This window comes from Aquila chrysaetos, chromosome 14, assembly GCF_900496995.4.
Source record: "Aquila chrysaetos chrysaetos chromosome 14, bAquChr1.4, whole genome shotgun sequence".
NCBI classification, from domain to species: domain Eukaryota; kingdom Metazoa; phylum Chordata; class Aves; order Accipitriformes; family Accipitridae; genus Aquila; species Aquila chrysaetos.
Window position 1 is genome coordinate 26120492 of NC_044017.1, and position 144179 is coordinate 26264670.

The 144179-nt window shown below is 38.0% G+C and overlaps 1 protein-coding gene across 7 annotated transcripts; it reads right to left on the reverse strand.

Moving 5' to 3' along the window:
* Positions 1–21730: 21730 nt before the first annotated feature.
* PCDH17 (protocadherin 17) lies at positions 21731–110122 on the reverse strand. 7 transcript variants are annotated; one of them, XM_030036568.1, is made up of 6 exons: positions 109573–110122; positions 104807–107894; positions 83891–83949; positions 83559–83728; positions 33967–34041; positions 21731–26286 (listed from the first exon to the last, which is right to left on the reverse strand). In XM_030036568.1, exons 2-6 carry the CDS (start codon positions 107432–107434, stop codon positions 25604–25606), a joined length of 3615 nt encoding a protein of 1204 aa, XP_029892428.1. In that variant the 5' UTR covers positions 107435–107894; positions 109573–110122; the 3' UTR covers positions 21731–25603. The 7 variants fall into 7 exon arrangements, with proteins under 7 accessions (XP_029892428.1, XP_029892424.1, XP_029892426.1 ...); XM_030036564.1 differs by having other exon boundaries at positions 83559–83731; XM_030036566.1 differs by having other exon boundaries at positions 83559–83731; positions 104807–107970.
* Positions 110123–144179: the final 34057 nt, after the last annotated feature.

Here is a 144179-nt window from a genome sequence, read left to right on the forward strand (position 1 = left end):
ACATCTTCCTCACAAAAAGTGATGTGTTAAGCTTATATTTTAATTCATAGAGAAAGACTGTTTTCTTTCTCATTCCTGCAAAGATCTCTCATTTATTTTCAAGACTTTCTGAGTGGGTGAGTTAGTTTACCTTAGCTAAAATCTCAAATGTAGTTTGGGCAAAGACCACTCTCAAAATGCAGTGTAGATTATACTGAACGAGTCTGAGTTCCTGTCCCAGTCCTCCAAAATCACAACAATCCTAACATCTCAAAATAAACCTACCCACCAGAGGCATATCCTCAGATTCAGACTATGGGAACACCAGTCTAGCAGGCTGAAATACAGCCTTCACATTATTTCACTTACTTTCAACTTAAAAAAAAAAAAAAAATTATATATATATATATATATATATACACAAAAGTGAACCAGTGCTTATATCTTGACATGAAGCTCAGAGGAGACACTGAGCCAAATGATATGCTGTAAGAATATGGCAAATTGTGTGTGGAAGGCACTAACTCTGAACAGTTTGGACACAAGACACTGTACTTGGCCCTGGAGACCAGGGATTACTCCCTTGCAATGTGTAGCTACTGCTGTCTTTTAAAACCATCTGCATTAGGCTAAGGAAATAACCCAAAGTCCAATTTAGTTCATTATGCTAAGTTAAAAAAAAGACACAAACATTTGTTGTGTTTGACTTATGACAGAACATGCTTGCGTTTTATATAGACAGATTTATGCATCGTAAAAGTACATATATATATTTACTTAAATAAAGCCATTATCTCACACAAAATATCACAAAAGTCAAAGTAGTTTTCATTCAAGTAATTTACATGGACACTGTGTGAGTGTACATGGTTTATTAGATTATATTTCTTTAAAGAAATTCAATCTAGCTCAAGTGGGAGATGATTAAGTTCAGTACTGAATTCAGTCTATATGGTGGCATTTGTGAAAATCCTACAGGTCTCCCAAGAACATTAGAGTGTTCATAGCAGAAAAAACCAGAGGACTCATTTAGCCCAGCATCCTGGAGGTTGCAACAAATGATTAGGGGAAGATGACTAGTAGGGCAAGGATGAAGTGATACTTTCTCTGGTCTTGCTTTCCTGTTCCAGGCATCAACTGCCTGAGGCTTCCTGGACTGGAAGTTTCTTCCAGGCCATTGTCTTCAGTAACTACAGAAGGACTTTCACTTTCTGAACATTTTTTTTTGTACTTTCTGAGATTTATCAACTTCCTATGAAAACAAAATTCACTTTTTAGTTGCATACTGTGTGAAAAAGGTACTTTTTTTGATCATTATAAAGCTACGTCCTGTTCATCTCCTGAAGTGCTCTTTAGATCCTGAGTGATGAAAAATAGTGAATAAAAGTTCCCTATTCATTTACTCTCTATTTTTTATTATTTTAGTGTATTCTTCCATTTTTTCTTTTTTTTTGGGGGGGTGGGGGATGGGTGTGTGTGGTTTTTTTTACTGGTTGTCTTCATTTCCTAAATCAGCTTTTCTGGATACCCATCAGTGTACAATTACTGTGGATGACAATTTTCCCATGTTCTTTTAGAGAAGCATTTATAAAACCTAACCTTCACATTGTGAATGAGATGTCCTACAACAGGTATGTCCAGAGGCTGGACTTTGATCTGAACTACCTTTCTGAAGACAGCTGCTTGCTACCTTGAGACAGCATAACGTAACAATCCATAACAATCAGAGAAACTCAGAGGATCGGTTTCCCTTCACTTTTCTGATGCTGAAGAGTTTGGGCACCAGGTCTCTTTCCAGATTCCCATACACACTCTCAGGGTTGCAATTCTCTTTTTAAGACTTTATTCTAAGACTAAGTTATGCTGTTATGCTGGAGCTTGCAGCTTCTACAGATTTTGCAGTTTCGGAGGTTTTCCCAGAGTTTTGTGGGTATCATGGAATATAGTTTACCTCTTCTAGGACTTGTGGCTTTTAAAGAAAAAGATAAATATTTCACAGAAATGAACTTTTTAAAATAAAAATAGTCATCTATTCTTCCTATATCATCAAAGGAAAGCAATGATCGTCAGGTTTCTTCTGAACCCATGACCACCATCACTAATGAGCGCTTTTAGCAGACAGATCAAAGACTTCCATGGGGTAGGGATGAAGAATGCATTCCCTCAAATCTCCAGAATAGAACCCCTTTGATAAGTTTTGTCATAGCTGGTCAAGGCAAGGAGAAACACATGCTGTCAATATTGCTTAAGAAGACTAACGTGACTGACAGCGTGACTACTGCAGGTGGCACTAGACATAAGACTAATTATTCACAAGGTGAAATAGAGCACAGTAGCTTGAAAGAACATAATACAACCCTTAACAAATATGCCTTTTAAACTCTAAAGCTGTTCTGCAAATCACCTGCCTTCTGGTTTCCATGAAGCATCTTGTCCTCATGATCCTCTTACTTCTTCTCAACCTGGATTCAAAAATATTATGTTCTTGAACTTCCTGTGTAGGGTATCCCCTAACATATTACTTCAAGTATTTTGAATTAATAACCCCCCATTCATAGACACACAGTAATTAATTATGTTGCGGGATCCAAAGGCCATCATACAGGTTCTAGAGGAGACTTGGGCTGAGTGGTTGGTCTCCCATGAGACCAATCTACTCTGGAAGGATATAGCTAGGTCTGAAAAATGTGAATGTGAGCCTATCTGTGCCTTAGGGTGCAGGACTGGCTTCAGCCTTATTTTATTTAGCCATATAGACATAGTCTGCATGATCTGGGTTAGGGACTGTTGTGGTTTAACCCCAGCCAGCAACTAAGCACCACACAGATGCTCGCTCACTTCCCCCCCCCCCAGTGGGATGGGGGAGAGAATCAGGAAAAAACAAGTAAAACTTGTGGGTTGAGATAAAGACAGTTTAACAGGACAGAAAAGAAGAAAATAATAATTATAATAATAATGATAATACTGATAATAATAATGGTAAATGACAATAATAATAGTAAAATATTTGGAATTGGAATATACAAAACAAGTGATGCACAATGCAATTGCTCACCACTCGCCAAACAATGCCCAGTTAGTCCCTGAGCAGCGATCCACCTGCCCCTGCCAAGTCCCCCCAGTTTATATACTGGGCATGACGTCACATGGTATGGAATACCCCTTTGGCCAGTTGGGGTCAGCTGCCCTGGCTCTGTCCCCTCCCAGCTTCTTGTGCCCCTCCAGCCTTCTTGCTGGCTGGGCATGAGAAGCTGAAAAATCCTTGACTTAGTCTAAACACTACTTAGCAACAACTGAAAACATCAGTGTGTTATCAACATTCTTCTCATACTAAATCCAAACCATAACACTATACAAGCTACTAGAAATAAAATTATCCCACCCAAAACCAGGACAGGACACACAAGTGCATTTGAAGAGGATCAAATTTTCTGTAGTATTAGGTGGCAATAGCCTCAAATGGCATCCTTTAGCCACCATATGATGCTATGCCCTAGCACATAATGAAAGAATATTGCATCTAAAGGTGAATTTTTAAAAGAATCAGAAGGGAACAAAAAACCCCTCACATAACCCACAAAATGCCTAAACATTGTCTTTGACATCCATGTGTTTATATACTTTTTGTACAGCCTTAAACTGTTGGTGATAACAGACATTTAAAAACAAAATTATACGAAGAGCATGGTACTATAAAAAGCATAGCAACTGCAAAAATGATCCCTAAGGATTAGTTTAAATAATGATGCATTTGTGTTGCATAAGCAAATATAGTTGTCAAATATTTATGAACAGAGTAAATGAGCCCATCCAGAATCTTTGTTAAAACAAAACAGCGTCAAGAAGCCTTCCGTGTAGCACTCTGATTATATGAATCTGTGAACCTACTGACATTCTGGATCAGAGCAGGAGTCTGTTCAACATGACGTTCTGTTCTGACATGTCCAGTGCCAAGTATGTCAGTGGAAGCTGTAATAGTTCCCTAGAGTGAAAAGTTATGGAATAAGCTGCTCATTAAAAAGGTTTCCTCTTGATTGTCATCATTTGGAAATTGTAGCATGTTCTGAAGTATGAGGATTTCATAGGTTCATCAATGCTGAAGCTGGAAAGCATTATTGTAAATCATCTAGTTCGACCTTCTGCATATGGTGGAGAATTTTTCTCTCTAATTTCTTTATCAGGTCAACAAATAGCATAACCAAATTACAAGGTTTTTGTATTTTTGATCCTATTTAGTAGAAAGGGAAAATTTTCTTTATTTTCTGTATCTCTATATTTTCTACATTTCCTATATTTCTTTATCTACATAAATGAGTTAAATTGTATAGTTGACTATAGGGTGTTTTTTTTTTTTTATTTTTAAAGAACAGTGATTGGTATGGTTGAATTATCCTGTCATCATTATTATTTTAAATTATAATTTTAATACTGTCTGCGTAATGTTCACTGAATGCTCCAACTGAATGCACATTATGAACACAAATTTTCAAAAGTGACTGAATGTTTTGCAAGCCTAGAAGGTATTTATTTAGGGAAATCTGTGCCATTTACATTTCTACACGGAAAATTTCCAGAAGCTAATCCATCTCCTCAAAATTATTTTTAAAATGCCATATTCCTGCACTCTGCAATACCATCTGTCAGAATGGAAGATTCCTTCCTGAAAGAGGGTGAAAACATCCCATATGGATCTAAGACTTGGGTCAGAAGTCTGAAAGGAAGGGCCGAAAGGCAGACTCTGTTCCTGATAAAGCCTATGCTGAAAAATTATTCTTCATTTGCTGACAGGATATACTCTGAAAGCATTAGACAAAATGAAAATGGACGTTGTGTTGTTGGATATTAAATTTATTTTGTTCACTGCCCATTTCTATCTGTAGTAAAATGCTAAAGGACATAAGGATTCAGTTCATCCCACGTGGCATATTAGGCCCCATATAGTGCCATACAAAGGAGTTAATATGATTTTTTTCTGCGGATTTGCATCAGGACCAAATATTAACCTGTAGGAACCTATGAAGTGCATATCTAGCCACATTCTAGAACTAGTACTAGCCTGGAAGTGCTTTAATACAGAAGAAAGTGACTACAGAAAGAAAGAAGTGAACAGGTTATTTCATAGTAGCTGCTTCCCTTCCTCATGGCCAAAGAGCAAAACACAGAAGGAGGATGGAGGAAAAAGGAAAAAATAGCTAAAACATCTGAAAGGTTGATAAAAAGTTGCTAAAGTTTTTTCATAGCTTTTTCCTACAGAAGAAAGAAATTTGATGCTAATGAGTAAGGCAGACAGCAGTTGTCAAATTCCTAAGCACTTGAACCCCTTCCTTGGGTGCTAGATGGGAATGTAATTGCACAACTAAAGAGGACCTTCTACATAATTAATACAAATAACACATTTGCAAAATATGCCACTTTCTCCTTCTCTTTTTTTTTGAAAGAAATAACTTATTCCCTGGAAAAAATCTGTCATTCTTGAGCATCTTTTTCACCATAATGTTAGCACATCTTCTTGACAGTTTATTAAAGTTTCAAGAAGTAGTCACGCAGATTAGCCTAAATATCTTATTTTGCCTTACCACCAGATTTCTGTTAAAACAGAGCAAATCATTACATTCATTCATCATCATTTGGCTGTGAGGTTCCAGGATGCCAAAAATAGTAAACACTTGTGGAATCTACAATAATTGAGAGCAACAGTAAATTACATTTTAAGTGCTCATCAAGGTGAGAACAAGGCACTTCATGACTCTTCGTACATCCTTGTTAGGAATTTTGCCAAGCTAGAAGAATGCACAGGTTCATATAGAAGTTGCTAGCTCTAACCTTCCTATGAGTGCATTGGTGCTGTAGAAACCCAGTGATTTTTTTAGAGATACCTAACCCAGTTTAAAAAAAAGAAAGAAAAAGTAGATTTCCTTGGATGGAGAACTGAGCTAAAACCTCTAATATATGCTGCTCTTGTACTCCAATCTGATAATTTAAAATGCAGTGTGGATACCTGCTTCGTTTCCTTTAGGGTTCAGACAGGATGAGATGTTGCATTTAGCTATAGTTTGCTATGAGAAAAGTTCCCTCTGTAAGGCACAGCATCAATGTCTTAACATTGAATATTGCCAATAAAGCAGCTGTTGCTTAGTTTGTCAACATATGCATATCCTATATAGCTAGTAGAAGCAGCATCATAGAACAACTGTCTGCTTTAGAAGTTTCACTTTCTTCCCAGTTCTGCCCTTCTGCAATGCAATTCAAGGAGCTGAAAAAGTTTGCAATTGGCACTAACAAGACACATTAGCAAGGTACAATGTTTAGATTATCCTTTAGCTGGAACACCATCTACCTGATCTCCTCTTGCTATAATAAAGAAAGATACCAACTTATCTACACAGTAAATGAATTGTGTGTTACTCCTTTGTGAATTCCACTGTAAGTTTTGCAAGTATTCCACTATGCCTGGAACCAGATAATTTTGGCCAGTGAAGTCCCAAGGGGTCAAAGGTGCATCTTACCTGTCCATTTGTATCATAACCAAGATGGGAAGGGCTCGATGACTGCTGCCCACTCTCCAGTTCCTTCTTTAGTGTCCATGGAACATAAAGAATGAAAAAGAGTTAACCTGTTTCTAAAAACTCTTGTTCTTATAGAAAGGAGTACCTTTTTTTTTTTTTTTTTTTTTTTTTTTTGTCTTCTGATTGCTCCTCTCTATGTATTCTGCTGCAGGTGGCTCCAAAGCAGTACAGCTGAGTGGGGCTAAGAAGCAGATGGTAATAATTACTGAATGACTTTATATAGGAGGCATCCAGGGAAAGCACATGCATTAGAATACAATGATTTGTAAAAATGTGTGTGGAACTCTGTGTTACACTGAATGCAAATTGCATTTCTAAGCTGCACAGGACCTTGTTGAGTGTGGTCATATATTATCAGGTGACTTAGATAAATCTTGGGAAAGCATAATAGACACAGAGATCCACTTTGAGATACTCTGAGTGGAAATTGCTTCCCCTTTCATTCTCTCAGCAAAGGAGACAAACAGCTTTAGAAAAAATTATGAAAGGTTTTGTCCTATACAGATAAAAATCCAAGGCCTCCCACATATCTTGTTTCTTCTCTTTGCAGTTGGCATGGTTTGGTAAATTATTAAGTTGGCTGAGTTCTGAAGCTATTGAAACTAGAAATATCAGGCAGAAATGTTACCACAATATATTTCTGGGAAAGAAATTCTGGTACTCTCTCTCCCTGAAACCTACCATCATTCTTCCTATTGTCTTAAAAAACTGATGGACATCGTGTTGGGAGAAAAAACTGTCAAAGGTAACCATGAGGCAATGCTACAGGACATCTGGAGATAGTGCTGGATACTCATGTGTATTTAATTAAATCCACAGGTTTTGAAATGTCAACTGCATTCAGAGAGACCTATTAGTAGAAACCAAAGTGTATGCTTAGAGCTCTGACTTAGCAAAGGCACCTTTTCTATCCTGGAAAACACAGCTAAGTGACAAAAAAATTAAATTCAAACATTCTAACCATCTACTTGATCTAATAAATAAATCGTTGAGAGTGATGACTGAATGTAAAACAGAAATAGGTGTTTAGTCATTTCAAGTTTAAAATAAATCTTTATGTCTAATTTTTGTTTGAGTTTTGTTTGGAAAGGAATTGGAAGGATCAGAAAATTTCTGCTATCAGTTATTCTACTTCTTTGTTGACAATGAGATTTTAATGCTGTTGTGCCCAGTTTACATGTATTGGTTTTTGAAAATGAAATCTGTGACAAAGAAAAAAGGTTGTTATAAAGATGCAGAACAGCAGAAATAAACCCAGTAGCTGTTTATTTGTTATGATGGGAGACAAACTGTTATGAATTTGTACAAACATTTCCCACAGAGGTGTAGGAGAGGGAAGACAGATCCAAAGGCTGTCAACAGTCCTGTCAAACAGGATGTTACCAGATAGTGATTTTCATGACAAGTAAGTAGAAAGTATATTACCCCTTTGAGATTTTTGATGCATCTGAGATGGATCCTAAGAGCACTGTGTCCCACCGGGGCATCAGGATCCATGGGGGCTGACAGGACAGCACATCACCAAACCTGGCCCATTGCACTGCTTCCACCAAATGCAAAACCTAGGGTGATCCCCAGGACATATTACCTGCCCATATAATGCATCTCTAGTCTCAAGTCCCAGCTTTAGCTCAGAAGTTTTGCTGGACTCACTTTACCAACACGCACATTTCAGCCAGCTCCTCTTTGTAATTCACAGGGAATTTCATAAAACCACAGAAATGTTGGTTGAAGGGGACCTCAGGAGGCCATTTAGTCCAACCCACTCCTTGGTGCAGGACTATCATCAATATTAGTTCAATCAGCCTTCATTTTTTCTAGCTAAGTCTTGAACACCTCCATGGACACAAATTCCACAACCTTCTTGGACAATCTGGCCAAGTGTGGCACTACCCTCCTCCAGCATTTTTTCTTCATGTATAATTTTCTTTTCCCAAGCTACAACTTGTGGCCATTGTCCCTTCTTATATCATCTGGCACTACCAAGGAGACTTTGGCTGCATCACCTTTTTATCACCCTTCAAATAAATATAAGCAGAAGCCCCTAGTTTCTTCTTCATTGAGCTATATAACCTCAGTTTCCTCAGGTGCCACTCATGGCAAATATTCTGTGGCCTTGACCATCTTTGTAGCCTTCCATTTGATCTTTTCAAGTTTCTCCTTATCTCTCATAAACTGTGAAGTCCTAAACTGGATGCAGTATTTTGCATACAACCTCACCGGTGCTAAGTAGAAGGGAAGAATAGCTTCCCTTGATCTTGCGGTCAGAGCCTCTTAACATAGCTCAATATATAGTTTGCCTTATTCAGGAAAAGAGAACACTGTTGGCTTAAATCCAACCTGGTGTACACCATTACTCTCAAGCTCTTTTCAGCAGGGCTTTAACTCAGCTAGTCCCTTTCTAACCTGTGTTGATGCATGGAACCATTTCTCCCTAGGTCCGGAACTTTTCACTTTTCCTTATGGAACTTCATGAGCTTTCCTTTGGTCTAGTGCTAAAGTTTATTGCAGTCTCTGGGTAGAGTTGTGACATTTCTCATGGCCAAAGTTACTCCTTCCAGTTTGTTTCATCTGCAAATGTTCTAAGTGCAAGTGCAGTTTGTGCTATTATCCAGGTCATTGAAGATTGATTGAACACTATGGGTCCCAGCATGAAATTCTACAGTACTGAATTTCTCGCAGCTCTCCAGAGGGACATTTAACCATTGATCATTGTTGTGGCTGAATCCAGTTAATTTTCAACCCACATAACTAACCCACCTAACTGTTTTCCCAGCACATACTTCCTCAGCTGTGGAAGAATGCCAAAAAATCTCACTAAAGTCAAGGTAAATTCCATACACCACTTTCTCTTGTCATATACCCAGTCATTAAATTGCACAAACATTTTTTATGCACACTTTACTATTGGAAAGTCCATGTTGAGTATTTCTGATTACTTTTCTTGTCTTTCACTTGCTTGGAAATGGATTCTGAGAGCATGTACTTCTTGATCTTCCCAGGGACCAAGGAGAGACTAACCAGCCAACAGTTTCTTTGATTCTCCTTTTTGCTTCTCTTATAGATTAATGTTTCATTTTGTTTTGCTTTGTTTTGTTTCTTCCAGACAACATGATAAGCAGCAGCCTCACAAACACACCAATCAACATGTTCAGCATCTGTTAATAAAACTTATCAGCTCCATGATATAGAGTACACTTAACTTCTACAACCTTTTGTTCTAAAAATCCCTTCTCCTTCCCAAACTTTGCTGGAACACACAGAGGTCAGTTGAGTCCTCCAGCATTTTCAGTATTGTCCAAGACTAGGCTCTCTTCCCCCTCCATCAGCGTGCTTTCATTTTCCCTGACATTTTCTTTGCAACTGGCATAACTATACAATCCCTACCTGTCTACCTCTATGCCTTTCACTAGTCTTAGCTCCAACTGGACTTTGCTTTCCTGATCTTGTCCATAGGTGCCTAAGCACTTCCTCCGTGCTGCTTCTTTGTTTCCTTGTTGTCTTGTTGCCTATTTTGTTTTTTTTCCAGATCTTGTGGACTCCCTTTGTTTAAGTTTATTGGAGAGTTGCATGCTTAGCCAAGCAAGTAATTTGCCAAAATTACCACTGTTCCTGCACAGCAGTCTGGGGACAGACTTTTTAGTAGGGCCTGTAGCGATAGGACAAGGGGTAATGGTTTTAAACTAAAAGAGGGTAGATTCAGACTAGATATAAGGAAGAAATTTTTTACATTGGAGGTGGTGAAACACTGGAACAGGTTGCCCAGAGATGCAGTAGATGCCCCATCCCTGGAAACATTCAAGGTCAGGTTGAACAGGGCTTTGAGCAACCTGATCTAGTTGAAGATATCCCTGCCCTCAGCAGGGGGGGTGGACTAGATGACCTTTAAAGGTCCCTTCCAACCCAAACCATTCTATGATTCTATGATTAATTCCTGAGCTGTCTTTAAGCTCTCTTAAAAAATCATCTAGCTCTCCTTGACTTCCTTCTCCTTCATGGCAGCTTCCCAAAGAGTTCCCAAGCAACATCCTGAATAAGATGAAATATGCAGTTGTAAAGTCCCGAATCCAAAATTTGCTGCTTACCTTCCCATTTGACCTCCGGGTACCTAACTTAATCATCTCAGAGACACTGCAACCCAAGCTGCCCTCTGAGACTCCACCTGGTCTTCCCTATTTATGAGTAGAGCACTACCCCAGTCGTCCCTGCCAGCACTTGCATGAGGAAATTGTTATCAGACTTCTTGCTTGTTTGTTTTTTAAACAATTGTAGAAGTACAATTACACCATTCCTGGAGACCTTCAACTTTTCCCTGAGGATATCAAATCTTTCCTTGGCTAATAAAATAATCCAGACTGAAGTCTGGTCCAAAAATCCCCATGAGTAAGTATAGTTTATCTGCAAGAACTCCCATTGAGCCACTAATAATCAATGCCATGTTTTTTACCTCCAATCCAAAAAGAAGCAGCCCAAGGCAAGACTTCACTGTCACATTCATGTTCTACTGTGAGTGTCAGGTGCTAGTTTTGGTATGCAGCATGAAATAGAAATCAAGCATAATCAAATGGCTTTTATACAGCTTTTTCGGTGCAACATAATTATAAATGATCTTGAATATTATACATGGAGAGGTCAATTCATTACCTTAAATCAAGACTAGTAGTTACACTGTTACACTACCTATTTATCTAAAATCCTATTAAAACAATATTCTTTCTGCCAGAAAATTTGACTTTGAAAAATCCATAGTTTAAGCAACTATCTGAATCATATAACAAGACTCAATTACACCAGGTGGTATTGACTGATATATTTGGTAATGTAATAAAGATGCCAACCCTGACAAAATTTGTTAGTTTGAAAATAGGGCAAAATGCCATTTTATTGCAAAGCTAATGAAAAATATTGCTTACAGAATGATGAGACCCATCAAGTAGATTTATAGCATACGACGTTTGTAAGATCTCAAATATTTCAAAAAGATTGGAAGGCTTATGCAATGGGCGATAAGACTATTGTCTCTGCAGCATAATGAACACAAGAAAAAGAGAGGTGAGCTCTGACATTCAGACTTGCATAGTAGAGGGCTAGAATCTTTCTGCGTAGTAAAACTCTTGACAGAGTATGCTGCTTCTTGAACTTATGCAGGCGCTGTCATGGCTGGACCACCACCTGGATGTTTTGCAAGCTCCACAATTCAAAGAGATGCTGCTTTGGGGGATTAAAGACTGTGAGTCGGATTCAGTGAATCCAAATCCCAGCAGAAGTTTGGCAGAGGACTGAGTCGGTTCCTGGGATGCCAGCATTAATGGCTGAGGGCCAGACACTAATCTCAGATGCACGACACGTGTCGCCTCCTATCTCGATTAAGCCACTTCTGTGGCTTGCACACACAATGCATAACAGCAGATTTTCTAAGGCATATGCTGCTTCCAGCGCCATACGTCTTAGTTTAAAATCTGGTCGTAAGGTATGACTATTTTTTTTTTTCTTCAGTTGTTTGATGAAGAAATAAAAACAAAAGAAAAGGAAAGTAAGAATTTGTTAACAGCACTCACCCTGTTTTACCCCTCTGGCTTCTTCTTCATCTCCTATTCCCCTTCTTCCAAAGGATTCAATCTGTACCACACCAAAGATGCAAAGAAATTAAAGTAATAATAGAAGCAGCACAGGAAGATTATTTTCCTTCATTCGTTCTTCAATATATGTGAGACATGACAGGATTCTATAAACTCACAAGTATTTACTCTTTAAGCTAATTCTGCAGTGTTGTAAAACAACATGCAAACTGCAGGCTAGAGAGAAATAAGAGAGTCAGCATAGCAAAACTTGATTAGAAAGTTTGATTTGATTATCTGTTCCTTATTTGCATCACACTGCTGTTTCACTCAGAGCTACCTGACTGGAATATTTTCACTGCAATCTGAGAGTGGAAACCGAAACTATCGGCAGAATACCAGACTGCAGGAAGCACAGCGTTTTATGCTGGAACATTCCAGCACGCTAATTGCTGCTTTGAAAATCATACTCCAAACATTTTCTTGCTTCATTTTGTCTCTTGATTTCAATGGAAAATGTCCAGAAACGATGTGGTTGAGCTAGAAGATGAGAAATGGTATATTGAGGGGCTGAAAGGTACCGTATGAGTGGATTGATGCAGCATCTTAATGTACTGGCCTTGAACTATACGAACTTGATGGTGAATTCAGCCAGATTAAGGACAGTGAGAATCAATCAGTTTCTGATGGCTCTAAAAGTCACAATAAAAAGGAAGATGGTTGTGTATTTACTAAGAGCTACACAGAAGACCCTCTTGTGCTGTAATAATTAAAAAGGCTCAACTAGAGAGGTTAGCTTGAAAAAAAAGGAACAAAACCACCTGACCCTTCTGTTCCTAGAAGAAAGCCCATTAGCTGAATGATTGATTTTGTGCTTAGCTTTTTTCTTTTTTTCTTTTTTCCTCAGCATGTATTTTTCCTCTTGGTCTCATTCTCTACATTACATGAAACACCCCAAAGTATTTCTATCCATTGGATGCTTAACCCAAATTGGGGAGGGGTAAGTGGGAGGCTAATTAAAAAGTCCTGCCGTATTGGATTTCACTTTCAATAAGCTACTTTTAGCCTTTCACATTCTAGCAGGACAGGTACCAGAAAATATACTGCTTTTGATTATTTTTTAAATAAAAGGAAGAATGTTTATAGATTATGTATCAATTTTTAAAACCATATCCCTATTTCACTGCTGTAAAGCCACCAAAAAGAAATAAAAAATTGCAAGAAAATAACACCCTTCTGCTTCTGAAGCACTGTAACAAAGAATGCTCTTTACTGTCACTGGCCCTGACTTCCCATAAGCCTCTCTCTTGCACACTGGAATCATATATAATGTAGATGAGATTGGTAGGGCCAGAAATCTTAATTTATTTATTGTATAAGTGTAATGCCAGCCACCTCCTGTTTTCATTATACCAATCTAATGCCAGCCATTTCCTGTTTTCATTAGACCATTGTAATGTTAGACTCCTACTGTTCTCATTAGTGCAGGACTGTGTAATGGCAACCACCTCATGTTTTCATTATAACAAAACTGTATGGTGCCAGCTGCCACTTATTTTACTTTACAGAATAGCATTTGAATGTAGTCCATACTCTTTCCAAGTGAATATATACAGAGATGTCAAGGACCTTAGAAGTCTAAGGCCCCTAAGAAAATGTTGGGAAACACTCTTCCTGACCATTTTGTCCCTGGAAGAATGGCAAAGAAATTATACAGAATATACAGAGAAGAGGTTAAAGGCTGGGGTTAAACTGTTGTGGAACATGGTTAAATTCTAGCAACAGCCTTTCTGATCCATAACATATCTGGGCTTCCAGAAGATAAAAAGGCGGTTGTAGCAGTTCAAGGTCTGGATTAGACTTCTAGGGAAATCCAAGTTAAATTCCTGGCTCCAGAACATATTGCCTGTGCAGACTGTAACCTGTAAATTCTCAGTCTTATTACTCCAGCTGTGACTGGTCTGGAGATAATAAGATTTTCTCTGTCCAAAACATTGGATTGTTTTGTTTTGTTTTGCTTTGCTTTGCTTTGCTTCTGTAATAGTTTTGCAATATGAAATATTTCTCTACTTATCAGTAGTGCTTAAAAAGAAGCTGTGACTCCTTCTCTAGGGTCTTCAAATTCTATTGTAATGATGTTAAATAGTACTAAGAACTGCCTGATGACACAAAAATCTTCCATTGAGAGGTCTTAAAAATGTAGATTCTTTGAAAGCTGGAAGGGTTCTGTTACTAAGGTGCAGTTAAGTTGTGGTTACATTGCAAAGGGTTATGGCTATTTTAGTTTTCGTAGTAGGTACCAGAATAAAAAAAACCAAACTCTAATTCAAAAAGAAATAAAAGTATAAGATGTGATGAAAATATTTTTACTAAAAAGTTTTCATTTAGATGCTCAGGTTTCTGCGGATATTGAACATATAGATAAAAAAAAAAAAAAAACAACACCCCAAAAACCCCAACGTCATTGCTCTGTAAAGACTATGTAAGTGCTATATGGATGTCCTGTAATATCATTGCAAAGAAATATCTGGTTTATGTAAGGGAACTGTGGCCTCACGTCTATAATGAATGAATGAGTTGTGTTTTAGTCATGAGGCAGAGCCACCACATCTACTGGTACACATACATCTGCTGTCTCTATTCTGAAGCCTTGGGAGCTTGAAGTGCTTGCTATCAGGACCAGAAAAAGCACCACAGTGAAGGCCTTTATTCTGTACCTGACCAAAATTATCAGTTCTGCACAGTGACTTTGGTTTTAATTATTCATGTGATTCCAGCTTGTCATGTTTTATCTGTTGTATGTTTTAATGATTTATACCTTCACTGTAGCTTGGGAGGAGAGGAAAAAAGCTTTGTGAACAGGTACCATGAAAATAAAATTTCACTGTTATTATAAATACTGGTTGTGGTGGGTTGACCTCGGCTGGATGCCAGGTGCCCACCAAGTTGCTCTATCACTCCCCTCCTCAGCAGGACAGGGAGGGGAGAAAGTAAGATGGAAAAAAAACCCCTCATGGGTCAAGATATAGGCAGCTTAATAAAGCAGAAGAAAAGGCCATGCGCAGAAGCAAAGGAAAACAAAATATTTATTCTCTACTTTCTATCAGCAGGTGATGTCCACCCACTCCCCGGGAAATAGGGCTTCAGTATGTGTAGCGGTTGCTCTGGAAGACAAATGTTGTAATAACAAATGCACCCCCTTGGCCCTTTCTCTTAGCTTTTATTACAGACGTCATATGGTCTGGAATATCCCTTTGGCCAGTTTGGGTCAGCTGTCCTGGCTGTGTCCCCTCCCAAGATCTTGCCCACCCCCAGCCTGCTGGTGAGGGGGGAATGTGGGAGAGCCAACCTTGATGCTGTGCCAGCACTGCTCAGCAGTGGCCAAAACACGAGTGGGTTAACAACACCTTTCTAGCTACCAATACAGAGCACAGCACTGTAAGGGCTGCTACAGGGAAAATTAACTCCATCCCAGCCAGACCCAATACACTGGTATTTATATACATTTCTCTGGAAGAAAACAGCTCTTCAAAAGTATTTTTGTTCCACTCTTCCAGTCTTGATGGAAAAGTTGTGGTTTCAAGAAAAGGAAAGTGTTCTTTGTCATTCTCAGATTGCTGTATTATTAACACCACTGAATAGAGTAATTGACAGATGTGTATAAGTTTTGTTAAAATGATTAAAAGCTCTGCAAATCATAACCTGTCAGTGTTCCCTGGGAAACAAAGACCTTTCCATCTGTTAGGAGACTCTGTAAATGAATGTAATGAGTCACCTTTAAAATGACAGCTGTCACCCGTAGGATTTGAGCCTTGAAGGAAGTGCAAAAATATGATGAAATACATACAAACCGTCGATCAAAGAATATCTTTAATTTGTTTTTATTTTGATCACCTCACTGTGGGCAGGGTGTAATAGCTTGTAATTTGTCTGTGATCTCTAGTGTCTGGATTAGGTCCAAGTCAATAGGAGGATAGTTATGTTTAGTGATGCTATGGTTTGATAAGGCACTATATGCCCGCATATATCTTTGCACATTCTCTGTCACAGTCTTCACTATGAATAAAATTTTACGAGGTTAGTGGCATGTGATAGCAGCACATTTGAAAATTACTTCTTCTGAGCTGTGGAAACCCAATAAAATGGAAACTGAGGGTTGGAACTTGCGGGGCATGGTGTGTGCACTTTTGATTCACCCGCAAGGATGTTACACCTGCACTCCCTTCCCCTTCAATATTTAAGTTGTTTCAGTAAAGGAAAGTGATTTGTCACTCCTTTGCATGTACCATTGTTTCCCCTTTCTGATACATTATCTGAACTAAGGCAGGTGGAGTCATAACATTTTCTGTGAAATAAAATGCAAATTCTGTTATGCAAATGGACCATTAAGAACTGAATTAGATTAAGCAGTGGTGGTAAATCAGCAATTATACTGCTTTTTTTTTTCTTTTTTCTTTTTAAATAGCAGGATTCCAGCACAAATAAAATCCAACAAGTCTGCAACACATGCTGTAGATGGTAATGCTAGTCACCGCTAGAAAAGAAATCCTAGGGCTGCTGATGTGCTTTACTGAATCTAGTATACATTTTACCACCACTCTGATGCAGTCTTTAAAGCTAAAGATGCTTAGCAAAGTGCTTTGAGTCGGCTGGTAACACAGTATATTAATTACAGCTCATAATAATTTCTGCTTTTACATAATTTTTGCATAGTTGTGCATGTTATGCCAAATAAAATCCTCAGTCTGGACTGGTGATTGTGATTAATATTTATGCTGCTGTTAAAAATAAGCATGCTTTTAGCTTCATTGATGTTGAAGATTTTCTGGTTTATTTATAAAATGAAACAAAAAATAATAATTAAAGAAATTCCCAAACTGAACAAACGGGTGGTTCTTCAACTACAGTTCTAACTGTATTTTATCTGGCTGCAAAAATGCATTCTGTGCTAACCAACACATGCATTGAACGAGGATTGGTCTTTCTCCAGACCACCCTTCAAGGCTTGGAAATGTGGACTAGCATTTGCTAGTATGCCTTACAAACACTCAGGATGAAAGAAAGAAAGAAAGTGAATGAGGAGAGCTGGCATCCACTTACAAGAAGCTATGGGATTCAAGATTTGGCAGCAGTACCTGGTGGCTCCTTGCAGTTGAGTGTTGTCATTGCCCATAGAAGCTTGAATTTCTTCCAGGCAGGAGGTGATGTGAACAGCACCTTAGACTACAGGAATTACTGGTTATCAGCAGAGCTGTCTCAGGTTTACATTCTTGATCCCACAGTAAGCTTGGCAAATCTCCACGAAAGCTTTTTCAACAAGAGTGCTTGATTCAGACGTCCTCAAATTGTTCCTACTTCTCCTACTGTTGCAGTAATATGGTGGGTCCCTGACATTTCACCTCCACTAAACGGATAAGAAGTAATAGGAACCGAAAGTCTGCCCAATGCATCATATTCTTTTTCCTCCTCTGTCTTGATTTCTGCCTTCAGCCACAATAACTTTTGCAGCTGCAGTGGTTTTAAGATTTAGCAGTCCAGAGAAAATTATTAAGTGCTAGAGAATGAATATTTTTAAGAAGGTGATTTCTTTGGAAATTAAAGCACTGAATGTACTTACTAGCATTATACAGGCTTTACCTGGGTTTCTAGATCTTCCATTCCTCTCTCTTATTTCAGTCTACTGGAACAGGCGTATTTAAAAAAGAATGGTGGTGGATTTATAGTCAGTTGCCATTTATAGTTATTTGCCATTTTTCCTGTTGTGGATTTTTTTTTTTCTTTTCTTTTTTTCTTTTGGGTTCTGGAGACTGTTTTTCAAAGACTTCTACTTTTTCAAAAGGTAAGCATTCTTTTCCTTTTAAATGATTTCTATGTCTTACTTTGACAGGTACAAAAAGATTAAGTCAACTAAACAAATCCACTTTCTATCCATATTGCATCCCTAAACGAGTCAACTAACCAGACTCTGCTAAGGTAGCATTGGAATGCTGAGTAGCCATGAGCTGGTACATACCAGGGAGCTTGGTTTACATACTTACACTGGTGCATGGAGATGCAAAAGTTATTATGGATGCATAATTACCAACCTCTGGAGTCACTTCCAGAAGAAGATAGCACAAAAGAAGCCCAGAGTCTGGACAGCCCCCTTATTCTGGAGCTTTCCACTACTATAGACTTTGAATTGAGGCAGAGCCTCAATGTTTTTAAGAAGCTTATCTTGTGGTCAGAGGTAAAGGCTTATTAACATTTGCTAATCTCTATTCTAAATCTTATATAACACAATGGTACTGTAATGTTATTAAACTAGTTTCACATGTATTCTTTTCTGCTGTATTTACTATATTCACTTGGTGTTGTACAAATCCTTATTAAATGATATAGCAGTGGCTTATATTAAATTTGTTCTCAATTTAGAATAGGACACAAGGGAATAGAAAATCATTCCTATAGCCAATATGGCTTTAAGCATAGAACGTTAACGGGTATTCAGAGAAATACAATTTCTCATCTGGTCTAAGACAGTCCCTAAACATGTACTCATAATGAAATACATTGTTATGAACCCTATTATAGTTAGAAGATATTAAATGCTATGTTAGATATTAGAAGATATTAATGTTAGTTATCCAGAATATACATATCAGATGATTTTTGTCTCACAATTTCAGTAAAAATATCTAAAAAGAAATAATTTTCACTAAAGATGAAATAGCTCTATCTGTAGTTATCAAGGAAACATCCTGACTGAGAGCTGACTAGTTTACTAAGTGTGATACTCTTAACAGGATCTCCCACTGAACTCACAATAGTGAATGACAATTTGTTCATAAAAAGATAAGTGTTTTAACTGGAAAATAAAAATATTGTTTTAATATATTTTAGCAACTTTAATATGATCAAATTTTAAAACAGAGATTTTAAGAAATAAATGGAGGTCTTATCTACAAATATGATTAACATTTTTTAATTATATGGTATGAAGTATGAAACAACTTTGAAGACAGATGAGGAATCTGCTCTAAATTCTCTACATGAGATAAATTTGCAATGTAAAGTATTTAAAATGAACATATGAAAAGGAGGGAGTGGTGACTAATAAAAGAGGCACTTGCAGAAATCCTTATAGAATGTAGCATCATAAAAGATGGCTGTTGTAAAAGAGTTAAAAAAATAGATGCATGGAACATTTTCCTAAAGACAGTGATAACAGAAATAGATATATGTCATTTTCTGATGGTCAGACAGATATGATGTTTCCATTTTAATGTTGATGCCAGCACAGTGATCCATTTTTTATCACTCTCAAATCAAACCACTGAAAAGAGCTCTGTGTGTGATTGCCCTTAAAATGACAGAAAATTTGCAGGTATTACAAAATGTAATTGCAAATTCGTTAAAGGAGTATTTCTTCTTCCAAACATATTACAAATATGTTGTCTGTACTGCACTAGCGATCAACTGACTTCCAGATGCAACTTCAGTGGTGGTTTTAACTTGGAAAAAGTTGAGGATAACTGACTGACTGATCCCCTAGTTCACTGGCAGCAGTTCAGTAGGTGTGCTTTAATAAGATTTCCAGAGTTAGTGTTCAAGGTACTAAATACAGTATGTTTTCAGAAATGGAATTTTAATTATTCCATTTCTCAGTAGGTCAAAATATAAATCTGTTGTCCAGTAATCTATGTTTCAAGCCATAGCTCTACTCCTGCTTCTTACCAAGATAAATCACAGAATGTTTATGGACATTTTGGAGTCTTGTCCAAATAAAGGGTGTTATCTCTAGCCCAAAGAACCTAAAGGAGGGAACCATGTCAGAACACCATTTTCATTTTTAAAACTAAAAAAGGGCCCACAATTTGACCAGCTTATATTTAGGGAAAAAATAAAAACTTAAAAAAAATATATTAAAAAAGAAATGCTCTCCCAATCAGAGAAAAATATTTCCCCAAAACTTGAACTAAATGTTTTTTGTGAGCCAGGCATTATCAGGAACCATCAGCAATAAATAAACCAAGATACTGTGCTCTCTTCCCTGAATCATAACATATGCATTATGGAATATACATCTCAGAAAATTCTTAGATGGCTCATTAATTCCCTGATCCATTTCTGCATGCACTACTGATACTAAGGTGACCTTTCACAAATCAAGCTATACATAGAGCAGAGAGCCACCCCTTCTCTCTACCGAAAAAATTTCATTTTTAGGGAAACATTACTAACTGAAGAAATAAGCTTTCAGCTGCTTTCATGTCTTAGACTCAATAAAGGATAAGGATAGGGTATTTATCCCATGAGTGAACACCCTGAAGCAGTTATACGTGGTTGGCTTAAAGGAGATCTGAGAATCGCTGTTTGACAGACTGGCCACTTTCCAAATGAGAAATCAATGACTCTGTATTCTGGGTAAAGAAAAGCCAGGATGGTTTATGATTTGTTCTACATATACTGCAGATCCAGCCAAGCTCTGAATTGCACACAGTTGAAGACAGTAAGAGCAACATCCCATGTCCAGTGAGGCCTTCAGCAGCATAAGGTATATTCTGGCAGGACTCTGCACAGACAGTGGCTTGCTAGATTTTGGAATTCAGCCTGTAGAAAGACAAATATATGTAGCAAGGAAAAGGGAAGAAAACAATGGGAGTTTTCTGTGCCTAGGAGAGCCAGCTAACTAGATGCAGGCTGGTTTTGTTTCTGGCAAAAAGACTTGCAGAAAACATGAAATGGGTGAAAAAGGTAATTCTGCCTGCAGGACTAGCACATATCTTCATAATACCTCTAGTATTCTAAACAAACTATTTCCTTAATTATTGGTAAAAACCCCAAACAAACAAACAAACCCCCAAATCAAACCCCCCAAACCCCCCCAAAAATCTGGCATGGAGGCTTTACACTGTTTGGTATGTCATTGCTACGGTCACACACGAACAGACAGAAAGGGCCACATATTCCTAGGGATTGATCACGATGCTCAAACAGAACAAAAAACAAACAAAAAAAAAGAGGTTAACAAAAGTGTTAAATTATAACAGCAAACTCAAACAAGCAGACATAGAACTTAGTCATATTCTTCCCAGCATTTTGTCATGTTATTTAAAGCAACATGAATAAAATTATTTACCTCTATTACTCAGGCTCTTAAGAAAGACACGTTTAAAAAACGAAAAAACCCAACCCTTTACATTCTTCAGATTTTTTTTCCACTCGTATACTCAAGCAGTGTTTTGATCTTTCATGTTGGGCTGACAGTCTTTGAGAACTTATACGCTTATTTATAATGCTTTTGGTGAACTCACACCAGTGTACTAAACCAAACTATCCTTTATTCAGCTCCATGTTTCTATGAGCAAATAACAGCCTGTAGGGATTCAGCACATCAGCTGCTTAAAAGATAAACCTACCCAGCTTGACGAAAACTCTTCACCACCTTCCTGTTGAGAGAAAACGGTTACACATTTCTAATAAATGAAGCAGGAACTGTCATTTTTTTGGCAAACTGATAACTAGCTGTAACAGCCGCATTGCCACAAGTTGCTTTTCCAAAGTAATTACCATCAGGCTCCCTGTGGTATGCAGTGTTTAACACATTTCTTCTGTGTTAATGAATGCAAAAGCAGGCAACACCACTATTAGTAATTGCTTTTTATTCGTAGTCCTCATTTTCCAGATAGGTCACATTAAACACAGCCATTAAACAATAGCGGTTGAGATAATCCATACAATGTATGCTGCTTTTGTTTGGTTTTTGTGTCATTCACCAGTCATTGGTGCAACTTTGAGCCATATGGGGAGACAGGGGCTGATAAATGCGAATGCCAACCTGTATCACAATCGGGCCAGAGAAGTCAAAACCTTAATCAGGTTTCATTCAATTACACTTCAAATCAACAAATCTTGATAGCCAAAACTCCCATTTGAATTAATGCAATAATAATCACTGCCTGATGTCAAAAGAAAGTAATTAAACAATAATGAGTGAGCGTATATTATGCTAGGCTTCAGACTCCTTCTTGACCTCAGCAATTTCCCTTCCATTGAACAACAAGCAGCTTAAAAGTTTGCTTGAATGATGTATCTTGCTCTACTATGAGCAATGTTTGACTTCTAGGGGTAACTTGGACTGGGAAACCTATATTCTCAAGTGGCAAATCACGGTTCAGGAGAATCTTTTTCCTGATAAATATGCCAAGAAGAAAACCAGAAAAAAAGGTCTGATATTGAGTCCTGATTTGATTGGCCAATTGTTTAAGGAACTCCCAGTTGCTGGCTTTCATTAATAAAAAAAGATATAGAATGCCTTATTTGCTATTCACAGTGTACAGTACAATTTATTAGTTACTTAACTTGCCTCCCTTAACTCTGCCATTCTTCTTATAATCATGTGGCAGATATTTTCTTTCAGTCTTGTAAAACATGTGTGTAAGGAATGAGAGAAATAAATCATAAACTTTATCTTTCATTGCTGCCTCTTTCTCCAGTGGTGATAGCAGAGATACCATGGAGAAAAAATACTTTTTAAATTCTTTTGTGTGAAGTACTTCCTTCACACACAATCATGTTAATTTTGACTGAACCAGCCAAACGCACATTGCATAAGCTCTGCTGGTTTATTGGTTCATTATGTATCCATTCTAAATTGTGAAACAGATTTTTTAATCTGGGATATCCTTACTGGAAGCAGTATGCCAGAGATCTACAACACAAGGCAGTTGTCAGCCAAATTAAATAAAAGCAAGATTTCCTAAACTCTTCTATAAAGCTGTGAGTCATGAATTCTGAATTACCTCAGAGTGGTAAATAAATAATCACTACTAAATACAGATAATGTGTTAAACAGCTAAAGCTAGTAAATCACTAGTGACAGAGAGCCTTAAGGTAAATTCCTCTTACATTGGCACAGCCCTTTCTCAGAATGTTGTGGTTTTATGTCTTCAGAAACATACAATGAATTGTACAATTGGTTACTCAGTGTTAAAATCATTTATAAAATACACAAATCTCCATCACTTGACTGCATTTACATACTGGCTTAGATTTTGCTGAATAATGGATCTCACTGGCAGAGCTAAAGACTTGGTGCACAGACACTGAAGTGATGGGCACCACGGAAATACGTATAAGAGACTGATCAAACAATAAGAAATCCTCTCCACTATGGAATTTCAAGCTATCAAGCTATCAAGCAAAACCAATCTCGGGTCTCCTGGCCAAAAAATAATAAAATTATATAACACAGACAACACCACATTTTAGTTACATAAATTGTCCAAAACATGGAGAGTAGCTTGATAAAACATGTACAAGATCCTTTCTTTTACATGTAGTTGTAGACTTTTTTAACAGGAGGAGCTAAAAGCAAACTGTCAGAATGGTTGTCTCCCAAAGACAATTCATTGTAGGACTGACTAGCTAAAATCACCATTTAATAGCAATCCCAACATCAAAACAGGCTGTTGGGTCAACTTCCTTTCTTGAACTGTTGAAAACTGTGACTTTGTGGGATTTGAGATTGCCAACCTCTTTTATATATGTTTGTATAATACAGATTAAATTTAATAAACCCAATACACCATTTTTAAACAATGCGCCGTAGTGGTATTTCCAACAGAGTATCTGAAGTATATAAGGGACAAATCCCGAGCTAAACATTTTATTCTTCTGCTTCTTCTTGTTCTGTGCAAGTTCATTTTGAATGTGGGTTTGTTTTTATCTTTCATCTGAAGGCAATTTTGGATTTTTCAAATGCAATAAAAACACCCTTAGAAAAAAATAATAAAAAGTAGAAAGTATATCCCAAGTTATTCTGCAAAGACTTTTCAGAACAAATGAAAACCAAACTAAAACCACCCCCCAAAATAAGCAGTGTATAACTAGAACTGCAGTAAGCAATTGCACATAAAGAATCAGATAAAATAGTGCCAATGCACATTGGCACTGACATGTTTTTCAGCTCTATGAACTTAATAGCAAAACTTTGAAAACGGTGGCAATTCTTAAGAAGTCAATCAAATATCCTACATTAAACAGGCTGGCTGCATGTGTTTGGAAAAAAAACCCAAGGAGGTTCCAGATGTTGGTTCGAGTGTAATTTTTGTTATTAAACATGGGTTTGCAATAGAAGCTTCTACAAGGACTTGCACATAACCATGACTGATGGATGTATTTGTAGGCCGTTCAGTTAGCTCCATCAGCTCACTCAAACACATTTTGAACAGATTATGTACTGCAGTACTTCGTAGACCATACATTAAACAAGAGACTTTGCTCTGAGGCGCTGCTTCCCACAATCCATGGGGAAAAGGAAGCAGGAAAAAACAAAACTCATAGAGTTCGACAGCTACCGAGGCAACACTTGCCATTTACAATATAAGCCCAAATATTTTTGCAACACAACTATATATTAATTTAATAAAATACACAATATAGCTCTTATACACTCAACAATTTGGCTCATATGCACTGAATCTGCAATAAATCAATAAAAATATGTCATTTGATGTAAACACACTGAATCTTCTTACATTTGCACATTTAAATGATCATGTGATTTTTGTGGATGTCTAAGACATTTTCACTTTCCTGAGCTATTTTAGTGTCCACAAATGAATAAAAAAGTGTTAATAATGTTAATTTCTTTTGTGTATTACCCTTAAAGGTAACTATTTTTTTTTTCAAACTTTATTTTATTTCAGTTTTTTTAAAACTTACCACTAGCTATTTATAGTTTTGTTGGACACTAAAACGCTAAATAGATATTAAAATCTTTTTTTTTCTTTTTCATCAAGTGAATTAGCTTATGTGTGTGCAGGACAAGATGGACTCTATCATTTTACATTTAACCTTAATATGACATGAAGTGTTTTACTAATGATCAGGATATGTTTTGCTGAATAATGATCTGGAATGGGTTTTTTTGTTTTCTTGTTCTTTTTTTTTTCTTTTTTTTTTTCATATTTGTGGCAGATAACTTTGTACATAAATGTTTACCACAAATGAATGTTAATGTTTGGTGTCGCTTGGACTACTACAAGAACTCTTTTTAGGACTTTCAGTAGAAGCCTGCGGTGATTGCTGGAAATCCACCACAGATCAGAATTATTCAACCCTGTTTTTCTTGGGGTTTATACGTAAACAGTAAAGTCAGCATCAGCTATTCAGGACAGTCTTAAAGTATCAGACGTATTTCCATTCCACCTTTCTCACACCTTCCTATCAGATTGTCAAAATGGCACCGTCTTTCCTTCTTTCGTTTTGTTCTTAGTGTACTTGACTCTGTCCTAATGAAAGTTTGGTCAAAATGAAACCAGTGTTATCTGTCAAAAAGAAAGAGCAGTGAAAAGAACATACTTGTGGGCACTTCAGATGTTCACTAAAAGCCTTAAAGCAGCATTGGTCTTCCTTCATTCCTGTAAATCTGTTACAACCAGGGGATTTACTTATGTATTTACTTTTAATCAGCAGAAGAGGAACGTAACTGCCAGCCTGTCCTTATTTGCCCCCTCACTTTCTGACGGCCACAGGGTCGCTTCCCCGACAGTCCTGTAAGAGCTTGTCTATTTCTCTCACAACTTCCTCGGCATCCACCGACTCCCTGCCTAGATCCCGGGCTGAACGGTCTAACTGCTCCAGCACAGAGTCCATCTCACTCGAGTCTCGGCTCACTCGGGAATGCACATCTGCAAAGGCCCTAGCCATCTGATCTGATGCAATGAAGGGAGCGTCTTTCGACTGTTTACTAGGCGATAGGTACTGACTGTCAGTTGACAAGTACTGGCTGCTCGGTTCAGCCAAGGCTCCTGATTTCACTTCACAACCATCCAGTGGTCCTTTTGTTGAGGTGCAAGGCTCAATGCATGTCTTGGTTGGGCTGCTCGATGCTGAGGGAACCTCCTGAAGCAGAGGACTCAGGGCACGTTTGGCTTTTAAGTAAGGTTTAACATTGGCAATGAGAATAGTGTGCTCTCTCTTGTCTTTCCCAAATGTACAAAAAGTCTTTTTCCCAGTGGGATTCACAGTTTCGTATGTCTCAGTCTCAACATTAGCTTCAACTGTGGGTACAAAGAGATTTGTGCGATAATCTGCATTCTCAGCCTGACTGGCTGCAGGGAACTGTGGCATCCAACACCTGTCAGAATGACCAAGCACTCTGCATTCATCTGTGCAGTTAACACATTCTTCTTGCTCTGTAAAACAAAGGAGAAAGAGAAAAAACTCTAATTATAAGTGGATTGCTTTAAACTAATGGATAGGCTATGATCAACACGTGATGGGCTTACTTGACATCTGGTTTCTTAATTATGGAGAAAAAGAAGAGGCTATAATTAAAATATTTCAGAAGGATTGCATAAACCTGTTAGTTGAGACAATAGATTTATTTAACTGTTCTCTACGTATTAAAGCATTCACACAGCCCAATGGAAGTATAAAGGGGTCATTAGAGAATCATTCTCAGTGGAATTGAGCTTCATCTGTAAACTAATCTGCTGTAGAAATCTGTTAGGCTTTGTTCTGTAAAACTCATCCTAGAAAAGAGTGAACAGTACTTAAGGAACTCAAAAGGCATTATCAGGATTAATTTTTCAAATCAAATAACTGAGCAATGACTGTCTTTCTGGAAATACAAACACTTCATAAAAATCAGCAAGCTGGCTTTTCATTTTTGTCACCTCCATTTCGTTTATAATTATGTTGTGTGACAGTCACAAAATAAAAAGGTTTTCTTAAAAAGCCTACTTTTCCTGCTGAGAACAGAGAACTAGAATTTTCCATCAGTATGCATTAAATACAAGCTTGTCAAAAAGTGCATATTGCAATTTTATTAGACATGAGTATGGATCATGTAATCAGTTTTCCCCTTTTTTGTTTTGGTGCAAGTAAGTGAAAATGGATTTGCTCAATACATACAATTTGGAGGAATGACAAACTGTGACACACTATTTGAACTGATAATGTTTTCAGATAGGATTTCTATATTCTTATTTCTTTCAAAGACTATAGCTAAATAAGATCTTTTATTCACTACATTTTTAGAACATAAATTTTGATACTTCCTGTTCTACAATTCAAAGAAAACTTTCTGCTTTAAAAACCTTAGCTCGTCTGTCATTTTACACTAATAAAATATGTTTGGGCCACCACTGGGTACAATTTTATAATTGTACACAACTCTAAACCAATGTCAGGGATAGGGAAAATTCCAGAAATACCCCTTAAATGTGTTTTTAGAAAAACACAACTCTGATCCAAGTTGCTTTCTTTTTCTTCTTCTTCTCAGTACTCTCTAGTCAATACTGATAGAATAAATCCTTTTATCATCTCTAGGTTTCTATCAGCTGTACACTGGTCTTTAGCTATTAAGCATTTTCTTCCACAAAATGGGCAGATGGGTTCAACTTTTTATTTTATTTGAGGAATTTGTTATTTACAAAATGCCTGGAATTCCAGGTAGACAAAAAACTATGCGTATACCTTGAAATGTAAGGATGAAACACACACACACACAGACATGCACAACTGGTCTTCAGAAAAGCAGAACAAACTTGTTGACCCAAAGACAGGGAAAATTTAAGTGATCCTCATCTTTCTAAATTAGAAAATAAATTCCTGGTAATCTTAGAAAATCACCACCAGATTTATGGACAGTTGGGCTGCAGAAACCTGACGCAGAAGAAACAGCAAAGGTGATCTATGAGAATCCAATAGTGTAAACAGCTTTGACTGTTCACATTTCTAAAAAGACATGAATAAATGTGACTTAAATTTAAATAAAATTGTGTTGTGTCACAATGATCAGTTAAATCAGGGTGAGATAATTTACTTGAAAATTACTTGAAAATTTTACTGGTTGAGTGGAAACCAGTAATGGGTGGTGTGCCTCAAGGGTCCACACTGGGACCAACATTGTTTAATATCAGCATCAATGACACAGACAGTGGGATTGAGTGCAAGTTTGCAGATCACACCAAGCTGAGTGGTGCAGTTGATTCGCTAGAGGGAAGGGATGCCATCCAGAGGGACCTTGACAGGCTTGAGGAATGAGTCCACGTGAACCTCATGAAGTTCAACGAGGCCAAGTACAGGGACCTACACCTGGGTCACGGAAATCACCAGTATCAATACAGGCTGGGGGATGGATGGATTGAGAGCAGCCCTGTGGAGAAGGACTTGGGGATACTGGTGGATGAAAAATTGGATATGAGCCAGCAATGTGCACTTGCAGCCCAGGAAGCCAATTGTATCCTGGACTGCATGAACTGAAGGAGGGTAGATTTAGATTGTACATGAGGAAGAAATTCTTTACTGTGAGGGTGGTGAGGCACTGGAACAAGTTGCCCAGAGAAGTTTGGATGCCCCATCATTGGAATCGTTCAAGGCCAGGCTGGATGGGGCTTTGAGCAACCTGGTCTAGTGGAAGGTGTCCCTGCCCATGGCAGGGGGGTTGGAACTAGGTGATCTTTCAAAGTCCCTTCCAACCCAAACCATTCTATGATTCTATGACCTGCAAGGAAAAGTAAGCTGCATGCTGGTTTTCGTGTACAATAAAAATTAGAATTATCATAATGAAAAGCAAGAGCAAAAGACAACCCCAACCCTGGGACTCTAACATCGTGACAGAACTGAGAAGAGTTTACGGAAGAGATTTAATTTTGTGGTGTTTGATTTTTCTTCACTTGAATGAGATGGCATTGGTATGCATAACCAGAGAGACAACATATGTGGTGATAATTGCTTAATGAAAAGGGAGTCATACAAATAAAGGACATTGCTATACACCTCATTCCACCCCCCCCAAAAAAGTTCAAAATTATATAAAATTGTACAAAAATTATAAGTTCATCTCCACTAAAGTTCTCTATATCTAGTTTTCCAGAGCTTCTACAGCATCAAACAGCTGCTGCTTAAAACAGCCAAATGAAACTGCTATGCTCTCTCTCTCAGAAAAAGAACATAAAATTCCACAAAACAAACCAAATCAATATATTTTAAAAGGCACATGGGGCAAGAGCATTGGAGCGGAAGGTTCCAGGCTTCAGCATGGGATGGGCAATAGTTAATACTAGCCAGGTTTGATTGCATTTTATCACAGAAATCCAACAGAAATAAACAAACAAACAAATGCCCCAAGCCAACCTTTTCAATGTTAATTCTAGAACTTCAGATTTTCCAAATGCTTGCTCTTAATTAATTTTGTTCTTTTTCTCTTCCTCCTAATCCTACAAAGTAGATTTGTGGCAAGCTCAGCCTCTAGCTTTGAAAGTGGACCTATACAGTAAGGAGAAATAATAGGTGTTTTGTTTAGGATTTTCTCCAACCATATCTAAAACTATTTTTCGTTTATATGGAATTCATGATAATGCTGAGTAGAAGTTTTTTGGCACTTTTGAAGGTTTCCCTAAGCAATTAATCAGCTTTCCAATTAACTGCTTCATTTTGTAAATTTAACTATCCTTTGTATGAATTTTTGTAAATAATTTTGGCCTCTTTTTAACAAAAGATGAAAATAAAACCACGCTGCATGTTAGCTACCATAAAATGCTCAGAACTGCACAATCAATGGACCGACACTTCTCTCTGCTGTTCTCTCTCTTTTCAATCATTCCATCAAAACAGGACTCCTCTTTGCTTCTTTCTTTCTCACAGAAAAAAAGTAGCACTAAAACTTTCTAACCATATTTAATGTATCAAGGGCTCGGAGTGTACTGGGAGACCATCAGTGAACACAGTTGGGAAGATTTCAGTACAGTACAGCCTATTTCATTAAACCACAAAAAGAGCACCTGTAGAAGGGAAATTCTTCCTGCCTTTCAGGTAGTAGTTCTGTGTCGTATTATCTTAACATACATTAAATAAATGTTCATATATTTATATACAATTCTCTGCTATCTACATTGATAACTTATACATATGTATATGAAATATACAACTGGGAAACTCTATTTTGACACTGTCTCTTATTCTAAAACTTGACTGAACTGTATTCGTTTAAAAAAAAAGATCAAAATTATTCCCTGAACTGAGATTGAAATGAACAAAATTTAGATGAAAGGTAAAGGTCAGAGAAGTTCTCAGCCACTGGAAATAAATTAACTACAATAGGTATTCAGTACTGTGCCAAAAACTATGTTTGAGATTTTCAAGACTGATTAGGTTAATTTTGTTATAACCAAGTTATGTTCTAAGATTTTGAATTTTTAGCTCTTACACATGTGCGTACACATACACTGAGTATGAGGATAACTCTTACACGGTATTTACATTATTCATTACTGCCAATAAAAATACAAAGTTTGCTGGCAATCTCTAAGTAAAAGAGATATATATCATATAGCATATATACATTATATATATTGCACGCCATATCTTCCTTCCCCTTCTCATTTCCTGCATTTGCTAAAGCAGTTTTTATACTTGCATTCATACTCACAGTATTGACTAACTTTCCATTTCTGCTCCCTGGGCATCCTAGTAGTGACTGAATTAAATATGAAGCCAAAAAAGAAGAAGAAACAAATACTGAATGACCTTGAAGTGAAAACCACCCGCATTGCATGAGCTTTGGTGCTCTAGTCTTGAAAATCTGTGTCTTTTCACTTCACTCTTTTATGTCACATCATAGGAAATGGATTTTGAGTATTGATTATCATACATTATAAGCTGCTCGTCTCGCCATTAGTCCGTAATTTTGACTGCTACAGCTAGCAGACAGTGAAGAAAATCGAACAGGCACTTTTGTACTAGCAGGAGTAACTATAAACATGAAGTGAACTATCACCACCAAGCACCAAATTAGTACATATGAGAAAATAGAACCAATTTAAAGGTAAATATATAAATATATATATGTAAAATAGGTCATACAGTGTGCTGTACAGCAAGATGTGCTGGTAGAGTGATATGCACCATCGGTCTTTATCTCTGTACTTGTCTCCCTCCTGTTGAAAATAAACCCTTAACAGTGCAAGCGTGTACAATAAACAGAAGGAGCCTAGAGGTTTTCCTAACTCTCTGGAGCTTTAAGGGTAAATAGTCAGAAGTGCTTTGTGCACTTAGGGGAGAAAATACGCTAAAATAGAACTGCTAAATTATTAGCCGTAGAAAGAAAAGGAAACAAGCTATCTTGAAACAAGTCACCTAGATGATAGGAAAGGTATACCGGATAGAAATTTAAGATGGTGTAGGATGAAAGTTATGTTGCCAACATATAAAATGCAATGCAAGGTATGTACTTTGGTGCAACCTAAGACATATCTTACATATTTTATTCTATATACCAGAGGAGCTATATTTAACATCTGTCTTCTGCAGCAAACTTAAAGCAAAAGATAGTTTTATTGTGTTATCTTTAATTTCCTATGCTTTCCTCATAAATACTCTGAACAGAATTAAATATGGGTACTGATTTCACCCTAAATATATTGCACTATAAAGTTAATTAATTAATGCTTTAGATAGCTGGCTCCTTTCAATGGCTATAACTGAGATATCTTAGTTTGACTCACTAATTATATGAAATTTGCATAATGATAACAAAGAATAAACTCAAGATTTTTTTTTTAACAGTGACTCAATGTAGCCAAACTGAGTTAATAAATACTTTTTCTCATTTAATTGAACCCTAATTATTTCAATTACACATACACACACAGAGCAGAAAAGCAAATGAAAAGTAAAAAATCCATGTACATAAGACATCAGCATACAAACATTTTCAAGAAATATTTCATGTACTATGTTTATAAGATGAAGAACACTGTACTCTGTATCAAAGTACTCCACATAATGTAATAGTAAATGTCCAGTCTTGTGTATAGGGGAAATCAGACTTTAAATGTATGTATATGCACATATACATATATGCTTTTATATATATGTTTGTATGTATGTAAATATATGTATACACTCATATATTTAAAATCTGATTTCCTCTATACACAAGCCTGAACCTAGACCTAGACCTACACAATCCTATTCCTCTCAAAACCTGTACATGATGTTATCAAATCATATCTGAAGTTAAACAAGGCAGACAGAGTTCAGATCATTATAAGTTATAAGATTTGACCTCGTAAATGGTCATTCAAGTGCATTCTTTTCTAAGACCTTTTTACTCACAAAATATAAAAAAATGTAGCTTTGCATTACTACATGTTCATTAATGCAGGCTAAATAAGAATATGACTAGATAAGTACACTAATAACACTGAATATTTTAAAATGTCAGTAGCTTTTGTTATTTTTCATTGTCCTAGGAAATGTTAGTCTATCTTTCAGATATCTTTCTTATTTATTCTTTTTTTTCTTTTTCAACAGGTGATGTGTAGGTTTTACTATCGCATAAACATCTCCTTCTAATTGACTTTTTTTTATATTCTTTTCCATAAATATGGAAGCTAAAAAACCCCTTTAATTGTCAAGGATGGCTCACTGGCTGACTCAGTTGACTGGAATGGCTATCAGCTAACAGCTCTAAATGAAAAATACATTGGAGGACCCGTTCCAAAATGTATGTCTTCTTTTTGAAGCATGGAGTTTCACACTGCTGTAAGTACTACCTTCACTCTTGAAATGCTCTGTTCTTCATGGCATTATGGAGCAAACAGTAATGCACATGTTTTCTGACCCTTGTTTCACATTACAAAGGAAAAGATCTGCCTTCGATGCATGCATGGAGTTGCACTGATTTCCCTAGGAGATAGATTCATTTCACCCTTGGTGTTGTGAATTTGTGTTCATTTTTGAAAATAATTTCCATTTAGAATTCACTCAATAATGAAACAAGGTGTAAAATCCTCTGTAGGATTTACATTTCTCTGGTCTAACCACACACTATGTAAAATAACACACCAGTACTTGCTTTAGACTAATAAAATAAGGTATGTTTTATATATTTTAATACCTTGAATAGGTATGGAAGATCTCTATTTTCTGCACGTATGTGTAAACAGATGGACAATAAATGGTATCTAATGTCTAATAGAGAATATAAATAACTCTGCCTTTCAGAACTTCAGTAATTTCTGTAATATGACCAGAAAAACTCCCAGAATTTATATGAAATGGTGTCTTACTTTTTTATTTGACCCAGGCAATTGCCTTTACTAAAGAACTGAAAAGATGAAAAGACTATAAGTAGGTATTTATTACAGGAGAAAAGTAATGGGCTGCTTTGACATGTCCTAAACACTGGGGCTATATGACACTTCTGATGAGAACAATCAGCTAAAGTACTACTTCTGTGGCTGGATTCCTGTTTAATTACAATTGATTTTGACATAAATGAGCAGAGGTAAACAAATACTTCTATACACATGCTTGCTGTTATTAAACAGAGCTGTCTCCAATCTGAGTATTTATATTGGCTTGTCTGTTTAAAGGCTCCTTTCAGTTAGGCAAAGCAATTATGGAGCTCAGATTAGCGAGATGACTGGCAGTAAAATGAGAATGGACTGCCACTTTTTTAAACCTCTTGGATCTCATGGTCTTTTCCTGATATAACTACAAGCTTCTGAGGTCTATAATCCTTACACAGTTTCCCCGTTGTTGGCTGTTGAGTTTTTGTTTGGGGTTTTTTGTTTGTTTTCTTGTTGTCTGGACACAGGATAAAGAGAATATATATTTTTATATTGCCATGGCATAAGGCACTTCAAAAGCAATAACAAGATGGTGGGCCGATGGATTTAATTCTAGTTCACATTTGTCCCAAACCATAAATATTGGAGGAATATTTCAGGATTACATGGTGTACTACAGAACTTTTAACATTTTTCTCATGGAAGTATGCTTTAAATCCATGCTTATGATTTAATGGCAATCACATATTTTTATTTAAAGACAGCGTAAGAGCAAGAAAACATTTCTGTTACCTGAAAATTTTCCATCCTCACAGCGGGCTGGTCCACAGATCCCAACAATGGGTCTTTGGCCTCTGCCTTGCTGTTCTGGAGGCAAATCAGACCTGTGAGTCACAGACAGGGATAGGCTCTGCTTCCAAAATTCACAACACTGTCAAAACTTCCACAGCAGAAAAACAATTTCTATCTGTGGCCCAGGCATAGCTCACGGCCCTTGAAATTTTTCACTATGCTTCTCAAAGGTACAAGCACAGGAGTTTATAGTTGGCAGTGAACCGAAAATGTCTGACTAGTAAAAAGGGTGTCTCATTTCTTCCTGTCAGAGGAGAAAGAGGAGAGGCTGAGAACAGACACCCAGTTTTGGTTTCCAATGTTTGCCTCTAAGTCAAACTGGCACCTACTCTAATTTGCAGTAAAAAGACCATATGACAGTCATGAAAAGATATTTTGGACTCTTCGCCATCCCACCGTAAAAACCTCTTCCTAGCCCAGGGCTGCAGGGAGGAAACGTACAAGGGCTAGCTATGCCAGCCCTGTACTTAGCTGCGAAGCTACAGGGAAACTTTAGTAATCTGACAAATTCATAGTTTTAAACAGTAAATCTTTGTTGCAGAGCCCAAAAGCTGTTTCCTGGAAAAGAAGAGAAACAAAATTGCAGCAATTAACAGAAGAGAACAGGCTTGTGGATCTGGTAGAAAGAACGTTTTTAATATCACATATTTTCCCTGCTCTTGATCAAGGCAGTTCCACAGATTTTACAGTGGGATTGTTTCGGTACTGGCACCTAAAAATGCAATGACTCTTAAATCTGAAACCTAACTGAATTTGTATAATCATTTGCAGAATTTGCATGATATTCACATTCTTTTTTACTAACTTTATTGCAAACTAGTTGTAAGATCAATAATTTCCATATCTAATCTGAAATATTCAGTAAATACTAACACTGTATATTGTACTGTGGCAATGTCTAGGAATCCAGTCATTAGCCAGGCCCATTGTGAGGCATCCTATACAAATATTGATAGATTGTGCAGTTAGAGACAAGAGGTAACAAGTGGTTATGACTGACGAAAGCAATGAATGGGAAGGAAAGACAACATTAATGAAGATATAATCACGCTGTTGACATTTCCTGAAAATACCAATATAAAAGCTCCATAATTTAAAGAAGCTATCCCCATCTGTCACACCGTCAAGCCACCAATGATTAGCTGTATATTACACCACTGAGCCTTCCTCACTGGTTGCCAATTATCTCAGTATACAAATCTTTAATTAGAAGGCACCAAGCTTTTTGCTTTGTAAGCTTGTCTCAAATTTGGATTTGACAACTTGTTTACAGACATTGACTGATGAGGGTGTTACTGAGGAGAGAGACATGACAGGCTTCTGAAGAAATCTGTTTCTATGTCCTTTTGATGGTTCTGTTTACATCCTGACTATAGGTAGACTCTCTTGAATGGAAGTCTGTCAGGTTCTGTGCAGAAGCATGATTTTGTCCCAAACAGAATCAATGCAGTAAAGCTTTTCAAATGCTATCTGTTTTCCTTTACAAAGTCTCACAAAAAAATGACTAAGGGCTATATGGATGCCGAACCATTCAAAATCTGACCACTTTGGTGAAAGAGAGTAGTTTGCTCCACATTCCTGCCAGCATGCCTGGATTTACATCCAAAATCTCCTTTACCAGATATAATGAGACCGTGTCTGTTTTACACTGATAGATGGAAAAGCCCACTGGGTATCATTCTCTGCTTCAAAATGTTGATGCTGTATACGGGTCATATACTTTGGACTTCATGGGCAGTACCATGCATCTGACAGAACAGGAGGAAGAAAGCTCTTCATGACACTGCTCTCAGAAAAAGCCTGAAGTTGTCCAGGCATCTTAAGGAACTCTCACTTGGACATACAGACACAGAAATATCTTCTTTGAAAAAAAGAAATTATTTGAGAGCTTCATATAGAGTCTCCCCTATGCTATGATAAGTAACATATTCATTAGTGTTTGAGTAGATGGTGCCCTAGACTATTGTTTAGCAGATTGCTGGTGTTGTGTTTTATTACCACCTTCAAAAGAGATTTGAAGAATGGGATTACCCTTATGCCAATTTATGAAGCACCCACATTCTCTTAGGAATTTAAGTTCCATAATGCTATCCTACTTTGCCTTCTGCCTGAATCATGCTCCAGTTAGATCAATCAGAAAGAATAATTAAGGATGCACTTTTCAAATCTGACTCTCTAAATATAACTAGTTTGGCAAAAAGAATTGTACATGTAAACAGATTCAATACCATATTTTCAGGTTCTCCATGAACTGTAAATGAATTTCTGAAAGACACTTACTGAAGATGACTTCAGAATATTGACATCTTCCTTTCCCCAGATCCTTCATCAAAACCTCAAGTTCCAGATCACTTTCTTATATTTCAAGGATCGAGGAGATTATAGGTATTAACAACACTAATACAGAAAATCTCTCCTGCTAGTTACATTTATTTGCAGCAGCTGAGCTGCTCAACTGAGAGTCACCTTTTTACTTGTCACCTTTGCATTTGTTATAGCTTCAACTTTTGTATTGATGTCAGAGCACTGTGAAGTGACAAAACATATCTTTAAGAAAAAGCTGGTAATTTGGGAACTATTTCCAAAGCTGTTGTCATTATGTGTTCATTGTTTTCACTAATATCTTCACTTTTAAAGGCTGTTAACTGTTAGAAGCTATTTTTCTGGTCCCTAGCAACCCCTCATCTGAGACATGTTCTTATAAAAAGTGTATTTTAGTCTTGGAGATAGATTTAAAGGCTGGTTACAAACATCACCACCAAGTAAGATGCACTCAGGGTAATTTCTCTTAGCTGTGCCCTCCGCTTAATTATCTGAACGCCCTACAAAGGAAATCCAACAGTGAAGCATAAGAGAAGTTAAACACTGTTCTGGCAAAGCAAGTAAAAGATGCAGCTGCTACCTTTAAAGCTGCTGAAGGATTCAGAATATGTCAGTCAGTGTCAATCTATTGACTTCCTTTAGGAAAATCTTTACTCTGTAGAAGTGATGAAGATACTACACTCCTAGAAATGGGGCAGGCATACTATAAAATGCAGTAAAACCTGTTCTAGACATGGATCATGATCAACTTTCTCAGCGTATTTAAAGAGACCTTTTCATTTACTGGAACTTATCACTATAATATTTACTTGATTTAGAGTTTCATGGATGCTTTCCACCATGACTTGATTTTAATGGGTCCCCCTCCTCTCAGCCTTTTTGTTCTATTGGAAAGAAAAGTCAAGAGACCTGTACAGTTATTATTGGCTTGAATTCTTAGTATCACGGATAATGGAAAGCAGAGAAAACTGAGCCCCAATATCTACTGCATGTTTTTTTCACAAACAGCCTCTGGGTTTCCCAATAAAAGTGTAGCTTTGCTTTGTTTTTCTTTAAGAAAAAGAATTGCTTTAATTCCCAAGGAGACAAAAATTGTGTGTGAAGCACCATATCTGAAAGCAAGGCTCAGTCTGACCTTGAACAAAATCCAGAAGGAATTAAGGTAAGAAAAAATTGTCTTATGGGGAAAAAAGAACAAACTTTTTTTTTTTTTTGAGTCCACCTGTTACAACACACCCATGGTATGTATCCCACTTCTCAGGTATCTAAGAAACAGTTTAGCAGATCTCTAAACTTATTTGTAAACTCTCAAGTGACTCTCTGCAGTTCCAGCTGAAGATGGATACAAGGCAGCTAATTTGCTACCACCAAGGGAAAATGTTGTAACATAAAAACATTCCCTCCCTTAGCTTCAAAACTGTCGAGTGCCTAGGGAGCCCAACTATTTGTAGAGTTGATACTATGCATATGCTTCCTCTGTAACTGTTACATGCATACATCTGGCATCTGTCTCTGTGCTAAACAGACTTAATTGTCCCTAGTATTACTATGTAAAAATCCTCTAACCTAAATGGTTAATGCAAAAAAAAAAAAACCACACACCCCCCCCCCCCCCATAAAAAGGAAAAAGAAAAAAAAAATAAAGGCTGTATGTGATTTTTGTAGGATTCTTTTGCATTACTGGCAAGATATGCAAAGAGCTCTGCACTATGGCTATGAGCAAAATATTTTAGGTCTGCCTTCTGACTAACTTTAAATAGAGATTACGCTCTTTTCTTAGCATGACATTTGGTATTTTGTACAGCCTCTTAATCAAATGGGGTTGCTTTAGCTGGAATTCCTTTTTCCATTTATTGTCGTTCCCCCCCCCCCCCCTTTTTTTTTTCTTTCTTGATTGTTGATCTTCCCTTTTTTATCCACATCAGATTTCAGAACATTTAATCATTTGCCAAACATAGCTGGATCGATTCTGAAGATATGTTCTTCCTTTTTTTTAGGTGATATTAGGGGGACTCTATATGTTAGTACACTATTCAGCTCACTGTTGCCAGAAAAGTCAAGATGCAGACAAAGCACTTGATTTCAGATTTCAGTATATTTTTAAAAGATCAAAGAGCACAGTAAATCTTGTTCTTTGGTTAGGCAGACCATGCAGAACAGTAATACTCTAAAAAATGGAGGTAACTGCATAGAACTAATACTAAATTGAAGGCTTTTTGAAGTTATTTTAACCTTTGTGTCAATGTTCATCTCACACCTCCCCCCTCCCATCAAAGTAAAAAAAAATAAAAAAGCTTCTAATTGGGAAAACACACAGGAATGTGTTCTTCCTATAAAGTATGGTTAAAAAATGCTGATGATTTGACATCTGACATCATTCATGGTAGCAAAAATGAAATATGCTCAAGCTGCTTCTTTTACTAAGATTTATTTCTCTGAGCAAGACCATAAAGCATAGTCTTTCCTAAGGCAACTGTACCTGCCTAAGTCTGTTTAGGATTTAGGGAAAAGGTATTCCTACAGCTGAGGTCTTCTGAAGAGCCTGATTTCCTCCTACCGTGTGCACTAAATCCTAGCGAGCAGGAAGACAGGCCATAGTTTTTTCACCTCTCCTGTTTAAGCTTTATTATCATGCAACAGGGAAGCAACCCAGAGAGAGCTTCCATCTAATCTGCTCTTTAAGGAAGAGTTCTTGTCAATCAAGGGACTGAAAAAAAACCCCCACAGGAAGTAGACTCAGATGCTGAATATTAGTTTCATCAGATGCCTAACAGCAGTTATAACAGACAGAATAATTTCATTCAAGAAACAGAGATAGCCACATAATCTAATTTCTGGCAATTAAAATTAGGCTAGAATTCTTATGCTGTCTCTAGAGGCAATGGAGAAAGATGGATTCAGAGAACCACTCAGAATGTCGGAGATAGGCTCCAGATCTAAAACACTTCCCAGAGAGGTCTACCTATCTTCATTGAATGTGCATGGAGTTGATGTCCTGAAGTTATCTACCTTTGTGTTAGAGATACATACCCATTGGTCTGGCTTCTCCTATTAGCAGTCTTAAGCTTTTCAGCGCTCAGAAGACTGTTTTGAGTCTACGGGCCCGATATTGCCTAATTTAATGTAGATGAGATTTAGGTGTGTAACTCAGCATCATGAGTCCCCTTTTCCAAGATGTTCTCCCTATGCACATTGTTCTCCCAATGGCAGGAAAATTGTCCCCTTGCAAACAAATAGCTTAGTGATTACATGCACATATAACTTCCAGGATTTCCACAGAATATTCATTCAGTATCTGGACAGATCAAGATTCCTGGTATTTTTCCACTGAGCTATTTTCTTGCAAAAGTAAAGCAACTTTCCTTCTCCCCTAATGCTGTGCTACCATGCTTATGCCAAGCTACTACTTTTTTTTACACAATTAAAATTTGTGTCAAAATGCATTTTGAATGCCTGAAGGAACACATTGGGATCTGCTGCTCTTCATTGAGGCAAGTTGTAGCTGATCTACTTCCTTCTTGCAGCTGCAGCTCTGGTGCCAACTAAGTTCTTGTCAGAACTGTAACAGTGAGTGGCTTTGCTGATGTATAGGTGCTGCCACCTTTACACAAGTAAGATGTTTGACATGGTGCAAAGTGGCCTCTTTTTTAAAAAAAAAAAAAAAAAAATTATTTTATTTTATTTTATCTTATTTTATTTTATTTCCAGAAATCTAGGAAGAGAAATCCAGATCAGCTGATCAATTATACTTTGTCTACAGAGCAAGTTGGCACCTTAATTATGACCAGTTCCTGCTAGATTAGAACATCATCCTAGTTCCTGCTAGAATTTAGATCCAGAGGCAGATGAGAGCCAATGTCCTTCCTTCAATTCTTCTGTCCAGCCATACCTTGCTTTTGCAGCCTGGGCTCTATTGGGTCACAGATCTAGCTGAATGCTAAACACAGCAGAGTACTGGATATCTTGCAAAGATGGTAAATTCCAATTTTCCCTTTCATCTACAGTTCAAACCTACAGATCTTCTGCAAATATTACCAAAGGATACAGTTAGCTGTTGCTTAACTAAGAAAATAAAAGGAAGGGAGCTTCATGAACCATAGCCCGTATTGATGTACCAGATTTTTCATGCCTACCTACCTGTCCTGAGAGTACAGAATTGCTAGCCTTGGATTTTGGAGTTAGACTTTAAGTTATCTGAGATGCCCCAAAGTAAATCATAGTATGTCATTTCTCTCCTTTCCAAGGACAAAATAACATTTATTGATGTAGAGCGGCATACCTGGAATTCCCACCAGTCACTGATTCCATTCTCAGAAACAATTCTGATCTCAAAATTCTTATTTTAAAGGTTGAGTAGGCCTGAGCTCTTCCATTCATTAAGTCTGTGGCTTCCAACATCAGCCCAAATATTCCTTCTTTAAATAAATTCTCAGTTTAAATTTGGCATATGCTTTTTGATTCAACAACGTTGAACTGGTGTTTCTCAGAGACTCAGACTGGGATGACAACTGTCAACAACTTTGTTCACAAAACATCAGTCACAGTCCTCTGAAAAGCTGACACACTTATTTAGCAGTTAATTTTTCTTTAAACATAATCAAGTGGAAAACAGTAATCCTGTAGAATGCATCTGCATTATCAGATGTTCCCGTGATATATTACCACAGCTACATTTAGCCACTACAGCCTACTGGTCTGCGTGATAAACAAATAAATTCAATTGCAGCTTGATATTACAAACTGCCTTCAACATTTTCATCCACAGTTCGTTGCACCTGCGTAACTTCAAGAAGTATTTCAGAGCCGTACTGGACAGAGTAGTAAGGCTACTATTCACAACATCATATATTGGGATACAACATATATTGGGGTAGATATTTTCAGTTTTAGAGCATTATCTTTTTTGGTAGAAAAAAGCTAAGGGCTATTAAAAAGAAAATAATCATAATTAAAAAATGATATGAAAAAATATAAAACTAGCATGGGAAAATAAAGGGCAGTTCTTTAATAGGTTAACCACTCTGAATAAAAAGAAGTTATTATGTAAGTCTGATTTTCAAGTCAAAAAACAAAAGAGAAGAAATCATATATTAAATCTAAATGTTTATGCAAAATGTCTTCCCTAAAGTTTCCTAGGATTAACTCATTAGAAATTAATTTGTTTGCCATCTTTCTTTGAAAAAGTTGTATCTAAAGTAATATATTTATTTTGCTTACTGTGAGAATCTGTTTTATGAAACAATCAGCAAATGTTATCCTTGAATATAACTGCCTATTTGATTTTGAGCAGGAGTGGAGTAAAAATATAGAATAAAGCATTTCACACAGAGAGGGATACGTACACTTCTGTCACTTTTTATTTTCTACCTTTGGAGAGGAAAATACAGCATTTTCTATAAGCTTTCAGTGTCACAGTTAGCCTGCTCTAACTATGATGACAACATGCGTCTTTGATGACATGGATGAATACCTCTAAAATTCAAGCCTTCCTTCTAGCAAAACTGTAATCCTGTACAGAAGGTCAATGACAATCTCCCTATTAAGGCCAACTGTTTGTAAGTAGTAAGCAGCGTTTTCTTGTTAGGATTTTTCTCTCTGCTTTGCTATTTGATTTCTGCAGGGACACGCATCTATTTACCACACTAAATCCTGCTGTTCATCTTTTGCGCCTAACATATTCTTTGTTCATTTCCTAGAGGTAGACAAACAGAACTGGCGTTATTGTTAGCATTCTCCAAAGACACAGTCAATGCAGATCTAGCTAATCCCCTCCTACTTATTATTCAGCAATCAGTGTCTGCCAATAGGATTTGGGAATCCCAAAAGACAGTGTTTAAAGGGAAGGGTTAAATTCAGCTTGTTTAATGACATTCTCTGTTCCTGGGATCATTCATCATATTCATGGAATCTGTTCCATGGAGGGACCTAAGGCTGCCAATTAAAATAAATTAAACTAGATGGACAGCCATCTGAGTGAATGAGATCGCTGTCATGATCTGAAGTAACTTTATTAATGGTGAGAAGCTACGTTGGTACAGACAGTTCTTTTAATCTGCTCCAAAGGCCCACATATTCCTTGCAGAAAGTTGTGTTTGGGAGGTATCACCTCTAGAGCTAAGCTCCCTGAGAAGCGATCATATTAAGAGAAACCTGCTGGGATACTTGATTTAACATTAAAGTGAATTTATCAGCTACTCCCAACTTTTTGAAAGACTAATTGAATTATCAAAGGCTGCAATGGGGAATGTAAAGCCTTCTGAGAACAGATCTGTAATATAGATAAAATCCTTAACTTGTGCCGTGTGATTATCTTAAAATGTAGTAATAGCCTGGGTGCTAAAACACACCGGAATTTAAGATTTCTTTTGCCTGTCTAAAGCCTCTCTCTACCCACCAAAATTATGGGAAATGTCAAGTGTTTGGGACAGGAAAAAGACAAAATTATTTTAAAACCTCTTATTTATTCTGTCTCCTCTTTCAATGCCTTCAGGTGTGCTGGGTGCTCACTAAGGTAAGTTTATCAAGTTTGTTCAACTGTTTACAGTATATATTTTAATCTTTCACTTTTTATAGGCTTTTAGAAAGAATATACAATTTCCCTCATTTTCAGTGGGATCACACATGATTAAAATCAAACATGAATGCGTCATCTTCCTGAACTAGGGCATATAATAGTGACACTTGCTTACACAGAAAAGCTGCTATTAGTGCAGACACTAATTTAATATGTGAAAATTCAACCTTGCCCAAAATATTGCAAGATAATTATCTGACAATTTACTTCCTTTTTTTAATTGTGTCTCTTTGATGTACATATAGGTTTGGAATTGTAGAACAGATCCTGGCAAAAGAGACTAGTGAGTTGGGGGCGGGTGAGTCTGGCAAAGTTACAGGACAAAGGCAATTTATTGTATCCCACTGACACTTTGTCAGAGATCACCTTCATATACATACATAAACATAAATGTTCACAAGGATATGGTTGAATATATACTATAGAGACAAAGCTGTGTCTACAATATGTACAGTTTCACACATTTGTCGCACAAATGTATGAAAAATACTTACTTACCCTAGTAATAATTATAAAAGTAATTACAAAAGTACAAAAAAGCCATGTTAAAATCGAAAATATGAGAGTAAAGCTCTCTAGCCTTGCATGACAGAACAAAAGATACAAGACTAGCTTTGACCCTGTAAACCTCCTATGCTGCAATCAAGTGCAGTGACAACAAGCTGGAGGTGTTCACTGCGTGAAGAGGTGAAAAGAGGTGATTGTAAGAAGTGTGAAGACAATTCTATATCCATAATGCATTCATCCCAGAGTGCAAGGACATCTGTTAAAATGCTTTCTCTTAACAAGCAGCCTTAGAGATACTTGAGTAGAAGCAGGTAAAGAATCGCAAATAGAGGATAATTTAACAAGATGCTATAAGGCATTAGAAAGGACATATATTATAACCTTATTCTATCGTAGAAGTGTATCCTGTCCCATGAATACAACTGGTGATAATTGTGAGTAATTAATAATTATACCAAGAACTACCTGCTTATCTCGCATGCACAGAGCAAAATCTGTAGCATTCTCAAAACATGCTGGTGGTGTTTGCATTTTCCCTCTCTCTTACGGAGACCTCCCAGAGGCATGCAGAATCTATCACTCAGTGAAGTGAACCTGGGAGCGGATCAAGAGAAGCTGAGGAGCTATTAGTTGTCTCTAATTTATTCTGCTTAAAGAATATGAGAAGGGAAAGAAAAAGACAACTCCCCCCTGCATTAAATGCGTGTATATTCTTTCAGTATTTGCAAATCAAATGTCTTGCCAGCCTCTCAGGAGCCTCAGAAGTCAGATTGCTTGTCCCTGATTTTTGGAGTGTCATTTCACTGACAATTCTGTCTTCTGCCTTTCCATCTGCCACCAAAGGAATTTTAAACTTTTTCAAAACTCTAAATAGTTTTGCACATCCACTGGCCTTCTCATCTTTGTTCCACTAATATTCCTGGTCATAAGAGTTTTGTCCTCCTTGAGCTTCTCCACAGGGCTGGTAGTCTTCCTGTGCTTAATTCTGTTCACTAGACCTGTTTCTGTTGCACTGTCTACAAAGATAACATACTAACAATAACACATAGATCCATGAGCAGTGGAACTAATTAAAGCTTATTTTCCGCAAATTTTTGTATTATTATTGACTAATGTATCTTGGAAGGCACAGTCTGCTTGAAGCTTTCTCAGTAGCTGAGGCATTATTAATGACTTCAGTCAAGAGTGTTCAGTGTCTAATAATCTGTGACATCAGTTTTTCACTTATATTGGGCACTTATATAGTTTATTACAGCTGTCTATATCCACAAAATTTGTGGAAACTTATTTTTGAGGCCTGTGTCCTTGGATAGATACCGGTTCAGAAGTTACGGGTAATCAGGGAAACAGGCAGACACAGATTGCAATTTCATAGAGTTATTTCTAAGAAAAACTGAAATGTGTCTAGAAATCAAATTCTTTTTTCCATAACTGTTGTTGAAAGACTGATCTCTCTACATAGGATTTTTTTTTTCTTGAATATCTGGAAGGCACCTAGGAGATCATGAATGCTACCACCATAAACTACTTATTGTCTAGGTTTTTCAAATGTCACTTTCTGGCCAAATCAATGTAAAAATATCTATAAATGACTTCTCATTGAGAAGCAGATTAGCCTGACTAAAAAGATTCACTAATGTGTCCAGACTGATTCTGACACAGAACTAACTCTGACACTTCCACTCGGCATGCGGTACTACTTTGTGCTGTTCACACAGACAGGTACATACCTTTACACCTAACTACGGAATGTATGTGGGACATAGCCCCAGGTTCTGACACCTGCGTACCTCCAAGAAAGGAGTTCATATGCCAGGTAGGTGTCTAACTTCTCATTATAGTACATGGAGACCTACTTAAAAGAGTCAACACAATGTGCACCCTAATGTAGATATTTACAGTTGATCTGAAACCCATTGCTAATTAACTGTATGACTGTGGGCCAAAAGTGCTCTCCAGATGTCTAAATATAGATGTAGGTTACCATCTTTAGGCAGAAATATTTGAAAATACTTGGTTCCCTACCCTAAATATAGCATTATTAGTCTTCTATAACAAGACACTTTGCACAGAATCTTGGCAGTGATTATGAGCAGAGCTGCAGAACTGACATCTAATTGGATTCTTTTTGTTTCTGTGTTAGGAAAGGCCTATTTTGATTAATCAGTCTTGCTACAAAAATGTGCTATTTCTTTCACAGCAGTTTTCAAGAAAGCTGTTTTAAAATTTCTTGGAAGACACGCTCCAGCTTGTTGTGCCCAGCTGTGTTACATCACACAACAACACACTCACACATGATTAATGAAAACTGTATCATCCTACACCAGTCACGGAAGAACTAATCCAAGTTAACTTGCTTACATTCCTATCCCTTCCATAAGTATAAAGATCTCCTCATGCTACTTTAAAAAGTTGAGCAGATTAGCTTCTTACGCTTTGACCAAAGGGCAAGAAAGAAGTTTCAAGAGATTACAGGACAAAATTAACCAGAGGAGGCCAACAAATGTCTATCATATCAAAATATAAAGATTACGGGGAAAAAACAAGCAAAAAGCTGGGGCAATACTTCTGATGAGAACTGTTTCTCTAAATCAGAATTGCAGTTTAGACTTACCATTCTCCAGCATGCACTATATTATAAACTTTCAGCCCACAGTAAATATCACTTATTTGGATACAGTTTTAAGTAGCATCCAAGATCAGTTCACACAAGGAAGGGAAATTTATGAGTATAAACTTTCAGGTCAACAAACTTCTTAAACCTAGCAAGCTTAGGCATGTCATTTTCTACACAAGTAGAAAAAAAAATCTTTTAAAATGGAACATTTATCAGTAGGTCATTCTGAAGAATTTAAAGCACAAACAAAAATGTACAGGTATGCACCTAATAGATGTTGGCAAACATGCAGGGAATGTCTGGTATATACCTGCTTTGTTTAAAGGCAAAATCCTATTAAAAACAAAATAAAATAAAAATAAAAGCAGTGATTATAAAAAACTCCCAGTCCACCTTTTAAAACAGTTTATTTCCTCACTAAGTCACAAATCCCTTCAAGCTTGACTTTTAGTTTATTTCAATGGTTGTGGTTAAGCTCATCTGTATTAGGTGTGGCTTTGTTTATTTGCCTTTTTTTTTTTTTTTCTTTAAAATGGTATTAAGCAAAACTGGAAAAAAATGTTATGTATCACAAAAAAAGTTTTATCTCCAGTAAGCTCTAAACCAGAATGCATTTCAGCACATTTTTACTTCAAGATTGTTTTAACAGTATTGGTTCTGTTATAAATGCATAGTAAAAATATCTAACTGTAACTAGATCCATAATCTAAAGTTAAGAATTAATTTTGCTTTGTGGGGAAAAAGAAATGTGATGAATTATAAAAGATGCTCAAAACTGGACTCTAACTAAGCCCTAACTTAAGTTCTTCACACCTCCAGGGTTTTACCCAAAAGGATGTGAGCTGCAATGAAGGCAGTGGGACTTTTTATCCCATGCACATCTAGAGGAATTCCTTTTAGAAATATGTATGTATATCTGTAGTGATGAACAGGAGAAATACCTTCTGAAAAGTACGTTTGCTTTTATGAAATATAAACTATTGCCAAATATGTAAAAAGCAACATATTATTTAACAATTCTTTTTATTTTCTTTTTTTTCATTCTTCAGCCTTTTGTTTCTCATCTTGTTTTCCTCTTTGTCTGTTCATGTTTCTCTTCCTCTGGTCCTCCTTCAAAGCATGTAATACAATGCTCTTTCGATACTGACATTCGGTTTTCTGAAGTGTCCGCAATTTTACTTTTTCATTGAATAAAAATATCCAGAACTAAAAATAAGCCACAGAATTAATCTCCAAAGCTGAACAAAACCTGAACGGTTATCACCTTTGGTTATTTTACTTTACATATTTATAATCAGTTATTTTTTTTCCCTCATGAAGTACAGAGTTGATAAACTCATAATTGTATATTGACTGCAGTTACATGACACCAAGTGAGACATGGAGTCAGTCACATGCACTCACACAGGCAAAAAGCAAAAATAATGTTTCAAGCTTTATGGTTTTGGTCAGGTATAGAAATTCTCACAATATGGACGGGCAGGTTGTAAATGAAAAACTTTTTCATTCTCAGCTGAAATCTGTGTCTTGCAGTAAAGCAGGTAGTAATAAGACAAAGTATTTCATGCTTTAGCAAAAACTGCCTTTTCAATAAATTTATACTAGGCACTAATGAGCTATATTGTGCGGTGTTTAATCTGCTCTAAAAAAAGCGGGAAGAAATTCTTCTGCCCAGCTCTCAGGTATTAAGTCCGTACATCTTTTATGTTGACAGTTCAGCTTCAGGCTATAAAACAGAAGAACCTGTTCTACATCTACTGTTTAAAACAAGAGCAGAAAAACTAAACCTCCATCAATCTGCTGTCTTCATTTTATGGCTTATCTGTGGAAAAAATGAATCATAAGAAAGATTTGTTCTGATTCCACAGACAGATCCATCAACCTGCTGGTACCCATGAACCATGCTTTCCTGTAGAGATGGGCGGTAATGGCACAGTTGCAGCATTAAACATACTATAACATTGAGCTACTGCTATTCACTTGCAATTACAGTAAGGATTTGTAATAAGAATGTATCTAGAAAATGTGCATGCACACGCCACAGACCCGAAGTAATACACGTTCACATGGTTGTTTTTTTCACATCTATACCTCTTCCAAATGGTATACTGTCTTTTAGAAGCTCTATCAGGACAAAAGCAAATCGAATAAGAGATATAATTTTGAATATTTTTTTCAGAGGAAATTTCAGTCCAAATACTTTGAATATAAAATGCATACAAATATGCAGTTTCTTCATCAAATTACTTGTAAGCTCTTCAAGAAATAACACAGTCTATCCAGTTCTGAGCTGTGACTTTTTAAGCTGCAACTTTTCAAAAAACAAACCCTACAGAGCTTTATAATCTCACATGTAAATTTTGAATCACAAGAGAAGACAGCTAGCAGATGAAGTATTTGCTCACCTGAAAGAAGCAGTTCAACAGACTGAAGTCTACTTGTGATGGTATGTAGGGTGAGGATAGCAAAGGAAAGCAAAGTCGGGAATGCTTGAAAAATAAAATATTTTTAGTTAACAAGAAGAAAATTAAAACGTTGGGGAAAGGATTCATTTCACATCTGAATCCCTCTCCCAAAATGGTCTCTGATTTTGTCTTAAGTTTGTGAATAGCCATCTCTGAAAAAGTGTGATAGCAGTTGCATTAAAACGCACGATTCTTTCAGTTAAGGGCCACTGTAGAGTGTATTCAGGAATAACTCCTATTGAGGTAAATATTCTGCTCAGGGTAAAAGGGAGTGTACAGCGGAGTGGTGATGCCCATGGTTTAGTATAGTAACTCTGCAAGTAGTTTCAGCCCCCCTTTTTAGATAGTTCTATCATGACAGCAATTTCATAATGCTTTCAAACCCAGTGCCAGAAAATATCAACTAAGTGGAGAAAAAAATTGTGACATTCTTAAAAAATGATAGTTCAGTTTGCTTTAAAGCATGATGCAAGTGCCAGAAAAGGGGACAGAAAAACACAGAAGTATAGCTTAGTGGCATTTATTCCATAAAGATTGTGAAAAATGTATCTTCTACGGATTATTTGGATATTTGCAAAGCATGAAAAAAACCAGCTAATTACATAAGCTATCAACAACTTCCCATGGAAGGAGCTTATAGGGTTTCTGACCTGATATCATATTCATTTAATCTAATTTATGAAACTGCTTGAGGAAACATTCAGCTGCTTTCTGAAAGACTGACTTGGGGATTATTGGAGCTGTATAATTGTTCAACTGATCAGACTTAAAAAGAAACATTTTGTTTTACATTAATCTTGCAGAAATGGGCAATGAATTTGAGAAATAGATTGCTGTCTAAAAGTCTTGCCAAAAAATGTCTAGCTGAGAGCAACCACGACTCCTTTTTTTTTAACAGTCTCATTTTCTTATTTTCAATCTTTATTCAACATCTGTTCTTTCCCCCCTCCTCTGTAACATAATTATGCAGAAATCCAGCATAAAACAGGTTGAGCAGTTAATAACAGGCAGCTTAAACATTTTTTCACACTGATGCCCTGCAGATGTTTCTTTCTTTTTCTTTTTTTCCTTTGGCTTCTCATTTAATTTGTATACATTTCTTTCCTGGTCTTGTATGCTCTCATAACGTATGGAAGCACCTGAAAATAAGTCAGGGAAATGCACAGGTTTATAAGGCTCTTACTGTGATGGGTAATGCATTTAAAGGGAGAGAGTGAAGTTCACAGTTTGTCCAGTTAAAGCAGAAGGAATTCAAATGAGATGATAGGTAGTCTCTCACCACACTCACTTCAGAAAGACTTCCAGAGCTTTTAAAGACATTCTATATAAAGGTTGACAGTCTTTCAGTATACATCTACATATATGTTTTCTTTTCTCCAAAATAAGTTCACTATGCTTTTCTATATTTGACATAAACTCACTACACAGCTCAAAAGTAATCATGGCTCCATGATAAATACTCCTCATTTTGCAATACTTCATTTCAGAAATTATCACTTAACATTTAGCCTAAAAGAGATGCAAAAATGTGCTGACACATGTTCAAAAGGTCCACTAAAATGTAAGAGTTCCTCCATGCAGAAATGGGTACAAGGTGCTGTTTTCCCCTGAATTCCCAAAGAGTTCACTGATCAAGATAAGTAAAGGATCCTAATTCATCTGGAAAAAAATGTTTAAAGCAGTTGGAGTTAACTGAGAAAAAAGTATTAAAAGTCTAGTAAATCTTTAGTTCACACCAGAAAAAAAAGGAAGGTAAAAATTACAAAAGACAATACTATGCAGAAATAGAATGGATTTCATTTTATATGATACATGTAAACAAAGCACAGTAAGTGTAACCGAATGTACAACCTATTGCAATTAGAGGATTCTATCTTCAGGTTTGCATAAATACCTTAACTGGAATTATTCCATGAATGTTGAATTGGTTTATAAAAGATGAATCCAAACAAGCATGATAAGGGTGAATGTTTTCCCCATGGGTTTAGTAATGTATAACTCCTCACGCTTGCATTCTGAGGACTGAATAACCTGAGGTTTTTTTCATATTGTCACTAGTTTATTTTTATATTCTTGGTATTTAAGGCAACTATTGTATATTTTCCATACTTTCTGGCAGACTTGTCTAAAAAATGTTGATTTTAATATGTTTCCAGCCTGCCTGCTGCATGAAATTTTTACATTTATGTGGAGTTTCACTCACATATTTATTATATTATAGGTAGATGAGATACTACCGTTTATTAATGAGACACCACATAATCTGATGGCTCCTGCTGGAGGAAGAATATTATCTGCTTTCATTTGTCTCATAAGAGGTGATGAATAGTTAAAAATTAGCAGAGAAGACGCATGTAAATTCTGAGTTTATCTACGAAACATTTGCGCTTTAAAAGGGTCACAAAACTGCAGCTTCTAACCTGCAGGGTTAAAAGTAAAAGAGAGATTTACTACATTGTAGTAGTAAAGTAGGTTTGACACAGATGAATAAAAGAATGTTTCTTAACTAAATATGAATTTAAAAAAATATGAAAGATTAATATCTTTTCTTACATGTAGGATAGTTACAGATTATGAGATTATTTCATTTTCCTTTGTTCTTCTGAAAGATGTCTGGTTTCCCTCCCAGGCAAAAGGTTAAAAAAAACCTTTCAAGTGCAAAAAAAACCAAAACCCAAACCCCAACCAAAACCAAACTCCAATTTCAAATCCCACTTTGTGATAAGGTAAGAAAAAGCATTTGATTTTTTTATACGGTATCTAACGTTAGAAGCTGCTTTAATAATGAAAGATTACATGGATAGCTTTTGTAATGTGCCCAGTCAAGTTAGCCATAAATATGTGCATACGTAACAGAAAAATCCTTTTGTAATGCAAAATTTTACTTTGTGGAAAAATAGTATTTCCATGAAGGAGCTCTTCAGCATATGCTTGAAGGGACTATCTTTATAGTTTCACTTTTGAATTATTGAAGTTCCAGAAAACTCTTTTTGTTCTGCATCATCCTCACCTGCTCCCAGCAAAGGAATCAAAGCAGAAGAGGCAGTTTGGAAGCAGGTAGGAAATGCTAAAGAATGTGAGAAGGAACTGAAAGATGCCCTGCATCTGGTATTTCCTGAAATTACCTTGGAAGTCTGCTTAGAACTACCTGCCGGGTAGTGTGTTGCTACTTACTGTGCACTCATGTGTGCCTAGAAAACGGGGATTCTTGGAATTGATGCAGCCAGACTGCAATTTAAAGTGAAGTTTATTAGATTATCAATATTGGGGCGGGGGGTGGGGGGTGGTGGTGTTAGAAAAAGAAAAAAAAATACAAGAGAACACAACAGCATCTTCAATACAAATACAAAAAGCTCTTCTATATGAGATTGCTATAACTCTGCTATGGTTTATGGTAGAGTTTTTCTGCACACCATCGTAGTTTGTATGAACAAAAAAGCAATGCAGTACTGTATTGCTGCACTGCAAATTACGTCCTCCTCAGTTAGCTTCACATAACCTCATCCAAGCATCATCCGACTTTCTCCAGTTTCAGCATTTACTGGTAGGAATTCTACTAAATAGAGTACTATAGTGGGTTACTACAATGATTTAATTTGCAGTTTTATAATATTGGGCCCACTGCTTACTATGCTGATCTGAAAAAGATGCACAAATATATCTTCTTCAAATGACTAATATCACCAGAATCATGACTTCAAGAAATCATGAGGACATGACTTCATGACATCAGGAGGTAGCAATGCACAATACTGCTACTGACAGTGGATGTCCACTTGTAAAACCTTACATACCCTTTGCATGTATGTTAGTGTAATTCTAGGGAACTAATTTTATGTAAAACAAATTCTTCTTAGATTTAAAGTACAAGAGCGGAGAACAGTTATTTCTTGTTAGAAGAAAAAAATCTTTTCTATACATGAAATTCAAGATTTTTTCATACTGTTCACCAACTGAGGTTTTATAATTGCTGTTAAGTAATGTTTCATGTGCAGAGTAAAGATATGATTGCTATGTATACAAAACATCACTTCAAGGTTCTACCAAGATATGGTAGCAGTCAGAAGAAAGTGATGTCCTCATATCTCTGCAGAGGGAAATTTTCCTGGCTTTAAAATATGTTATTTATAAACTTGACAAGCCTCAATTAGACACACCAATATTTTTTGGTTTCTTCTTCCATCTGCCAGTCTGCTCTATAGTGAGCTTGCAGTTCACTAGAGGCCTCTAAAAAGAAGATTTATGTCTTGTTTTCTTGGATACCCACATGATGTGCACTGGCAGACTGGTATTTCATGTGGTGAAATTCCTCCTGAATTATCTTCAAGTCTCCCCCCCCCCCCTTTATTTTCTGATACTTCATTTAAGTTCTTCTCTGTTTTCAATATTTGTGCTGTTCTACGTATTGTGATAATTGTCTTCCTCATCATGAGAACGGATTTGTTTTCTTAGCTCCAAATTTCATCACCTTAGAGTTTTCTGACATTGCTGTCAAAGTTCTCAGGAAATAGGTTCTATCTGATATCTGCTGCTAGAATCTGTAGTCTTCTAAATATACAATTCTATGCAACACTGCATCGATGATGCTGATGTTATAAAATATATATTTATACACAGAACAAGCTTTTCAGGTATGATAATTTAAAATAATAATGCCTATTTATGGATCTTGTATTAAAGAATTGAAAAAGGAGTTCACTGGTACCTTGTTTATAATCAAATGGAAAAATAAAGGGTTTGGTACATTTTGACATAAATATGGTCAGAGTCCAACATTACCCTTGCCTTCATGCATGAGCCATTTCATGACAGATTATCTTGCCCTGACCTTTGGCCTCCTGTGTCAAGATAGAGGATACTAACTTGCAAATGCCTCAGATTGACCATATGTATTATGGTAGTGATCAATACTTCTCAATTCCCAGAAAGAAAAAAGCCAATTATCTTGATTTAAAAATAAAAGAATAAATTAAAAATTAGGGAAAATAATCTATGGCTGTCTAAGAAATTCTGTAGTCCACTTCAGAAAAAAAAGGTGGTTGGTCACCAGATGAAGACATAGCAAATCTTTATACCTGAGCCTCAGCCACTGACAGTCTATTCTTCATATAACCTCTTACTTTTCATCAGCTCTAGAGATTTCCTTGGGGTTTTTTGGCTGACTGAGAAATCCTTTTGACTTATTTCCATCAGCATTTACCAAGCCTGTCATATCTCACCTCAAGTCACCAAAGTGATGAACTCCATAATCAATCCAATGCCTACCATGCGTAGCCGAATTGTAGTCAGTGATCTAAATAACCATAATGAACTTTTGTTAAAATTCATAATGTTCACATTCAGAAGGCTTCCTAGACTGTTGGATATACTTCAGCAATAAGCGCAAGCTATGAGTCTAGCAAAAGTCCTAAAATTCAATATAGCTATTCACCAAAAAAGAGGATCATACCCTAAGAAAATGGTGATCCAAAAAATCCGAATTATGCCCTTTGCAGCTTAGGAAGAGAATGACAACTGGAAGGTGGCTGGTACTGATCCTAACTAGAACAGGCAGTCAAATAAGCCATCTTTTCCTTCATCGCAAAAACAGTGTTCTAATAAATGCTAAGAGATTCACCAACTATAAGAGACTGACATTCACTATCGAATCATCTAAATCCTGAGCAAGCTCAAGAAGATGTTAATTAACAAAAAAATCTAAGCAAGTTTAATATTCTTCAAAATTCAGTCTGCACCTGGGTCATGGCATAGACTTGACAGTACACTGGTGGTTGATCTGAAGAGAAAGATAAGACATTCATTATTCTTATACTTCTGTATCTCTGCATTATTTAATACTGTCAACCATGAGATCTCTCTAGCTTGCTTGATCTAGGGAGAATGTGCTATACCTTTTTGTCAGAAACGAGCAATAATAGAACCTATCCTCCACAACTAAGACCTGAACTTGTGGTGAACAGCATAATTATCAGTGTACTTTCAGGTCCTATCTATATATCATGATTAGATATATCATATATATTAGGTGATATAATTTACATGATATAGACTGAAAAGCTGACAGCTTGCATGTAGCAGACAGCTTTACCTCTCTTTATCTCAGGAAAATGATGCTAACTTCACTAAGGAGATACTTGGACAAGATCAGCTCATGAAGGAGTATTTGCTAGTTCAGTAGAGTAAACGGTTCTAAAAGACTCATAGAAGTATTGTGAAGCTCTCACAACTATATTGTAGTCTCCTGGGGCTGAAATTGTACCACTATAAAGAATAAAATAATCTGTGCTCTAGGAAGGCTACATTGCTTAGATATGTAAATTAAAAAGTTAGCCTTTTGTACTCCCTACCTACTCAATGCAAAAAGGGAGGCTCTTTCAGAGGGAAATTCAGGTTAAATTCTTAATATAGAGACTAAAATAATTTTGGAGTAAGCTCTCTTGTTTGGTTACCAAAAATGAGGAAAAAGAGTCATTAACCTCAGGAAGTTCAACAAGACCAAATGCAAGGTCCTGCACCTGGGTTGGGCAACCCCCATATCAATATAGACTGGGGGATGAAGGGATTGAGAGCAGCCCTGCAGAGAAGGACTTGGGGATACTGGTGGATGAAAGATTGGTCGTGAGCTGGCAATGTGTGCTCACAGCCCAGAAAGGCAACCGTATCCTGGGCTGCATCAAGAGAAGTGTGACCAGCAGGTCGAGGGAGGTGATTCTCCCCCTCTACTCCTCTCTGGTGAGACCCCACCTGCAGTACTGCGTCCAGCTCTGGGGTCCTCAGCACAGGAAAGACAGGGACCTGCGGCAGCGGGTCCGGAGGAGGGCCATGAAGATGATCAGAGGGCTGGAGCACATCTCCTATGAAGACAGGTTGGGAGAGTTGGGGTTGTTCAGCCTGGAGAAGAGAAGGCTCTGGGGAAACCTTATGGCAGCCTATCAATATATATAGGGGGGTTATAAGGAAGATGGAGAGAGACTTCTACCAAGGCCTGTAGTAACAGAACGAGGGGCAACAGTTTTAAACTGAAAGAGGGTAGGTTTAGATTAGATATAAGGAAGACATTTTTTTACTATAAGGGCGGTGAGTCCTTGCCCATGGTATTGGGGTTGGACTAGATGATCTTTAAAGGTCCCTTACAACCCAAACCACTCTATTATTCTATGATTATATAAATCAGGCATCTTAACTTTTGTGTTCTTTGTTAGTATAAAGTTGTCACAAAAGACAACCTATAAATAATATTTTCCCTTTTTGCTGGTTGGCTACAAAACTGTCTCAACCAAGCAGAAAGTGATCTGCCTCTGCTCAGGTCTTCACTTCTCAGATGAAATGTCTTATATTTTGATATGACATTTCATAGTTCAACCAGAATTACACATTTTAACTAGAATTAGAGTCCTTTGGGACATAGGCTACCAAAAATGCTTTAATTAAAGTTGAGGCACTCAGCTGTTTTCTCGTTCTGGAGATAAAATGAAAGATCTTAAGTCAAGAGCTTAATACACCACTGGGAAGTACTCAGTACTGCTGTGATGAGTATCAACAGAATGAATAGGAATATCTAATACATAATAAAAGCAATGTGGGAAAGGGTTGATTTTCAGAGAACTACCTGCTCTTTTCATGATAACTTGGCAGCATATGTGCAAGGCGTGCATATATATTTATAATCCTTTTTTTTCCTACTACACAGTGATGATAGCAATCTCCTTTTTTGCACTATGTCCATTTGCCAAGCCTGATTTCTTCAGAAAGAGATACTTGCCTTTCACTTCCAAATTGAAAATATGGCTGAAAGGCCTGGATGCTTTTAAGTTACTACATTGTGCCTGAACAAACAAGAATACTAATCATAAGCATGAAATAACTAACAGGAACAAAACTAGCAACAAAACATCCTGCTGGATGGTAGCATCACTGGAATGAGTGCAGCATAAAGATTAATATATAAACAGTGAGGTGGATCACAGAGTGCAGTTACTATTACACTTTTTTTCCTGTTGGACTCTTGTTTTGAAGAACAATTTTAAAAATAACCTGAAAAAAAAACCCAAAACCCAAAACATTAAAAGATGTTTAGGGCAGGGAGGATTTGGGGCCATTAACCTTGACAGAGCACTCTTTGCCCTAAGCAATCTTTGTGCTTTCATAACATGAGCCACCAATGTTCATTTGGAGACTGAGATGAAAATTCAACTGTATTTCACTCATGGACTAGTACTCATGTTTTGTTAAATGTACCCACTTAGTCACTGACATAGACTCGCTTTCCCGATGCACCTTAAGAGAAAGTGCAATTATTCAAATGTGAAAACTCCATATATTTTTTTTTCTTGTTCATGTATTTCAGTAATTTAGGCTGGATGTCCAGGATGATCACGTAATCACCTTCAAATGTATTGCCCTAATCTATAGAGAACCGCCAAGAAGTTGCAAACTTAGACTTCTAAAAAAAGAAAATTACATAGCTGTAAACAAGGACAAAACTGTATATAAAATTCTTACTAGAAATAAAAAATAAGATTAGAAGCAATGTTTCTGATCAGAGGGAATCAAACTAACAGAATTATGTTAGCCAGCAAAAAAGAATAAGAAAGGGAAAACTGTGTAGGCAAAAGTGGTGAAAAGGTTAAAAAGACGTGCCTTACACAAAATAGGAAAAAAGGTGATCAAAAGGTAAGAAGCTAATTATAAGATCAGAGATAGAAGCAACATACCATAATTAAGAGGTAATAAGAGGAAAAATCAAATAGCAAAGTGAAAACCAGTATGTGACTAGCAGGAATGATCTAAAATACTAAATAAGAAAGATAGAAAAGGTGATAGTGCAAGAAAAAATATCCAAGAGCACAAAACACATGAAACAGAGGGAATATTAAAATAAAATGCTGGGGGAGAAATGTAATGTAATGATTGGATCAAAGGAGTATGGTAGAAGTCACACAAGTGTTACTAAGAATGATTAAGAGTAATAATAATGATGATGAAGATGATTGAACTGATTTGTTTTAAAAAGAAAAGTCAGGAACTAAGAACTGTTATGATGGAAATGAAATAAAATTCACAAAATGAACAATTTGAGCCACTTGAAGATACCACTAATATCTGTGCAATCTGACTAAATGTATACTTCCTAATGCATATTTTAGTGCCTATCAACAGTACATAAAGTATTACACAGAAATGCATGCATAATAATAATACAAGCCTAAACCATTCAGCTGTATCACAAATAATAATTATCTGGGACACTAAAAGATCATGGCAAAAGCTAATCTAATAAGTCTTCCATTATCCTTTAATACTTTAAAACTGTGCCGTGAGCTAAACAGTTGTCAAAATTGAGTTCTGTTTACACCGAGCCGAGTATCAGTGAAATAAACAGAGATCACTGCTGAGCTCTAATTACAAAAACAAATTGTTCTCTCTGTAATCGAGCTGAAAAGGTTAGTCTCCGTCTCCTCCTGCCCCCCCAACAGACTTTATGCTTATTGGAGGCACAAAGGCAGATGAAAGATCATATGTCATTTGTTGAGCAGATAGGAATTGTAAGAGAGGGGACATAATAGAAAGACCCCACCAGATAACGCTGATTAGCCGCTGCCTTGCAGGGATGAGGTCACCGAGAGCACAGTGACTACTTTCTACCAGATATTGTATTTCATTTTAACTCAGCTAATGGCATACTCCCGTCTCACCAAAGTGCAGTGGCTAAAGTGTGGTCTACCAGATAAGTGCAATCCATAGCTATCCTCCTTCTGAAGGGAGGTACAGACTGCAGAGGTTATGCAGACAGGCACGGGGGATCTGTTCTCTGCTCAAGACTGAAGATCATATGGATGACCATTCCCCATACCGTATATGTAAAATTTGCAGTTGTATACGCCCCACCTTCCGCCAGTATGATCTAGCAGAAATATTTGTGGAAAGTCGATTGCATATGGATTCAGGGACTATAATATTAATAAGCCTGCATCAGAAGACTGAGTTCAGATTTCATATTGTGAAGTACTGCCCACACGAACGTCCACGGAAGTAGAATAGCTCACTACTTACCATGTCTTCTAAGTTTTTATTCATTCCTACTGGGGAAGGATCGCGTGCTATTTATTTTGCAGCAATAAAGTCTTACATTGATAGGCACTTTAATGTCCAGCTCCCCACTTCCCAGCCCTCTTGCCAATTTTTTCTTCTATCACTATCACAGATTAGCTAGCGTCTGCCACCAATATAGATGTTCATGCCTGAATATAAAACGCCAACTGCATACTAACAGTCATGGTTGCCTGTACCATCACTTCTCTACAGATATGTAATTCATTTCTCGAAAGAAATCCTATTACAATGCAACTAAATATAACACAGGTCCTCAGCAGGTATCACTGTGGTGAGAATAGCCCATCACAGTCAGACTGTAAAAATTTGTTTTACACAAGCCAGTCTCTACTTGTTCACTGTCAGAGACAGTACATTTTGCATCATCACTTACGTTGTTTTCCTTATCTGGCATGATAGTTACAATCTTTATTTCTCAGCTCTGTGCCCCAGGGAGTAAAACTATCAAGGTACGAGGAAAGCAAATATGCTGCTAAAAATGCAGTACCAACCCATCTCATGAACAGAACCAGAGTCACCTTTGATTTCCAGCATGCTCACAGCCCTACCCAAGACAGCTGCTAAATTACTATTTCAAAACACTGAAAGCCAGCATGAGAAAACCTCTTATTTTATGAATAACTGGTACCTAACACACAGCCTAGCTCGGGTAAGAATGCTGATTCATTATAACTAGTACATAGTTTTGCATCTAGAACTCAAATCAAAGAAAAGATTACTGAGAAACTTTATTACAATGGCAAAGCATACTGTTCCTTTGAATGATGAATTACAAAAACAAAAACAAAAACTGAAAAAAGGCAATTAAATCTACTTAATTTCAACTTCCTACAAAACTACACCAGATCTAAAAATTTAAGGCTCATTTAAAGCAAATGGAGTGGGTCATTAACAGCTTATTGAAGATGTCAATCAACTGGAGATGTGGGAAGAATTTAAACAGATGTAAGTACTGGCAGTCCTCATGCCTGATTTTCTTCTTCTTGTTCTACTAAGGGGAAAATTTCAGTCTTGCACCCCTCTTGGAACTAGAAATTCCTCCCAATGTAGATTTCCATTTATAATTCTTTCATAAAATATCTCCTCTAATACTAGAGACGTTAAGAAACTCCCTGCTTTAGAAGTGGAATGTCTACCTTCTTTATCTAGACTAATTAAATAAAAATAATTTTAAAGTTTGCTATTAGCACTTTGGGATTTTTAACACATTTGACTGGGTGCACTTGTACTTCATTTGCAAAATCTGACTGTTATAGATGTTGGAATCTTTAAAATTCTTTTCAATTCACTTGTCTGTAGTACAAGTTTGAATTTTCTGTTGGGAAACAAATTATTTCACAGTGGCCATTCACAGTTTGCAAGAAAAATACATTATTCTCTGGTATCCTTCTTATAATTGTCCAATTTAAGATGGGAGAGCATAAAGTCATTACTCTAAACAGAAGTAAAAACTGAACAGAAATCTGCACCGTTTGCTCAGTCCAGAATGATGAAAGTACACATTTGCTTGGGTAGTTGCTAGCAAAATGGGACTTGTAATCTGATTAGGCCTGTAATACAAACATAAAGCAATAAATAAGGAATAATAGTGGAACTTTTAAGCTTTTATCTCTAAATAAGATTTATAATTAAGATGTCCCCTTTAAAATATGATGTAATTCAGGAATGCATTCAGTTTAAGAGTTTGATGTCTCATAATTTATACAATTATAGTTTCCTTCTTGCTGTAATTCTGGTTTGGTAATTTGCAGATCTAACCTACTGCTTAAATTTTAAGACCTACATTTTTTGCATGCTCAGAATGGGCATTCATTCATGCTGCATGCAAAACAAGTAGCTTACATTAAAAAGATAAAATAAAATAGGACAAAATTGCAGGAACAGATATTGTAAATAGTTTGAGACTATCTTGCAACATCTTGCCTATATCTAACAGGAACTCTTATTCAAAGGATGTGATTTTTTTAGAAGATGGATGAAGTCCTTTATTTTTCTGTTGCAGCATGTGTGAAAATGCAGGTAAAAAATTCTGTGCCAGGATGTGCCTAATTCCAGAAAACTGTACAAACTGCAACAGGTTAAAGTAACTGTCTACTTCTTCATTTGGTCAAAAATAAGATTTTTACCCAGAGGTGTAAAAAAAACATGGCAGTTGCCATCTTTTTGTTTTGCTTCAAGCAGCTTTGCAGTGTGGATTCCTGGTCTTTCGGGCTAGCAAACATCATTGGAAAAGTCCTAGTTCTGACAGAAACAAGCTTCTCCTTTCTTTAGGCTGTGGTTCCACAATATGTAAAGCTGAGCCAGATTAGTACTGCCTGGCATCCACCCTGAATGTGTTTCTACCCTGTTTTAATGTTACGGAGACTAGGTTCAAGTAGCTAAAAGAACAGAAAAAGACCCCATGTAGTTTTCTGTCAGTTCACCTTCCTGAACTGGTTTGCTGCAGGACCACGTGAGCCCTCTCTCCTCTAAAATCCCCAGCTGGAGAAAGGTGAACGTACCATGTTGATGGAACCAGGACTGTTTAACTTATTTAGACCAGTTAAAATTGTGAAAGTAACTTTCTAAAATTGGAGAGACTGTGATGGACCATGTGCTCATTAGGAGCTAACACTTATCATGGACAGTCACATTTTTATCTCTCCCTTTAATGATAAATGTTTCCTTCTTGTTTTAAACACATTAACGCCTTCCTAGGAATTGTCCTTCCTAGGCAATAGCTGCTTCCACTGCCAAAGCAAGCTGGTCACAGATGAGATTTCTAGGATGTGAATTCTTCACAGTGGGGACACGAGTCTCCCCGTGCAACCCGGGACCACAAGTTACATGCTTGCCACATGCATTGCAAAGACAGGGTAAGCATAGCTGCTATGAGCCTCAAACTGATGGACCCTAGCCTTACATCTGCTTCTGAAGTAGTGCCATCACAAAGGTGTCACTAAATCTGAAGGGTAAAAAATAGCTGATTCAAGGTCAGCCAAGGTCAGTGAAGAAAGATGTGATGATGGAAGAAAAAAGAACATTCTGAATATCTATATGTTAGGAATGTCTTCTGCTTCCTTAAATTATATACTGTATGCTTATGCAAGTAGTACAAAGTCTCCAGATCTCATTAGACATACAGAGAAAGGAATAGAAAATCCTCATCTTTACTTCAATAAATATTGGGGTTTTTTTTTAAAGTTGATTTTGATAGCAACCATCAGTGTGCTAATCTCTTCCTGCTCATACTCTTGTAGTTAGCATTATGTACAAATCAGAGTCAGGTTCACAAGCATAGTATGCACAGAACAAGAAAATTAGTTGTTTACAAGGACAAGCTACCACAACCTATCATATCAACAATTCATATTTTCCACTGGTTCTCAATTTACTTTCAATGCCAGTTCAAGAACCTGGCCATAATATTTAAGGCTTTGCTGAGCAGGATGCATCCGAGAGTAATTCTCTGTTCACTGCACAATGAGACAGCTGTGTCCCTCTAGGCCACTCTCGCGAGTGTGAAGCTCTCAAGACTAGAAATAAAATGTTCTCAGTTGATGGCTGTCATTTGATGGAAAAGACACATCACAAGAAATAAACAGGGGCTCCAGTCAGATTCTCCTACACTGAGGAAGTAATCAAAGCCAAGAATAATAATGAAAGTAAACAAAAAAACAGAAGCTAAACAGCAGTAAATAAAAGTTTTCATGTCTCTAAGTTAAGGGTTGGAAAGCTGAGCCTGTCATTAACACCTCCATGGCTACATCAAACTTGCATGGTGTGGATCTACCAGGCTGTACCTATTGCCTCTGGCTCCCCATCCACGTACCTAATTCCCATTCTTCTAATGGAAACCAGGGTGCAATGAGATAAACATTAATTCAGCAGAGGTGTACGGTCCCATCCTTGATTTTGTCCCAGTAAGCAGTCGAGCACAAGCAAGTCTCATAGTTTGGTGACGTCGATATCTAAATGATTGAGGCTGTTGGTTCTCACAGGTTGTGGTAAGAGGCACCTGGTAATGCCATTATGGGGTAGGCAAGATCTGGATCCTATGGATTTTAGCATACTGTACTTAACAAAATGAATGTGCTCTATCTTTCTTTGTCTTTTCTCCAGAAATATGACTTTAACGTTTTGTACGTCCTCGCGCGTTTTACAAGGAAACGGGAGTCATTTTCTTTCCCTTCATATAACACTACTGTCAATTTTTATTTATTATTTGCCCAAACTCACTCTCCTTGCACACTATTCCTACAAAATAGCTGGAAGAGCTACTTTGGAATCAAAACCACTTCTGCCGGATAGAACAAATGGCAAGATATGCTTGAAGAGTTACACGGCTGGCAGTCGCCACTGAGAATAAAGCATATAATGATAATTCTCAGCATGCATCAGGGTGGAATTCAAGCTCAGCTGAACAGAGTTGCGAGTATCCTTGTCTACCTTTGAGCTGTTCAACCTGACAGTGCAGTGTACCATAGCTTTACATTCAGACCTGTTTTGTTCTTTTCAGTGAGGAAACCCTGAATACAGGATTGATGGCATTGCTCGTTTGAATCAGCAAGCAAGCTATTAACAGGACACGACTGGGTCAAATATTCCACAAGTTTCAGGTTTCATTGTAACCTCTTTTTAAAACAGAAATGGAAAGAGGTTTGCTTTTCTTAAGTTTCCAGATGAAGGAATTTAAAATAAATATACATTGTAATCAAATGAGAATCAAAGAAAGAAACGGATCCCACTGCAGTCCATAAAGCAGGAGTAGACATTGGGTGGACAAGCAGCCTAAGGTATTGCTTTCATGAAAGACCTCCACAGTGCACTGGTGAACACCACAGCACATAAGACCACATGTACTTTTGTCTGAGGCTACACTGAAACACTCTGGAAAATTAATCCTTATCAATTAAACAGGCGAATTTAAAGAAGATTTGTTCAATCGCATTAAACCACTATGTGGATATTCTTATATTCTTACTGTTATACTCTTATTCTTTTCATTATACTCTTATTCTTTTCCTTATTTTTATTCTTATTCCTATTCAGAACTAAAACGCTCCTGATTCACTTTACTCTCATTCACTTCGGAGCTGATTTAAGCTCAGCCAAAGTAACTGTATTTTAAGCCCAAATAAAGATATCTATACAGAGATTTAAAGTGATTTGACTAATCCACCTGTAATGTTAATTTGGACAAATTTTCACAGCTGCTCCAGTGTAGAAAAAGACAAAAAACATTAAGACTTGTGCTGGAATGAGAAAAATAGTAATAGTAATGGGTGTTTGCATTCCTGAGTGGAATTCTGCAACAATAACTTGTGAAAGATTTCTACAAATATTTTTCTAAGGATGAGGAAAGTCAAAATGACAACAGGGTAAGGAATGAGCCTAAAATAGGCATTTGGCAAATTGTGTAGCAAAGGAACAATAAAAATATCATTAAAATATTGTCTTTGATATGTATTATTACCAATATATGAAGCAAAAATAGGAAATTGGTGGCAGTCATTGGAGACTACCAATATAATGTGGATTTTTTTCCAGAAAAAGGAAGCAAAACATTGCATTTTTACTTGAACATTAGTAACAGGTATAACTATCAAGTCTCTCTTTCATAAAAATTCATTATGAAGAGGCAGACTTGAGTCAATTGAATCACAAGTGAAAGATAAAATTCAAGATGAAAATGAGACAGCTATGGATCTCTCTATAATTGATTTGGAATAAATGTGTCTTTTTTTCTTTTTTCTGTCTTTCTGTTATGGCCTAAGAAAGAATTGAAAATGGCATCATATTTCTGTAACATTTCCACATTTCTGCAGAGATTCTGTTTCTACTTTCTGATTTTAGATGCTAAAGCTTCTATACTCTTTGGGGTTGAAAATTGACTTAGATAAGAGGAGGGTATATTTTAATTAGTAACCAAGGAAATGTTTGTAATGAATGGAGTGCATCCAAGAAGGGTAGACATCATGCAAGCCAGGAAAGAAAAAAGACTGATGACATTTGAATTGGTTATTAGAGAGTGTTTTTAAATTAAAGACATGTAACAGGTATAGAAAAGCACGTAATCTCAGATAACTCGTCAGCTAGAGTGAAGTCACAAACTGTACACTCAAAAAGGAAAAAAAAAAGTTAAAGTTAACTATGTTTGGAAAGGGAATAGCAAAGAAAAACTTCAGGGAATAAAACCTTAATTGAACAGGGCACATAAAATTGGTAACCAGACCAAACCCAAATATTTACTTGATTCTATACATTTTTTTAAGTCTAAAAAATAAGAACTGCAGCAGCTGGTTCTAAGTGAGGAATGTGATGTAACAGATACCTCACAGAGGCAGTAGAAAGAAAATACCCAACGGAACCCAGTGTAATTATAATGCCAAGATACAAATTATATAGGAATGATGAAGTACATTGCACTTAAAACAACTAGTTGAAGAGTTCACAAGAGGATAAACTTCACTTATTTGATTTACTTTTTAGCATTCAACAGGCCACATTGAAAATGTAATTACCTACATGCTACACTGTAATGCTGGCCATAAAGCACTCAAATTCAATGTCTCTGTAGAAAAGAAAAAGGCAAAAAAAATGACTACAGTAGCATTTAACTTAAAAAATGGGAACTACCTGAACATGACAAAGCTTTTTAAAGGGAAATTGAAAAGGACAACTAAAAGACTAAATGCTTGCAGATAGCATGACAGCCTGCTTAAAGATACTATATTAGGAGCTCAGAGTAACTGTATACCACTTATCAAAAACACTTTTAAAGGACAGAAAAATAGCCAGCATGGGGAAACAGCAGAGTAAAGGAGGCCATTAGAAGTAAAAAGATACTCTTACAAAAGTGGGAATTGTGTGCAAATTAGGAAGAGAAAAATGCATAAAGTCAAACAAATAAAATGTTACTATATTGTAGGGAAGGATGGAAAAGGTTTTTGAAGCTAATTTGTTCATGATATAGCAAGCAATGAAGAGAATTTTTACAAAAAAAAAACCCAGAAAAAATGAAAGCCTGCCAGAGGATCAGTGGGGCTGACAGAAAATCAGCATATAATACAACACTGAAAGAAGAGAAGGTCACAAGTACCCACCCCTCAAAAAAAAAAAAAAAAAAAAAAAGAAGGAAAAAAGCTTTGAAAAGAAGGAGCCTAGGGAGATTCCCACAATGCAGTTATTTTGGGGATAGAAATGAGTCATAAAAACTGCCTGCAACTACAAGATTAATAGACTAAATTTTAGAGAAAATGGGTAAAACAACTCCTAAAAAATCAGCAGACCATATGGAACCCAAATATGAAATTGGAGCATTGTAACACTATCACTTAAATTAGCTTTGGTACCAAACAAATGTGAGTAGTAAAATCTGAGCGTGATTGTGACGAGCTGCAGATAGATGTCATGCTATTGAATGACTACAATAAAAAGGCACATGAGATTCAGTGTCAACAAATGCAGGTAATGTACATGAGGAAAACCAGTAACAACTCTCAATACACTAACTATGGACTCTAAAACAGATCTTTGTATTATTCTGGACAGTTAAATGAAGGTGTCAGCTCATAGCTCATCAAGAGATCAGTGAGAATAAGAAGAAATCTTGGAAAAGTAGTAGAGATTAAAACACAAAACATTACTCTGTTTAAATCCACAGCTGCTGTGTCTAGACTTCTGTATGCAGTTCTGCTCATGCTATGTTCAAAAGAATATAATAGAACTGCAAAGATAAAAAAGGGTAGCAATGATGATCAAAGTTATGAAAAGGCTTTTGTAAGAGAAGAGATTAAATAGACTAAGATTTTTTAGCTTGGAGAAAACACAACAAAGGGAAAATATGAAAAGATTTTTGAATCATGATTGTCACTGGGAAGACTAATAGGAAACAATTATTTACTGTTTCTCCTAAAGCAAGAGCTAGGCACTGCCAATGACATTATCAGGTGGCAGGTTTCAATCAGCAGCAGTATGTTTGTACACACACCTAAGTGGTAGAGATCATTGTGCGGGACATTACGGATGCCAAGGGTCCGTAACACAATTAGACAAATTCATGGCACAAAAATCCACCCAGGTTTGATGGAAAAATGTCTTTTCTACTTCCTTGCATTCTTTTCTTTAGACCCTTAATTGCACAGGAATGTAATTCTCCTAAAGTCTTTGTGCAATCACTGGAGTGACAGGAAATTCCACAAGGTGACTCAGAAGTTACAACTAGGTGGGTGATTGAATTACATTCAGCTGGTGTAAGTGAAGGGCATACATACAGTACAGTTGCCCTGGACTGCATGATGAATTGTAGTTTCTTACCTCACAGTAACTTCCACGTCTCAGCCCTTACTAGACAGGGCTGGTTGCATATGTTTTCAAATTCCTACAGATTAATATCTTACATACTAAAGAAAATGTTTAAATCAGTGTGGTAGTTGCTGAATCAGTGCTTGCACTGCACCTTCCCAGCAATTTTTATTACTCTTGCTTTCATATCCATTATTCTGAATGTCAGGGAGCTATTTTTAAGTACTAGCTTAGTTCAGTTTAATAAAAGATATTAAAATATCTGCACCAGAAAAATTAAAAGAATTCCTTATTAAGAATTTTGTTTCATAAAATCAAATGCATATGTAGCTAACTGCATGACTGCTCCAGACAAGATGCATTTTACAGGAGTAACATTTTACAGTCTACACTAGAATAGTGATATAGAAGAAGACAGATGGGACCAGGATTACGAAAAGTCACAGAAAGTATACAGTTAAAAATTTCAAATGTCCAATAGAAAACTTGGCTACCTTTTCAACAGTTTTTTAAAACAATCACTATTAGTACTAAATTATTGTTTTAAGCTGAACTTCCTTCCTTTTCAAAATATCTTCTTCTGTTTTCAGCAATAGAATAATCATAACATTTAATTCTTTCATTTATTAGAATGAATTTTTCTGATGATTTTCTATGAAAGGAAATTAAAAACTTAGTTAACTTTCAAAAAGCTGAGGGGTCTAAAGCTCAAATCAGAAACAATATTAAGGGACTAAATTGGTCATTATTGGCCCTATTGATGTATAATGGTACAAGAAAACATATAGAGATGTGAAAAGCTGTGTAAATCTGTAAACTAAAGGAAGTTTGATACTACTTCCAGTAATGCACACTTTTGCCTTCCCATTCTGTAAACTAGATAAACTTGGAATATTTTGTGAACTATAAATTTAACTGTGAATAACAAAGCATAAATTAATATTATAGGATCTTAATCTGAGTTACATTTCCCATCATTTCTGAAATAGAAATTTAGAGTAATTAAAAACAGTCTACTTAAGAGTTTCACAAAAATCTTGAGGTTTTCAATTATAAAACAGGTGGGTTTTGTTTGTTTGTTTTATAAATGTATTCTCCATCTTCTCTTCTTTTGTAAAAGCAGTTAAAGAACTTTTTTTTTTAAAAAAAAAAAAAGGAAATGCTGTGTAGTGGTTAAGAAAAAAGAAAACTAAACCATCAGAAGAAAGTTCTCAAATTTCCCAAAGTAAACTGACTACCTTGGTGGGGATCCAGATGAGATGTTTACTCTGCTACTTGTTTATCAGTTAACAAAGTTGAAAGAGCAAACACAAAAGCAAAAGACAGTCAAAGGTATTTGACTGTTGTAAAACACCTAAGATTTACTCTCTGACATAGTTCTGAGGGACACTTACAGACTTCAGTAGTTGTTATTAGGGTTACTCTGAACGTGAGAAGGTATGTGACATTCTTGACAATCCTGTTCAATCTGCCAAAAATACAGTTCAAGCTTTATCTGTGTGAGCCTTGTAAGAAAGCAGACTCTGTTCACTATTAATAACACTGATGCTGAATAGCAACTTGTGAGACCAGATCTATATTGTGAAGTATTGCTGGCAAACCTGTGTCATCTACAAGTGTGAAAAAAAATGACTACCCCAGTTCACACAGCTATTTGGCAGAAAACTGACATTCACGTAGCTATTTGAATATATATTTAGTTTAGTTTATCTCTTTCAGGGACGCAGCACAGAAAGGTTAGAAGGAGACCTCTTTGCCAGCATGTGCAAGGTCTCCAGCAGCTGGCTCTGGTGATGGAGCTGAGAGCGGCAGGTGTACTCCTGCAAATAACCCTCCCCTTACCACCAATAATGGCACATACTACACTGGGTGTGATACAACAGCATAGACCCCCCGCATCTTGAATAAATATTTACTTAGATTTAATAGGATTGTTACTGTATGTTTATGAAATACCAGTTGATTCTCAAGTGTATTTGCCAGGGATTAACAGCTATTCTAGAATCCATTGCTATTTAATGAACACACAAGAACTGCCTTAGATGTAATAAGAAGTTCAGTTTAATAAGATCATGAATTACTTCAACTCACCAAATGATAAAAATTTACTGAAGATTAACACTTATGTAAGGTACAGATATCTTATATAGAGGTTAATCCTTAAATTAATATGTTTTTATTCATCCCTTGGTATTTAATTAACTTAAATTATAATAGTTCCAGCGGTCAGATGAATATGTTAATTTATTTTGGTTTTAAGTAGAGGTCCATGTAATCTAAGTCCATCCCTTTCCTTTTCTGTGAGTCATTTCAGTAAAGCATTTCAGCAAATGGGGCTTTTTAGAAGCCAAAGTACAGGTTGATCTCAGATTCTAATTTTAAACCTCCAACACACTATAGTTTATTGCTTCTGGCGCCAGCAATTTGGCCATAAGAATTCAAAAGAAAAGCCAAATAGATGAATATTTAAGCAAGCCTCTGAAAACTATAAACCTTACACAGGCACCCAATTTTGTGAGTTAAGAAACAGTTCCCAACTGCAAATACGTGGAAGAGGGAACAACAGCTGTGCAAAGAGAAATCATATTTCTTACAAGGAAGAGAGATTCACCACCTCCACATCATCACTCTGATGAAATGGGAAAGATTTGCTGAATAAATTAATGGCGATGACTCCAGAATAAGCTTGGGCTTGAACCATTAGCGCCTATAACACGAACAAGAGACACAGAAGCCAAGAAGCTGGGATAAACAATGGCCAGTGTGCAAAAAGCTGGTTCCTGCAAAAACGCTGAACTGGAATTCATCTTTCGTAACTTCAGATATCTACAATTATTGAACTACGTTTGAGTTAGTCGTCTTTTACTGACAGTAGAGAGAAATGAGCATTTGAGGGTGTGATTCATCTAAAACAGGTCAAATGAATCATGTTCCAGAAGTACCTATTGCTCTCCTTATTAATTCTAAAGTGCTCATTAACTAATTAACTGTAAAGAATCAGGGTAACTAGCTCAGAGCTAGGTAAGATGGGAGGTGAAATGGTAGGGACAACGTTCCTGGGAACTTGTGGACTGTTCTTTTCTTCAACAGGGTTGAAAATGTAGAGGTTTGGGATGTTAAGCTTTTTTCTTTTCTTAACTTACAAAACCGTGAGGTCTAGGTTTTCCAGTTTCCTTGCACTTATAAAGGACTAAATATATAGAAGAAATTCTGAGCCTTAGTTTTGAATCTATTTTGGAAAGGTAAAATTAACTCTAAATGAAGATGCCATAAACTTGTATTTCCTGGTTTTCATTAAGATTGTGAAAAGTATTTTTAGCTGTCTTTAACTTAGCAAGTTTTTTATTTTTGTTGTATTTTCCGGAGTACTCTGTTCTCAAATCTTGCCAGTAAACTGAACAAAGGCACTAAAACCCTAAGTAAAAATATCTATATTTTGAGGAAGTATTTTATTTTTGTTCAACTACAAAAGCTTATGCAAAAGAATGATGTTACCTGACAGTGGATTAAAAATAAAAAGTTATGTTTTGTTGATTTATAACAATAAATAAATATCATACTGTGTTGATTCAAAATGGGCAAGGTGGTACAACTCAGCTGACTGATGAATCTCTACTGCAAAACCGCAAGCACCTGTCTCATATGGAATGTGTTCCAGTTTAGGATTATTTAATTGCAGCTAGTGTCCAGGAAAAATACAAATTTTGATCACTTTTGGCAGAAAATTAAATTCAACAGAAGCTCACTACCTCTAACAGTAGGGCAGTTTCTTGTTTCTTAAGAAATCTGAGTGTGTTTTGATTAGTTGCTTTTTTTCTCCTCTGTGTTACATGTTATCTTCCCACACCTTAAACTACTCATTTTTTTTCTCTTTCTTCTTCCTGTAACTCTTTCTCTCTCTGTCTTTCCATATTTCTGCATATCAGAAAAAGAATCAAGTTTACAATGAGGAAAGCAGCTGTATGGTACTTATCTTTCAAATGTGCTTGTAAAAAGTTTAAATATAAGAATCTTCTTTTTAATAAATGAAGAGCCAGCTACTGTTGTCATGTATACCTGTGAAAAGCTGCAGAAATGTAATAAATATACAATGATCTATAATCCTACTGACATCCAAAACTATGTCTTTAAAGAATTTAAAGAAATCTTTAGATTTTAAATAGCAATGAAATTTTTAGGCTTTAAATAGTAGTTTATTTTATCTTACTTAAAGAGGTTACAAATCTCCTGAGAACACTGTAAAATAATAGTGAATTAGCGATAGGGTAAGATTTCTTAAAAACAAGAGGAAGGTGGGATCCCAATTCTCACTGATTGTCTAACCTGTCTTTGAGAGACTTTTCTTGTGTCAAAATTCTAGCAACATATATATTTCCACTATTCTCCATATACTAAGGAAAAATGTAAATGTACACAAAATGAAACACATAACATTAAATATAAAGGAATAAAATTAAACATTAATAATAAAGAATGAATAATCAGACTCTGAATGTAACAAATATGGATATTATCAATAGTTCCAAATAAAGAAGACGTATCCATAGGCAAAATTCACAACTTTTATAACTATATATCAATAACTAGGCTTAAACACCTTGTAGGATTTTATTTTCATAGTAAATATCATGAAGCCAGAAAATGTTGAGATAAGATTGATTTCGGAAGTCCGAACTATTTAAATTCTGTTCTTATCTTGAAATAACCATACAATGATAACCGAGATAGATAGTTTTTACTACATGCTTCAAAGTTTTTGATACTTCTGTTAAAAATTTACATTTTTATTATTTGTTTTTTATTGTTTGAAAATTGTACTAAATGTTAAATACAAGTGTTCTGAGTTAATATCATAGTGCTTGCTATGGGGACAGTTGCAAGCTGTAACATATTTTACCATATATTAATATGTGAATTTCCAGTGTAATTCCATCTAAATATATGTTTTGAGAATGTCCTTATTTGTTTATTATAAGCCTGAACACCAAAGAAAAATTATTTTATGCTTTTATATGGTACTTCCAGTGATTTAAGGATATGCAGTATCAACTTTACATGATTTTATTTTAATTTTTATGGTCCAATTCAGTAGCGTGCTCTGGCTACTCTATGGTATTCTTGAGAAGCAAAAAGCAGCCACAGCACATTGGCAAGTTAAGCTGGGTGTAAAGCTTTCCTCGCAGCAGTGGCTGTAGTGTTCAATGTAGTTTTCTTTCTCCATTCCTCTCTACTCAATGCACTTTCCCTCAAAACCGCCTGCCTTTCCTAAGCACCCAGGTATTCCTACCTGGGTACCAGCCAGGTATTTTGGGGTCATAAAACTTTGCATTGAGAAAAGAGGGAAAAGAAAGTGGTACCTGACATAACTCAGGGTCACATTCAACTTTCTGTGTTTTATAGCAGACACAAATCTTACAAATATTTTAGTCAAACTGTTTTAATTTGGCTTTTTTTGAAATTATTTGCCTGTGGGCAAATACTAAGTCTATAAAAGAAATCAGGCTGAGAATTTGACAGAAATTGATTTCATAGACTATTTTGCAGCTTTTTCATAGAGAAAAATATTGGTCTTTTTTAGGACTAGCCAAGCAAGAATGACACATTTTTAGGGCCACATAATATGATTTCCCACATTACATGTGCAAAATTTCTACTGTAAGTAAAATATTCCTATGAAAGAGATGTGAAGCTGGTGCTTTCTGAAATTATTATAAAGGTGCAGTATGAACCTTATATACCTCCAGGAAAAAAAAAAAAAAAAAAAAAAAAGAAAAAAGAAGTTATTTCTTCTTTAAATTAGAAGTAATTTTGGGTAAACTTATAGGCCTACATTGTCTTTATGTGAACTTTGCTTACAACACCAAAATACCATAGGGGTAAGGGACAGGATCCTCACTTCGAATCAAACTGGTAAAGTAGAAAAGAAATACCACATGCTAAAACTAATCACATACATGAAGTGTAGGAGTATTCATATTCAGCAGTGCACACAAATCCAATATACACTTCCCTAGGCCACGCACGTTACAGATGTGCTGCAGAAGTCTCTTCACAGTACCAGAACAGACACAATTCCACTTGTGTTTCTGTTGTTCTTAGTCTGTATGTTTGACTCAGAGCCTGGAAGGTTGTTTGGACTGTGTAACTGCCTGGAGATCATGTCCAATATGCAACCTAAATGGCCTTTTTTTATGTAAGAACTACATTCATCTGTTCAAGGAAAAATTGGGTCACAGCATAATAAAATTCTGTATGAAGAATTTAATTCAAAACTCTGAGAAACAGTCAAGTTGATAGACTACCCTCTAAAAATCCAAGGTGCACATCCCTATAATATTTAAGCAGACACTGCAATTATATTGTTATATATATAATGTTATATATATGTACATTATATGTACAGTACTATACATTAACTATATATAAAGAGCTTCATTTTTAAAATACTGTTTTTCAACTGTATATTTTAGATTGACAGCTTTTGCCTCAATATTATTATACTTTCCCAAAACAAGCTTTATGATGTTTTATGTAAACAAATTTGTGAATTGTTCTCATACTTGCAGTTTTAAAAAAAAAACATAAAATGTTTTAAAGCTTTACATTTTCCATACTGTTAAGATACAGATTTATATAGATTACAATTAAATTTTCAGGGACATCAGTTAATGATGTCTGATTTCTGTACTTATGCATATGCATGTGTACATATATAAACACACACGCGCTACATATACATATACAGTCTTGATAATATTAAAAGAAATAATAAAATATGAAGGATTTTTGATGTGTAGTCATATGAACATCCCCACTGATTTATATGAGACTGTTTATGTATAAAAAGCTGGAAGAATATGGTCATAAATTTTAAAAATACATTTACTGATCTTAAATAAAGGTTTTTTTTCTGTGCCACAGTATGACTTGGTTATACTGGGCATATGCTCCTCTCCATTTCATGCTGCAGAGGGGAGCAGATGGAATTAAATATAGCTTGGCATGCAGCACAGGGGCAGCCATGGAGCAGTATTTTTTAGTACCACGCAGGCACTACCAGCTCCATATACATTAGAGATGAAACACAAAAAAAGGGCATGTCACCTTCAGGAAAGGGTAGTAGTCAGGGAACATCTGTTATACATGCAGCGTTCCCTGTAGAAAGAACTGAAACATGATGAAATATGCATCAAAAGTTCCCTATGCACTGAGGTACATTAAGTCCCTTTCAAACCATATGAAGCCCACTTGGGGAAGGGAGGTTATTTGAGTGCGGCAGCTGGAATAGGAGAAAGCAGCAGCAGGGAATGGAAACCAGCTGTTCTGCCATTCTGGAAATCGGGATGGGCGGTAGGTGCATTGAGGCTGATACGCGGCATGCGTATTAGCACTGAGGCACAGAGAGTAGGCAAAGTTTCACTGAGCAGTAATTAGTTAATCATGCTGCAGCTCTGCCTCTGAGCAAAGTCCATGTTAAATGCTAAATACTATTACATTATGTCAGGGATTCTTGTTGTGAAGCGCTACATAACCCACGTGCCCTGCGATTCTCTAGCATGGTGAGTTCTTCCTGCGAAAGAAGATGTTCGCAGACAAAAGGCTGCAGAATGGCTCAGTGCAAAAGTTCCCTTTCAGTATGTTTTACTCGGGACTAGGCAGTATATTGCATGCTCACATTTAATTACGGCATCATAAAAAGCAGGGCTAGAGTGGATCCTCTGGCCCTGGGTAGGTTAAAATAAATCTAGGTTGCTGCTGACAAATACGCTTTTAACCTGTTTTAAAAACTGCCAGGAAGGGGGATTCTTTAACTGACATGGGTAGCCTGCTTCAGTGCCTAGCTAGCTTTATAAGAAAGTTCTCCCTCACAGGTAACCTAAATAGCCAGCCCAGCGAATTAAACAAAAAGAAAAGGAAAGAAAAAGTAATCGCCATCCTATTTATAACTACTTTTTATATACACAAAGACTTCTATTGTTTCCCCCCAGACTTTGTTCATTTAAACAAACACAGATTCTAAACAAACATTTCTTTTAAACTTCACCCACAGGCCATGTTTTGTAAGCCTCTACTTTCTGCTGTTATTCTATCTCTTTGTTGATTTTGAATTTGTCCAGATCTTCCTTAAAAATATCCCTACAAACTGAGTACAGCGGCTGTGTCACTAATTAGAGTGTGCTGCAACTCTGGCCCAAATTAAATTATGCCACTTTTCTCCCTCTGGAAACCAGGGCATAGGAGGAAAGTAGTATGTACACAGAAAAAGGGCCAGGAAAAGGACAGACTGGATTTCTGTGTACAGAAAATAGGAGATACTCTTTGTTCCAGAAGAACAAAATACAATTGGTATTACTCCAACTGAAGCATTGCTGAATGGAATAATTAACTCCTGTCTCTTATTTAAGACACTTCTGTTATGTCTTCCCCAGCTGAACACAAAACTATTGATAACTACAGACCAAGTTCATGTTTCCAGCTAATACACATTAGCTTTACAGTAACTCCATCTGCAGAATATTCCTTCCTTTTGGTAACAAGAATTGGCTACAATGGGATTGTATCAAAACTTGACTAATACCCTTGTTTGTCATATCTGTATTTCTGCTGACTCAGTAAGAGGAGGTACAATCATACAATGCTGAATTAAAATGAGAAAGAGAGATGTTGTATTTATTTTGTCTCCTTTATATAACTGAATAAACACACAGGCTTTCATATGTGTATGTTTTTTAAACTAGAATTCTATGTAAGCTTAATTAAAAGAAAATTGTAAATACACCATACAAGGATGTTTTCAGACACAGACTAAGAGGCAGGGATAAACTCTCTAGTCCCATTAAAATCGTTTCCATATATTAAGTTTCCATCCAATATATGAATATACGCCCTAAAATTTTCATTAACAAAAGTAAGCACAGGCAGAGAACATCCATTTACCACCCAGGGAAATGCATAAAGCCTGAAACAATGAAAACTATCTATTTTCTGATTTCCTTGTTTCAAAAGTTGTTGATCTTTCTATGCCCCCACTTTTCTTTCAATTTATAAAAAGAATCTGAAAAGAATAAATGTTAGCGGAAGATAATGATTTTGACATAGAAGGGCCTCATCTTACTGAGAACTGCAAATCCTTCTCTTGCTCTTTTAGTGGGAATAAAGCAAAAAGATAACTTATGGATTCTAAGCCTTCCAAGAACAAACTGCAGTGCAATGACTGTGCTCAGCCCCGGGAAAGGCGGTGTCAAAACAGAGAGTACAGAAAGGAAGTAATGAGATTTCCACTAGTGACAGGGGAGGGATATTCTGCTTTGCTGCCTCTAAAGCAAAGCACGAAGAAATAAGCACCAACACCTACAGCACCCAAATGTTGGAATTTGCACTCACATCTCAGACATGAGACTTAAGGTAACAGACTTGTGATCTTAAAGTGCATGTTATGCATTAATTTGCAAATAAGCTCATCACAGAAAACTCTAAAATTTATTAATACTTTTATCGGTACCGCCTCAATCTTTTAAGGTGTTAGTAATGATATATCTTAATCGATTTGGTGGTGAAGCTTCCAATGAAAACAAAATATAGGTCAAAACTATAGAAAATTTTCAACTGCTGAATTAATTTGTAATTATAAAATAAGTAGAAATAATGGGGGTGAGAAATGAAATTACCTGAAAAAATGTAGCGTAACGCACCAAATGGTGCATAGATGAAGCTGTGCTGAATGGCTATAATCCCCCACAGTGACATGTTTTGCGTGTGTACAGATGCAGAAAGTTCTTTCTGCATGTTTTGAAAGTCAGTTATAGACATTTCCCCCCTAATTAGTAGCTAAATACATTAATTAAATGTGGGATATGCTATTCACAAAACTTCACTGCTACTAGACACATGATGATAATAATCTGCCAGATGCTGAAACGTGCACCTGGTTAAAAACCTGGTTTGGCAGAGCTCAACTCCAGTTGAAAAGCAGGATACTAGGGAATAACAGGCAGCAATAATAGGCTAAAATACTCTGATGCAAAGTGTATTCACTGTCACTTCAGTTGCCAGAATGTTTGCACTGCTTTTCTATTTTGTATCAATGAAGGCAGATAAGTAAGTAGGCGAGGTATTAAGCTAATCCATCCCTTTTTTATTAGGATTTCGCTTCACTTCCTTTTCTGACTTCTTTTAGGACAAACACCTGCTTCCTCAAACTTCTTTTTCCTCACCTGGATAGCCTCCCCTGAAATGCAAAGTTGCCCGTATACTTAGGAGAAGAGCCCACTACAGAGGGAAGCTATGCCTGGGAGCACTCTCATCTCTAACGACGAAGCACGAAACAAACTGGACTCTGCTTTGAAGCACACCCGATTATCATTCAACCCGACGTCACCCAGTGTCACTCACGAATCTCGATTCGGTATTGAAATAACTGAAATGTAAAAAAGGAACCTAAATTGACTCGTAGACTAGTAGATGGTCGAAAAATAAAACTGAAAACCAGAAAAATAGGCAACGTAACTGCCACAGAGGGAAAGAAGAAATCTTTAGTACTCTGAGTAAATAAAAGTTGGTAGATACAAGAGTTTTGTCTTTATTTTGCCCAAATCCATCATATAATTTGCTCAAGACATAATACAGCAACAGATATGTCATGGATTACTGGGTATTAACATGAGAAAGGTTATGACAATGATCTGTACAGCAAAGACAACTGACCTGTATTCCTCTCTCTAGTTCATTAACTTAGGTTCAAAGAGAGAATATTATTCTGATCTCTCACAAAAGGCCATTACAGAACATTTGCACAGCCTTGCTCAGCCTAGGTAAGGAGGAAGTCTTGCAAAAGTGTTACCTAGATCATCTTTAAATGAGTGTTTGAGATCAAGGCACTTAGAACATTTAAAACTTTTATGAGAACTCCTCTGACTAAAAATGAAATATATTAATTTAAAAGTTTAATACCAATAGAAGTTTCAATATTACCATTCAACAAGGACTTCATAAGAAGGATGAGACCAATAATAATGCTGCTAATTTTCTTAAATTTAGAAGTACTGTTTCGCTGAACAAGGTACTCACAGCAGAAAAGTAGCAAGGAAGTACTGGCAGTGGCTTAAATGTCATAATGAACTTGTTAGACACACTGGAGTGGACACTGAACAAGTCTAAATATGGCCTTATTCTTCTTAAAAGCCTGTAGTTCCACATACATTTTTAGGCTTAAATTAAAAATCCCACTATTAGAATGAGGCCAAAATCAAATATCTCCAGGGTGTTGATAACAAATTTGGTCAATCAGAAGCAGTTACAGAATAGATAAGTTAGTCTTTGACCTATGTTAGTCTTCATCTAGGATCACACATGTGCTTGCATAAAGCACAGAAACCAAAAAAAGGAGAGAGAAAAATACATGGAAAAGCACAAATGAAAGGGGAAAAAATAAATCTCATTTTGTGTGGGCTTCACCTAACCATTTCCAGAATTTACAGTTCTAGAAACAGATACTACTAAGTCATACTAAGAAAAGGAAATAGACTCCCAATACAATTAAGTTACTCTTGTAGCTTGCCTGGATATCAATTAATCAGGTGAAAGTGAAGAATGATTATTGCGTGCAAGTCCTGACATACAACAGCAAGTTAGCATCTTACCTGGCCATGTTAGGGGTAAGCGAGTTGGAAGGGACGATAGTCCTGGACAGAAAGACTCTTAGGTGGCGTCAGAACAAGTAGTGCGGTCTGACAGCTAGTCACATTCTGGGCACAGAGAGAATGTGATAGGAGATGTTCTGTGCAGGGGAAAAAACCTACGGGAGGAAGCAATGTTGAACAAAATATTTCACAGGTTGTGTCAGCTCTGGGGGGACTCCCAGCCTCCATCGGTTTCTCAGTGGAGGCCATCACCAGCTCTGAGAACTTTGAAAAGAAATATTTCTCCCCAATATTCTTTTTCCATTATCTCATTAAGCTGATGTTCTCATAAAAGAACCCATCATCCCCAATGGCATGGAAAGCATTGGTGATGATGTCAGACAGCAGAAATTTGCTTGATGAACTTTCTGCACTTATCAGTCTAGACTGATTCTCAGTCAGTTAAACAGAACGGATTTTAATTATCCTACAGGCTCAAGCAAGATTATGGCAAGAAAATCAATAGATAGTTCAGAAAAAATCTTCGTAAAAAATTCTGATAGTTTCTGCTCTGCTGGAGATGGATAATGTAGGATACTCAATTTCAGGGATCATTCTTGTTTAGAAATTGAGAATGTAAATGTAGAAGTTACTACAGACTCGTTCTGTGAATGTGTTAGGTGGACAAACTCAAGAGTTAACAGCATTCATAGAGGTTCTGTAACACCGATATAGCTTTTATTCCTAAGACTGTTGCATGCAGGACTGCATCACCTGTGATGCAAATGTCATTTTGTTGCGACGATGAAGAAAGAAGTATTATATTTTTAAGTTATATTTAATATCTCTTTTTTTTTTCCCTGAGGATACATTACAGTCCTTTTATACTAGTCATCTATATCCCAGATTAAAACGGTGCTGTTCTACAAAGAAGCCTAGTGAGCAATACAGGTCCTAGAGGAGTCTCTGACACCAATGCTAAAGAAGAGTTTTCTTTTACCCTTCCTCCAAGGAGGTGCCTCCACTTTTCGTTTATTCTCAGGATCCGTGCTACTGTTCACGAGGCAAGCGCACATGCAGAAATGCCCCCTCTGTGGGATGCAGGTGTGAACGGGAAGGGCACGTGTTGAAAGAAAGATGCAATGCACAGTGATAAAGCAAAACTCAACACAAAGCTACTGAATTTGGAGATACTTAATCCCTTGGATATTTTTGACAATGACATGAAAATGTAGATTTATGTTAAAGCAAGAAAACACAGACAGCAAAAAACAAAAGAAAAAGGAAGGAAAAATTCCTGGGAAAATCTAACAAAGACAATGATTTATGAGTAACTACAGAAAAGTCCACAACTCTATTGTTTTACTGATTATAAGGTAAACATATCCAGGATTCACTAAAAAAAGTATAAAATGTACATCTTGCTGTTGTACTGCTTCCTTGCAGATATCATTTATGGTTTACGATATCATTTTCAGTTTTGGATATCTCTTCAAGAAATACAGATTATTGCTGTTATGCTTAAACCATACCAAACAAAATGATTATTCTGTTTTTTATATTTAAGATGTGAATAATATATGCTACTTCAGGTGAAATAAACAGGTAACTTGACAGATGTATTCAAAATTATTAATTCTTGTAAGTCTTCTAAGTAGGGCGGTCTCAAACTGTCCAAACTAGTGACGGGGTTTAAAGTCTCAGCAGCAGAAGTGAAAAAAGAGAGGTAAACAAAACAAATCTATCTAAAACCATTCTGTTGAAAGAGTAGCAGGCATATGGAACAAGCTGCTTAGTAAGACAGCTGATTCAGATAGCATAAGTAAGCTTAAGAGACAGCTAGATATTTTTATGCATATAAAGTGGCTTGGAATTCACAGCAAGAGAGTATATGGTTGAGATAACTAAAACGGGACATGCTTATTTTAACACAAGACTTACTGTCCCAATAACTTTTATAGGGCTGGGCTTTTTTTCCCCTTTCTTTCCATTAAGGCCAAGTGTAGAGCTTTCATAAGCATTTCATAATTATATCTAATTTGCATTATCTTTCCCATTTGTGTGAACGCTTACAATCACCACCAGACAAAACTTGCTATCTGGAGATATTTTCCTTCAAATCAAGTATTTTAATAGTAAACTTACTGAGGCTTTACCATCCACTGTTTTTACTATTTTAATGCAAATCATAAAATAAGCTTGATTGCCTCCCATCCAATGCTGAAACCAGATGTTTTGTCTACAAAAATTATTTTTTCATAAAATTTCCTAATTCTCTATTACTGATAGAAGCACAATTGCTGTAGTGCTACTGACACAATTTTTGTCTCAATATGACCATTTGTTTTTCAAGCTGTGTAGGCTAGAGTTGCTCAAAACTGTAGTTAAACTACTGGTACCGCTAGCATTCTTACTACTGCCATGGGTAGAACTGGACCCGTGACAATAGTGTTTGGAATTACATACAGAGGATGTCAAACTCAAACTTAACTCTTTTTAAAATTAGGAATCTCAAGTCAAGATCCTGAATTCACAGTTAATCCTGCTCATTTTTCAAAAATGCCAGAAAAATCTAATAATTAGCACTGTTCTAAAAGCAGAAGTTAAACTGTTTTAAATATCTTTAAACAACAATACTCAAGCCTGAAACTTTGCTACAAAATAGTGAATTCCCATCCCTGCACACAACCCAGAATGATGACAGAACCACAACTTCTGATACTGCTTCAGGCTCTGCCATAGACAATTGTTTCTAGCAAGTTGCCCATCTCCTTTTCCCAGAAAACAATTTTTCTCTAAAGAAAATGCAATCCTTTTTCTATCCTAATCACATATATCGTATTTCTCACCCTCCTTCAACTTGGCTTATGAGTAGAGAAAGCAATTTTGTTTATCTTCTCTGCAAACAGAAAAGTTACTTTGGACTAAGAGCCCTAATTGTAGGAAGCTCAATGACAAGCGATCATCGATTTCATTGGGAACACCACATTGCACCACATTTGTTACTGCGATGATCTGTAACCCCATAAGGTGCTCGCCGCAGGTTCAGTTTTCATAATATGCCAATGATTTTATTACAGCACACTTGAGACGGAAGAGTTCGTACAAGTAAACAAATGGCTATCATTACCATCTGTAATTATATTTGGGGGAAAAAAAGAAAAGAAAAAGAAAAAAAAAGTACTTTCTCTATCCTCATTCTTTTTTTTTTTTTTCCTCAGTAAGAAAATTCACATAAATACCCACTGCTGCAGTTCAGTGGCTGACAGTACTTAACATTCACAGTTCAATATACGTTTAATAAGAATGTGAGGAATTCATAGGAGCCACTGGAATAAGATGTTTCTTGATGAATAGGGTCCTTCATCTAGATATAATGACAAGTGCAAACCTGCATATAATTCTCTGCATTACAACGAAAATAAGCAACAGGAATGGTTGGCTTAATCTGCTTACTAGAGTTTTTATATTTTGACCAGTATGGAGCTTGATGTTGCTGGACAAACTGCAATATTATGAACTCTGGCCATACAGTCCTTTTCTAAAAAACCACACATTTTTAATTTGAGTAGTAAATAATTTTCCTAATGAAACTTTTAAAATTTTAGAAGTCTTTCATGGCTGTACTTGATAGATAAATAGAAATCCAGAGATATTGTCTTTTTCTTACACAAAACTGAAAAAAATTAGACACACACTCAAACATCTGCTTAAAAAAAAAAAAAAAGTCCAGTACTGCATCTTTATACAGATCAATGTCCAATTATAAGCAGAGAGTTGCTGTGGCAAAAGGTCAGGAAAAAATAATCTTTCTGGCATTTATTACTTGGAAAATAAGGTCATATATGAGGTCAACCTTCAAATATATACAGAATAAATTATACTGCAGCATTCTAAATATTCTACACAGCAAAAATTATATTGCAGTCTCAACATAATCAGAAAAATGAAGTTGAACATGTATTTTCTGATGGCAGTACTACAGATCAGACTAGGCTAAGAGGCAAAAACCCTAGGTCCAACTAATCAACAATTAATAAAAATCTTTTAATGTATTTCTGCTTAATTATAAATATAGCTTCTTATTTAGGCTGGCTTATTTAATAATGTTTTAAATGTCTTTAACACTGAATCGTCTTCCCCACAACAAACTGAAATAATAGCAAACATACAACACATTTTAAAATAATTCAGTGGTGCACTTCCTTATCGCTTACAGCCTAGAAGCAAAACACAAACACACACAATGCTGGAGGACTCAGTCTGTCCGATGCTTTTAAAAAAGTGTCTGAAATAAAAGACCTCGTAATTAGATAAAACACATCAGGAAAAAAATGAATTAGATGCAGAGTATGAGGAAATAAACATGCTTGTTTGTCAGAATGAATGCTTGCAGAGAGCACTGTCATTGTCCCGATATAAGTCATTTTAGCTGTTTCACAGACACTCATCTTTGGCACCTCCACAGGATGTGAGTGAAATTATACTGAAAATCAGATTATGTTATTATTTGACACTTCTCACGCTACTATTAATTGTGAAATCAACATTACAAATAGGAAAATACATCCATGAAATGAAAACATCTTCTGATCCATTTTTACTCTTGTCTGTTATCCCAAGCCTCTTTTCTTTTCCTCTCCTCCAAACTACATGAGGCATGTAAATGACTGGTGTTCTTTTATCTGTTGTAGTTCGAATTTCCAAATCGTGCTTTGGCAGAAGGACTGTATGTAATATATCACAGGCAATGCCAGTGGTGATAAAGTATACTCTAATCATTTTAGATAAGTACTAATTTTTTTCTTTTTTTTTTTTAAATCTACTTTGGATACTTGCGGTTTCATTTCATGTTTGTTCTGAAAGACACCGAGCATTCTTTGCTCTGGGCTAGCTATGAGATTTACTGTTTTCTCTGATAGTATTATCAGTGGGCTATTCCACCCTGATAAATCGCAACTGCAATACTAATAGGTTTATAATGACGGCTTAAACTCGACACTTTTGTAAGCATTGGAGGCTTCACTCACCTTGTTCAAGTGGCTGGCTTTTAGTTGAAGTAGTTTTCATCTTGAGTGCCTCCCTAACAGACATGTCACAGCAGGAGCCTTTGTTAGTGTCTTGGTCACTGTCAGCCTGATCACTGTCCCCATGCCCGCTGTCCCTCAAGCTGGCTCTTTCTGGATCCTTGAACGTGGAGCTACTGAAATACATATTAAAAAAAAAAAAAAAAAAAAAAAAGAAAAAAGAAAAAGAGAGAGAGTTGTATTTACTTGTTCTAAGTTGAATTGTACTCTCTGGCAAAGCAATTTTGACAAGAATGCAAATGGGGAAGCCGAGAAAGTTATTTAATAGGCCTTACCTTTGAACAAACTGCTGCCTGCTGCCCATGTAATTGGGCTCTGCGGGAAAATTGTCTGTCTGTGAAAGAGAAGGAAAAAAATACGTATAGTTGTACACTGGACAAATCTCCTGCAGAGCAACAAGATTTCCTAGAGGAGAAATGATTAATAATTCAAAAATTCCCTTAATCTTCAGATTTGTACATTTTAATTAAATTGGAAAATGCTGGCATGTAATTATGTGCTCAGAACAATTAAATGATTCCGGTCCACAAATTACCTGCTAAAGTAAACAATGAGGCTCCAATAAGTGGCATTCTCTGTTAGTAACCTGACAGATGACACTGTTTATGTTTTTTCATTAGTTAGATATTAAGACTGATGGTTATTGAAAATGAGAGAAAAAATTACTTTTGCATATTACGAAAGTGAATTATTCAATAATACTAATTTTTAATCATAATTACATCATCTACTGGGATTCTGAAGCCCTTACTTCTGTAATACAATTTCATATATTGCTATATAACTCTTGAATTGAAAAAAAATAAACAAAAAAAAATCAAGAAAATTTATGGCTGATTAGCTGTGGGGTTTTTAAATGCTACTGGAAAGGTGCAAGTATGAAAATATTTGGATTTTCTCTCTTTAATTTTCATCAGTATTAATAGCTATGTCAGAATAATGAGAACCACACATGCAAACAAGAACATTAAATGACTGTTGTAGACAAGTAGTTTTTAAAAGAAGATACTTTCATTAAGTCTGTCATGAGTATATTTTTAGCAGCATGAGCTAAGTAACTGTAGAAGCAGAAGTATTTACAGCATCCAGACCAACATGGAGTCCTGCCAAAGGGAACTGAATTCCCCTTGTATCATCAGCTGAAGTTCTTTGGGAGAAAGAGAGACTGCATCTTTCACAAAACTCCATATACTGTACATTCACACACGTCACTTCTTCTTGCAGCTGACCTAGCGACAGAGCTTCTACTGTTTTCTGCATCACTTCATATCACACCACTACGCTTCGCAGCAGCTATGAGTTTTGGAACAGCGTCTAGCGTATCAGTATCAGTAACACAGGCAGCGCTCAATTAATGGAGCAGAAGGCCCAAGGTAACGTTTAATGTCGCACAACAAGTGTTTGCGCAACTGACTGGTCTCTTAGATATTTGGTTTTGCCTGCCGCTCCCCGGTCTATTTTTTAAGCTTTGGTTTGGGTTTATAGGTAGGGGTAATTAGAAATATTTGCTGCTTCTTCTTCTATGGTTGGAATACTGGAGCTTGGAAAAGATGCATGAAGTTACACCTGAAATTTAACAGTCACTGCTGTTTGCAACAGGTAATAGGTAGCCACCGTGCCACTCTCAAGGCACATGTGAAATAGATGTGCTTATATACCATGGATATCTTGTGTCATTTACGGAAGGGACAGGAGATAAAGAGTTATCTTCTGTTTGGCATGTATGAAGTCAATTTACGCTGTACCTTCTTTTTGTTTCTAGTTAAATCTTTTGGTTCAAAAATTAGGATTATAACACACATTGTGTTCACATTTTGAAGCTGTTTCTAATTTAAGCTGTAGCATACGTAGCATTGTATGTGTCGTTACAAAAATAATCTTATGTTTTATCAGTGGATTTTCTTTTATGATAAACTGTACGATAGAATGAGTTTTTACTCGTCTGTTTTCAAAATATAGCATAAAGCACCTATACTCACAATTCTGAATGATTTTTTATCATATCAAAATTGCACATAATTTTGAAATCTGGATGTTTATGTCCAACTAGAGACTTGCTCTTCAGCAGTAGTATTAAAAGATAGGCTTATAAAGTTCTTAAATATGGCCTAAGAAATGCAAACAATATGCTACGCTACAGAAGGAGAATTGTGATGATCTGGGACATCAACCTTAGTCTTGTATCACTGCTTTTCCAAGTCAGCGTTTCAGAAGCTGATTTCAGCTACAGGTATCCAAACTTTTTAAAATCTGGCCACTTCAATTAGGGGGTGGTTTAGTGCTTTGCACTTAAAACCAGACAAGATCCTGGTTTTCATACATGCAGTTAGAATAAAAGCTTGTCTTAACTGTTAACATGTTCCAAGTTATGAAAACAAATATTGAAAACAAAATAAAAGGAAGAAATGGAGGCGTAAAGATAAATACTTCAACATTCTCGTATGTAATCTCTTAAATGTAGCACATCATATTTTGGAAGGAGCCTTAATTCTTCCATTTATTCTTTTCTTGTTGCAAATTGTAAACTAGTATCTCTTCTGTGTGCAGCAAATCTACCTCATATATATACACATATAATCATTATGACACTCACAGAGCCCAAGACTTCTCAATCCAAATAAACTATTACAATTGCAGAACTCGTCTATTTTCTAGGTCTAATATCTCAACTATAGATGTCCAGGAAAACTGACCTTATGCTTTTACGTATGTAAGACAGCTGCCTCCTCCTAAACACAGCTGCTACTAGAATCAACATTTCCATTTTTCATGTCATTGTCAGGCAAAATGCCTGCTATGAAATGCCTTTTCATCAATTCTCTGCCATTAGAAAAGTCGGACTTTTGCCCTGGAATTAATTATAGCACCTCCTTAAAGATGGTGCTAAGAACTTATCTATAAGCTGGATCACAGTAAGAACTTGTCATACTTTTTGTTTCTGCTTTTTCATAGCAAAAAAAGCATTTCACACACCCTGGACAAGCCAAGATATAAATTTTAAAATAGAAGTTATGACTACATCTTAGCTGCCATCCTAAAAATGGGAGCTGCTTCTGAGAAATTCTGTATTTATGGTAATCATTAATGACTGACATTTATGTGAATTTCTGGCATAAGTAACATTCTTCAAAAGCACATTAAAAACACACGGCAACAAAACCAGTCAGATGTACATGGCAATATCATTCACTAGGCTGCTGTACTCTGTATCAAAGAGTGTTGGAGGCTTGTGTTTTCTCTTTCTCTTCAATGAGAAAAGCAAAACTGTGCGGGAAAGAGGTCCTGAGCCATTCAGTCAAATGCACAGAGTGACTTCGGAAAAGTGCAACTCTGGGGACAGAGACTACCATCCTTTCCTGTAAGTGAAAGAATGCAGATTCTCCCCATATAAAGGCCTAGTCCATGTACTATTTTCTCTTAGCAAGTACCGTATCTGTTACCAAAAAAAATTATTCTTGATTCATGGCTTAAGCTTTCACATTAAGGTATTGTGGATATTCCGGTTGTGTTTGTACTACTGGCTTAATGAAAACAATTATTTCTTAAATTTTTACAAGAGTTTACTCTGCAATGCACAGGACACAAAAGAAGGCAGAAGCCTAGGCTGTGGGGATTTATCACAGTGCAAGGATTAGAAGTCGCAAGGCCCAGTCAAGCTTCCTCTCATCTCCTTGATAGTTGCACCGAGCCTGAAGACTGAAGAAGCTAAAAAGGTCACTACAGAGACATATTTTTAAGTGACCCTGCTAAAAAAGTAGACCCGAAAGACACTCAAAAGATGGGGTGAGAGCAGACCCTGATCAGATTTTTTGATATGAAGTAAAAGATTGAAGCTTTTCGGGAACAAGTTTCCTCTTCATTGGCGGGGAAGTCAGCTTAACAAAAGCCTTCAGCTCCTCTGCCAGAGCAGATGCAGGATATGTGTTTAAAGGCAGACTTCTCTCTCTAAGAAAGATGGAACTAGGAAAAAGTGTGGAAGCTGAACTGAAAACTTCTTTCTACTGAAAGGGAATCAAGAAGACCTTTCTGGATGAAACTCAAATTGCTGTTTGTTTCAGAATGGTTTCAGGTTTCTGAGCCTCATTTTATTCTGTGTTGGAGAAACGTGAAATGTAAGCATCTAGTGAAATTAGCATTGTCTGGGAAGACAATGTGGAAAGTTGGCAAATGGGACTAGGAAAAAATAATTGTAATATGAGCTCTTAAGATGAACTACTTTTTGGAGGAGGTGCAAGATCAGAATGTAGGAAGAGGTGCCAAACATCACACCACATAAAGAGCTCAAGCTGAAAGTACAATAGCTCTGCTTCTACTATCACAGCGTCAATAAATAAACATAATGAAATTCATGACACATTATTGCATTGCTCTGTATTGCCTCTATTCATTTAAAAATGATGAACACATTTAAAATAATTCACAACTTGTCAAACGCCTGTGAGCAGTGCAGTTAGTCTGATGCTTTAAGAGGCATTTGTGAAGATCTTATGAGAAAGCTTGATACAGCTTCTATCAAAGTAAAGATGGAAGTATGGGAAAACAGAACAATAACTACTTCACCTGAATCTGCTAGTACAGTTGCATCCAATATATTTACACTGTTCACCAATGATATGTACTTACTGAAGCTACTCTGTCAATAAAAACCACATTAAGAACCTTTTGAAAGAGCTTCCCTGTCAATTAGGCTGCAGATACATTCTATTGCTCCAGTTTTCCTGTCAATTTAATATACTGGATCATATTAACAGTACTGGCTTGTCAATAAGGCAAATCCGAATCCTATTAATGGAGTTATACTGCCAATATAATCGGCTTCCTATTTATCGAGCTCCCCAGTATTTGGGAAAGCTGTGAAATGGGATTATAAGGTTAGGTTACATACATCTGTCTCGATATTACATAAATATTTCAGGAATTGTATCCTGTTGTGTAAAGAAACACGTGTAATCACTTTTTTCCATTACATAAACTTCAGATGACAGAACAGTATAATTGTTTACCATTGTTGAGAAAACATTAAATCATCCTCATTTATCACATTATGTTTCCTGCTCGCTCTAAGTAACGCTGTTATTTTATAAGTCTGCTTGTGTGCCACACATATAGAACTGCTAAGAGATGCATGCACTCCAGCCCCCCTGCACAAGACAATATCTGCTCCAGAAAACAAAAGAGATAAAACACACTTTAGGAACAAAATATGAAGCACTCCACAATTTCAATCCTTATTTAGCCCTTGTACTGTGCTGTATAATCTTGGTGGAACTGAAGCTTTTAAGTATAATTCTAGTGTAACAGAAACCCCTGGAAATAATTAATAAGAGGTAGTAGTTCGTGCATAAAAAAACAGTAGAAGTTCAGCAAGCCTTCTATTTAATAGAAGCCTTAATGAAGTTGAACATTAGTTGCTTTTAACCACATTCAATATTAAATAACTACTTTGACTGGATTAGCAGAATATACAACAGACCATTAAACCTGATTATATTAAAAAAATCTTTTGCTTAAAAAAAAAAGAAAAAAGAAAAAAGTAATTGCATTAAAATGTACTGGGCATTCTCTTGTCAAATTAAGTCTCTAGGTCTAACTTGAAAATATGGATTTTAAAAAACATGGTCCAAAATGACAGTTAAAGGTCAATGAATCAAGTTGCCAATTATATTTTCTGGTAGCAGATGGGTGCAATGAAACCTAATGATTGAATTTGAAACGCTTTAACGCACCTTTTATCTATGGCTCCCACCATGTTGAGTCTACCTTAGTATTCCTAACAGATATTATGTTTACTGCACAACAGACTCAACTACAATTAGGTAACTAGAACGAAATCTGCACTTATCACGATATCCAGCTTACTCTAAGAATATCATAGCATGAACTCAACAATACATTTGGGAGTGTATCTTTGATAGCATTTGTGGGGTTTTTTAACTTTTCATTCCGATCTGCATGTTAAATATGAAGTCTAGAAATTAAGATATTAAAATTAGAGGGAAACTTAAAAAAATGGTGCCTTGAAATTTAAGGAGATGATCAAAGTATTTGTTATGATTTCAAAAATGTTTTTCTCTCCTTGTGTTTAGAACCCTTTTTTCTGTGCGAAAACCTTATCTTTTCTTTCTTTCTTTCATGCACATAGATTCTACAGTGCAATTGTGAGCTCCTGGCATTTTATTTTTAATTTTGAGTTGTATCGGAAAGCTCTTACTCAGCAGGAATTCCCAGTGAAGCCAGTAAGTGTTGTAGAATTTGTCCTATTCTTACCACTGCTGTTTTCCTGTTTCTAAGAGCAACATATCACAAATGTTTTCTGAACAGATAAAAGCTTGTAAACACTGCAGTACTATATGGTGGAGAAGGAGATCAAATTATGGCCTTTTAACACTGACAAACTGTTTTGTCCTCATAATATTTAGTAAAGGGAAACAGAGACACTGGATATTTTAAATCTGTTAAGTTTGCGTTAACATCTATCCACTGTGTTTACCTTCTTCTGACCAACCCATACTCTCACTAAAGGCAACAATACAACTCCCACAAGCCATGACCTGAGGTCTGCTGAAATCAATGGATGTTTTCAAATTGGTTTCAATAGCCCTTGGATCAGTCTGCTTACTTCAATTATGGGATAAGCGAGTCTTTACATAGCGCGCTACATTCCCACAGATACATATGTTGTATGCTGAAGAAAGCTGCAAAGGAGCAGGAAGAAGATTACAATAGTGATAGAAAATGAGAAGAAACTCTTAAATGTAATATTCCTTTATCCCAGCATATGGTCTTCTCTATGGATGGCATTTAAACAGGTTTGTAATGGCAGTGACGGGGAAAGGTGATTAGGTAGGCAGCAAACACTGTATGTGGCACAAGACTCCAGTTCTATGTTTCTTCCCTACAGAGTGAAAAAAATCAGCAACAAAGATAAAGCAGGACTTGGTTCTGAAGCCACAGTGCCTGCACAGAAAACACGCATGAAGAGGAACACTGAAGCTTTCTTCCTAGGTGATGGTCAGAAGAACAGAGGTAAATCTAGATCGCCTCCTTTCCTTTAAACCTGCAACCTTATCCCCTTTCTTTTCCTAAAATCCTTCCCCAGAAAAGCAATGATTCCCTTAAATTCCTTAGGAATTAGGAAGAAAATCACAGATGTTAAGACTTACATTATTACTTTCCATCTAATTTCTTATTTAGGTCATGCAACTCTTTCTTTCAACATTTTGTTAAAAATCCCCAAGTTATTCTATGAACATTTTGTGACAGGATACAAAGCCCTACGTTCACACAAATACCTTGGCATAATTATTTCCTCTTAGCACTAGAAAAAGACACACCACTAAATATGCTGCCAAAATAACGGCCGAATTTATGACAGAATAGTAGATCATCAAACTTTACAGCCTCACATGCCTGTGCAAGGAGATTTTCAACTGTAAAATGGTGATGAGTTGATTTATTATTTGTGACATAAGATAAATAATTTAAGCTTGCACAAATTTAGCAAGAGGTTCTGTCCCTAAATATATTTTAAAGCCATAACAGTCATGTGTCTATGATGAGGTGCCTCATAAAACAGAAAGTTTGATCAAATACACCATGAATATAGTAGCAGTGGTCAAGTAGGCTTGGACAGAAAAAAACAGGCCTTTCTGCTATAGGGCTTTGCATACCCATCCACAACTCCGTCACTTCAACGTTAACCTGCTGCAACGTCTTTATACAGGACTCTATACTAAGTTGATTCAGAACGAGCAAAAAAAATAGTTGTCTTTCTCGATAGGATCACCTCATCTAGAACACAACACCCACTTATCTAGTGATCGCCACAGGTCACCTCTAAACTCACAGGTATTTAAAGGCTGACTTTGACCTGTAAGTTCTTAAAAGCCTGGGAAAAAAATGTTCTAGATTACCCCTCTCATTACAGCTTGCCATACGGAGACTCTGAAATCAGATTTTGCTGTTAAAATAAAGAAGATCCACATAAGAAATGTTCTCTGCAAAGATTCCAGGATTAGGAAAAGTCTTCTTTCTGTTCCAAACCAGTGTTGGTTTGTCAACATCTAGGACACTGCTGCAAATTTCACCAGGGATAGAGAGACTGAACATGAATGCTAATATTTGACTGAGGGGTTAGTTAGAATACAGGGATTAAATTATGGATTTACCTCTGTATCTAATTAGTAGGATGCTCACCCAGCACGTGAGCACTTTTTTCGAAGTAGAATGCATGCAACGACAACTGAAGGATGCATATATATTTTAATTATTTAAATTTTTTTTTAGTCATGATCTTTCAAAGAAAATAGTTAATGCAACCTTCTCTAAGTAACGTCCACATCAGAGAAGTCCCCAAGCCAACATTCAGAAGAAGTGTGTGTGGAGAAGCCTCTTTCAAAATGGGAAAAAAAATGAAAATACGACAGGTACAGCGCAAGAAATTCCAAATAAAAAGTCATGCAAAGGGGAAAAAATAACTTGTTAAGGTTGTTCACACAGCTCTTCCTGAATATTCAAACTGGATAAAGTGTAACACGGACTAATGCTGCTCCCTGCAGGTGGATCATGAGCCCACATGAAGCCACACCAACTTCCAACTTCACTGGAATTCAACATGGAGTTAGGTGCTTAGCTTCAGAGAGCGGAGCCTTTGCATGCAATTCTTCTACACATACGCCCTCAATACTTGTTTTCAGGTAGAAAAACTCATTAGGAGATGAATTAGATTATTTCCGTGGAAAGTTATTAATTTACATAATTTCAGGGCCATCTCAACTTACTGAAGCTTCTTTCTAAATAAACATGCCATTGTGCCATTGGGAATAAAACAAAAGCCATACAATACTAAAGGACTACTATATGGTCTTCAGTTCACATGCAACTTTATTAATGTCACCGTAAATTCCTAAGAATGAGTAAACTTGGGTTTACTTGTTGGTTTTGTTCAAATCTTCTCAGGCATAAAGTAATAAAATACAAAACGCCCTCCTAAAATATGCTAAGATCAAGAGCAAACTCATTCGCTTTCAATGAAAATAGAATTAGGATCTTACTCCTAGGACTTTGTATATCAAACTTCAGTGTAGAGACTTTCCAAGGAAATGGTACAAAGCCCTATTCCTAAAGGTTTATAATAGGATTGCTGCTTTAACCTTAACCACAGCATAACAAACAGCACCAATATAATGATAATCCAAGCTACCAGCAACCTTAGAATGTGCAAGGAATAGACAGATACTGGCAGGAATTAATCTGCCATTTTCACACATCTGCCCAAGGGAGGTATTGTAATTGCAAAAATTTACTCTTAGACTGCTGAGACTCATAGTAATTATGTTTCTTTTTTTAATAGAAATAGCCACAGGTAGTAACAAATTGGGTTTTGAGATGGGGAACTGGGCATGCATTCTAACCCAAATTACTATGTAATTGTCTTTATTATAAAATACTATAGAAAACCTATGGCTCAAAATTTAAATCAGAACAAAACCGTTTCTTTAAATAAACTCTTCTCCTCCCACGGCTATTCAACATGTATGCCTATTTCTTCATTTACTGGTATCAGCAAGACCAGTATGACTGCAAGCAATTTATCTTTATCTAAATATCTTTGCCAATACTAACCAAAAATCCTGAAGCTCACATTTGCTTAATAGAAACAGCTTTCTCTTGCTTTACTTTCATGCAAGTAAAGTAGACTAACAAGTAGGTCAAAATCTGGAAAACTAGCTACTGGTTCCTAAGGTTCCTTTGCCAGTATCAGGGGATGAAGAAAAGAGTGTGTGTGGTCTACATATATTTTAAATGAACTAAAATTAAAGTTTTGTTCAAAATTCTGGAAGCCTGTTTGAAACAAATGAGCACAGGAAAGTACTTAAAATGAGTTATTTCACGCTTGAAGGAATTATTATTTCATTGCCGTCACATTATTGCAATAATGAGACATATGCTGTTGGGAAAGATCATATATATGGTGGCAAATGAATAAATAATAAAACAAATTCATTCAGGTACTTCTGCCCCTTGCAATAGTATATCCTGTTAGGCCTGAAAAGAAGCTACAGGTGGTTTAAACAGACAAAATACTTTTACAGATTTAGACAAAACGAAGACTGTGCATTGAAAGAAATAACATAAAACGTTTTGTTTTCCCCTCTTTTTCACCCGATGGCTACAAAGCTGACTGATACGTTCTTTGCCTCGGAGCTACGAGATGCAAATTATCATGTGCTTTTTAATACCTAACACCCTTGATGGAAGCAATTGAGTGCTGATCGTTCTGACGTGTCGCATGACTTATACCTCCTTTTCATCATTACTCTCAATCCCAAAGTCTGATAGAGGGATACACAGTTTTAAGCAAGATGTATAACTTCTACCATGAAGTGGAAAATGAGGTCCTTCCTTACCTATACTCTTGCCTCGGGAAAAAAATGACAACAGCATTTGTCTCTAAACTTGATGCTTTCTAAGTTGCAGCAAAAGGTGCACATTGACAGCATCTTCCAAAACACTGTTATACAGCTATGTACAGATCATACACAATATAAAAAATAAAATAAAATAGATGCACTCTGGTCATTAATGGTGTCTTTTATCAAGCTAGATAGTTCTTTTGAATCCATGCTGCTCTCATATCTATATATCCCCACATATACATTCATACACGCAGTTATATTATCTGACGTACAGTCTAGAAATTTAAATAGTTTCTAAGGTTTTGTGGCTGCCATTTTTAAAAGGCTTTTAATTTCATTGTTTCCTAAGGACTCTAAATTCCACTATATTCTTGTTGTCATTTGATCCACTGAAATGATGAAGAGATCAGAAAAGAACACACTTGGTATTTTACAGCTGTGGCTGGATAATCTTGCTCATGATCATCAAAGCAGGATTGTTTTTATGATCTTCAAATCTGCATATCAAATTACGCAAGTCTATGCGAAAAAGCTAAAATATCAAATATTCAGACATCAGGACTATTTCAATAGAGTACTAGAGAATGCAGTTGGAGGCTAAGTGAAACGAACAGCTTTTGCAGCTTTGCAGTGTTTTTAAAGCAAAAGGGAAAAGCAACAGGGAGCAGTTCAGCTAACACAGACTCACAGATTCGGGGCTGAATTCTGCACATGTTTACGCACATCAGCAACTCCACTCCTGTAAGCGATCTATTTAATTCAATGCTTCTATTGACCCACATTAAAATAGTCACTGAATAAGTGTTTTAAGGATGATGCCTTGAAAGACATAACACTACTATAATTACAGATATATAAGTTAGTTTCCATAGGCCTCGAAATTACTTATGCACTGATTAAGGACATGATCCTGCTTGTTCTAGATTTGTGGAAAACCAGTGCTTTCCTCAACACCAGTAGGAACAAAGCCCAAGTACTGAATCTGAGGTGCGTTATTAAAACAATGTTCTTTTCTTTGTCATCTTTAAAATTTTATAGATTTTAAATATTTTCATTAAGAATTAATGAAAATTTGTTTAGCCCACTTCAGCTCACCTTTTTTTTTTTTTTAAACTGAGTTGTAGCTAAACAATCTTAACCATAAGTGGTTGCTTAGCAATCAGCAAAGAACAAGACAGAGATATAGTAAGTAAAGAAACTGACTGACATGTTCTGTGTTTGAATCATGGCATTGATTAAAAACAACAGAATAACACCAACAGAAGTTTAAAACAAAATTCTATTAATAAAAGAATACATATAACTGTCTTCAGGAACAAATTATGCATTTAAAAGCTGCAAATTGTGATTCACATGTCTACTCACTATAAAAAATCCTTTAGTTATTATTAAAAATATATTTAAATCCTTCAAATTTTGATGAAACCATTATTTACCTTTTGTTTTTAATTCAATTGTCAAGTGTGCTTCCCATGATTTAAAAACAGTATATATCTACAAAGCAAGCAAGAGTTTATAGCTTTGAAGACTTGAAATTGATTTTTAATGCACCAGCTTTCAAACACTACAAAGGCTGCTCTCTGCTGATAAAGACAGTAAACAAGAAATTGTCCTTTAAATGTTCCCTTTAATGTTTTTCTTTAATTAAAAATCAATCAAAAAACATTGCAACATTAAAAATTTTAAAATTAAGACATTAAAAAATGTTTCAGGTTTTTGACACACAACGCATTCAAACTAGAATGAAAACTTACGATGTTACTTTTGTTTACTTGTGCTAGTTTAGACTTTCTTTGCACTGTAAACACTGTTAATCAAGAAATAAAACCACATAAAAGTAGTTTATCATTGAACACAGATATTTTTAGTGAGTAGAAATGTTAAAAATGTGATGAAATAAAACTAGACATTATAAAAGTACTGAAGTAAAATGCTTTTTTAATACCTTTAGATTATTTTAATATATTCCTTTCCTCTAATCAGACCAAAGCCTATTTATGTAGATTAGTTACATCTAGAGTCTCATTTATCCAACCTGTATTTATCCTTTGATCACAAAGCTTGTTAACTTAAATGGTCTTTTATTGTTATGATTCGTTTTCCCATAATTATGCAGTTTAACTGCCTGATTTTTTTTGAATAAATATATGCAAACGCGCCAATCATATTCAGCAGTGTTATGCTGGATGCTCAATGAACTGTAAGAGCCATTTCAATACAATAAAACTGCCTGGAAGTGTTCCAGGGCAAGGACTGCAAATACCAGTAATCATAGTGTCACTAGAACTAGTACAGGCAAATACAAGCGTGTCACACATATATCAATAGATGGTCTGAAACACTGCCTGAAACTAATTTCGCATGTCTATCACTGTAAGAACTTACAATGCATCGATCAGAGGTCCCACCCACACAGCTGAAATTATGCTTTTGCATCTTGTAACAAGACTTTTCCTTTCGCCTTTAGAGTCGGCCTTTGGCGTGCCACGGAGACTGCGGCACACAACCACCCAGCAGGGAACGGGATGCGATTAGAAACTTTTCTGTGCGGGGTAAAAGTATTTCATGAACCAGAAGGACTCTCATCTGATACATACATCACGAAGCCAGTAGAAAGGTCCACGGCTAAAATAAAATACTGTGCATTTGGAGGATGTTACTTGCCTAGATCGCTTGTAGCGTACCAAATTGAAAATAGATCAGCATGGGACTGATTGTCTTGAGGGCTGAAAGAGGAGATATCCCCTCTCTGCACAAAAGTGACATGCAAATTGATCTCTATGCTGTCCCTCTGTACAAGTAACACTAATAATTGGCTGAAACTATGCAGTTATATCTTCATAGGTAGAGGGACTCCTCAATGTTGAGGACACATCACCAGACAGAAATAAGGAGCTATCTTCTCATCTCAAGCAAGTGAGATGAATTGATCTTCTGCTACCCTTTCTGCACAGGTAACACCACTAACTAGCGGAAGCAATTCAGTAGAAGAAAGAGATGGTTCTCGGGTGACCTTAATAAGCAGGAATTGTATCAGCAGCCTTTGGGATTTAGCTAGAAAATATATGACTGCTCAAGGAGGTTATTTAAAGCACTGCCTAATATCCTAATTAACAGGGACATTCATATGAATTTGCTTGTTCTTGAACGTAGTACTTAATACTGAGTATTTTATCTAAAATGCTTAATAATTTATCTATTTTTTTCTTTCTCATAGGATTTACAGTAATTAATCCAGAATCTTTTTCTACAGCAGACTGAAAAACAAAGGTTGTACTAAAAAGACCATGACAAATATATTACTAGGGCTTAGAACGCACCCTGGCTAAGGTTTATGGCAGGCTGTACACTACTCCATTTCATCTCATCACATCAGCAAAAGCAGCAACTAGTTAGTCTCCTTGTTGCCCCTTTAAAAACATAACAAATGAAACACTTAAACTCCAGGAACTTTTCCCAAAAATCATTCTGCCACTCTCTTCCTAGTACCTTTTTCTTTTTCTTTTTTTTTCTATTTAGGTAAGAGCCTGCAGTCCCCTGAGAGTTTCACTTGTTTCCTGTATTTTTGAACCCTTTAGCATTAATTTCACCACTTTGCTTCTTACAGCTGAAGTAGAGATACAATTGAAAGAAAAAAGCTCTCAGGCTATCTGCTGCAAAAATTTGTCCCAACTGCTCTACTCTGACCTTTTGACATCAAAGGATTGCTTCTATACTTTTAAAGATAAAAACAGAGCTGTGTTTCTGCTCCGGTCAACAAATCATTGTTTAAGTTCTTTTCACAGAAAATTCTTACCTGTTGGAAAATACTAGTACTAGTGACAAAATGTCTTTTCTTTATACATGCAGGCACTCCTCAGTCTTGAAAAGGTATCTCAAGACCTCTGCCATGCATCCTGTATGTTTTCTTCAGAAAGAAAATAACCCATATGCATACACTTTTTATAAGTAGAGTGAGTGTCTTGCATAGCGAAACCTAATATTAATTTGACAAGGCATTTTAAATTTTGTAGAAACAACGAAAGAAGGAGAAATCAAGCAGGATCTTTAAAAACATATGCATAAATATTACCCAGTATGTTAATGTTTCCTGGGGAGGAAGGTAGTGAAAAGGAAGAAAAAATGCTGGGGAAAAAATTTGAAAACAAAATCTCAATTGGTTCACAGCCAAATGTTGTGACTTGGGAAGAAATTATCTTTTTAATGACATTTTTGCCTCATTAGAGAAGCCAAGTTGTATCTATGCTTCCTTAATACCAAGTGATTTTTCTGAATCTTTTACGTGTATCTAATGTTAATTTTCCATGTAACAATATTTGTTGAATTTTAAGAACAATCCTATATTATGCACACTTTCAAAAAGATATGAAAACACGTGAAAATATATGTTCCACAATATGTTCAGTGGAGTCCGTGATTTCTTCTTTCAGCTGCACAACTGATTCTGCTAGGTTAATGGTTGGAGTTGATGATCTTAAAGGTCTTTTCCAACCTAAATGATTTTATGATTTTATGTGAATAGTTACAAAAATCTTCTAAATTCCAGTCTCCTTAATTGTTTGTAAAGAAGCTGTAAGAAAACATCACAAAAAGCTGAAATCTAAAAATAAAGGGCCCAATCATACTATTCTTAGCTGGACTCTGGAAGGGTCTCAGTCACAATTTACTCTTGAACCACTGAAATCATTGATGAAGTCAAAATTATGCTACTGACTGAAATATGAGTAAGAACAGGCTTTTTCATCAACGTGGGTAAGGATAACAGAAACCTGACCAATCTATTGTTAAAAGATAACTCTTCAAAGGATCAGTCATCGAAATTGCGCTGGTAATCACAAATTTGTGTGGATTTTCCCATATAAGATTAGGTAGTGACAGTGAGCACCAAGATGAGGCAAGCTCAGACAACTTTTAGAGCCATTGAGAGCTGTGATCCAGTAAATCCTGCATGATTTGCTTCATGTCCTTTATTTTAACTGCACTAACTTTCTTCAACTCTTATATTTTGTAAAACAGCAAGTTCTACGGAGACATTATTAATTTATTGGTTAACAAGAATTTCTGTTCGGGCAATATCATTTGCTTTCTCATAATATCCATATTCTACTTCGGGCTCTTAAATTATCTTTTTCTCTGTTATGTGTATTGTTCTATATTGCAGCATTTCATCTTGGAAAGTTCTTTAGATCTCATATGGACCTATATATCAGGAATGATCTTTTTGAAATAATATTGCTATAAACAATACTGGCAAGGAGCTCAAGATCAAGACCAGAGGAGATGTAGCACAAAACAGGAGCCCAATTCTGCTTCCTCTGCCTATTTCACCAGCCAAGGCAGATGCCATAGTAAGCAGTATTTTGCCAGATCTTGTCCTAAAATACATTTACTTCATGTCACAGTACTATGCAGTGTATCTTGACGCAAAATGAAATAATGCTTCATGAAAATACAGAAAAGATCCTGTCCTAAAATTCTTACACAGCTGATGCTGGTATTGACTTCACTAAGTAAAACTAAAACTAAAGCTAAAACTAAAATGACATAACACAAAATCATACTAATTGCAGACTGTATTTACACAATGCAGACATTCACAGGAGTTCTTTTGCAAGACATCTAACCTTGTAAAACACTGTAAAAACTACCATAATGCATCTTAGTCAGGTAGTTCTGAAGTTTCATCTGATGACAGTTTAGAATATGCAGCTGTGAAATTTGGGGAATTATAAAGTACGAACCCACAAACTTCCAAATGTGTAGAACTGCCCCAGTATTCTCTTGATGCAAAATGTTAACTTCTACTAGCTCTACTGAGATAGAATAATATTGCTCATTTGCAGCAGAAGATACAAAAATAAGAAATGAATACCTCTGTTTTCAGATAGGAATTTAAATCACTGAGAATGAATGCAACTTCTGTGAGCAAAGCTGCTTCTCCTTATACTGCAGCAGCTGCAGAATTCTTTCTGCAATCCTGAAATTTCTGAGCTGAAGTTTCTCAAAGTAAAGCATGGAATAGTAGTATACCTAAAGACAGAGCAGCACTAATATAGCTTATGGTTTTTTTATTTCCCCTGAAGACTATATCTTCTTACGTACTACTAGACACCTGGCGATGAAGCTGCAATGGGACTTGACAGTAATCTGTTGACACATCATAAACATCAGGTGCCTGAAGTATTACGAATGATCTGTACTTTATCTTAAAACGCTACAGGACTGCCGAGTACAGCAGCTACAGTGACGCCCAGCTTGAGAGCTTCTTGCAACACAGTCATTCTTTTTTAGCTGTTGTTTAGCAAAAGCTGTGACCACTGTTTTCTTTATTCACACCCGTCTCATTCCTGATATATTTACAAACCTCTCCAAGTTGCACCACAAGTGTAATAATAAATAATCTCTAGGATGATCAACACTACTTGCATATGTAGATAGTTTTCTACACTAATGTTATGTCACTTCAAGGAACCTATTTCCAGAACCTATTTGTTTGAAGAAACTATTTGTTCCCCTTTATCCATCCACTCTTTTATCTATTGGAAACCTGCAAGAAGAAATTGAGACTTGTTCACCCAGGGGAAGGCAAACTGATTAACTCGGAACTTTTTGGTAGGACAGATATGAACATATATGTATATGTTTGTACATGATATTTCTTTTTCTAATGTCTGGCCTTCAAAATAAAGCAAAATTCTGTTTCTCTTAGTCAGGTGAGTAGGTCAGCTTGATTTACTCACCAGAATGAGATGAACAGAATTTGCCCCGTAGTCTTTAAGGTCTAGAGTGACCAGAAATCTTCTTTCAGCCATGTAGAGTTTCCATTTTCTCCTGCTTTCCTCTTTTTTACTCCCCAATAAAAACAAATAGTTTGGACCTTAAGTGATTCGAAGGTCACATACAATTTTGAATCTGGCAATAAGAATTGTATAGCACTGGCCTATATTTAAATATTTTTAACAGACTTGCATTTCAAAGCACTGTTTCTAAAGTTTGTTTAGAATATGAGCGCTGAAGGTAAAAGCAATGAAACATGCTAAAGCGTAGCTGTTCTAACTTCCCAGTATGTTACTAAACACTATTCTTCCTACACATCAACCTCACGTGCACATCAAATCACAAATGGTCTATTTTCAGAGGCCCTAAGCACTTGCAAGTGTCTTGCGCCAATAAAAGCTGAAGGTACACAGCATCCTTGGCTGTCCATCAAAAATTTTATACATACATATATGTATGCATGTTTAAATTATTTCATTTTTATGGTACTGAAGAAGTTCATTGATTCATATAAGTGACACATGCAACCATGGCACATTTCTGGATGCTACAAAGTAGTGAGTAAACACACAAGTTGTTGAACCGTGTGACTAATGTGTAACAGAAGTCACTTAGAGAGAGGCAAGTTTACACCGCTCTTACACATATCAGGCAGTATTTTATTCAACCGCTTGTCATTTCGGGTCAGTCTGAAACCCATAGTCACTAAGTAACACTTTACTCCACAGGTATTCATTGATATAAATTGGGCTATCCGTAGAATAAAATACTATTCATGAGAAATAAGGGAATCATAAAGCCTATTGACTTTACTAGCTCTTACTAGTAAGCAAAGCAAAAAAATTGTTGTGCACTCCTCATAAGAGTGAGAAAATTTGGATCTTACTGAGAAAGAAATTATTTATTTGATTTTAAATATTTATAGACTGAATTGGATGTACTAAGTCATAATATAATATTTAGCATGTATATATATATCCATAGATATATAAGTATGTACTTATATATATAAACATAAAGTTTTAATAACAGGCTCCCGCTAGAGAATTCTGCCATTAAACACTTGCCGAGAAAATGAGAGTGAAGAAAAGCAGTTCCATTGTTGTATGAATTATATAGTGTGAGATTATCGTGGTTCAGTAATATGTCCGGAAAAACTGAAGTGAATATTTGGTAGAGAACATTTAGACAATCATTTACCTTTCCCTTACTGTGGTAACGAAGAAAGCTGCTTTTCTGAATTGACTAATGAAAGGAGATGATAAAGCAGCTGTTTGGATTCTGTATCTTTTTTCCACTGGCTATACCTTTGATTCCTAACTGTGCAATTTACTTTTCCAGACACAGGTTTCCTGGAGTGATTAAGGGCAGAGTAGATCCAGAGAGAGGGCTGATCCTTTACTATTTCTCCCTAAGTCTGCAGTCTGAATTTTACATGAGGCAGAAGTACAGGACCAGACACAAAGTAGTATCTACATTCTAAATGCAAATTTTTTATAAAATTTACTCCAGGGATGTGGAGATAGAGAATACAAAATGTATTTTAGCAATGCAAAATCATAGTGAAGAGGGTCAGATTTTCCCATCTAGCTACTTTAAGTCTGGGCCTTTCCTAAATAGAAACCAACTACTCTGCTTCATACCGTGTATTTGTTTTGTCAATGCAAATACATAATATAGTATCCATAAGTATGTTTGAACAGATTATTCACTAGGGAAAAAATGAATGTTTCCTAATCTACTGGCTGGACCATCTAAACATCCAAAACACTCTGTGTAGATATTCAGGGAAAGTAAAAACAATATTAGAGGTACCAGTATGTGCTATGAGGAGTTACGGATAACATTTCCCACAGTTATCATAAAGAAAACTCTTACAGAAACCACAACACACCTTTTTAAGGGAGGAAATTCCTCTTTTAGCTTTATATAGATCTCAGAAAAAAAAAAAATCATGATTGATATTATACAGTGAACACTGTAAAAAAAGGAATCATAGGGATTTTACACTACAATTGAATCTTTACTACTCAGTAGCATCAATACATGAATTAATTGCTTTATATAGACATTACATGGTTATAGAAAAGTATAATGTTCTGTCTTTTAGTAACTATTACACTTGTCAGTAGGAAAAAAAATGTGTTTTCTTTTTTTTAGCATTCTGACAACTCCATTTTACAGTAAAAAAGTTGACATTACTTAAACAGGTGTCATTGAAAGTTATTTTTTAAAGCATGAATTATAAATCAAATTATCTCTGGTTAGGCCCTAACCTAAACTCTTTCCTGAAGTGTCACTTTTTGTTAAAATCAATTTCAGATTTTAAGTATTGCTCTACTCACCTAATTGATAGCAACACAAATTCACGATAGGCATAAAATGAAATTGTTTCTGTGACACAACTCAGTAGTGGGTTGAGGATTAGTTCACAGTGACCTTGTACAGACAGCCTTTTTTCTTTTTTTCTTTTTTTTTTTCTCCCAGTTATAAATATTCAATTTACAGGCCACGAGTCACTGGAATTTTGGTTACTTAACCTGCCAATTACCGATGGCCACTTCTATTTAGTTTAAAACATTCGATGCAGCTGGCAGCTAGAACATTCGGTGTTCACAGACCACAGGGTATGATAACTCCAAGGTATTATCAATTTTCTTTTGGTACATCAAGTGTCTACAGTGCAACTTCTTTCCCACTTGCTGCATACACAAAATGAGTCTGTGTCACTTCTGATACACTCAGCTCGTTCCCCTATGACTCAGAACAGCATATTAGAACCACAGGATAAAACAGATATGACATTTCAAATATATTTAATAGTCATTATCCAGAGCCTGCTTTCAATCCAAATGTTAAAAATCAAATACCTGTAGTATTTGAACATTAAGCTGCATTAATCATGAAGTATGACTTTAAATTAAACCAACTGGAGCCAAATTCTGCCCTCACCTTCACTCCGCGAGTTCACTGCTCTGGAATACATCTTCTGAGTTTGGACTTTAAACTACCTGCTAAAAATTAAGTCATTCTTTGCTCAGCACCCTATATCCAATGGTCCAAATTCTGCCATGTCTCACATTCACAAAAGTCGGTAGAGGACAGTGTGGATATAACTGGCAGCAGAATGCAGCCCAGCTGTAATTTCTAAATGAGCTTTGGTAGAAGACAGAGCATGTAAGTCTTTCGCTATAAAGCAATCATCAATATTGACTCAGGCTACTGGAAAACTGACTAGTTGTTTTGCTGTTTTATGACAGGAGGTGAGTTTTGTTAACATTTGGGGGTAGGAGGGAATCGCCACGTACATTTTCTTTCTATTTGACTAAGCAGAATTTTCAGCGCTGAACGTTTGGCTGTTTGTGGGGAGAGGAGGAGGCAATGGGGCCCCAATGATACTGTTCTGCGTCAAAAAAATAAATATTTTATGTGTATATATTCTAAAGAAGGAAACTAAAAAAATTAAAAACATACATCTTGGAAAGGTAGCTCATATTTACATACAGGATCGGAGGGCTATAATACACTGTTGCAATAGATGTCCTCAGTGTGTAGAGTTTCTCCCATGTCCTGTTAGTTACTGCAGATGACACGACTGCTTCAGAAACCCCCTCCCCCCTTCTCCACCCCAAACCAAAGCGAAGTGAAACCTGCGGAAGCGCCCACCTCTGTCTGACGATCTTCTGGGAAGATCCCCCAGCGTGCCCCAAACGTACTAAACGCCTGCCTGCACTTCCACACGCCCCTCATTTGCACCGCCGTACCTCCGCTTGTTTCGGCGGGCATTTACTTTGGAATCACCCGGGAAACACCGGCGTGACGGCAGAACCAGACCCCACCAGCTGCGGTCTGGTTCCACTTTCCTTAAGTCCACCTCTCTTTAGTGACTCGTGTTGGTCCCTTCAGTGGTGCCTGACAGCAGATTTCACTGCAGACAAAAGGTAAAGTTAACCCAGCGTCTAAAGCGAGGTCCGGGGTATTCTAAAAGTCTCCTACCTGAATTATGGACATCCGGCTCGGGGGAGCCTCGCTGGCGTTAGTCCCTTGCCCTGTGAAGCTGGTGTGGCAGCCCACATGTCCCTGGGGTACGGTCAGGTTGTTGGAGGCGGGCTTCAGGTACATCACCTCCGACCTGGGAGAGCTGAGGGGCAGGCGGGTCTGGTAGTCAAAGTACATGGGCGAGGTGGCCAGGGATGGGCTGCTCACCACGTTCATGACATTGAGGGGGCCCCGGCTGTCCTCGCCCTCGCTGGGCACCAGCATAATGTCATTCTTGCTGATCTTCTTCTTCTTGCCCTTGCCCCCTCCACTGCCACTGCCTCCTCCTCCCCCGCCACTGCCTCCCCCTCCTCCCAGCTGAGGGTGGCTATACTCGGCAATGCGACAATTATAGGTGCGGATCTCCTTGTTCTCTCGCTTGCACTTCACGGCAATAGTGATCATGGCGGCCAGCAAGATGATGGAGACGGTGCTCAGCGTCACGATCAGGGGCAGCGACAAGTCCCAGTGCGGTCGCCGATGCTGCTCGCCGTTCACCTGCGGCTCGCCAGCCTCGGGCAGGGGCCCCGCCAAGGCCCTGACGATGAGCTTGGCCACTGCGGAGAGGCTGGGCTTGCCATGGTCACTGACTTTTACCACCAGTTCAGCCACAGGGCTGAGCTCCTCCCAGTAGGGGTGCAAGGTGCGTATCTCACCGCTAGTGGGGTCCATCTCAAAGAGGTGCTCCTCGTTGCCTTCCACAATCTCGTACGTGAGGCGCCCGCTCTCCCCAAAGTCACTGTCCAGGGCGCGGACGGTGCCCACGGGGTAGCCCACCCCAGCGTTGCGCGGCACCTGCAGCTCGGCGGTGTCGTTGATGAGGGCGGGCAGGACGATGAGGGGCGCGTTGTCGTTGACGTCGAGCACGGTGACGCGCACCGTGGCGTTGCTTTCGCGGTGGGGCGAGCCCGAGTCTTTGGCCAGCACGCGAAACTCAAAGTGCTTCGTCTGCTCGTAGTTGAAGCTCCTCAGGGCATAGATAGCACCATTGGTGGGGTTGACGGAGACATAGGTGTAGATGGAGACGTCGCCCACATGCCCGGGCAGGATGGAGTAGGAGACCGTCCCGTTTTGGCCCAGGTCGGGGTCCTGGGCCAAGACGGAGCCCAGGTACTCTCCGGGGATGTTGTTCTCAGGCACCTGTAAGACGTAGAGGTTCTTGCTGAAGCGGGGCGGGTTGTCATTCTCGTCGAGGATCCGGACGGAAAATGACTTGGTGGAGTTGAGCGGGGGGTTGCCCCCATCACGTGCCACGATGGTCACGTTGTACTCGTCCTGTGCCTCGCGGTCCAGGGGCCGGTCGGTGACCACAGTGTAGAAGTTGTCATAGTTCTCCTCCAGGGTGAAAGGGACGGCTCCGGGCCCGCTGCCACCACCCAGCACCCGGCACTGGAGCTGCCCGTTCTTGCCCGAGTCCCGATCGGTGACCCGCACCAGGGCAATGACGGTGCCCGGCGGGGCAGCCTCGCTCAGCGCTCCCTGGCGAACGGAGACGAAGCCGATGGTGGGGGCGTTGTCGTTGCGGTCGATGAGGCGGACGGTGACCTTGCAGTGAGCGGGGATGGGATTGGGCCCCAGGTCCCGAGCCTGGACGTCGATTTCGATGAGGCCGCTCTCCTCATAGTCCAGGTTGCCCTTGACGCGGATGAGGCCGCTCTGCGGGTCGATGCTAAACAGGTCGCGGACGCGCTCGGGTGCGTAGCCACTGAAGGAGTAGAGCACCTCTCCGTTGGTACCCTCGTCGGCATCGGTGGCGTTAAGGTCGATGACGGCGGTGCCTAGCGGCGCGTTCTCCGGCAGCTCCACCACGTAGGAGGCCGCCTCGAAGATGGGGCTGTTGTCATTGGAGTCAATGAGGCGCACGTTGATCTGCACCGTGCCCGAGCGCGGTGGGTCGCCGCCGTCCAGTGCTGTCAGTACCAGGGTGTGGTGGCTCTGCTCCTCACGGTCTAACGGCTTCTGGATGACCAGTTCCGGAAACTTTGTGCCGTCGCCGCGGGACTTCACGTCGAGGGAGAAGAGGCCGTAGTCGTCACGGGTGAGCAGGTAGGTGCGCAGCCCGTTGTCCCCGGCGTCCGGGTCGTGGGCGCTGGTGAGGGGGAAGCGGGTGCCGGGCGCGGCGTTTTCTGAGATGTCCATGTCCACCTGGTCAGAGGGGAACGCCGGCGCGTTGTCGTTCAGGTCCTGGATCTCCACCTTGATCATGCAGATCTCCTGGTCGTTGGCGAACACCTCGAGGGACAGCTGGCACTTGGCGCTGCGCCGGCACAGCGCCTCGCGGTCGATGCGCTGCTTGGTGTAGAGCAGCCCGCTCTCCCCGTCCACGTCCAGGAGGTGCGGGGCCGAGTTCTCCAGCACCCGAAAGGTGGACTTGGGACCGCGACCACCGCCGGGGCCGCCGCCGGGGCCGCCTCGCTCCGCGGGCAGCATCCCTCCTCCCGCGGCGCCCGCCGCCAGCCGCGCATCGCGGCCGATGTTCCCGATGACCGTGCCCGCTCCCTGCTCCTCCGGCACCGAGTAATTCAGGTTCTTCAGAGACAGGGCGGGAGCCCAGCAGAGGAAGAAGCAACAAATGGAAAGGTACATCCCCGAGCAGGGCTGGGGGGGGTGGTGGGGGGGCAGCAGCTGCAGCGGCGACCAGGGTTGTCCCCGTCTTCTCTGCCTCCTGCGCTGGGTTTGGTCTTCCTCCTCCTCCGTCGGCTCTCTCTTTTTTCTTTCTCTCTCTCTTTTTTTTTTTTTTTGTTGGTCCTCCTCTCTCCCCACCCCCGTATTTTAAGTTCCTGAACCTGTTGCTCTAAAACATCTGCAGAGACACAGGATGAGAGGCAGCAAATAGACCATGTAGCTCAGAGGGAGGGAGCAAGCGGGGGGGGGGGGGGGGGGGCGGAGGGGGAGAGCAGCTTCGGCAGCGTTTCAGCAAGCGCTTGCCGTGCTTGCAGTCCCCTCGCAGTTACTTCGGCTGTCCAAGTTCGGCAGTGGGAGGGTTTCAAAAATCAGAAAATTTGCAAAAGATCTTCTCCTCCGGGCAGGCGAAGCGTTGCCGATCCTCGAATCCCCGCAGATGTACAAAGGATAATAAAAATAACAACAATAATAAAAAATCGGCGGCAGCGGTTGTTTTTCTAAAAACGATCAAAAAGATTTTTTTTAAATATGTGTATTTCTATAGACATAGGAAAGGGGGGTGGCCACAGGTCTGTAAGCAGGGGTAGAAAAGCTTATTTGCTACTCATCGCTTGCGATGCGATGGATGGAGCGGAGGGGTGGGAGAGAGACAGAAGGGGAAAAAAAGTCTCAGCTTGTTGGTGAAGCCCTCTTCGTGTGCAGTGAGAGGCAGTGAAATGTCTGATTGCACCGCGGGGTTGTTGGTTTTCAGGGAGTGTTTTGCTGCATTTAGAGATCTAATCTTGCATTGCTTGCGGCGGAGAGCTGCATCTCGCTGCCATCGGTATTTCCCCCCTCTCTGTCTCGTACACCCTCACTGTTTCCTTCCCGAATCAGAAGGCGAGGGAAAGGAGGACTGCAGGGCAAGAGGGGAAAACAAAACGCCCCCCCCCCAGCAAAAACTAGTGTCCGGATTTGTAGTTTCCTTTCTCTCCCTCTACTACCAGCCTCACACTCGTCTTTTTTTTTGGGGGGGGGGGGGAAATTAAGAAACCCACCAGCCGACCGTCACCATTAGCAATAGATATATATTTTGAGAGAAATCGCAGGCTGTGCTCAATCAGATGCACACTTGGGTTTCTTTAAGACAGGCCAGTAGCCGCCGCCACCACCACATCCTTTCTCTCAGTCTATCTATGCCTGTGTGCGTATGCGTGTCTGAGGAACTGCACTTTTCTCGATGCAGTTTAATTCCAGTTTGCTTTTCTCTCCAGCCGAGAGGAAATCAACAGGCAACCCATGGCTGGACGCATAGATTAAAAAAAAAAAAAAAAAAAAAAAAGAAAAAGGGAGAGAGAGAGAGAGAAGGGGGGGCAGAAAGAAAGAAAGAAAGAAAAGCCAACACACACACACACACACACACACACACACTCTTCTCTCTCTTAGTCTCTCGCTAAAAGGGAAACAGTCTCTGTATTCACAGGGCTGCGCTATCAAGTGCCTCTCTTTTCTTTCTATTCAGCATCTCCTTCCAATGACACTGCCGCCTAGTCCTCTTCATTTAGGGGAGGGGAGAAGAAGAGGAAAAACAATTCTGGCGATGAATAAAGTGGGAGATCTTTTAATCGACCAATTCGCTTATATTGAAACCTATGCAGTTCCGCCACTGGTGTGATGCATTTTTTGCAGTCCTTTCAAGCTTTAACAGTCTCTCTGGGCATCTTGGTAGAGGGGAGAAGACCGGCGGCAACGCCAGATGCGTTCCCCCTCTCCGATATACCTTTCCCAGCGATACGGTGTATAGGTAAATATTGGGGAAGGGTAACTAGATTTTATTTCAGGTTCTTTTAACAACCAGAAATAAAGGAAAGGCACATCCAGAAATGCAGGTGTTTCAATCTGCTGGCTGAGTCAGATCCAGCAGAACAAATCACATTCACTATCGCCTCATGTTCCTCCCTTCACAGACATTAGTTGCAGCTTCTTCCTAACGCTTCTCTGACTCACTCTATAGACAGGAAAAAAAATTAATCAGATTTGTAGGGGTGGGGGGGGGAAGGAAAAAAAAAAAAAAAAAGAGAAGGGGGGGGGTGTCGGATCCAGCTACACTTTTACTATACCTCTTTCTCCGGGAGACTGAGGATCAGGAAAACAAGGCTGTTATCCACTCACTGGCACAGAGGCGCGTCTGTCTCCTGCTTTGCTGAGTGTTTTTAACCACCTTTCCTCAGTGTTATGTGTGAAATAAATCAGAGATCTTTCATATTAAAAGAAAAAAGAAAAAACCACCAACAAAAACATAGGTTCCCAATACATAGCTCACAGATCTAGTTCCGAGTCTCAGTTCTGCAATGTTTTTTTTTTCTCCTTTATTTGAGTCCGGACCCAAAGTACACAGTTAATTCTGCAACCTGTGGTAGAGAGGCTTTCAAAAGAAAAAGAAGAAAAAACAAATATTCTTCTCTGCCTCATTGATGGGTGGCCCCTTTCAAACAGACGGTCGCCAGTCTTAGCCAGACAGCACGCGCGAGGAACGCCGATCCCCGATAAACCAGATCCATTTCACCAGCCGCCCGCAGGTAAGTGGAGAGAATTCAGCGAAAATTCAACAGTTGGAGCCGCTCTCTGCCTGCCTGCCTCTCCTCTCTCCCTCTCCTCTCTCTCTTCTCCCCCCCCCCCCGCCGCCTCCTCCGCCTCCTCCTCCTCCTCGCCTCCCTCACTGCAGCACTCGCGGGGCCGCCGCGCCGCGCCGCGCTCGCCCAGCGCCGCTCGCCGACTGCCTCTATTCACCTCACGCCGCGGCTTAAACATTGATACGGATTCCCCGCCAGCCAATCGGCGACGGCGGCGCCGACCGGCCCCGACGCCGACCTACCAATGGGAGGAAGCGGGAGGGCGGAGGGGCGGGGCGGGGGCGGGCGGCGGGCGCTGGGTGTCATTGATTAGATCGGTTCGGTGGGAGACGCGCAACGTGCGAAGGGCTCGGGCGGGCGGGCGGGCGGGCGGGCTGCGGTGTGTCGGCGCCGCGCACCGCAGCGCCGCGCCCCCGGCTGCTCCCGGCTTGGCCTTATTTAGTTATTTATACGCAGCCCCCCCCCCTCGCCCCTTATTTATTTATTTTTTAAGGCGTATTAACAAGTCTTCCGTGATGACGGGTGGGAAAGGAGGGGGGACGCGACACCCCCGCGCTCCTCCAAAGCACTGCGAGGGCGAGGACTTGACTCCGCGGCACCGTCCCCGAGTCCCCCGGGGGGCGTGTGGATGTGTGTGTGTGTGTGTGTGTGTGTGTCCCACCCTCCCCGGCCCCGCCACCCCTTCCCCAACCCTAACGGGAGCCGCCCCGAACGGGACTCGCCCTCCCCGAGGGGCAGGTCCCGAGCGTGGGAGCATGGGGGAGCGGGGGGGGCTGGGGTCGCAGCAAGCAGAGCCCTGCCTTCCCTTCCCCACCCGTGTCATCCCCTCCCCGCCCTCGCCGCGGGGACCGGGGGCGGCGGTGGTCTCGGGTGGGAGGGGGGGGGGGAAGGACCGAGGCTGGAAAGGTGAGTGCTGGGATTACCGGAGCGCCGGTGTCGACCCGCGCGTACCGAAATGAAGCTGCCATTTGTGAGCTGTGAGTGACGAGCGTGTAAGTAGCATGAATCATTTAGGGGGAAAAGAAGGAGGAAAGGAAAAAAAAAAAAAACCAAGAAAATCAACTGTGGAGCGATTATAAGACGCTCCTGACAATTATTTAAGAGCGGCTCTTAAAAGGCACAGTTAAGGAAGCTGCTCTTTCGCCTTGCTCAATAGGATAACCTTCAGCCCTTTCTGAGTTACTGTGTCCATAAATATCATTTGACTTGCAGAAAGTGGTACAGATTTATAAATTCAAGAAAGGGGTCTTTCTAGACCCATCTTCCCGTCCTGAAGACCTCCTTGTAGCTTTGAAACGGATAGTCTGCCATGCAGAACGAGTCTGCTAGTAACCGTTATCAAACTAATGCTGTGTTAAAATGCAGTGTATAAATAAACTGTACATACGTTAGTGGCAGCGTAAAATCACTCCTCTCAGACGTGCCAACTTTCTGTGTAAGAGCGACAGACAGACGAAATAAAGGATATGTTTACAAAATGGGCTTTGCTTTCTGAATGAGGGCTTCAGATTGGCTGACGAAAATCGGCGTATTCGGTTAAGTCACTTATTTGGAGACATCCCCTACAGGAGCAGCACAGTTTTAAAAATGGAAAAAACACCAGACTAAAGCTCCTGAGCTATCAGGAGACCTCGTTTCACTGTCACTTCAGTCCTCCGCTTTCCTCTCCTTACTCCGTAGCCTATGCCAAACCTTCAGGATGTCTGTCTCAGGATGTCCAGAGATTTTTCTCTGCAATTTCTGCTAATTGGGGGGGGGGGGGGGGGGGGCGGAAAGGGTCACTGCCATTATGTAACGGCTCCCTCTAGTGTGCTACAGCTACTGCTGCAGCTGGGGTACATCCTGCGTGTCCGTGTCCGGGTGCGTGTCCCTGTGTCCGCGTCCGTGTGTGTGTGCCCAAGCGTGTACACCGGCGGGAACTCGAGTTTCCTTTCTGCGGGAGCAGGAGAGCACCAGCAGGATAAAACAGTAATTTCACTATTACAGTGGCATAATACTATGTAATACATTTCTGGCAATGTTTCTCATGGTTTACTTCTGTTAAAATAAAAAGTCACAAAACCCAAGATGAATTTGACTTTTTTTTTGAGGAGGCTAGCATCTCCATCATTTTTTTTCTTCACTCTAGTGAACGCCTTTCTGGTTTTTTATATGACTCAGCATTACACAATAAATACTCTGACTCCACAATGAAGTCAATACATTTGAGGGCACTCTGCAGTTTGTAAAACAAGTACTCGGGACTCTGAATTAAGGGGAAAACTATATAACCCTTTATCCAAGTAACTGGAGTCTTTGCTTGTAAAATCTGCCTTTTTTTATCAAACATCTCGCAGCTTACAACATGCCATTGATACCAATGACATGCATGGAATACTTAGAGGAAAAATAAAATCTGAATTGCTAGCACTAGATCCTCAAACCTATGACTGACTACCAGGTGATGATCATAAATAAAACGCTTACCCTTTGCCCTACAAGTCACGGCAGTTTTTAGTGTTAACTTCAGCAGAGCTACTTTTTAATGCTCATTTTCAGGTATAGCTGATTATTAGCAATTTCTAATGATTTGTTGGAAATCATATCATCTTGACATCTTTAAAAATTGTGACTCTTAAACCCAATAGAGACTTAGATGCCTAACTGGAAAAAGCCAGATAAAAATTTATGCCTGCATATGAATATATGCCTCTGCCAGGCTGATGTTTGTTACATCAGACAGTTTATAACAACAAAATGGCATTTATTGATTTTAATCCACCTGTGCAAGTAATGAATATTTTATTTCTTCGATGATTTTATAGTATATCTAAAATACTTTTTCTGTCAAATTTGTAGCACACACTACATATTTGATAGCTTAGACTGGCATCATAATTTTCTATACATTCATCAGGAAATTGCTGTATTTCTCACATAGAAAAGTCAGAAAGAAAATGCATGAAGGTAATGCCAGTGAGTGCCAATAATACCTATATGCTGTGCCACGTCACTGTATATTGAATATAGAGTGTATATTTACTGGGAAAAAAAAAAGAAACAAAACTAAAACAAAAGGAAAAAATGCTTATTAACAGCTTGGTGACAAAGCTGTACTGTGGAAATGCTAATACATAGACAAAATGAAAATCCTTAGTAACAGCAATACACATATAGAAGGCTTACACTATCTGACAGATCAAAAATACCCACATTAAATACACTGTGTAGGAGAAGCTCAACAAAGGAGCAAAGTCCAGTATAACAGTCTTAACAATAACCTACATACGGAGGGGTTAAATTATGCTTTGGAAAACTACTTTTCGATCCCTGAAATGCTTGTTTAGTGGAAGCTGTAGTTTGACATCAGCCAAAATAACAGATAGTAACAGGACACATCTCAAACCCAACTTTTTAAAAAATGCTGATTAATCATGAACATAATACATCAGTATTCAGACTTTTGGGGGGAAATGTTTGTAATGAAATTTACTAGTTTATCATTCTATCCTCAACAGAGACAGGTAAACATTTCTACTTTCAGAAAAAGGGAATAAATAAGAAATATCCTCAATCAGAAGTGTTGAAATGAAAATCTTTAGTCTCAGCATGGAGGGTACTTAAGCATAGCACAAAAGTCTCAGAACAAATATCCCTAAACAAATAAAAGAAATAGGAAGGCAAGGAAAAGATCAATGTAGTTAAATGTCAAGGTTCAATATTTAAGTTATTTGAGCCTAAAATGTATCATTGGGAAAGCCCAAATCCAATCATCTTGAAAACAATAGAAAGAAGTAAAATCAGAAAGGCCAAGGAGGGAATTTGAGGAACAAAGAATCTATATATAAGAGAATGAATTACCTGTTAAAAACCAAACATATGCTTTACCAATATGAGGAAGCCACGACAGAACTGGCGGGCCTATTAGTGGGCAGCTGTAAAAGAAAAAGTATTGCAGAGAAATTAAATTTCTGTGCTCTGGTGCTCGTAGCAAATGAAGACATTTCCTCGGGTCAACTTTTTTTTAGTAACAAAGATGAGATGTGGGTGTGTACTGAGGTGTCAACAGAGAGATTCTTAAAGCATCTAACTAAATGGTAGTCATCAACCGTCCTTACAGAATCTGAAAATGAAATAAATGAACTGTTAAAAATATGCAGTCATTAAGATCAGTAACTATGTGTGAGGATTAAAAGGTACAAAATCTGTTTGTCTTTTAAAAGGACTAAAAGGGTGATCAAGGAATTACGGTGTGGCAGGCTTTACTTTTAGTACTAGGAAAAAAATTAGTTAAAAAGACAATTAAAAATAGAAATTATACGGCATCTAGGGAAATGTAAGAGAAGTACTGTCCAGAAACTCAATGAAATCAATAGAAACCTTTCCACTGATTTGATTCATCCCATAATAGCAAAGAAGCACAAGTTACATAGATTAAAAGGACATTTCTTCCATTCATTAGTATTGTTTCGAAGCAGCGACAGAACAACAGGTAAAATTACTTTTGTCACTCTGTATGTAAGCAGTTCCGTGTCAATTTAAATGTGAATCCACACCAGCAACACATGTAGAAGAGAGGATAGTTGCTGAGAAAGGGAAGAAGAAATAACAGCGCGGTAGGTAAAGGCAAGAGAAGGTAAGTGTCTGCAAATGATGTTAGTGGACTAACGGAGGGGCAGGAGCCAAGAAGAGAGAGAAATAGGAGAAGGGTGCTGAAGTGGGGCATAAGGCTATTTAAAAAGACTTCAGGCAAAGGGAATTAGCAAGGAGGAGGTAAGCCTGAGATTGTCACTGAAACAGCTGAGACCTACTTCTTCTGTCTAGCTGGGAAGTATTACATAGTTGTACCTGGGTCATTTTGGAAACAAACAAACAAACATACAAACACACACACAAAGATTCATTAGGCTTACAGAAAGGGTGACTTGTTAGGCCACAGATAAGTGGCTTAGGACTTGAATTCTCATGCCTCTTTTCAGGCATGGTATCTAATCATTGTTCAGCACAGAATACTGAAACATTTTTTTTTATTATTACAGCGTAAACAAGACACACTGAGATCAAACCTAGTGTTTCAAACAGACTAAGTAGAAGTTTTCTTAATGAATTCAAAAAATAAAGCAATTTATTTAAGAGCAATCGAACTAATTAAAACCGGTTTCCTACAGGTGTGTCTTTTAATTTTCCCACTGCCACTACTCCCAGCTTCCTCCTGTGTCTTCGGTGATGGTTACCCTGCAGATGTGAGCGGCTGGCCGAGAGGGACGTGCTGCTGGGCCAGGCAGCACTGCCTGGAAAGGTACAACGGCTACTTTTTCTTCTCTCAGTTAGGGTATCAATTTGTCTCCCATACACACCCACCAACCGGAAAGAAATTTAAACTACGATCACCTTTGAAATGTCTATCCCACTCCCAAATTCGATTGAAATTGTCCAGTAGGTCGCAAAGTTACTGGGCAGAATGACGGCGAGACAGAGACACACTCAGGTAATGGTCAAGTGGGCTGTTTGTTTACTTACATAGCCTCCTTTAAACAAACCTACAACAGGGAAAATTAAAACATTTTAGCCATTTTATTATAACATGGCGCTAATCCTGGCGGTATGATATGGCACAGTAATATGATCATATGACATGACTTGGCATGTTGTCATAGTGCATGCACTGATATTACCAGTGAGATAGGAACATACTGTGTAAATATAGACATTAGATTTTGTAACATAGAATAGAAAATATTTGCATTTTCAAATAACGGATATTCTCTGAAGCATTTAGAAACTCTTCTGAAGCAAATATTTTTTTTTTCATGGTAAATTGCATTAAACCCTATAGAGATCAGCAATATGTTTTGTTTTACTGAATAATGAAGTACCGTACCGATGAAAATCTCTTTTGTGAATTATTTGTGACGAGTTTGTTAGAGATTAGAGCACATACAGCCTTTATTATTATAATGATTTAAATATTTGTTTAGAAATTTATAAATGTCATTAAAATTTATTAAATACTTGGTTTAGCAGAAGGTGTTTAGTTTGTCTGCAGATATTGTAGGTTAATGTCTCCTATGTCCTTTAAATATTATGTGGCAGGACAGGACAGATGTTTGTCTTCTTGTTCCCCTCTGGGTTAGGCTGCACTCTGGAGAGGGGGGAGATTGTGCCTTCCCTGAGAACGCACAAGTGAAGAAACTTATGGAAGCGCAGGATAAAAAAGAAGGAGGAAGGGAAAAAAAAAAAAAGACAGGAGTGAGCAGAAACTCCAGAAAGGGCTGAGAAAAGCAGGGAACAGAACTGCTATTCAGTCTCAGAGGGGAAGGAAAGAAAATGTTCTCTTGGGCTTGGGGAGGGGACTGCGCGTAATGCTCTGCAAACCTGCGGAGCTGCGGGACTGAGACGGTGCACGGACAAGCAGACGTGCCCTCTCACAGCGGCGTGACCTTTTCTATCCTGTCTCACTTTGGATGTTTTACAAAGCTTTGTTTTGGAGTAAAATCTGATCTTTGGGGTTTAAAACTTTTCTGGGAGTGCTGGGAGTGCTTGCTTTAAGGAAAGGGCAGAAGTAGATCGAGCTCAAAGATCTGCCTAAGTGACATACATTGGGCAGATATAGAAGTATTGGTAGCGTACTGATAGAGGACAAAGCTGGAGAAGCCAAAATTAAAGTAACATTTCAAGAAGAGCATATCTGATGATATGAAAGGTCAGGAAAGTCAAAGAAAATGGGGGCCCTGACGAAAGTCTTGACAAATGTGTTTCATGAGAGCAGTCTAAGGCAAGAGCATGGGTGCATGGAACTGTAAGAAAGATGCTGTATCAAGTAGACTTTAAGGTTGCGCTCACTGAGGTTAAGTACGGAACAAATCTTTTTCCTTCTCTTCATCAAAAAAACCCCAATGAAACAAAAAGACTAAACAAACAAGATTACTGACCCAACAGAGTCTGAGGAAGCTGCTGGATATATCTCATGTTTCTTATGCAGGAATGTCCCTAGTAATATTAAGATATTATATTGACATTATTAGTAGTAATAATAATTAATATTTAGGAATTCACCAAAATCTCAGTATAGGGTGTCACTGGACCTCCTTTAAGAAGAAAATAGCTGCACCTTCTAAGTTACAATATTATTGAGGTCAGGCTGATATTATTGTTGAGTCAAGCTGAATCTCTGGCTAACACTGCAGAGCCAGTAAATTTTTTTAACTGGAATATCACAGGCTTCCCACATTTCACACCTTCAAGCTGCAGGAGGTTTGAGTCACTTATTCAAAACATTTTCCCAGATTTTAAGCATCAGGGTATTGCTTCTTATGGAATGGTAGGTTTTTGTTGTTCACTCTCTTCTAGTATTTCAGTCTTACAATTGTTTCAGAGCTAATATTTACTGGCAGTAGCCAAGGAATTGTGGTAGAGTTCAGTGCATCACTTTTTCCTCTCAAAGTGCTACTTAGAGGTTGAAAGCTGTAACATCAGTCAGACAGGTCAGCAATTGGATTGCGAAGGCAAGGCCAATGTCTTTGTGGAAATTCAGAGCTGGTGCTGCCACCTCCAAGTAGTGGCAGGAAGCAGAGGACTAAGGAAGACTCCAGAATAATTTAGATGTAAAATACTACGTATTCCTGAGCCACAGAAATTCACCTCTGCCAATATTCTTACAGTTACTCCTCAGGTGGGATGAAGATATCCTGGTCTTTGAAACTTTTGGTGTCCGAGTCCAGCACTTAGTTTCCTGAAGAGAATAAGCCTGAAGTATAAATGCAAAGTAATCTGTGTGTATAAATCTGCAGGAGATAAGTTTCTACTGGAAACAAAATCAAAAATAACAAAAAAGAAGGGAATTAAGCCGGCTTTCTGATTGTCAGCTATTTCCATATTTTTGTCATTTTAGTTTTTCTAAGTTAGCATTTTGCACCCACTGACAAAATTGCAAGCTCTCCCTAGGGTTTATGAAATTTCTTATACATTGCATACTAAAGATTCTACCAGCTAAATTTGCCTGTTATGCAACCCTTTTGTTTCCAAAGTATTCCCTTACAGTTATGCAGTTAGTAGCTCTACTTTAAACATGACTGATTGCAACACTGTAAACAATTCTGTTGCTAAATCTCGCAGCGAAATGGAATCCCATTTACTCTCTCCTAGCTGCAATTTCGTAAGATTAGAAAGAAATAAAAATAATAATAAAAAACCCCGAACCAAAACCAAACAGGTAATGAAACTGTCTCTACTCTCCACCCCCAAAATCCAGGGACACAACTAGGAATAAATAATGATAATAAGAAAATCTGTTGATTCAAGTGTCACATTTGTATGGTTGCCTTTTAAAAGGGAGCAACATCTTTAGACTTTCTGTAGGTGAAAACCTTTCTTCGCTAGTTTACACATCTGTTTGCAACCAACCATTCAGTTTTGTTCCTGCTAACCCTCTTCATTTATATACTCCTCTGTGAGCTCCAACATAAACAAGACTCGTAAACAGCAGACTATAGATAAGCTTTCAAAATGTTATGTGGCATTTTACCCACATATCTGTCAAGTAAAAGGTTAGAATCTTCACTTTTTAAAGAAAAACATACCAATTAGCAGCAAGGCAAGGCTGTCTAGAGCATGAGGTTTTCAAAGTTTGACACATCTGTGGATGCAACACAACCCGTTTATTTGTATGAAGCGTCCTTTCATTTTCCGATGGTGAGCGAGGATCCAGATTCACCTCTGATGAATTCGCAAGCGCTCACGGGGATTACAAGATGAGGGTCTTCGCCCGATGTGTCCGGTAGAGCTACAGCCGGCTAACGGGGTGGCAGACGATTGCTTCGCCTTGTCTGCCTACCAAATCGAGGCCTCGATACCGCTTTCGGTGGCGTAATCGCCAAGTAGGGTTGTCGAACGCTCTTATCCCCAGCGCGCGGGAAGATAAGGGAGACTTGAGGGCTTGCTTCCTGGCACGGGCTAGTGGGACTGCAGGTCACGGCAAGAGCTGGAGAGCGATGACAGCAGCCTGTGCGGGGCCACCGGTCCCCGTCCCGATGGGGCATCGGCAGCCGGCGCTCAGGGCCATGCAGGGCTTTGGCTTCATCCCCTCGACACGTTGCCCATCTGAGATAAGCTGACCTGACAGTTGGCTGCCGGCGCAGAGCAGTAGGAGTTTGTGCCCCCCTTAGAGCCAGGGGCAAGCAAGAGAGGAAATTATGTTTCTAAAAGACATAATTCCCTTCTCCGTTTGCTCCTGGGATGGTGCTGCTATGCATCCCCCTTTCTGCAGGCAAACTGTTGTCTTACAGTCTTGTCATAAGTGATTAGTCAGAATCCAGTGCTATAAAAAACTCAGAACCAAATGTAGTAACCAAGGTGCAAAGCTAACGTTTAAAAATTCCTATAACCTGCTGCAAAAACAAAAACAGATCCTAAAATTAAAATACGAAATACTGTATCCTTGAGACCACTAAAAATGCTTAGTGAATTTATCTGGCTTTATTGACATTTTAAAGAGGCTTGATTTTTTAAAATTGCAACATGTCCACGTCCTGGAAATTAGGTCCTTTAAGGCATCTTATTGATAAGTACATAAAATCACTCGTTACTCTGAAAATCTTAACCCCCCCCCCCCCATATTTTTGGATGACCTATGTAAAAAATAGAGAAAGAAAGAGAAACAGAAAAAAAAATCCATGCAAATATAAATCCTAGTTAGTGTTTCTATTGTTAAGTTTTTTCTGTTAGGTACCAAAATGGTTTTTAGTTTTATACAGGAAAGTGTATTCACGGTTGCTGCCCTGAGGAATTTATAGTGTCGATAAATTAAAATCAATGAATTGCTACAGTTTTCTGTTTTATTATAATATCTTAAATTGTTAGTAGACTTAACAGCTTTACATACATCTAGAGATAACACCTGAATTACAGATAAATCACTACAAAATATATGTTCCAGACAGTTTTTATTTAATGTGCACAGTCATTAAGTATTTAAATGGCAAACTTCTGCCATTTGCCTGTTCCACTGAATGTGTCCACTGTAGTGTGTAAAGGGGAGTGTACTATATTAAGATGGGTATTATTTTAAATTAAGGTTTGGTTTACACTACAGGTGCTCAATTTGGATCTTATGAGTCAGTTACATTAGTGAAATAGGATAGTTATTTTAAATATATTTATTCAGATGTAGGGAATATATAATTGATTTTTATCCTTTTTTTACTTCTGTATCAATTAATAACTAGTTCCAGTTTAACATATACTAACTCCTATTAAACCTAAATTAAATGCTTTTTGGAGGATTGCTATTTAAATTTTTACTAAAGAAGTAAAATTTACTTTTTAATTAACTACTTTATTTACATGTCAGATTAAGGGTATGTAAACATCTCTGGTGTACAAGAATATGCCATTTTGTTACGGTGAATGATGACCGGGCATCAGTTATATCCTGATTTCTGTAATGGCGAAGCCATAGACCCTCATTGCACGGGAAACTCCGGCTGACAGGGTGCTGCAGTGAAACTCCTCTGTAACGCTGGCTGCCACCTGACGTGCGAGAGCACGAGTCCTGTCTCGGGGTGTATCAGTCAAGTTCAGTATCTCACCCTTATCTGAAGGTGCTTAATGATTCAGGGTATCGAAAAGACCGAGTCCTTCGAGAAGACTGTGGTTGACAATTTTGCTTTTTTGTCCCAGTAAAGCAGTCTGCCCTAAATATAGTCAATCTGGAGAAGGACCTGACACCTTCAGTGGACAGACCCGGTACAGTGGAATGAAATCCCGTGAGAAACAATGACCATTTTACACCTCAGCAAGTTTCTGCTTTAGGTACAAGGCTTTTCTTTTTACTTAGCTTGCTTTAATGGGAATATATAGCAAAATTTATATGTAGGTAACTTTAATTTATTAAGATGAAACAGCTCACACTTTTCTCTTTGAAGCATGGATGGCAGAACAAAATTAAAATAGATTAATTTGTACTGCTTAGTACACTAATATTACATGTTCTTATGCTACAGTGATGAATGTCTGTCAAAAACCTGTATATCGGAGAAGACCGCATACGACCAAAAGAAAGATAAAATCACTGCTAATATGTGGTGTCAGGGACCTAAGCTGTATGAAACATATTAGGTCACCAAAATGTCTGAATTCAGACATTATTGAGCTCTTATTACAAGACATAATCATATAGAAAACTGCTGAAGAAGTGCATTTTAAATTGCTTTGCTATTTTCTTCTCTAAGAGAAAGCGATGTTCCTGATCGTTGTCTCTGATCTTTAAAGGCTGTAGTCATGTTAGTATAGCATTCACTTCTTCAGCAGGCGTAAATTGTCTCTAGGGTATTATGGCTGTAATCCTGATTCTGCTCTCTTGCAGAACTTTACCAGGTAACTACCTGTTGGGTTTTCCTACTGCACGCTCATCAAAGCACAGCCAGCTTTAAGCCTTCACCTACATGATAATCTTGCTATCATTTGGCCCATGTGATGCAAAAATCAGAGAAGTCCTCAAGCAACTGAAGTTACAGAGAAGCACATTTAATTTATTAATGAACTTTGAAGCACAACTTCTTTCAGCTTTTTTGCATGTTTGGGTTTTTTAACCAGTGAGTGAGAAGAATTCTAAATTTTAGCTTGTGACTATTCTTAAGCATTTCATATAGCAAGCTCTTCCGTTTACAGACTTTATGGGGAAGAGTTCACAAACAGGGGCCATTGTTTATTGTCTTGTAGTAAACAGCAACTGTCTCAAACAACTGGCTACAGTACCCTGGGAATTGGGCCCAAACCTCTGAAAAGCCACTTATCATACAGTAAGTGCATAAAAGAAAAATTGTAAAAAATACAGAGTAGATTCACAGGAGAATTTTGAAAGACCTCAAAGAGACCAAATTGTTGTCTATGCTGTCTAGCTCAAAGAGTTTAAAATAAGAAATAATACAAAGTTACAGCTGGCAGACCTAAGCAAAACATCACTAAATGTCCATATACACAAAGTGTATAGCCTGTACTAAGAAACTAAAGTTCATTTGCAGATTAATATTTAATCTCTTTATTCTGTTTGGTGAAAGTAATCTTTTTCAGTATGCTTATTTAGAGTTGAAGCTGTGGATGCTCTCTGGCAGATTCTAATACACATGTTCTCCTTCCAGTCAGTGGATGAAAAAGAAAAACAAGAACAGTTAGTGTTCACACCTGATCACATAAGGGGAACAAAAAGATGGTTAATAAACAGGGTTAGGTAAATACTAATACTTTGGGGGACTTTCTGTTGTGTATGACTGGCATGAATTTAAAATGATAAAATTGATGTAATCAATTCATAGTCAGCTATAGGATAACCAAAGCCTAACTCTTACCCGAGTGAATAGAAGAACAAATTCTCATTGGGTTTAACAGGCCTTTTCTGGTATTAAGCATATTTATGCAATTAATTAGGAAGAAAAAGATGATTAAAAAATGTGCTTTTTCCCTTCTGTGGGGTAAATAGCAGGTGACGAGACTAACAGTAATGCAGCTAACATTTCTAATGTATCAGGACAATTATTTGGAATACTGACCTGCAGAATAAACAAGTATTGAGGTTTTGTCATCCTTTCTAAATGCCACAGCACTGAAAATCACACAGGGACAAAATTGGAATGTTAAATGGAAAGGTGCTGTGTTCCACAAGGAAACTGAAACCCATGAGCTAAAAACCAGTGATGACTACTGGCAGATCCTAAAGAAGGGCATATACTTTTTTTCTTTTCCTTCTTCCTTTCTTTCTTTCTTTCTTTTCTTTTTTCTTTTCAAGTAAAAATATCAGAATCTCTTTACATCATTGCTTCTGTCCATACCACACATTTTGCAAAAGCATAAATGAGAATTCACTTTGAATTATATGTTGTTTATTTGCAGTCAGATAAACAAATTTGAGTAATTTGCATTGAATAGATGTGTTCAATTCATTAGAAAAGAGTCTAGGAGACAGATAGCCAGATTTAAACATGGGGAATTATCTTCATCCTTCTGAAATCAGATAGAATTTTGCCATCGATTACCGTGGCAGCAAAAGTACACACACTGATACTGAAAATAGGGGTTTTTATCTTAATATAGGTGAGCACAACAATGATTTAGTTTGCAGTCAATAATTTATAAGATTTCTACCATACCAGCCAGAGTAAAACCACCCCAGTAAAAGGTAATATAAATTATTTAAAATTAAGTATGTAAATATACTTGGCTGCCACACTGAAATATTGCTCTAATTTCGTTCAAAGATATGCTGAAAAAGTAGTCTGGTCCAGTGGATTTTGATTTTGATTTTTTTTTTTCAAATAAGATACTTTCAATCAAAATATTTAGACTTACTCATTATCAACACTGACTCACTAGCACCACAAAGTGGAGAGTAGAGTCTCTTGTACATTTTTACTAGGACCAGTGCAATCACACCTGACATTAACAGGTGTGATGGAATTTACCAAGATGTGTTTTAATTGTAGATGTCAACATTTCTAGCATTGTTTCTGTATTTCAAAGAAAGAATAATAAGCAAACTTCTATCGACATTGTTAGAGCAGATTGATGAAGAGTTGGCATACATTATAGTCTATGTTTCCAGATGTGTGGAGTATATGTCACAAATAATGTGAAAGCGTGTTTGAATTTAGGCAGCTAGTGATCAGTGTAACATGTTGAGCTCTCAAGCAGATTAATTTCTATATCACTTTATGATGACACATTTTTATCTCTTTTGCTGTTTCAATTACTTTGATAAATTGGGGAGGGGGATTGTTTTCCCACACTAGCATCAGATACAGAAATTTTTAGTGGATATTTTTTTCTCACTTATCTACTTGTTACAGTTTAAGAAGCATACCGTTAATTAATCAAGTTAATTACATATCAAGATGCAAACGTTGTGTGGCCAGGCTTTTTTTTTTTTTTTTTTTTTATTTCTTCTGTTAGTTCTTTTCATAGCTAAGCTAAAAGAAATGGATCACATATACATCACATTTGCTTTAGAAAGAGTTACTGATTTGCTGCTGCAAGGTTTTGCTTCCATTTCCCACTACTTCTGTCAATAAAACTGAAAGCAGTTGCCCTTAGATGCTTCTGATGTTATAATATCATCAGCGGTAAAGATTTACAGACATTAATTTAACTGACAATAGATTATAGAATCTCGTTGCCTAATACCTGAACTATGGGAAAGATTTGTATGATAAACAAGCTGAAACGCCCCTTGCCTGAGGGAACTCCCGGGAATAAAAGGTTCTTTTGTGTCTGTGGGTTTTTTTATTTCCCAACTTTTTTTTTTTTTTTTTTTTTTTTTTTTTTTTTTTGAGAGAGAGAAGAGAGATCAAACTGCTGCCATAAACTTTTTCCCAATGTTTTTAATTGATATAAGCCTTGCCTGATTTATTTCCATGATCCACTTTCCTCTTTTCTGTTTTACAGATTTAGGTGTACCTGCCTTTTTGCAGTAAGAGCTGTTTAGTTGAAAGGCAGCATATTTATTTCAGAATTAACTGTGGCTCAAGCCTCTTTTGAGAATGTCACAGAGCTCATAGCACACTGTCAGGAGTCTTGTCTTAATGAGAATCAAAAGTATGCTTTAGTCCATGATAAAGTCTAAGCTGTGGTTTAAATATGTATCATCTGGTTGTGGTCAGCCTTCAAAGGAAAGGCAATCTGGTGAGGGAATAAAATTTGTCAAGTATATCTGACTCACACATAGTAACCACTATTCCTTTTCCTTTGCTTGAGTATAAATCTGGAGACGTGTCTGGTGTTTAGTTAGTCCGAATATATTTAAATGCTACTTGATATGTTTATTTACAATATGGTGCAAGATAACAAAGTAAATTTCATAATGATCATTTCTTCAACGTCATCGTTATATCTGCAACTTCACAAATGCCTCATATTTTCAAAAACAAGCCTCTTGCCCCAAAGCACTCTTAACCAAATTTACACAGAAAACGTAGCGACCTGAAAGAAGAAGGTGAGGCTGGTTGGCACGGTAGAACAGAGAGGATATTTTAGGTACTGGAAACAGTTTTGGGAATAGAAATAGCAAGTCATACATGAGATATGGATACATACAGTAGGCAGGACTGTATCTGAGCCAGGAAAGAGTAAGGACTCAGTCCAGTGGTAGGCTAAGGCAGACTCTTGCAAAACCTTGAAATTGCAGAGGAGAAATTTGACCTTGTAGTGTAACGAGACAGAAAACCAACTGAGGGGCTGAGACATAACCTGACATGGTCAGAGTGGTGAACAAGAAAGATAACCTTGGCCGCAGTGTTTGAAGTGAACTGGAGGAAGGAGATTAGAGGGAAGAAGTTTACAGTGGCTAAGAGGTCATAGCAGGTGAGCGATAATGAAGGCGTGAAGCACGGAGGGAAAAAAGATGGATAACTGAAGATACTGTAGATGGAGAAAAGATATGATTTGGCCAAGGATCCCAAATTTGGACATTGAAAGTCAATGATTATGTAAAAAAATGTATTCAAGCCTTCTGCTGTGTTTATTTACTATTCTATTGGCATGCAGCAGCCAACTTGCTATAATAAAAGTCACAAAGCTATCTAGATCATCTATATCTTTATCTGTCTCTACACATCCACATGTATTGATAGATAGCTATTTTTATATTTTGACCGTAGAGCAGCAATATGGAAATCAGGTGACACAGGTTTATTTTGCTGACTCTACCACTGATTGGCCCTGTGATCTTGGACAGGTTACTTCTGTTTGCTGTGCTACAGTTTCTCTGTCTGTAAAACAGTGGAAGCAATTCTTTCCTTTCTTTGTACATTTATAGATGAAAAAGGATAGATACTGTTCAGTGGACTTAGAATTCTCTGTAGAGCTCGGTTAGAAGATGCCCCCAGGCCATCGGGCCATCCCACGTGGACACCTTCACAACCACCACTGGGACGCGATGGTCCCTTTATAGTGGCAGCATGCTAGTTCCAGATACTGGGGTGGGTCCAGATGTATTTGGGATTGCAATAAAGTTGAAAATGACTGTGCCCGAGTAGGTAGTTTCGACTGGAGGCGTGAGAGCTTAGCTGTGTCTGAAGCCATCATAACCAAAAAATATTTGCAGACACACTTAACCTACCACTTCGCTTGGGGGATTATGTGTGGCTTTGAAACACGTGCTGTCAAAAGACAGTGGTGGTATTCTTCCCTGAGAATGCTTCATTCAACATGCCAAAGGACTTTTTAAAATATTTGTAAAATAAGACATAAAGCAGACAAAATACTTGTTGGGAATGTCAGCTGGGAGTACCAATATATTTGGAGTGTCACAGTTCTAGCTCAGAAAAACTGTAAACAACAAATAATCATGCCATAGAAGACAGAAAAAAAAAATCTAGCAGGTAGATTAGCCATAAGGCTAGGAAGCAAGAGCACCTCAGCAGTAAATGCAGACATAATAGTGGCTATATTTTTTGCTAAATCAGAGAATTAGGCTCTGCACTGATGAGTAAAAAAAAAAAGTGGAAGCTGGGAAAGGATATTCTTTCCTCTGAGGCACTCTTGTCTTAACAGTCATCTTTGTACTGCTAGTGCTAAAGCTAAGATCCCAAGAGGATGAGGAAGAGGGGGAGGTCCTTCACTGTAGTGCTGAAGGTGATTATAGCTGCCAGTTTTTCCCCGGCTGAAATTCTGAATTAGTCAGAATTCCTGAGGAGGTAGTTTCTGTGGCTTATTCCTCCTGGTTTTCCTCCTGTAAGCTATGGGTATAGAAACCTGTTTGCAATGGCTGCTGTGCAGATTAGTCAATATTTAGAAAAAAAATATCCAGATTAATAGCATTTAAAACGTTAACTGCACATTAAAAGAATGGACCAGTAAATCATATGTTTTGTGTTTACTATAGGAAAGCATGTTGTTGAAAAACAGTGGAATAATTTTCTTAGAGAGCAGAAAATTCTTAGAGGGATAAATTCAGGAAAAGATTTTCCCAGTGCAGTAAAGCAATACATAATACAGAAAAAAATCTGTTGAATATTTAAGATACACTTTTTAACTTTCTAAATTAAATTGTTGCCATTTGCTGCTGAGACAATTAGCAGGTGTCAGTTAGAAGACACAATAGATTATGTACCCAATTACTTTCTCTTTTCAGACAACAGTTTGCAGTCACAAGAACGTGTGAGGAGGTTTAATCAAAGATTAGAACTTTTTAATTAAATAGGGCCGTATGTGACTAGTCATTTGACATTAATTACTGTTTTAGTTGGATTCCGTTTGATTTGTAAAAGGCCCTGAGCACTGCAAAAATTATGTCACATCATAAAAACTGCTGATTATTAAAACAAAAAGTTTTCTTCTTCAGCCCATCACTCTCCTGCAAAAGAAACATGATTTCAAAAGTGAAACGGCTGCCTTAGAGGAGACTAGTGATTTTTAAAAGCAAAATAGCAGATGGTACTTCAACTGACTCCCCTTAGAAGGGACAGTCTGAAAGCACTTAATTGCAATGATTGATAAGGTCTTCTGTCAATGCTCAGCAAAACTTTCAAGGGGCTAAACAGCTGGCATGAGGTTCATTTGGAGTTTTAACTAGTTGACTACCCTTTGGGGTGTCTTAAAGCTAACTAGCATCACTGATATTAATAGAGGACATCAATCAAAATGAAACGCTGTAGCAGAAACTGATCCGAGACTTCAAGTAATATTTTAATTTGTCGGCCTACAGAGAGGAGGATAAATGTTAACAGTGTCCTTGTGTGATAGCTTTAAATTCAAGTCCAATGGTGGCATCAGTGTTTGCGAGTCATTCTTTTGTGAGTTTTGCTTTTTCATACACTCCACTTATTCAGAGTAAAGTGGGAACAGTGACAATGAAAATCCTTATCTGAATAGCCTGCAGAAAGAAAAGGAAAAAAAAGAGAAAGATATAAAGGGAGCAGGAATAATTCTTAGCTCATGTAAAGATTAGGGGTGAACTTCACACAAACACACACTCGGAGTCATTGTGCCTTTTGTGGGGAACTTTTAGAGAGATTTGAGCAGGGGGGATATGTCTGTCTGAAGGTGAATTAAGAAAGCAAAATCCATCCCTAACCTGCAGCACTACAATGCAGTTTCTGCACATGGGGCTTCGGTACATGTACCTGCAGCTCCTTTCTTAGCCTACCAAAATGGTGTTCTGTGCCAAGCTACTGGGTCTGTGAGCCACAGAGCTTGTTCCCAGGGGTCCCGGGATGCCTGACACTCAGGAAGGGCGATGAATATCTCATGGAGAAACTTTGGAAATGTTTGAACTTGTGATAGTCAGATTGCCAACAATGCTAAGTACAAATCTGGACCCTGTTTTGCCCTTGTTTTACCACAGTCTAATCATACTAGTAAGTTTTAAATCGGCAAAGCAATTACAAACCTGTTTCGTACCCCAAATTAACAAAGCGCGTTGTACTGAGAATCTTTGGTGGGCAGAAGTATTGACATGGTAGAAAGAAATAATATTACTTGGAATTAGCTAATCTCCACAAATTGATACCTGATTTACATGCAAGTCAGCTGCTTCAGGCCATCAGCACAGGAGGTTAATCTGCAGTTTAAATAATAGTTAAATGGAGTAAAGTTACTTGATGGAAAACTGGAGTCTGATTTATAACCTGGACTGAAACTCAACAGACCTGCGTTCATTTCTGTGACAGTCTTCCCATGTGACTGTGAAAAAAATGTCATTCAATTTCTCTGTAACTCAATTTCCTAACTATAGAAAGATGGCAGTACCTTTCTACTTCACTTAATAGACAGTAAGACTTTGAAAATAAAAGGTATCTGTTACTGGCATTGGTGCAGTGCCTAGGACAAACAGGTGCTCCTAAATACTGCTGTTATTTCTAGCATAAATTGCATTTATGCCTATTTTTCTACTTTAACCTCCAGCCTGCTACAGTCTGAAAATCACTATGGAAACTGTGGTAGTAAATGTGGTATTTAACAACCAGTCTTCATACCATGTCTAGGTTAAATCTTTTCCTAAAAAGATCTAAGTCACAGTGTATTTCCTATAGAATTGCAGCCTCTCCTAAAATGGACAGAAGTGTTCACTCCATTCAGATAAAAAGTTTCCATTTAAAGTGAAAAAACCTATCAATTGTGTATGAAGACAAGCATTGTAGGAAACTTTAGTTCTAGAATGAATGGAAAAAGGTATGCTTTATTATTGAAGAGATATGGTTTTTCAAGGAAAAAAAAAACCAGCACTGAGGAGCAACACAAAATTATCATAGCATTTTGTATTCACTGCATCCGTTATTTCCCAAAGAAAGCCTATCAGTTAAAATGATGAATTTTAACCTTTACCGATTCTTCTAGAGAACATTCAATTTATATTCTTCAGGCACTTTGCTACTTGTTCACCATACTGATGCAAAATTATTGTTTTTGTAATATTTATAAAGATCTAGTTACAAGTTTTCAAGGACATATTTCACACTTTTTTCAAATCTAAACCCTCTAGTATAAGTTAAGATAGAAATGGAACAAAAAGGTAACATATGGTACAGTTATATACTTTAATACATTAATATTTAAATACAGTATTATATTGAATACAAGTCTGGTGGTCAATAGAAAATACAAAGGTCACGTTATCACAGAGTACAGAAAGCTTTAAGAGATGAATACCAATGGATAAACATTTCTGCATAGAATCTTTTCTTTTTTTTCATTGCTCCTATGAGATCCTGTAATGCCCATATGAAATCAATGGCCAAACTCCCTTTATGAAACCAATCCTGCAAATGTTGGCATTACTAAATTTGAAACAAACAAACAAACAAAAATACCAAACCAGTTTGAATATAGGTTCAAATTTTAGCTTTTCTTAATTTCCATCTCAAACAATTTCTGTAGCTACGATATCCATTTTTCTTTAAAAATTTTAGGCTTCTGGGCATCATTCTTAGGAAAGCAGCAGTGTTACAAATGGATATTGCAGCCCTTCACTACTGCTGCAGTGTTGCAGAGTTAGATGCTATCCTTCATCTGCAGCGGAAGGGCGTGTTGGGCTGATAGGCCTGGGATACAAAACTGCCAGCACGCTGAACAAGGAGGTGGTGAATAAGAGTGCCGTGAAGAAATGGGATGACTTAGATGTTTACTTGCCTGCTGTAAAGATCACTTTTGTAGGGTAAGATTCACAACTGTAAATCATTCAGAGAATTTTCTTTTACTTTTTTTTTTTTTTAATTTCTTGGAATTCATTGTTCAAAATTATGTTTCTATTCCTTCAAAATGAGTGGGCCATGTGGATTCCCTCTGTAGGCGAGTTTGGATGTTTTCTGGAGAGCATGTGAGCACGCACAGACATAAGAAGTTCTGGGGATTGCCAAGGGTGAGAGAAGAGGAGTAGGAGGCAGTGACAGGTGCAGCAGTGAACTGGGATCTTGCAGGTCTTGGCCAAACTGAAAACCTTGTTATAGGCTTCAGGGATGACGGAAGCAAGGTCCGTACTAACTACAAAGCACTGTGCTATTTGCTCTAGCTGGGAGCTGCCAGGTTGACTGAAATAAAGTCTAGAAGCCAGGACCTACCTTTAAGATCATGGAGGAACTGGGATGGGGGAAAATGGTTTATGAATTAATTAGATAATTGTTTATTTATTTATCTGTCCTAGTCGCTTTGAGGTTTTCTGTTTTAAAAAAAAAAAAAATTAGCTATCCTAGTTGAGACTGTTAAAGCCTGGATTTTCTCTGTTCTCAGTCTCCTTTAGACAGGTCATAATAGGGAAAAGATCTAGACTGGTCCACCTCAAGATTGGGCTGATTTGGTGTCCTGCCAAACTCTTGTAGATACTGCAGTGTTTTGGGTTTGTGTGGCGGGGTTTCGGTAGCGGGGCAGGGTCGGCAGGGCCGGCTCCTGCTGGAAGCTGCTGGAAGCTTCCCCGGCCGGGAGCCGGACCCGCCTCTGGGAGAACAGATTCCAGAGGGGAAACCTGCCGGGAGTCGGGGGATCGGGATGGGAGAGGAACCCCTGTGCGGATCCCGAGGGCAGGGGGGAAGGAGGGGATGCCCCCGCAGCCCGTGGGGAGACCAGGCGGCAGGCTGTCCCCCCCCGGCCCACGGAGGGGAGCGGGGGAGCAGATGCCCACCTGCAGCCCGGGGAGAGAGGAGCCCACGCCGGAGCAGGGGGTGGGTGCCCCCCAAGATGGCCGCCGCTCCCTGGGGAAGCCCGCGCTGGGGCAGCCTGGCACTGAAGGACCGCGGCCCGCGGGAGGGACCCGCGCCAGGGGAGTTTGTGAGGAACTGCAGCCCGCGGGAAGGACTCACGCTGGAGCAGTTGGTGGAGGACCGTCTCCCGCGGGAGGGACCCCCGGCGGAGCAGGGGAGGAGTGCGGAGTCCTCCTCCCCCTGAGGAGGAAGGAGCGGCAGAGACAAGGTGTGACGGACTGACCCCGACCGCCATTCCCCGTCCCCCTGCGCCGCTCGGAGGCGGGAGGTGGAGAGAACCGGGAGTGGGGGTGGGCCGGGGAGAGGGAGGGCTGGGGAAGGTGTGCGAGGGTCTGGGTCTACTTCACAGTATCCTGTTTTGGTTTGATTGGTAGTAAATTGGTTTTGTTTCTTCCCCAAGTTGAGCCTGTCTTCTGCCCGTGACCATAAGTGGTGAGTGATCCCTCCTTGTCTCGACCCACGAGCTTTTTCTTACATTTTCTCCTCCTCATCCTACCAGGGCGGGAGAGGCAGGAGTGAGCAAGCGGCCTTGTGGTGCTTTGTTACTGGCTGGGCTTAAACCACAGCAGCCAGTATAGCTGAAATACTCAGTATGTGTTTCAGGCTTTGCTATGGAGTGCGCCGAGTAATGTCTATTTTATGAATTTTGAATCTAATGATCTAGACACCTACCAATTTAATGCTGTCAGAAGTTCGGTGTTAATATGCATGGCTTCTGGCAATAGCATAGTTATAGTGGGGATACTACCAGTGGAAATGTTAGTCACCTCCTAAGTGATATCAGAGATTTGCAAATGTCACTGGTACAAAACCTTCACATGTAGATACCTAAAGTGGTAGTTGTAGCCTAAGGACGAGCTCCAAAGGAAAGCTTGTGTGCTAGTGTAGGTTATTTGCTGTATTCCAGGAACTGAATTTTGCTGAATTAGGTACCTGAGAACAGAATATACAAATTTTAGAGTACTGAGCAGGGAGATTTCAAGATCAGTCACCTAGAAATGATAAAAATAGGTGTCTAAATACCCTTTCCCTTCCAATTTGAGAACCCAACTCTGAGACGCAATTAGCTGCCTGGATGAGGCTGGACCTCATTTAGGAGTCTGCCTTTCACACAGTAGCTTGGTGGTTAGAGCAGTTGCCACAGAAGCTGGAGATTTGGAGTAAAACTTATTTCTCCTATTTCAAAAGGTACTGCACTGAGTAGAGAAGAGCCAGATTTGCATTCTGAACCATATTCTTGCTGTCACCATAAGTTTTTTAACTAATGGCAGTTTAATGTAAACTGGGTAGGGAAGCAAGTGCCCAGTTCCCCCTGCTTTTGAGTACGTCAAGCACTGTGCTATATTGTTCCACAGCTGTTGTATGTGAATGTAGAATTCCTGCTCGGCACCCACCTTTTGGATTCGCTCCAAGCTCCTCTGAAGCAAAAGTTTGATTTAAGTATGTGCTCAGTTCTTTCCTAAAGTTAGTCTGTATTAAGTTTGAGAATCTGACTTAGAACTAACAGCAGTTGATTTGACTATCAATCATTTAAATAATTTTTTTAAAAAAAGTTAATGTGTATTTTTTCTGCATTTCATTATTGTGCAGTGGGGAAAAAACCTATCTGTGACAATGACAAAAGTGTACAGATCCATTTTAAGCTTGGCTAACTGACACAGGAAATATTCTGTATCTGTAAGTAGATAGCCAGCAACTTATTCATCCACGTTAGGAATGAACAAGCAAATGAAATAAAAATTCCCCTGCAGAATTAAAAAAAGTTCTCAGTTTGACAGAGGGGATGAAACTATAAGACAGTAACATTGAACATAGTGATTTTCTACTGCATTTACCCCAGGCAATAGCACAGTGATATTTAAACAAGATAGTAATTATATGAAAGATGTCAAATAAAAAACATTCAAAATTCAAATTTATATAAGACTCTGTGAAAAGAAAGAGATATGTTAGTTCTCCTAACTTATATAAGTAGCTAACAAAATCCAAAGACAATTCTTTTTCAGGATGTCGTAAGAGTTGTGGGTGTAACTGGTATATCTTTGGTAAAAATGGAGCGTTCTTAGATGTAGATTTACTTTGATGTCTCTCATTACATGTCAAAGTCAGTACACAGTAAGTCACTTTATCTCCAGGGAGATTTTTCACCCTATATTTTTGCCAGTCTTTGTAATTATTGAAGGGTTGGCTGAAGAATACTGTTTAATGCCTTCTATAGTCTACATGGAAGATAGGCGAAGAATTGTGCCGTAGGAGCACACCCCCTGCGCTTCAGCGTAAGGCAAGACTGCAGCTTTTCTAAACTACCCCATCTAAAATGCTTATTCTGCAGAGGATATTGCTGAATTAATGGTTTCGCTCCACAGATTCACCGCTATTGCACTATACTGCTTCTTAATGTAGACATACCTTCTAATCCCTAAGTCTTCCATCAAACTATTCTAAGTCATTAGATTTTCAAGTATTGTTCATGGACTGCTACTGGGTTTGGATCTTTTCTTAAAAAGAAAAAAAAAAGAAAAAAAAGAAAAAAAGGTTACATTTTTTTCCTTTTTTATGCTTCTTTCTTAATTGGTGTCAGGTACAACTGAATAAACAGGATATCTCAGTGACATCCAGGCAGTGACATATCAGAGCTGCCACCTGTTTGCACGTCTGAAGAAGGTTTTTTTCCTCAAGACAATCTCTACTGCAATTTAGATCATTGTCTGATAACATCTGAAAATACTTCTGTGAATAAAAACAAGGGTTCATTCCTTAGAGAAAAGATTTTGTGTTAGAAGGAAAAATATTAAGATCCGGGAACATCATTGATGGGAATTAATTGATATTCCATTGATGACCTTGGCATAAATGTCATGAAATACAGAGCATTGAGAGGGATCACCAGTTCAATGGAGGATCATGATATGAGAAAAAAATGGATGACATGGATGACTGCAGTGTAGAAGGAGAATGAAACATACTTGTGTTGAGTGCAGTATCATTAGTTTAGAGAGCAATAAACTGGGAGCTAAATCAGATGGGAGTGAAAAAAAGAAGTAAAAACTAGCTGTAATAGTCCATCAGGGAACAACACTCCCTCATGAAGCAGCTCCCTCAAAAGGCAATTACGATCCTAGTATGTATCAGCTAAAAGTACTTCAGCAGAAACAGTAGAAACAGAGAAATAGTAATGTCTCCATACAAAAAACTCTAAGTTTGAAATTTTAGTTTGTATTGAAATCTTCCAATCTCCTGAAAATATTCCTCTATTCTAAGACATGCACATTTTGTAGGATTTCTTCTTGGGAGAAGGAGATGACATGGAGTCTTGGGAGACTTGTCAGACAGAACTTTTTGGGTCTGGTTCATTTCTATCCCTTTACTTCTATGTTTTTTGCCAGTATTAGGTAGTGTCTTCTCCAAAGATCCTGCTTATACAAAAAAGACAGGAATTCTTCCTGAGTAAGTGAGACTAGATGTGAAGGAGGTGATGCCTTACAATAAATTAACTCATAACCAGTAAACTTAAAGGCACACATGTAAACCTTCTACAGTGTTGAAATAGAAATATCAACATTCAAATTTAAATTAGTTTGAGCACTGAGTTTAATTTGGTGACATTAATTTACACCATCTGAGAGGAAAGGTATTTGGAGAGACTGTGGGGGAGAAGGTGTTAACAAATGGCAAGTTTTAAGATCATACATCCCGTTGTTGGGATAGTGAAAACGTTTGTCTTCTATTCCGTTCAAAGAAGTAGAATTTCCCTTGCAAATACCAATGGAATTCCTCCATCGGGTAAGAGGACTAGGAGGATAAATATTTGCTCAGCAGATTGTTGAAGAGAAATAAAACCCACAGACCTTGTGCTGGAGTCAAAGGGATGACAAGCGAACCACTGATAGAAATTATCAGTATCCTCCTTTGCTTTCCAGCTGCTGGCCCAAAGATAAACATATATATGCTTGTTACATGTAGGAGACAGCCACCAAAAATGAACATAAGCAGTGGTTAGGTCTTATGCCATTTTTGCTTATCTCTTGTCTCTTGGGCCTTAGACCAGAAAACCCCTGTATGCCACGTACAAGTAAACAAAAGACACAGTCAAAAATACCTGGTGTGAGAATTAATTATCAAATCAGAGATCTCATTTTTCATTTGTAAACGAAAGACTTGGAGTCAAAAAGAGCTCGTGTGGGAATTTCAGTAATGAAGGTGCGTATAGTAGGAGTGACATCTTCCACCTACACAGCTTTGTCAGACTTGGTGCATTTAGAATATGGCATAGTTCAGAGCTCTGTAATAACTTTTTCTCCAATAGGTCTCTAGTCCGTCTAGCATCTAGCCAGTATCAAGAAGTTAGGAGGTACTGTGATGCATGAGATGAGTCACTTGCCGCTGAGATCTTGGAAGCAAGACTAGTTATTAACACACATATTGTTGGCAGTCTAAACTGTTCCTGTATCACAACCCAAAACTCTAGGAGATGGGAACTCTCACCTTGCCTAGCAGAAACTTTACTGCTCCCTGCATACTCACTGTGGCATTCCTTACAAGACAGAATGAATTGTGCTTGCTCAGCAGCGCAAAGCCTTCAGGCCAGCACAAATTTTCAGTGTCTCAGAGAAACCTTTGGAGTCATCTTGCCAAGAACATTTTATCTTTTTTAGAGATAGGGGACTTTCCCTCTTGTGAACAGGTCTTATTGTTCCCTGATTTTGGCCAACAAGGTTCATGAAGGGAACGTGTTGCAAAGAGCTGCAGCCTGTAGGCAAGTGGACAAGCAATAAAACTGCTTTATTCCCACCCCAACAGCTGTTAACACTAGTAGAAGTTAGGCAGACACCTGCCCTGAGTGATTTTTTTAGACTGAGCATTATGTTTCACGCAAACGATAGATTATTGCTACAAAATTTGGAAATAATTTTCACTGCTAACATTGTAAATAGATGATGTACTGCCCTATTCAGTTTCTAAAACATTTGCCCTTTTATGTCTCTTTCCATTTGCATTTCTTTCCCTTTCATCTCTTTTCTTTATCACTATTTTTGTGGACCTTGTTTTTCCCTTCTTCCCAGAAATAAAACCTCACAAAGTAGTCCAGAGGAGGCCAGGTTATGTGAGCATTAGAAATACTATAGAGAGATATTTTCAATCCAAAAAAGTAAACATTTTCCAGCTTTGAAATGTTATGAACATATATCTATTAAGAATACATTGTCAAACATGGAACAGACTGAAAAAATTGAATAAAAGAAACATTTTGGGGGGCTCAAACTGTGATCTTTAAGACATTCCACGTTTTAATTTATTTTATTTTGTGCTACAATTGTCTAATACATTATTTCACAAACATTAACATAAAATTGTTATTGGAAGTTACTAATTACTATATTCTGATAACCACATGGGGCCTTAATTAAAAACTGTAATCCATTGCAAAATGTCCATGTGTATAATGAAAACACAATTCAAATATGTTGTCAGATAACTGGATTTTATTACTTAAGCTAAAGGAAATAGATACATTTTCTAAAAAATTGCTCAGAAAGCATGATATTTCTCGACATTGCAGTTGTTCTCTGCTATCCAGCAGTGAAAACAATAATTATTATCAGTTCTTCATGTTCTTAGGGTTGGCATTGATATTTGTTTGCATGAAGAATGCAACCATGCAAAAGCACAGTAGCACTTTAGAGGAAGAGAAGCTGCCAAAGTCTCTGGTGAGGCTTGCCAAAAAACCACTCACAGTAGGGTGTCACTACTAGCTCTCTATCAGAGTGCATATAGGTCTTGCTCTTAAGGATAATCACCTGCTACTGAATAGAACTATTCATTGAGGCTGAGGGAGTGACTAAAACACAGTCTCAAGCCTTTCAAAATTGCAAAGTTGCCAGTGCTCTCATTTTCTCAGGAGTCTCCTGACGCTTGGTTAACTTGGGCTTAGTGCCGTGTTAATATTACCACCCAGCCTTGGAACTGGAGTCAGCTTATAGCTGGCCAGCTGAAATCTGGGATAGGTTGCCATATGAATCTTTACATCTGTCTATGGAGATGGAGCCATGTCCTCAATCTTTCAATGTATCAAAAAAAAAAAAAAAAAGTCTTCATGGAAAATTCAGTCCTGCTCATGCTATCATCCTTCTTTTTCATTTTACATGAGACGAGGCTAATTGAGCCCAAGAATGAAAATGGTATGGTGAACTCAGATATATGTCACCCAGCTGAGAGTAAGTAAGTAGCTAGTTCCCATGAATAAACTCTTGCTCTGATGTGAAAGAATTCAGATTAAATGAGATGCTGATTTTGAAAGCCTACACACCTTGGGGGAATAGGCACCAAAGGGAATGTGTTTGAAAAGTGGTGATAAATTGTACTCCCTGTCTTTTGAATTGTAGGCTGGCAGTTAAACCATTTGTCCAGTAAGCAGATTTTCAAATCTTGAAGCAATTGATGCCTCCTGTTCCCCCCTACAGCAGTGGCCTTGGTCACCAAGCTCTGTGACCTCCTGAGACGTGAGCAGCAAATTGGTGAGGAGATCTGCTGATAAATGTTTGCCTTTGCTCTTGCAATTAAGCCATTGTATCCAAAAAAGTCAAGTGACCATAGAAAGGCTTCTCCAACTGTCCTTTGAGTGGGACAAAAGTTATATTCTTGCTCTATCTCAGAATAGATATGTACTTCCTATGTCGCTTGGTTACAAGGACAATAGTCTTGGGAGTAAAGACCTGAAAAAAAAATCAGATTTACCTCTTTCCTACTAAATGCCATAACAACTAGGAGAGAGGCACTCATAAACTTACTATCTCTTCTGATACTGTGACTCCTGCTTCATAGAGCTCCCACCTCAGCAGGTAGGTGGAACAAGCCGTTTCCTGGGGTTGCCATTAAGGTTATGGCCAATGGCTGGTAACGGGCTTCCAGCTTCTGTGAAGAAGAGTTCTAAGCATTAAGCAGATGTGCAAAAAGTCATAGCAATACTTTCAGACTTTTCTGGAGAAGTAGATAGCTCACTGACTGACTGTCCTCTGATTAAAACTGGAATTTATCTGGGCAATGGGCATATACCTTCAGTAGCCAAGTCTGAACAAGTATGGCCGCTTTCAGCAGTAGCAAACTTTAAGCCACACAGGAAGGCATTTTTTAGATTTAGGTATTGTAAGGATTAGGCAGTGCTGAAAAGAGATGACCTATATAATGGTCTGGGCTGTAGTCAAGTTTGGTCTTCTAAATCCCAGTTTAGCCGACCTTAAGTGATCCCTAAATTCTCTTTGTTTCATTTTAGGCCTAAATCTTACACTGGATCTGTCCCATAAGGTCTTTCTTGGATCTGGTTTGTGATATTGGGCCCTCAAAAAGACTTTTTTCCTTTGAGTTTTGAACAGATTTTTTTTTTTTTTTTTTCAAAGAAAGTGTTTCTGCCTGGAAAACATCTGTGATGATTTATATATTTTTGTAGTAATACCCTAGTTCATTAGAAGCAGTATCTCCATTCAGAGGATTACTATGTAAATATATGTGCATAAATCTAGGAAAGTTAACTTTTAAAAGGGACGGACACTTTGGTTTTTAGAAGCATTTTTATTTGTAATGTTGTTTCCAGCTGTGATAAATAAAGGTCTGAATTGCAGCGGAAAATGTAGAAATTGAGACCCTGATCCTGCACTGAATTCCAAGTGGGCAGGAGGTTTGCCGACACATAGTTCAGTGCAGGATCAGGGCCCTAAAATCTGAACTTACAAGGGCTGACTTTTTTATTCTGCAGTGTTCAAATGGACTGCTTAAAAAACCTATAAATGCTTCATCTAGACAGCAGGGCACCATTTCAGGAACTGATTGCCCATTATAGTACTGACAATAAAATAGGAAAATACCCCAAGGGAGAAGGAGCAGGGCCTTATGACTTTCCCATTGAACTCAATGTGAAACTTATAATTTCCTGCTCCCACTTTGCAGGATGCGTCAGTTTTCAGTGGCTGTTGCATTATACTCCTAAGCGTCTTTCAAGGAAATTTGAAATGAGGGGGCTTATTACAGCAGAAAACCTGAGAAAATCACGGCAGAAATCTCAGTTCCGCCACAATAAAAATTCCTTTCATATATACAAAAGAATAGATATTTTTTCCTTTATATTGGCTTCTCTCTCCCCCAGAATTAATCAGCTAGAAGTAATACTCCTTTGTTTTACATTTTCTGTGCTAGATTGTGGAAATGTGCTTGCCATACATAGAAGCGAGCATATCTGTGTAAGAGATCTTTTAAGATCTTTTTTTTCAGCGATCTTTTTAAAGAATCTCTGAAACAATACTCAGGGAGAACAAATCAGCCTTGTATACAGACTCACACATTCTCCTTTCCTGCATCAGAGCCAAGAAACCAATATACATCCCCCTCCTCCCCACACTGAATCTCCTCCCTGAAACTTCCAGCAGTCTGTGGTAGCAGAGAGCACCTGTCTGGATAATGCGAAGGGATAAGGGAGTATGTTAAACAAGGGCAGAGGGAATTGGGGAGGGATGCAGGAGACACAGAGCTAATTGAAGCAAAGCATTTTATTAATCTAGAGTGCTGTCTCCAGGCATGCCTGAAATCTAAATAACGATACTGAACTTCAAAGGCCTTATTCTCCATTCCTTGTGCACTCACTACTCCTGTTTAAGTCAATGGAACTTCTAAGTATATAAAAATGCAGAATCATACTGTGAATAAGCTGTAAGAATCAATTAGCAATAAAATCTTACACTGTTCACAAGAAAAAAAAACCAACACACCTTTATCTGGTCAATTCTTTCCTGTCTGTTAGTAGTATGAGTAGCTTGAACATCAAGGTATGTGATTTTGACCCTCTGGAGAGCCATCTAAAAGCCGGGATCTCCTTTGAGACTTTATTATTTTCCAAATGGCTTATTCTGCTGATCTATTCTGCTGCTGTTGGACACTGTGCATACATGGCACATGAAGGATTGTGTAGAACCTGACTACAAAGTTGCGCGACTTCTCAGGTGGGCTCCAGGATTTGGCTTGTGTGTTTTAAAACTCTTCTGTTGTTTCAGTGTCTTTGTATATTGAATTATGTTAATTTCAGTAAGTAAGCATTAATTACTTGATGGTTTCATAGTGCTTTGAAACTGTACGGTATTCTGGAAGTGATAATTATTAATTATAATATGTACTATTGTTATTTTGTCTTTATTTGTTAAATGGCAAAGAACCACTTATCTTCTTCCTTAAAGGAGTCCACTTACACAGAAGCACAGGACTCAGTTCTCCATCTGCCTCTTCAAGGTGTGCGCATAAGGAAGTCATTTACTGAAACAGGGGACACGGTGGGGAGTACTGTTGCACAAAAAGTCCAGTTATTGTTACTTCCGGAACCCCAAATCCAATCTCATTTTTACCTTCCTCTAGCACTATCATCAAAAGGGACATCCTAGCACTCAGCTTTCACTGAACAGTGGAGAAAATGTTCTTATCTACTTTCACGTGTAATTTCATGTGTTAGGTAGGATATAATCACTGAATATGCTAAGGGAGAGACTAAAGTTGCTAAGTGTCTTTCTCAATTGCATTTAAATATTAATATTCACATGAAATTTTGGGCATTGATTTGAATTTTAAAATTTTGGTGGCAGGTTGTTTTCTAACCCTTTTCTGTTATTAAAGAAGCTTAGTTAGCCTGCTGAGGTTGGCTTAAAACATTATTAATAATTGGCTGGTTGATATTTTTTAATAAGAAAAGTATTTCATGGAGAAATGGGAGTTCATCCAAATCAATAGAATTTGTGAGAAAATGTCTATTTTAATTAAATTGATTAGATTTCATGACCACAGCATACAGCAGGAGAAAGCTAGTCTCAAGATTTATTTGCTTTGTTTTATAACTAAACCAAATTAAACCAAAATTGTTTTCTATATGAATTAATGTATTGTGTGTTGGTGGCAAAGTGCTGGCATCTGGGGGGGGGCACGGGGCGGCCCCTGTGAGGAGCGGCCGGGGCTGCCCCGTGCCGGACACAGCCGGTTCCAGCCGGTTCCAGCCGGCTCCAACCCGCCCACCCCGGGGCACCGCCCAGCCCCGCAGACAAGGTGCTGGCTCCTTGGGGAAAACGTGCTCAGGAAAGGGTAAAAAGTGCTGCCTGGCAGTGAGGAGTGAGGAAAAACGTGAGAGCAACAGCCCTGCAGACCCCAGGTCAGTGCAGCAGGAGGGGAGGAGGAGCTCCAGGCGCCGGAGCAGAGATTCCCCTGCAGCCCGTGGGGATGAAGACCATGGTGAGGCAGGCTGTCCCCCTGCAGCCCGGGGAGGTCCACGGGGGAGCAGATCTCCACCTGCAACCCATGGAGGACCCCACGCTGGAGCAGGGGGTTGCCCGAAGGAGGCTGTGACCCCGTGGGAAGCCCGTGCTGGGGCAAAAAGCATGAGGAGGAAGGAGCGGCAGAAGGGAGCTGTTACGGACTGACCCTAAGCCCCCATTCCCCACCCTCCTGCCCTGCTCAGCGTGGGGAGGAGGTAGAGGAGTCAGGGACAAAGCAGTGAAGTTGAGCCTGGGAAAAAAGTGGAGGGAAGGGGTTTTAGTTTTGTTTTTGTTTCTGATTATCCTACTCTTATTTTTAATTGGCAAGAAATTAAACTAATCTTCCCCAAGTAAAATCTGTTTTGTCTGTGATGGTAACTGGTGAGTGATCTCCTTGTCTTCATCTCAACATACGAGCTTTTTCATCTTATTTTCTCCCCTGTCCTGCTGAGGAGAGGAAGTGGGAGAGCATCTGGGTGGGCACCTGGTAGCCAGCCAAAGTCAACCCACCACAATGAAGCTTAACATTTTTGTCTAAAAAAATATTTGGGGATTTGTACCATGAAATTTTCCTCAGAAATTTTCTTGAGTTCTAATCAAATCCGAGTTTTGCTCTTTACTTAAAGAAAAATCTTTTCTTTAAATGTTGTCATAGAAGCTAAAAGCTAAATCAGCCCCTTTTTTTCCTGAATGTCTTTACTTCGGTGTTCTCTAAAGAGCTTGTTATGCAATTACCCATGTGCCTGCTCTTGGGGGGCTTAACTCTGGTTTCAGACCTCCATTGACTCCTTCAAGTTAGAGGGCAGAGAATCATATCTCCAATCTGCTATTTTCAATGGTCTTTCTATACACCACTTCAAAGCCTGAAAATTTTTTAAAAATCTTTTCCCTTTGCTCTCTGTCTTCAGAGATAAAAGAGCAGCTATTATTTCACCAACCTGACTCTCCTTAGTGTAAAACACACTGCAAAGATATTGGAAACTACCAAATGCTCTTCTCTGCTCACTTTTTCTCAAGGGGGATGAGAGAAGTAAAGAATAAGAAGCTCCTAATGCTAAGTTCCTGAAATATTTCTGTAAGCAAAACATCTAAGAGTACTACAGCAGTATTTGTTAGCTGGAAAGGGAATGTGGAAGGGAGAGACTGCAATAACCTCCCCAAACTTGATACATTATTCTACTAGCACAGTTCACGTTGGTATGGCTGATGCTTTATGGGTACAACCTGACCAACCATTCTTAAGTAGTAATGAATATAATTTGCACACGTAAATAATCCCATGAAGTTATTGAGTCCGTTTCAATGGCTGAAGCTAGACACATGCTTAAGTCTATGCTCCAGCTGAAGCTTATTTAATAAAAAAGACACCTCTTCTTTATCTAAAGGTAATTTCAGCACCACTAATGGACACCTGTTGTTATCAGGTGGAGGAAGAATGGGAAGGAGGAAGGGAACAAGTGATCATTACAGGGTAACCTACACAGAAGACAGAAGGAATACCAGCAGGGGTGAGATGGAGCTAATGCCACACACGGAAGCATCCAGTGCATCCAAAACATTTTGGCAACACTGATGTATTCCCAGTCTATGGGGAAATTACAGTACCGAGAGAAGTTCCTATGAGAGTAAATTGGAGAAGATTGTGTGCTGGGAAAGAAGCTCCATCAGAGAAAAGTTGCCTGTGGTAGGTGAAATGCATGAGCAGAAACTGGTGTACTGAAGAGATGTAATTAAGGTCAGCCGTGAGATTTTTATGAAAAGGTGTTTGGAGTTTTTTTTCATGCAGCAATGGCTCACCAAATTTGAGGGTAAGGCTGCTGAGGTATGGTGCTGGGGGATAAAGTGGTGTGATATTTTCACCAGGCTGGAAAATTCTTCTGACATCTTTCAGGGCCAGTGAGAATTTGAGATATATTCAATGCTGTTACTGGGCTGAAAGACACACTGAAAAAAAAAAAAAAAAATCAGCGTGTAACACTTCCATTTCGTTGAAATTTCTCTGGTTTTGCTAATGTTTGCTTAATGTGTACTAGCACAGTAGATGCATTGTAGAGTAACGATTACTTCAATTATGAGACATAATAGAAAGTCACTAAAACATTTTTTAATGATTTTTTATGTTAGTGTTTAGATATATAAAGAAGTAATGCTTTTACAGTTACTTTTTGCACATCAGACTGAATTACAATAAGAAGATAACTAATTAAAGCAGGCTGACGGTCTGTTGATTTTGCTGTGCATTTTTCTATTAGTCTTCCTCCTTGAGTTCTGGCCCAGATCTTTTCTTTCACAGATTACCAGTCAGAAACAATGGTCTGCTTGGGGAGAGCCGGAAGAAGCTAGATAGCAAAAAGGGGAAGGGGATTTAAATGCATTCAGTGATATGTAAGTGCCTTATTCTGTATTCACAAATCTTTAAATCCCCTCAAAGCTGCTTCTCAGGTTCTTTGAGTAGCTGGAGATGTGTATACTCTGGCTGTCCAGCACTGAACAGATTGACACTGAGGTTGGGGCTGAACTTGCTTGTGATTGCAGTTTTGATCCAGAAACAAGAAGTTTTTAATGCAAAATCCTTTTAGAGTCTTAGTCAAGAGGAGAGAAAATGACAGTATATCCTAGTACCAGCCTGGGTAAATTGACACATATACAGGTATTCTCC

Excerpts from the sequence above, each read along its gene's own strand:
- PCDH17 (XM_030036564.1), bottom strand. The coding sequence starts at position 107,434 with ATGTACCTTTCCATTTGTTGCTTCTTCCTCTGCTGGGCTCCCGCCCTG. Across the intron at positions 34,042-83,558 it reads AAGCCAGCCACTTGAACAAG|AACAGCAAGGCAGAGGCCAA; the intron begins GTGAGTGAAGCC and ends ATTTGCCTCCAG. Across the intron at positions 26,287-33,966 it reads TGAGGATGGAAAATTTTCAG|AGCAAGAAGAATGTGTTAAC; the intron begins GTAACAGAAATG and ends TTTGTTTTACAG.